The following is a 144,179-nucleotide window of genomic DNA, read 5'->3' as shown; positions in this document are numbered from 1 at the left end:
ATTTTGGTGAAACCTGGTTAAATTCTTATCAGGTGATCTGCTAGCGCTCAAGTTTTTTTTCACACATCAGACAGTGCAAGTGCAATATATTCCATCTCCAACTGCAAATAGTACAAACTTTCTCAAATCATCCTAAGGAGACACCCAGGTGCAAAAAATTCAGGTATCCAGATATAGCTTATGGATTTCGATCAAAATCCTAGAGCAAAGAAACCTCTTCTTTATTCATGGTTTCACCCGGCTCTCAGTTTTGTTGTTTTTAAAAAAAAAACAAAAACAAAAACAAACAAACAAACAAGCAAACAAAACCTTGATATGAACTTTGAATTGGAAAACACCTTTTGGTTTTGGGGTTTTTTTGTTTGGTTGGTTTTTTGTTTGTTTGTTTTTAGTTTACCTCATCTATTTAATTTTTCCTTCTGTTGTACATTTTTCCAACCAGGTCTACAAACCAAGACATTGCAGATATCTTTTTTCCTCACAATACAGTTGTGAGAAGAATGTCTAAACTAATTTCTGGAATCCTATTAAACAGGACTACTGCCTCTCTGCAGGCTTGTTACACTCATGTTCTTCCTCACTGGATCCCAGGCTTATCAGGTAGCGAGGATAGCCACAGCTGGCCAGCCTTAGGTAAACCAGTTAACAAGACATCTTTTTGACTGACCCACAAGTTCTTCAAGCTCAGAATGAAGTCATCTTTCTGCCAACTGGGAGAGAGAGGACTCTAGTGTCAAAAAAGCTCAGCTCATACTAAGATTGGAAAAATCTGAGATGAACTGAAAGTCAGCAAAGCCTCAGATATCTTCCATGGAGACCTCTCAGTAAGGAGGATTGCTGGGACAGAGCTACTGCAAGAGACATGAGTTCTCCTAACGGTTTACTGAACGCCAGTAAACTTGAATCAGAAGCTGGCAGGAGACACCCTTATATATTAATCATTTTCCAGCACCTTGAAGCACAATAGCGTGTCACTAATAGCACACATGTCCAATGTTTAGAATAGAAAAAAATAGGAAACACCTGTGGTAACTCTGTGGGACTTGGCTGCTGTATGTGGACTGCTGGAATAAAAAGCATTACAACAGTATAGCGGTTCCCTTTAAAGCCTGTGGGATCTGGAGGTCCGCTATTTGTCTCAGAGTATCCCCTGCTTAGAAGTGTATAGTGCTAGGAAGGGTAGGAAGGGGAAGACAGAAGAGGGAGGAGGACAGGAACTTGAGCTGTACAACTACCTATAAAGGACTATTAAAAAAAAGATCTTAGCATTGTCAAAGTAGTGTCTGAGACAGAGTGAAGACTATGATGAAGGGGAATTTTTTTCAAATCCAAATACACCTTCAAGAAGAAGTGTGTGGGGTCTCTGTGCCCATGCAAGTAGGAAATGGCTCAAGAGATCAGGCCAGAAAGACACTTGGAGAGAGGTCCTCTCTGTCAGGCTCAGACTCCAGACTGGGAATGGCATGGACTCATGCTAAGAATTGGGGAAACGAAAACAGAAACACAACATAAATGAAGCTCTACACACAGGAAAAACTGCAAATTATGGAAAGGAATCTTCAAAGAAACTGTCTTCATGTGTGTGTGTGTGTGAAACCTTTATAACAGTGCATTGTTTTACAGCTGCTGTATCAGCAGAGGAGGAACTGAAGGACGGTCGCAGTGCAGCACCACGCCACAAGATGGCAAGAACCAGAAGCTGACCTCAAAACAGAATTCAGCTAGAACAATGCAATTACATTAAAATTTGAAGATCCGAACTACCAAAAATATAACGTTCATGAAACTGGAGGTTGTTTCAGAAGATTTCTGCTCTTTTCTTTGCTCTTTGGCCTGCGGTTGTTCAGACAAAATCTAATCTTTACAACACATCACACGCAGAAGTGACAAATACCCTCTGCAGTATGATCTCCTCCATGTCCTCCAATCTTCTTTGTGTCCTCCTAATTATCTGTCACTTTGTTTGTTTGAAGAAACATGGGGAAAACCTTGTTTTCTTTGTTACCACTTGTCTTCTTAGTTTCTCTCACCTCCACTTTTCCTCTTTTTTTTTTTTTTAATTTCATGACATATATTTTCTAGCTTTCTCCTGAACTTTAAGTTTAATAAATTCCTTTTTAACAGCCTTTTCAAGTCCCTGAGCATAATTACTTGCTGTATCCCAACATTCTGCTTTTTCTCTCCAACACCAGTGAAAGACCACTCCTTTGGTCTTTCGGGGATGCTGGGTCCAAGCTAAGGGCAATCACTTGTTGTCAGATTAGAATCTAAGCTATGAAAGTTCCCGGAACATTCTAAAAAGCCACATCCCCATTCATGGTTTCAGTTTAGGTCTTTGGGGACAAATGTCTACATTGCAAACACGGCAAGCCCACACAGCATTAAGATTCTTGGTCCTGCCTCAATACAGTGGTTGCATTAGGTCATCTCTTGCAGTCTTCTTCCAGGGGTATGGCGCTCTGATAATTAGCCACTGTGTTGATAGAGTCAGCACAGAGGCCAAACACCACAGAGGAGCTGCTCTCCTCCCCAAGGGCTGGTTTGTCCTCTAAATGAATTGACAGGCTGGTGTTAGTTTACAGAGCTATATGTGTTCTATGAATAAACAAAGACAAGAGATACTCTGCAGCTGGCAGGTTTTGCTAGCTCCACATTTACATGCAAAATACTGTTCTAATGAGCTTGGACTATATGACCTCCTGAGGTGTTTTCCAGCCTCATTTATTCTATGAGTCTATGAAAATTACATTAAAATTATATTTAAAAAAACCCAAGGATTCCATAGAAAATTTTCATTTCATTCAAATGACTCAATTTCTTCTTAATGGCCTCACTGGGGAATTTCTGAAAATGTTGAGAACAAAACTTCCCCCACCTCTGCTTTGGCAGGTGACAAATGCGGGTGAAATAACCCTCAAGCAGGAACAGGCTCCGGCTCTCACCGTGCCTGACTTTGCAACCCTGAGCTCATGCTGAGCGGTGCTTGCTTCTCAGAGCCGTTTCGCTGAAGCCAGCGCGAGTCCAAAGTACACTGCCCATGCTGTGGGTCAGGCCTGCGTGTGCTGTGTGTAAGGGCTGAGGAATCTGGCACCCAGCACATGCGATCCGCTGTACGGTCGGTCCCAAGCCCAAAACAAATACAATTGGTGCACTTTAAACATCTCGCCCCCTTTGTGAGCATCTAGCGACTACAGCCTTTATTTGTGTGCCAGCCTTTTCACATTGCCTGAAAATTTCAAACAATTTCATAGCCATGGGAGTGCTAATTAAAACATTCAGCAGTTTTACTGTCTGAGCAGTGTAAACATGATGTAAAAAGAAAATTAAAGAGCATTTACACAGATGCATACTTGTTCATTGTAGCTATAAAATGTAGCTGCAGGGACCTGGCAAGAGCAAGAGTCTCTTATTCTTCAAAACAAGTTATTCAGCAAAAAATTAGACACTAAGCTTTAGCTTGGAAGAGTTATTCTTTGTTAGGTTCATTTTTTATTCATTCCTCCAAAACCACACTTCCCTAGTTTTTTCCTGGTTTATAATACTGGTCACTCAATTTACTGTTGAAATGGGTTAAGAGATATTTGAAACAAAATATTTGTTTCACACTTTTGAGGTCACAGTCCACACACATAGCTTTTTTCCCTTTTACTCATGCAACAGCCTCTTTTGGACAGTGAATCCCTGTCACAGGGAATAAAATCCCCTGAAGTATCAGTGACAGGCTATGCCTAGGATAGGGAAGGCATTCTGGGGAATCTTATTTTCCAGTGCTGGTTGATGTTTCAGTCTGGGATTTCAAGAACACTGACTACAGTTGTTTACACTGCAAAGAAAGGAGCTTTTTGATCAGGGGAAGCTGAGTCACTACTCCCTGTTAGTTTTATCATTTTGCAGAGAGCGAGAGCTGATGCCTGATCTTTCTCTGACCTTTTATTCAAACTTTTTTTCTACATTCCCAGGCTGTTATATTCTGTTTAATCATGTCTCTTTGATATTCAGAAGAATCAGATACTTTTTCTTTTGGTGTTACATGATGTCATAGGCAAAAGCAGCATAAATCCCATGAGGTTACCCTCCGGTCAAAACAGTTCACTGAGAGGATGAGACTCAGCCCTAGAGCTTTTTTCTCGGTCCTGAGCTATTTTCAGGTCTGGGGAGTGGGGGGAAGCGGGGAGATGGTTTTTTGTTTTGTTTTGTTTTGTTTTCCCACAGACATCATAAGACAAGCAGACCATGGGTCAGGTAACGTAAGCAACAGACTGCAAAACCATTGCCAAAAATTGTAACCTCCCAATCGTCTCTGAAGGAAAAAATTCATTTAAGTGACACATGTTAATAGTACTGAATTCAAAACACTTGTTTTGATATCCAGATGTTGGAAAGTGCCATATCCTGATTAACAAAAATATTTTCTGGTCTTTCAGATCTTCCTTCCTTATTTTGATCGCAATTCAAGTTTTGGAGAAATTCTTTCCCACTACTGTCCACTGATCACATCACTGAAGTATTTCAAAATTTTAACTTGTTTCCTATAAGGAAAAAATGGAAAGCATAACCACAAATATTTATGTTAGTGTCAGTGCTTATTATTGGAAGCTTAGTTCGGTCTGCTGCAGTGCCATTGCAAGAGCATACCATCAGATATGGCATCCAGCTCCTCCAGGCCATTAAGAACGGCATCAACTCGCACGATTTTTGTAACATGGGAAAGACAGAGTATCCCAAATGGAAAGATGTGAGCAACATTCAGAAATGTGCCCATGCAATCGCTTCCGATTGGAAAACTTTGAGAAGGTATGGCAGTATTATTAACAACATAGGCATAAGTCAGCCTTGGACTGCCTTGCTCAAGGCAAAAAATGAGAGGCCAAGGTTTCGTGGTTAACCCTTTCAGAGCAGGCACTGCCACTAGCGATGCTCTGCATCTAGGTGGTTGCTTAGCTGCCTGCTGTCTGTTACTATGATCAGGACCCAGAATTTTCCTCTGAGATGGTTGTGAGGGAGAGGGGAATTTCAGGGAGAGGGAATTTAGGCTACCATAAAGTAAATCCTGTTTGGGTTTCAATACTTTCTAAGGACAGAGCAGGTAAGTGGTGAAATTCTCATGTTTATAAAATTTTATTGACTGATAAAGTGGGGATTGTCTTTTTAAGAGGAAAGTGTCACCAGTGATCATGATGCCAATGCAGAGTTCCCTCTCCACAACGGGCAGCCTGTGTTTCACTGAGTGCTGTGCACTCTTCTTGTGGTTACCCGTCCTTGTGGGGATGGCATTACCCTTAATAGTAATAAGAAATGAAACACTGTTACACTGCAGACTTTTTCAGTAATAATGGGGAATATAATTATCTAAGAGAAATAGGTTTGGGATAGAAGGCTCAGTATCATTTCCACTAGTCTGTCTACTTTTCTGTTTTCCTTTAAATATGGTAGCCTAGATTCTAATGTTATCCCTGTGACAAAAGAACCTCACTGTATTCTTACTGCTGTCGTTGTAGTCTGCTAACTGTATGTGATAAATAAAGCCTTAAAACAATAGTGAGGGTTTATGCAATGCTCTAGCTTGCCTTTTATTCTGTCTCACACTGCTTTACTAAGGCACACAATACTCCCCTACTGCAGGAAAGCCTTCTCCCACTCCTCCTTCCCAGGTGGATAATCTCTTTTCAGCTGGGAAAATAAAAGCCATTCTTTTGTTAAAGTCTTTCAAATCTACCAACAAAGGGAGCTAATTGCCAGGAAGTTATTGAAGAACAAGGGCAATAACAACAACAAAGATAGACAGCATCTCAGTAGCTTAATCAAAGCCAAAAGAAGTTTGAGGCATGGTCAAGAACAGAATTCAAACTCCCCCCATCCTCAGATCAGAGCCATAACCACAACTATATTAAATTTCTCTATTTAATATATTTTCATCTATCAACCAAGCAGCCCCATTTTCCGGAATTTAGGGTTTATGGCCCATTTCAGTTTCTTCCTTTGCTTATGGGAAAGACACATTGCAAATATTGGGCCACGTGTTGCAAAGTCTTGTCCTAACCTAACACGACTGAGCAGTGTGGGAGGAGGAAGTAATGACTTCCCCCTGACCTGTGTAGCTGACATGAAATCTGCCAAGAATCACAGCCTCTCTGCTCAAGGGAACACAGGAGCAACTCTTCAGAGAAGAGTCGGGGAAAGGGGGGCAGAGGAGGGGGCCGAAGTATGCCTCTAACTCCTCCAGTGCTCCATGTGGCAGAAGAGAGTGGTTGCACCACTTACAAAGAAGTAAATTCCTCTCCACCTTTCCCCTCATCAGTAGTTCGCTGGTGAAGGGTGGAGCGGTGTAACTTTGCGCTGACACTTCCCAGATTGGTACAGTTTTGCAGTGACCACAATATAGGGTAGCGTTTAAAACACAGAGTCTAGTCTATTTGGAAAAGAAAATGGTTCAGAAAGAACTGTGCTGTAAGGATGGAGTTTCACAACAGAACAAAAATAAAGCACAGCACTGTTCCAAAATTTCTCAATTCTTATTCTAAACAGTAATAAACCCACCTCCCAAACCCCAGTCCGGACGAAATATTAGCATTCCCTCCACTCTGGTTACAGCTCACATCCCTCTTAATACCTCTTGCTCTGCCATGAACTATTTGTATAAGAAAGGCTTATGTTTGAACTGGAATTGGCGCAAACAGTTACCTATTGGATATTCCTTTTCTACAGAAATCTGATCTCTTTCAGTGCTTCACAAATCACAGAATCCACGGAGGACAGAAGCCTGTGTTTTCTTCTTCTCCAAAGAGAATAAAAAATCGTCAGTAACCCTGACAGCTTCCTGTAGCGTGGCTCTCACAGCTTATTCCAGATGAGCCGAACATTAAATTTGCCATAAAAAAGTTATGATGGGAGGATGTATCTCCCACAGTACTCAGAAATTATTTAGTGAGTTTTACCATCGTCACCCCCAGGCTGTAACCATTTCCCAGCTCTTCTGAGAACTGAAAACAGTAACAATAAGCTTAAAAAGAGACCATAACAATAACAAATAATAACAACAATTATCACAGCCAGCAAAAAATTACCCAAACTGAACACAGAAATGGCCATTGCTTCTGTGTTCTTCATGAACCCCTTGACCTCGCCTACTTGGGCACAGTGAAGCACTGAGAGCAGTTTGCAAAGATTTACCCAAGTCAGTGCCGGCAGGACTAAGCGGCAACAGGGAGGCTGGCCCCACGCTTTTAGCAGGACGATATATTTTATCCCTGCCTCCACCACATACTTGCTGTGAGATCTTAGTGACTCAGCTGGCCCCAGGTTTCTTGCTGTGTAAAGTGAGGCACAGTCTCTTTACCCACTTTCGGCTCGCTTTACAGTGGTGTGTACAAAATGCCCAGCAGAAAACTGAGTTTTTGTAGCCTTTATTGATAGCTGTGAACAATCAGCCACTGACATCTGTCAGGCTGCCTCTGATTTTGCCAGTGATTGCCAGCTGAGGATCTGCCCCCTACGGTTTTCTTCTCATGGAGCAGCTGCTGCTCCTTTAGTCTATTTCGTTATGTCATCATTAGCTTTTTAAATATGGATAAGGAACCTTAAAAATGCTTTATGCTCTCAAGAGATCTGGAATTTCTCAAAAAAAAAAAAAAAAGTTCTGATGTTTCTCAAGCCTCCCTCCCTTTTCCCTTCTGAAAAGGCTTTAAAAATGTGGAATGTTGTGGGAAATTACTCAGAATGTAATAAAAATGTACACGTAAAAAAAAAAAAAAATCTAACTCACAGCTTCCTTGGCTAGAGTGATGTCCCAGGGCTGGATCCAGCTCAGCAATGCTCTTTGGCCTTTCTCTAGTTTTCTCTTTCCAGGACCACATCCCTCATTTAGTCTCTGCTTCCAGGACCCTCTCTCTCACCCACACACACCACATAAATATACAGACACATACAGCTCTGACACACATTTCTTTCTATGGCACAAGATACCCCCAGAGCTTCTTTTCTCTTTTACAAAGTTCAAGCAGCCCCTGTGCAAAGCACCTCCCTTCTCTGCTCTCTGGTCTCCAGCTAGATACAAACAGTCCAAAACATGGTTTATTTACTGGATCTGCTTTTTTAACTGTTTGGTCACTGCATCATTCATTTCTCCTCCAAGCATATCTTATAAAAAGTAACAAAAACACTTCTGGAAAGTACCTGCTGTTCAGGTTTTTTTGTATTTTACAATGTTATTTTATGGCTGCTCATTTTACACATATATGATTATAGATCGTCAAATTTCTTTGACAAATAACAATTGAAAATAACTTTAAATATTTTTATTAAAGATTAAAAAAATATTTAAATGTATAAATGGGAGTTACTTCAAATTTTTGCAAAATAAAAACAGCCTTGACATTTATTGTTTTGGTAACAATTTTAACTTTCTTATCCAGAAGTCACTTCAAAAAGTACAGTGTTCAGGGCTATACATACGTGAGTCATTCTCTCCACCTCCTTTATAACCCTAAATATTTCTGCTGTTACCATTTACCAAATTGCATGCTGTTTATACCTTTTCCATAAAAAAGAAGAACATTTTTGTAACTGAAAGATCTATTGAAGACAATAATTGCTATTCAAATGAATATTATAGACTTAAGCTTGCTAACTTGAGGCTCAGGCTGAATTAAATGACTCATATGCGATTCAGCGGTGCAGAGACGGGCTTTTCAAAGCCAATTAAAAGCATGAATTGAGGAAAGCATTTCATGATGAGACTGAATTCTGAGCATGTTTAGGAAGTTGATTAAAGTGGTTGCATGCTTAAATACAGGCTTTAGTACCTTGCTTGGTCATGCCGTAAATGAGTATAGCTTAGATACGTAAATAGTTTAGAAAACACTGTGTGCTTAAAATAATGTTTTACCCTTTAAAAGCTCTTGTCCATTTCAAATTTTCCATCCCTTAGGCAGTATTGCCATTGAAGGACACAGAGCTGAGTACTTTAAGTCCCTGGGGCTGCCCAGCTGGGTCACTTCAGCTCCTGCAGTAACACACCTCAAGTTGGCCAACGTGCCCCTTCCCACCACAGCGCATGGCCTGGGCTTGCTCTTAATGAGCAAGATTTTCCCACTGCTAAATTCCCGCTCAGCTCTGAGGCAGGGGTTGGAGTGGTCGTTCAGGACGGACCTCCACAAAGGGTGAGTTTCCCCCGCTAAGTCCTTCTGTTTTGCCACTGCTATTACAAAGACCATCTTGCTACCACACATGGCCTGCAGCCCAGGAAAGAGAGCTCCACAGCTGAATGCAGTTGCAAAGGCAGAAGGTCTCCCAGTCTTGTAAGTCTTGTTGTTTCCAGTCATTTATTCACATTTTGGAGGCACTGCTCTAGGGAACACGAACACTTCTGCATATCCTCACAAATTCTTGCCAATCTCCCATGCTGATGGGAACTGAAAAGGTGTCACGCTTTCTCTGCACTGTGCTAGTTTTTCCAGGCGGACAGCCAACACTGACACTACCATTTTCCAGGACAGGTGATCTTCGGATGAACAGCTCCACAGTAACGCTACAAAAGCCATTGCAAAGAGAAAAAGCTGTAGTATGTCTCTGCTATTCTATCGCATTATGACACACATATTTACAAATGTACGGTGTTAAACTTAGATACAAGCCCAGAGTACTGCTAGGCATGCTACGAGGCTGAAGCGAGCTATCTGCAGACAAAAAGGAGACACCAACTGCCTCACATGGCGTGGTTTCAGCAGAAACCCTCTCCTTGGCACACGGGAGCTGTCTGGTGTCCAGAGCCAGGGACAAGGTGGGGCTGACGTGGTCCAGGATCACGTCATCCTCTGCCTCTCCTGCCCTCCACAGTGTGACGAGCTCTGTGCACAAAGACATGGTAATGGAGAAAATCTGTTTGTCACTAATATGTAATCCACAGCTTCTACAGAATCTGTGTTTTTGTGGTGAGATACAACAAGGCTACACTCAAAGCAAATCTGTACTGTTTCCCCTCACTTTTAAATTGTCCATGTAACTAGGTCCATTAGAGTCTCACTTGGGCACTTAGGAGAAGGGCGATTTCACACAGGACCTTTACTTCGTGGCTGCATTGCTGGTGTGAGGGTTCATACCAGGTACCAAACGCTTCCCAGCAGGGAAGAGTAACCTCTCTTTGCAGTGTGGCAATAAGTCTTTTACAGATGCTGACATGACCACGGTGGACTCAGAGTAGCTACACATGGGCATCTTGTCAGTTCTGACTATAGCAGCACTCACCAGAGCTCAGCAGAGAGGGTTGTAAATAGCTCTTTCCAGTGCCCAGTTTTGAAACCATCCCTCATAAGCCTTGATCCAGATAAGTGCTGCAACAGTAGAAGGTCACCAAGGTGATTAGAAACCCTCTATTTTTGCATCTGCTTTCAAAGAATTCCTGCAGTAGAAGAAATCTTCCCAAGACCAGAGCCACATAGGCTGTAGTAGAGGTGCGAAATGGCAAGATAAAAGTACAAGATCAGGTGTCCCAATACCAGAGAAGTCATATCAGATCTGCCCTTACACCTGAAAACAGCATTTCATCTACTAGCTTCCTGGTTAAAAATGCTTCCATCATTTTCTGGAAAGCTACAGTTCTCCTAAAAGCTGCAGCCACAGAAGTCCTTTGCTCATTCCTTCTGCCAGATCAGGGTTAGAGTTTGCAAAGCAGATTTTAGGCACACAGCTCCAATCAGCTTCTAGGGACCCTTGGAAGCCAAACTCCTTGAGGCGTTTCTTTTCTAAGACACCATCGGGGTAATTCAGCAGGGTTTGTGTACTGAGTAGGAGTGGAACAAACTCTTTCCTGTGTGCTGTTGGGTACTCTGACGTCTAGAACACTAGATGACTATTACTACCATCACTAGGACATTGTCTTTTCTAGCAACTCTTTCTGGAGTTCTTTGCAGGCTGAGAGTATGCTCTAGGGCCTTATCTGCACTAGAAGCAGTTTGCTGGTATACAAGGTGTTGGCTATGCATATTAAAAATATAGGCTACTTCTGCCCCAAAATTATTACAGTCTGAGTGAGATGTGCTTTACAAAATCTATTCGTACTGATAAGTTCTCTTTTTTGTGCAGCAAAATAATTCTCCAGGAAATTGTTTTGAGGTTTTACTGCAGCTGATAATTTAAATTTAATTTAAATAACATTTACAGAAGAGAACACCTGAAACAGTCCACTACAGTGTTCTAGAGTGGCGACCCAAAACTATTATGGTTTGCTAGTAATGGCACGTGTGCTTTGGTAGTGCAAGTCTAAATATAATATTGGTGGGCATTATTCATCTGCCACAGCTTGTCACTACCACGATGTATGACACAGAAATCAAAACAACAACTCTGTACTAACATCCAAAAATCTCAGTGCTTTCTACAAACACCAGCTACATCTCAGCTACAGAAAATGCTCAAAGCCTCCTCCTGGAGAAGAGCTGGGAGTGGAGGACAGCTGTGCTTGTCTCTTTTAAAATTCCAAGTTTGGGTTTTGGAGTTCGTTTGAAGGAATGACAGTAAGCAATCAAAGAAAAAGATGGATAATTCTGTAGCTGAGTGAACTGGAATGTCTTGGAAAAAGAAACTTGTGGAATCACTGAAATGCCATTTTAGTGCCAGTGCAAAAATTACATCCAGATTACTTTGCTTGAACATTAATGACACTGGAGAGACAGGCAACATTAATTGCAGTTTGTGCTATAACCTGAGAAATTAGCGAATGCACCTGCCTCGCATAAATGGCAGCACTCTGCCTGCTATGAAACTACCTCTAAACCAAACATAGGCAAAATTTCCTGAGGCTCCCTTGCATGTCACAGAGGAACAGCACACAAGGTCTGCTCCACATGGCACAGGGAACTGAACTGCACAATGTGGCTAGTACTACAGTGTTTGAACTTTATAGTGGTGGCAGATAATCTAATGGGTAATTAAGCTGTTCTACTAGTCAGCTTTAAGAAGGACCATATTCCGAGGGTTGAAAGTATGGAAAAGTATTTGGATACAATTTGCTGAGAGAGTTACAAGGAATCTCAGTGCACACATAAGGATGATGCTGAGATGGAAGAATAGCTGACCATTTCGTCTGAGTAAACTATTACATAACAGCTAAGCTATAATAAAACCCTGATTCCAAATCAAATAAGTCTCCCAGACTGCTTAAAATGAGTCACCAACAGCTTTATAAACATACAAAATACTTGACAAGGAAGTCTCTGATAATTTTTCAATAATTATGTCTGTGAATTGTTCTCTGTTGACATCACTATTAGAAATGGTTTCCCATAAGTTTGCACTGCCTGTTAACATCTGCTCATTAATCACTGAGGCTTTGAATATTTCTTTCATTACAAGTTTATTAGAGAGTTTACATAATCCTGAATCTGTTTGTTCAGAGAGATGTTTAATTAGCACAGAAACAATAGCTGAAGACAATACAGTTTTGTGTTGTATGGATTTTTATGGCTTCAAAAACCTCTTAACAAGACACGATTTCACAAGACAGTCACAGATGATGAAATATCTGTGCATCTCAGAAATTTGTAAGGAACCATTTTTCACAAGCTTCAAGGACACTTTCAAGCCTTGTCTGTGGCTGAACAAAACAATAAAAGTGTTGCACTGAAGGTATGATTTGGAAGCAAATGCGAAGCCAAAGCTAGGAGGACCAGCAGTATTTTCTTACAGACAGTCCTACACTGCTGATACAGTGAACAGATAAAATTACCCTGAAAATGAACATGAAAAAGGAAGGATATAACCAGGGCCTGAGGAAAGAAGATCATCCCTGGGAATATGATTTTTGAGGAGAGAGGAGAGTCTAACAGTTAGAACACAGTGTTTTGGAGGCAGGAAGGTCCTAAGTTCAATGGCAGCTAAAGTATCACCACAGGCAGTTCACTTGACCTCTGTGGTACCTCAGTCAGCTAAGCTGTAAGACTGGCTTCCAGGCAAATCCAGATGTTGTCTCTGAATTAAACTGTCCTGAGTAAATAAGTTACCAGAAGAACTGCATATCTGAAAATTGCCTTTGCCAGAGGTCACTAAAGGATATTACTAATGACAGATAAATGAAGAACATCCGACGCTGCCGTATTTGTAGATACTTCAGCCAGGGATGCTACTTTATGTAACACGTGAAGGAAAATAAATAATGAGTTTCATTATACTTTTAAGAAAAAAAAAAAGCCACAGTGCAAAGACAGATGCTACTGTTAAATGAAAGCTAAAATGCTTTCAGAAACTGCAAACTTATAGTGGTAACTCTCAGTCATTTTAATAGGCTATAAAAGTGCAAATGAAATCCCACACAGTCTATCTTGCAAGACACAAATCTATGGCTACTCATGAGCAATGCTTATGGAAAGAAAATATTTCAGATGCCCAGTAAACTCTCGTTCTACACTACCTACAAAGAGGCAGATGCCTGCCCGCTCTCACACAGACAGAGAAAAGGAATCGATGGAAAAAGCCAGATGGGAAACGATGAGACTGTCCCAAACTGACTCTGTTTTCCTTCATTATCTGTAACCTGCTGGGTGGAACCAAGCCCCCATCATGGCACAGTGACTGCACTGCTCTCCTCATTAGCACAATTAAGCACCAAGCTGAAATAGATTCCTAAATAAATAAAACACAAGCTACGGGACACCAATCAAAGCTGTCAGAAGGAAAAGTTCCTAGTTGTAAGCTCTTTGTCCTGATGTGAACACACTGGTTTGTAGCTCTGGTAATGGGATGGGGAGTGGGTCTGCCTGCTCTTTGCTTCCTCTGAAGGACAGTTTTGGAGGAAAGAGTGGCAGTAAAGGTAATAGATGATGATAGCTAGGTGCAAAGGACAGGCTATAAGTTATTTTTGTCTTCATGAGGACCAAACTCCTTAGTACAATACTTTGCAAGAATACCTTCTGTGACAGTAACATTTGTGCACTGTCCACAGCTGAGGACTATATGTAATGTCATAGCATGACCATATGTAGGACCTGCATTGTGGACTAAATCACAGAAGGAAGAAATACAGTCAATGGTGATCATAGGCCCAAAGGCAACGGGCAGATCTCCGGGTCTTATGACTATATTTTTCAAGTCCTCATGCTTGCTTATCTTTTATTCTCTTTTTTTTTTTCTGTATCTCCTTCCTTCAATAAGCCGAGTGGCAAGAGCACCACCTGCGATGGGTTGCTATATTGGAGTGGGATGGACTTCAGAGTTTACACCTTTTGCCGACACAAGCAGCTTTGGTTTGAAAACAGTGTCTAGAAATGAACAGGGATTTTGCCATTTTTTTTATTATGTGCAAAATGCTAGGAATGTTTAAAAGTAACAGTAACCAAAGTAACAGGGAATAGGAAATAGGAGAGACATTTATCCCCTTAGAAACAGCTTTATTCCCCTTGCATTTCTACAGGAGCATAGACGTTTTCTGTCTGCTTTGGCACCAAAAGCAACTTTTTCAAACATCAGGAATTTTTCTGCCTTTTACAAGGGCTGCATATATTGGATGTGAGACCAAGAAAATGGACTTAGTTTTAAAACACTTTATCACTGCTACCAGCAGGACAGTGTAACAAATACAACATATTCTTGAACAAGGAAGGCTGCTGAAGAAATATTTAATTTCACAGCACTCCAAATTCCTTTTTTTGCTTTGCAACTAGTTTCTGCTTTGTCAGATCCTCTCATCTAAAGACATCAAAGCAGCTGAAAAATGTGTACTGAGTTAAGATGAATGTATGCGTCATTTGTACTCCCCTGGTTGGGAGGTAAGTACAGTTCAGCATTAGAAAATAGGCATTTTTATTATGATGGTGATCCAGCAAAATCAGTTACAAGGGACCTGATCGAAAGTCCATTAACATCACAGAAGACGGAAGTTTTTCCACTGATTTAATAGGTTTTTAATCAGACCTACTGCCTCCTCTACAATATCCATCTACTCTGATATTTCAAAGAGAAGATTATTACAAAGTAGAAGATGTACACACTGCAGTGAAGGCCATATTCAGTGATCGGCTATAGCATATGCCATAGACAGAATTTTGCGTACCTCGAGTTGACATGAGGAGCGATCTAGAGTTAGAGGAGAGTATTGAATAACAGCGTTTTAAATACAGTAATTATAAGGTCTTTGAAACAAATACTGGCATTGTGATTTGGGAAGCCTGAGGAATTTAATCAATCATTCTTGATCTAATTGCCAGTGTGATTTTCATTCTATCAGATGTAAGTTGTAACCAGTTTTGAAAAGTTTGACATATGATAGGCTTCTGGGTTCCTTACTTAAATGCTGTATTTATTTTATCAGACAACTTTCTAAGCACAATAGGTAACCTGGTCTGAAACTCTCACATTTTTTCCTAGGACACAGTGAAGTAGGTGCTGGAATGACCAGAACAATGGCTCTGGAAAGCCATCATGGATAGTAAGGACTGAGGTTTTGATAGTTATAAAGGGCCAGAATTCACTTTCTGGTAGCATCCACTATTTTAATTTTTATGGCAAGAAAAATGAATCTGTGTGTGAAATCCCACAGTACCAAGGACAACTTCAGGAAAATGAAAGGAAATGCTTCTTCCCAGAGTGAAATTCGTCGCGGCAGAAAGCACTGGAGTCTAATAGTGTGTCTGGATTTCTACAGAACAGCAGTGACATTATAATAACAACTGTAATTTCGATTTATGGGCTCAATCCTGCATAAATAGAGTCCTTGCAGGATCTGGGCTTAGATCTGCAGATTCATCGAGGCAGGAACCTGTGTTCAGAATTATCTATGCAGACAATGGAAAGGGATAAGGAAGGTTGAGCTGGCATAAGTGTTGTGGGAGGCTCCAGCAAAAGCTGATGCCCCCCATCAAAATTTCAAGGAATTTTCCCTAAATGGCTCAGGTAAAACTCTCCTTTTTCAGGTGTGGAAATTGAAAGCATAATTGCGATTCAGGGGTAATGCACCTCACAGTCTTCTCTCTCCTAAATTCAGCATGACGCAGGGACTTTGGAAAAAGCAGCAAACCAGTCCCATTATTTGGGCTTGATTATGAGACTGTGCCTCTTCCTATATGGCAGAAAATGCGCAAGTGCTTTCTGTCAACGGAGGAGTGCAGAGAGGGGAACATAAGGAGGCTGTAAAGAAATGTGATGCAACATGACCTGGGCCTGATCCAGAGTTCAGCAGAGCCAATGGAAAGACTCGTAACGAGCCTTGGATCCCGCTCCGGAGGGATTGTAACCGTGCTCCGTGGGGAGCCCAGGACGCACCTTCACTGGCTATGCAGCATTACCTTGTCTTCACACCAGGCAGAGCCAAACCATGCCGAACCGTTGTTTGTTATTGTTATTGTTATTATTGTTATTATTGAAAGAAGTATTTTCACAGCAGTGAAGGTCAGCTATGAATGATGACTCACTTGCACCGCAGATCTACACAAATAGCATGTGCTAAGATTACCATCTGGTATAACAATCTACATCACAAGACTCCACATTTCCTGTTACCCAGGGTAAGTAAATTTCAAGCATGAGGGAAAATTTTAGCAAGTTTCCCCAAGTACCTTTGCAGAAAGAATAATGTGGCTTACACAGAGGGGGGAAGAGAAAGGGAAATTATGAGGTAAACGCTATTCCCCTCCCTCCTGCCCCCTCATCTCCCAAGAAGAAAAACATATTAAGTTTGCAGTTCTCATTTCTATCATATTTAAGAACTCAAATCTATGTAATGAATACCTGCCTGGAGGGAGTCCAGAGGGATGCTGACAGCCAGGCTTTCTGGACACCATGTGAAGTGGAGGGTGTATGTTTCACTCGCTCCCTCTCTCTCCTTCTTCGTCTCTTTTTTTTTAATTATTTATTTAACGTCAGGACAGTGCCATGCGTGCCGCTGCTGTGAAGGGTGCTGGATCTCCATGGCTCTGACGGTGCTCTCCTCTTCACCCTGCAGGGCTGAGCCTTGTGACGAGAGCACAGCAGGGCCCATGCCGAGCTGAGCCACCCTCAAAATGGAGGAAGGGCCCGCTCCTTCTGCCCTGCCACAGCCTGGCTGCAGGGAATGTGCACGCTGGCGGCCCGTCTCACTGGGGATGGTAGTCGGGCAGCTTCTTAAGCGAGGCACAGATGAAAACACAGAGACGGAGCAAACTGGTGTATTTCCATGGATGTCGGTGGCCTAGCTGGGGCAGAAGCTGAGTCTTGTCCCAGCCAGGATGGCACTGACTAGCATTGCATCTGCCCAAGCGAGCAAGGGGGAAAGAAGCTTTCTGTGACAGTGCTTAGCTCACACATGCAAGGTGCTGGGGGTCGTATTTATTGCCTGGTAAAGTTTCCCAGTGCCACTGAGCACCTCTTTTCCATCTCCCTCTGCCCTATCTGCCCTTCCCATCATGCCCACATGAGATGAGGCCATGCCCCTGCTGGAAGCCCAGCCCAGGGCTGAAGCCATCTCCCAGACTGGAGCCTTTGTGGGCTGCCAAACACCACAGCTCCAAACTGCCATGTCACCCTCCAGACATGGCACTACATCCCTCTTCTCACAGGTCCTGGTCACCTCCCATGAGCTGGCTACTAGCCAGCCGGCCAAGGGACACGGGCCGGCTCCACCTCCAAAGAGGTTCCCAAAGCACGTGGCTCTGGGTTTTGGCAGGAGCTGAAAGACAGAATTGAGCCATGGGAGGAGAAATAGATAAGTCTTTTCCAGACAAAACAGAGGTGAATAAAACAAATAAATAAATTAAGCTGGGCAAGCCACCGGATGCCAGAAGAGCTGTGCATGAGTGAGGTGGCTGGGAATCCCCTTTGGGATGCTGGCAACAGCTTCTTTGGCCTCAGGGATTTAATGATGTCTTTCACCATGACTCAGTGTGGTTCAACATCAGCTGCAGAGAGACAGGCCTCTGCAAGGATGAGAGAGATTTCATCTCTTGCTCACATTCAGCCAAAATCTAGCAGTCAGGAGAAGGCTTCTTACTTTCTGTTTGTTTCTGTGCTAAGGGCTGCAGCCTGTGCTGTGGTGGAAAAACCAGAAGACAGGGAGACAGCAGGGCAAGAAACACGGAAATAAAATGCAGAACCATAAGTGCCCTTCTTTCCCAGCCATGGGCATTCTTACTGCTTGCCCTGCCCTGCCCTGCCCTGCCCTATGCTATCCTACCCCGCCCCAACACATCCCTTCCAAATTTCCCATCCAAAACTCTCCTTTCCATGACTCACACATGTTTTAAGCCGTCTCAGGGGCAGTGCTGTTACCTAGTCATGACTAGATCTTCAGCCACGATAAACTGAGAGCAGCCCTGCCAAGAAGGACTTGGGGGTACAGGTGGACGAAAAGCTGGACATGACCCAGCAATGTGCACTCACAGCCCAGAAAGCAAGCCATATCCTGGGCTACATCAAAAGAAGTGTGGCCAGCAGGTCAAGGGAGGTGATTCTCCCCCTCTACTCTGCTTTGGTGAGACCCCACCAGAAGCACTGTGTCCAGCTCTGGACAAGAAAGACATGGACGTGGTAGAGCGAGTCTAGAGAAGGGCCATAAAAATGGTTAGGTGTTTGAAGCACCTCTCCTATGAGGACAGGCTGAGAGAGTTGGGGTTGTTCAGCCTGGAGAAGAAAAGGCTTCGGGGACACCTTACTGCGGCATTCTGATACTTAAAGGGGTCCTATAAGAAGGATAGGGACAAACTCTTTATAAGGGTCTGTTGTGATAGGACAAGGAGTAAGTGCTTTAAACTAAAAGAGGGTAGATTTAGACTCGATATAAGGAAGACATTTTTTACAATGAGGGTGGTGAGACACTGGAACAGGTTGCCCAGAGAGGTGGTAGAAGCCCCATCCCTGGAAACATTGAAGGATGGGGCTCTGAGGAACCAGATGTAGCTAAAGATGACCCTGCTCACTGCAGGGGGGGTTGGACTAGATGGCCTTTAACAGTCCCTTCCAACCCAAACTAGTCTATGATTCTATGATAAACAGATATAGCTCTGTCAAAGATGTCTGAAGTCAACGTCATCTGGGGAGAAAACCCTTTTAAGCGAGAAAGTTTGTCTCTGTTTTAAGTGAGAAAGTTTGTCTCAGTTTTCTCCACAGCTTTAGCTATCTATCTTGTCGTGAAAGGGCAAATATCAGATCTTCCTCTATGCTGTGTAAGTCTAGAACTATTGATAATGCCTGCAACGTAACTTCTGCTTTCTGAATTAAAAAAAGCAGTAAGTAATGCAAAGATCATGAGTTGAAATTCTGCATAGCCCACTTGCTCACCATTTTAATCCATGGCATCAACATACTTCTAACAAAATTGGGATCTATATATGATGTAAGCTGACAGACTTTGTATATCAGCTTCTGAATCTCTGTGAAAACTGCTGCCCAGTGGTGCAGAAAGGGGACATCTCCCATTCTGCACTGGTTATTCGGTCCAAACAGCCTGCAGATGAAGGGACTGCACTTCAAACTAAGTAAGACATTAGACAGCAAACAAGCAAAAAGTGACAATTGTTATACATTTGGATTTCAGAAGGCCATGTTTTTTCCATCCTGTGATCTAAGGAACCCTTAGAGAAACTTCAGAGAGTGAGATGCTCTCATGAGCTAGTAATATACGCAAAGCATGGTAGTGCTCCCCACGATACACAGCGCCTATTGAATATATGATGAAATACTCTGGTGTCCCAAGGCTAGTACCACCCAAAGTCAGGCCAACAACACTTTTGTTTCTCATTCTGTTTTATCAAGGCCTGGCTCTAACTTGCACTGACGTAAATCATACCTCTCTTGAAACCACTGGACTGAGCTAAGGCAGCAAATGGAGACCCAGCGTGAAGGCTCAGCATGCATCAGGACAGTTTGAGATGTGATATAGTCATGTGTAACTTCATGTCTTGGTGAACTGAAGCAAAAGGTCCCAAACCCCCAATTAGTTTTGTATCCTTTCTTTAAAGGATGATGCACTGGACATACCAGATGGGAAAAATTTTAAAGCAGGGCAACTGGAGGGATGTTACACTTGCCTTGAGGCTGAAAATTTGGGACAAGGGCTGCATTTTTAAAGGTATTTTCTTAGTTTGTAAAAACATTGCCTAAACCCATCTCTGAAACCTCAGTACCAAGAGTACAGATTTCATTAGCAACGCTGCAAGAATAAAACTGTGACTTCAGCACTTCTGAGTTATTCTTAACATATGAGCCATTTTCTGGAGAATCCAAACCTTTGATCAACTTTATGAGAAATACCTGTGACAGAAAGAAAACATTTAACAAGCCAGAGATGTCAATTATAACCTTTCAAGCAATTTTATACCCTATATAAGGCACATAAACCAATATAGTTTAAAGGGTATTTTAGCATTCTATAAATGTCCTAAACTATCCTTTTTAATATTTCAACTTTTTTTCATTCATTTGTTTCAAGGCATGAAAGATAAACTCTCTTCACATTTTCATGGTCTTTCATGGCATAAGGCAAAACAAATTGGGAACAAACCAGCAGAACTTCACAGAGATTGTAAATTTCAAACAAATGAAACACTTCTGTAGTTTTTATTTTAATCTAAATTTGTTCAGATGGATAAGCAACTGATGTTGGTTTTGTGCTTTTTATGATTTGCTGCTTTTTTTATATTCTCCTTTTTTGACCATGGTGCTTCAGGACCTGACACTGCATCACCAATGTTAAGGAGGAACTTACGACTCACTTTGGAAAAAACTTGTTCATTGGTCAACATCTTTGGAAGGTGATTTTGGACATCTTGATTGTTGGTGTCCATTTTTAGGTGTCTTACAGTGCCTTGGTTTTCAGAAAATGCTGAATCCCAGTCTCCTGAACTGCACAATCATGTGACTCAAAGACAGACTTCCCAAATAACTGTTTGCTTTGGTAACTCTTGCTCTTTAGTCCTGGAGTTTGCAAAGCTGTCCGTCAGCATGCTAAGAACCTCTGACCATCAGTTTAATAAGGAGTGATAAAATAATACTATTTTAGCCATTCAAAGCTCATGTAGGCCAAATTCTACTTTTTACCATTATCAGTACAGTTTGACTGAGAAATAACAGGATGTTTCCCGTATGCAACTAGACAAATGTCCTGGATAGAGGAAATGTTAAAACTTCCAAATTAACTTAGGTACTCAACCAGCAGACAGGCTAAATTCAGCTGCTTTAAAAGTGCTTTCATTGCTTCACAGTCTCTGGGCCTAGCTGTAATACTTTATGCTTCCATTTTGTGAGGTTTCTTGCAAAACATATTAGTCTCAGTAAGAAATCTTCAATTCCCACGGAGAATTACATTTCAAAACGATGCTCCGTGCTAGTAAGTAATATTTTTCCTGGGCTTCCACATATGGCAATATTTATCTTCAAAGTTTTCCTCTTTGGCTCGTAGGCTGGTTTGTAAACCAGATGGTCTTGTGTGGCCTAATTGTAAGATGATTTGTTGTGTGATTCAGTAGCATTGTTTATTTGTACAGTGGTTTGATGGAATTTGTAAACTGCATAATATTGTTTTACTGTGTTTTCTTTTATGAAAAAGCCACATCTTGCTCTGGCATTTGTGGCGGCGATTATAATTAAATGTAGTTCTCAAGATACTTTGATCTCTGTTTGCTTGCTGCATTAAACTAGTAACACTAAAACACAATATTTGTCATTTAAGCAGGGAACCAGGGCTGGACTTGAAGGCTGAGTGAATGCACCAAATTTTATCTTAAAAAAACAGAAATACAATAATCAAACAAATAAGATGTTAATTGAATGATGGAAATTCAATGACTTTTCAGCACTGTCAACTTTATGATTTACTTGGAGCTAATGTTTTTGTCCCTCTTTTAACAAGCCTCTTTCATATGGTTTCTGCAGAGATGTCTTCTTTGCTTTTTTTAGGCAAGAATAGTTTTGCCCTACTAGATCACTGCATATGGTTACTTGTATTCATTTAATTATTCCTTAACTGTGAATATATTTAGGCTGTTGAGTCTATAAAAAGATCTAAGAGCTTTCTGGCCTTCCCACTCTGTTTCCATCATGAAAGGGGCCTTCAGCAGTCTGTTTGGTTTCTGTAGGCAGCCTTGTGGAGGGGTGACTGTGACTGGGAACCCAAGAAATACTTTGCAGAACCCAAGCTTAGGAGATTGGGAGGCTTCTTTCACTTTGAGGAACCCAGCTTCAAGCCAAGCCACTTTACTCAAAGTCACATGTATGTCTCCTAGCTATCGATGGTCTATACAGCAAACTGATGGACACAGTTCAATGCTGTACTCTTTTTCAAGAGATGTCCTCATGGCATTGATACAGCCAAACCTCAGAAAACAGGCTGCAGAAGGAAGAGATACAAGAATCAGATTTGTCCTTTAGCCTCTGGAAGCAGTTCCCTTAAAGCAAATAAAAATTTTTTGGTACGGATTAGGAATTATTTTGGTACAAAGATGCTGAGTATGCAACCTCTAGTAAGTGATTTACAACAGATTTGGAATAAAGCAGAAGCATCACAGTCTTCTGAACGAATCCTGTAATTATTCCAGTGGGAAACATGGGTGCAATCATGATTCACACAGAAGGAGCTCAGTTGACCTTTATTTTTTATTTGGACATTTGCTAATTTTCATGCCTTTATACAAACACATTCTGTGGCAGATTACCCTTGAAAAGATTTCAAAGGAATAGATCAAGATTCAGAGACAGACACATACCAGCAAGTAACCCAAGTTCATGATGAAGCTGAAACTAGACTGTGATGAAGCTACTCCCACACAGTGCCTGGCCAGCCTAGGGATGTGTCATCATTTTTTTTAGTGCCTTGACAAGATAGTCACTGCTCTTGCACTTTCTGAAGCAGGGTTTTTTTTTTGGTATAAAACCTCATTCTGCCTGTTTGTCTCTGGAGATGCAGCCTATAGTTCTTGTTCTTTGTGGTCATTTTTTGCTGAATGAGATTCCTTCACACTTAGATTTTCTCTTAGGTCGGGCAGTGGTTGAACATCAAGACGTGCCTGAACACAGTTTGTCTTCTGCTGAGATCTACCTTATCTCAAAGGGCCATCATAGTTTTATTCCCTTGTCAGGATGCCTCTACTCAGCAGTGAATAGAAGTCCAACTGGAAGTGGGAAGTGCAGCTAAAAACTCCTTTAAGAGGTATCTGCCTTCCCTTTCCATTAGCTGGTGGTGAGTATCGGTACTAAGGTGCTTTGCCCTCTTATCACAGATGGGAGGGGACTGGGCTGTTTCTGGAGAGGTTTCTCATTAAGACACTTACACAGGTGGACCAGTTCATGCTACAAACATATTTTTTAATTTATTTCTGGAGAGAATATTGTCAAGGCTGAAAACAGTTTAGATGAATAGCTGTTTCATCTTCCTCAGACTTTTTTCTCAACAAGAACCTGAAAACCTGACATTTTCATTCTTGTTTCTTAAGCACTGAAGAAAGAAGAAGACTGTTTCACTTGGGAGACTTTTTTGCTGTATGCTAGATGTGGGGGGGGGGGAGGCCATTCCTCTGAAGAGAGCATATTCTCCACTGAAAAGCTGAAAAGAGCACAATTTCATTCAGTGCTCTGTTTTGATTATTCTGCAGACACAAGTAGATGTCGCCACGTTAATTCAACACAGTTCATGGTTTCAAGCATTTCTTTACAGTTGGGAACACAGGAAACTTGCTTTCATGTTCAAAATGAAAACTGATATACTAATATGACCCCAATGACCTAGAGTGCAAATGACTGTATTCTGCTCTCAAGCTGAGCTATGAGTGCACCACAGTTCTGATTGGAGAGTATAAGGCAAATATACTTACCTGTTCTCTCAGAAGTCAAAGGTATCTCAACAAAGTCTGATAAAACTTTGCAGATAAATTTATCTCTGGGCTGAACTCCAATACCGAAAGTTCAGCTTGAAAACTATTTGAGAAAGCTATAAGCAACTGAAAAGGCTAGTTTCCCCTAGCTATAGCCATATAATATACACATGCAATAAATACAGCATAAGAATTGAATACAGCATTAAAGAATGTTATTTTCAATACTATTGGATGAGATAAAAATTACAGCAGCACCTTGTAAAATACCAGTTTAAATGATAAAAAGATCAATTTCCTTCTCCAGAAAATTGTAATATTCTTCATTTTTCTAGATTTCAAATATAAACTCAAATATGTAATATAGATGCTTTCATGTAGGCTACTGTGGCAATCAGTGTTCAAACACTTTACAAACACTTGGCCTTTGTGTGAAGCCACCAGTAAAGCAGCAAATTGAGCCTGACTCTTCTTAGCCAAAATGATTTTAAAGACTGGTTTGTCCCCTGTTGAAATCATTGTGCTGGAGTAAAGCTACAGTAAGAGAGCTGGGAATAAGACCAGTCAGTTCAACTCAGTTGCCTCCAAAAGTAATTTCCTGCATCCAGCAACACAAGTTACAAAAAAGCCCTGCTATGGCTGGAGTAACCCAGAAGTGAAACAGTCTCTGAAATTTCCTTTTTTGCTCTCAGGGGCCATACAGTAAGACTGCTAAGAATATAACTGGTGAAGCTGTCCAGAAAGTGCAAGGATACTTAGCAAATAGAGAGAGAGGCTTACGAATACAGAAAAAAACCCTATATAAACATTGCAGTGCAATGCAAATTTTAAAGAGGTCTTTAAATGTATATGCACCACTTCAATCTGTGCATCCACAGAAATGGATCAAGCATGAATTAATTCCTTTCTTCCTATGTGCATTCTTGCTTGCAGATGTGTAGATGGGATTTTCATATCTGCAATCCATGACATATTTTTGCATATACATACTCATTAGCTTCTGAGGATAGATTTCCCCTGGCGTGGGCGAGAGTCATGGATTCCTCCTACACTGCTTACAAGGGGGGAGGAGGTCTGATCAGTAAGGCAGTGGTTTGAACGAGTCCATGAGGGTCTTGCGGAGACCAAACCAAAATATTTTTGCATTATTTACAAGGATAGCCCACTATTGAGGGTGCATTTGAGGTCCTGCTTTGCGCCCAGTCGGCAGAGCACCTGGCATGCTCCAGCACTGCTTTAAGGGACCTGGCACTAGAGAAATCCAGGGCTTTATTGCATGGGAACTCTCCCTCAGTCCTTGGGATGCTCGCTGAAGATTTCAACTACCTGATAGACACCATCTGTTACCACAAATCAGGGGAGGAACTTTCAATACTAAAATAAGGGACAGTGGCCAGAAGAGCAGCTAGGGGTGCTTAACTATAGAAAAAGTTAATTAAGGTCTTGTTAACAGCTCATTTAAATTATGTCTCCTGACTGATAATGATCTCAAAATGTATTGGTGACTTTCAATTATTCCTAGGTAAACTCCTACCTCCCTAAAAAAAGTCCCTATTCCAAGAAAAAGGATGAGAAATGGGAACAGCCCTTTGTACTATGGAAGCACAGCCAAGTCTAAAGCAAAAAGTACAACAAAAACCCATCCAGTTTTCCTGTGGCTTTATGTAGGGCCTGTACTTTATGCTGACATAAACCTTCTGTTGTGTTCATCCTTCCTGCTCCGCTTTCTGTAACCCAGCTTTGTGTACATCAGTTGGCTGTATTTGACACTCAAGATCTGCAGTGATTCACCTCTTGTGTTATCCATCATAGCTGAATATCAATGTGAAAAAAATAAAGTCAGCTCATATTCTTATTTACAGTCTTTTGGCTTTTTTTTTGTAATTGAGTGTTTCATAGAAGACGCAGAGGAAACAATATATTTCAGAATATCTCCAAATCCAGCTTTCCCTACCAAATGTTCACAAATTGATCCAGACCACCTCTTTGAGAACAGGTTACACACTGCAGAGGAATGCATAACTTGTCCATGAACTGCTGCATATTTTGTCCTTTCTATTTACATTTTTCCAAAGGAAAAAAAAAAAAAAAAAAAGCAGGTTTTTCCAGATAAAGATATTTTCTGCTTTTGATGGATGAAATTTGTCTGCATATCCTTGGAGACTGCCAACGAGTTTAGACTAGGAACTGGAATGAAGCCATCACTTCGTTTCACATGGGTTCCATCAGATGGCAAAAAAATCATCACATAGTCCCATAATGCTGGTTTTTTAATCACTAAAGAATGAGGTGACCTAAGGTGTGGTGTTCCACTACTGGGTTCCTGGGAACCACCTTGATGCATAGGGACACTTTGACTGTCTCTGACTGCCATTACTATGAATGGCAATTGGATTTATGCATCTTTGTGCTTGGGAAAAAAAAAATACAAGGCTATTCTGTGAGACTTGCATCTGGCACGCTCAGAGCTACTGAGGTGCAAGAACTTCTGTCATCTTAAGCTAAAAACCTTACCCACCGCAGCAGTGAATTTGGTGATTAAGTTTTGTTACAAACCAGTCGCAGGGATTGGACCTAACTGAATTTTGTAAAAGTGGTTCAGGTTTGAGCGCTACATCAGAGCCCCAAACACTTGATTTTTGACTTTGGTAAAATGTGTACTCACATGTTAACATTTTGGTTTGATCCTTCTCTAATTATCTGGATCAAATAGTGTGTCAGAACTCTTTCTGAGCCTCATGCTGTACTTCACTGAACAAAGAAAGGCTTGGGGTCCATTTGCCATTCATATCATCCTCGTTCCCTTTCTTGTGGCAGATGTTTTTGGTATGAGTTGCATGGATCTTGTAATTGGGACCTGCCTACAGTATGTGCAAACAGTGCCCAGATCCAGAGATCAATGACCACTGACCCTACCTCCATTCCTGCCCTCATCTTGTTTGGTGATAAACCACCCCATTCAAAGAAAGTATTTGTTTCTTGGACCACCATATGTTTTAAGAAAGGTTTATACCCCAGGGGTTCTATATTAGATTCCAGCAGGTTACTTCATTAAACGAGCATATCAAATTTGATTGGAAGTTCTCATCAGCTTTCTGTTCCATTTAATTTTATTTTTATACAGATGAAGAAATTACTGTTACACCCATACCCACTGACAAGCCAACTACATTACTTCACATCTACTTTATAACCACATATAATTACATAACCTCTTGGTTTATTTTCTTCCAGAACTCATGGCTCCTCATAGAATCTGTTCTGTCTGATCTAAGAGGCAGATTTTGGCCTAAAAAAATGGTTTTCAAGACATTTACATCGTTTGGGATTTTTCCTATATTGAATATTCCACATTTATTAACCACAATTTGATTCAAGCAGAGCAGCAAGGGCTTCACTGATACAGTCTGGAGAGGCTATGTTAGCAAAAGGAAAAGACAAGTCCAGCATCAAAATATTCTGCATAAATCTCATTATCATGGGAGAGCTTCCATCTTTTCAGCGCCACACTATAAAATCTCTCTTAAGACACTGTGTTCCCTCCATTTTGTTCCTCTTCAGTTACAGGAACCACAAACGCTTTCCCATCTAAAATTTCCCATCAGCATTCCTCCTCAAACCCTCCTGTTCTTCACTGATTTCAGAAGTAAAGCAGACAGTACTGCAAAGTATTCTCACCTCACTGCGCAAGGGCTACCTTGAATAAGAATGGGGCTCGCAGATTACATTCATATCAAAGCACATAGCTGGGTAACTAAGAATAGATAGAATGAAAATTGGTACCTGGCAATTTTTGCAGGATCATAGTTTTATACTAAGATAAACTCATTGAAACCAATTAAGGCAGATCACTGTACAACTGGAGTGTAACTGTGGTGAAATAGCCCCTAAGATTGTTTTTAATGCTTATCCCCAAGTTGCATTCTTAAACACATACTCACAGACCACAGGGTCCATTTGTTATCATTTATCACAACAACACTAAACAATCCGGCATAAACATATTGTTTCATTCATGCCAAGAAATGCTATGCACCCCTTAGATCCAAGAGAAGACACCAGGAAGAGATGATGTTCACCCCTTCTTGTCATCAGTCCCTGGTATGGAAGCATTTTCCTATATGATTTCATCAACTTTAAAAGTAATGATTCAATGCTGCAGCCCTTCCTCCCATCAGTTTTATTTATTTGACTAGAGCTGCAGCAAGTCTGATGAAGAAAAGCTGCAATACCAGGCTCCTTAATTCTTATTTGCTTAGACAATGCAATTGCATATTGCAGAGTGCATGGAGAGAGACTTACAACAAACAAGGGAATCCCATTTTCTGTCAAAAAAACCACTTCCACATGGCTACATGGCTGCTGCCGGCAAACTAAAATAGCTGAGGCAGTTGAGCGCCAGCGTTTCTTGTGCTCTTTCAGCCAGTGACAGAAATAGTGGTTGGGTTGGACCATGACTGTTCGTAAGTTCATGGGGACGGCCAGGGGTCCGCGGGGTCTCCAGTCCAACCTCCTGCTCCGAGCAGGCACAGTGGGAGCAGGCTGCCCGGAGCCTTGCCCAGCTGGTTTTGAGCATCTCCAAGGACGGAGATATCACGCCCTCTCAGGGCAACCTGTTCCATGGCTTGGCCACCTCCACTGTAAAAACATTTTCCTTTCACAAAGCCAGAATTTGCCATGTTCCAACTTGTGCCTGTTGGCTCTCCTCCAATACTGCATCTTATCCCATTGTAGACTATTTCATACAACATATAAAACCAACTGTTACACTGAGCTCTACTGAAGGATGCAATGGTGTGGGATCACTTAGTATATGGGCATCATGAAGCAGATCACCTTCTTGCCTCCCACAGCACTACAGAAGTGCAGAAGACACTACTTTGAGATCCTCTAGCAGAGAGGAAAGCCCCTAAAACTGGTGCCTGCCGTAACAGGACTGCCAGGGCATGGTTCTGGTGAGGGATCAGGCACAGTGTGGCTGTGGGGTAACCACTGCTCCTGCCCATGGCAGTAACTGTCCTGCACACATACGGGACAGCACTGCTGATCAGAGCAGTCAACCAGAAGTCACTTCTTGTCTATAGACCAAGACATAGACTGCAGTGGCTGAGGCAAAACCAATCCTCAGAGTAGACATGATTCATGCTCATCCTGGCTGGTTGTTCTTCACCTCAGCTTGTGCTGGTCCGCGTCAAGGTCACACATGCTAAAATCATACACCTAATCAGGCTTTGCAGGGGTTACGCTGAGCTAGAGCTGAGGAATCGCCTACACCAGAAGAACATTACTATATGAAAGTGACACCAGCATATAATTGAAATAATTTATTTACCACTAGAGCACCACAAAAACAGACATACAATGTGTTAAAATACAGAGTAATCGATCACCAAGTACAACACAGCTGTCCTTTAAGTTCCTTTTTTTTTTTTTTCTCCTTTAAACCATGCCAACCATAACAATTGTATTGATGCTAAACACCAAAAATGTTGTCCTACCCCACCCAGCTAAGTGCTAAGATTCCCCCTCAGCCCCAGTCAACACCACCTTGGGTCTGATCTTTCAAAGCGCTGAACATTTCCCACCAGTTCTCAGGGACTTTGCTCAGACAGTGGCAATAACCTCCTCATGATCTCTGATACAAAGTTCTTAAGCTGCTGCAGACCCATTAAACATAATTTGAGAGGGATTTACATCAGACCTGAGTGGTGCTTAGGACCCACATTACCCCACTCTGTAGAGGAGAATTTCACCCATGAGTTCTGCATATTGTAGGATCAGGCTTAACATCCTTGGCAATTAAAGGGAAATACATGCCTAATAAACAAACAAACAAACAAACAAATTGTAGAAGCTTTATAATCAGAGTATTTCAAATACTGTCAGTGCATTTTGAGGAAAAAAAACCCTAAAATAAACCCAAAACATGATCTTGGGGTAATGACTTACAGAAATAAGGTTTTATACTTAAATTTAGAGAGAAAAACTCCAAACACAAACCAAAATTTTCAGCTGTGTCCAGCGCACAGTAAGTATAGTTGGACAACTATGCTATCACCTATACAACTTTTTCAAAGCTTCAAAGCCGGTTTTCAATGGCCTTCCCATAGCAGAGAACTGAAAAAACGTTTTTAGATTTTGTAAAATGTGTTCACCCTTGTCTCCTTTTCTGTCCAACAAAAATACAGTTCTCATACTGAACCTGATAAAACTAATTTTGCTGCCGTATACAGCAAAATCCAGAGTATTTACTACCTTGAGGAGTTTCACTGAGTTCAGTGCATCTTCTCACTGGAGTAAGTCTGGCTCAAGCAAGTGTTAGCAGGACAGATTTTTCACTTGTTCATCTCAACTCACTAAATAAATCAGAAGTCTAACATACCTCCTCCTCTGTGCTGAGTCAACGGGTGGGATTAGATCATCTGTGGGGCTACGTTTCCATCTAGGCAATAAGCACAGGCTCTACCGAAGTCCCGAGGAGCTGCGCGTGCAAGCCGCTGCGGTACCTCGGTTTTGCATCAGTGTTCTGCTGAAGCCAAAGAAATTGCACTTCTGAAAACTGGAGCTGGCAACACCAAGCTCAGGAGCGTCCTCCCAACGCTGCTCGGGTCAGTGACAGAAAAAGTCCTTCTCATCCAAGTAGTATGCTTCTAACACAGTTTTCCAGCTTTGCTGTGCAAAACTATTCATCATGCGAAATGAACCAAGCGCGCCTTCTTCATGATTTTTTTGCAAATTTAGGTTGGTGCTTTTTTAAAATGAAGTATATGACGTGGGTTGTTTTCTTTTTTTACTCCCTCTACAATATTTAATCATGTGTAACAATAACAAAATCCTAGGAATCCCATGTTCCTTTTTCCTTTTCTTTTTTCAAAAGAAGTTTTAACGTGAACTTAATAAAAAAAAAATTGGCAAACTCGCAAAAATCAAGGGTCTGATCCTGCAAATCCTTACACACACACACCAACAGCCTAAAGGGGCCTGCCATGCCGCTGCAGAAGTCAAAGGCAAACCTCTGTTACCTGCAGTAGGAGCAGGATCGGTCCCACGTCAGTCAACTGTGGGGGCAAGTCCCCGCCGCGTGCGAGGCCATCGCACGGCCTCTGACCGCCAACCGATCCCACTCATGCCCCGTGCGGGGCAGACGCTTCCTACCAGCCTTCTGCACAGTGGTGAATGTCATTCTCTGCAAGCGTTTGCCTCGCCTCGGCCAGGCTGGGACATCTCTTCTTGCAACACCTCGCTCCCTGCCCATCTGTTTGAATGTCTAGAGCCGAAAGGAAATACAAAAGTCTAGGAATCCGAACCGCATCGCGATTCAGCTGTTACCAACGGGGACAACCGAGGAGGGAGGGGAGGAGTAGGGGAGAGATCGCTTTAATCCGTCCTTTTTATAAAACAGAAAAACAAATGGAGTCAGGTAGCTTATGTCATAATGATGAACAATACACAAAGCACATGTATAGCAATCATTATAAAACATGTATTTGTAGTGCAAGTCAAAATATAGGGACTCTACTCATACTGGCCAGCTAGAGGGAAACACGTGATTCTGAGTGATCAAAAAGAGCCCCAAATTCAAATTCAAACTCATGAGAGCTGACAGTATTACAGAGTACAAAAATATGGTGAAAATTTACACATTACACATAAAGTACTTATTTTTTTAATAGTTTACAAATAGAGATCTACAGATATGTTTCCAAATTAAGCTGGCTTTTACTACCCACCTATTGTAATACTCTAGGTATGGTTACATATACCAAAAGAACAAAAAAATCCCATAGCATAGCTATACAGCAACATATTAAGGTCTGAAGATTAGACCAGTACATGTTAAATATTTCACTGGTTTACTAAACTGACATTTAAAATCATTTACAGTAAAAAAAAAATCTTATAGACTTGTCTTTGAGACTGAAACAAGAGTGTCCTTTATTAGTAAATTATTCAGTACTTGAAACAAGGGTTTGAGACCTTACAAGAAGCCTCTCTAGGCAGCTGGCATGAAAAATAAGGTATTTTAAAGGCAGAGTTTCTCAATAATGTAATAACTGATTTCTATTTTAATTGAACTAAACTAACCATTACTTTTCTGATTCTTTTGAGCTTGTGTTCCTTTAGGCATTATATGTATTTCTGGCAGCTTATTTGGTCTCCACTTTGTCCACATTGGCCGGTTTTCTTTTTTCCAATGGCGATACAGAAACGTTCACTTGATACTTTTTACACACAAATAAATAACGCACTGTTAACTCTACAACTAAGAGGAATGAGTAGGATGCCTATTGCGTAACAATACAGAGATCAAGTAAGGCACGGGACAGATACAGCAACTCCACTTCATGGGATTTTCCTGTTTTTTTCCTTTCACATAGTAACACTAACAAATTTCTTCCAGTGTTTATTTTTTAAAAGGTTTTTTTTTTCTTTAACTTTGCTTCTTGTCTATCTCACACTATGTGTAGGTGAAATGTAGGATAAAGGCCTTCAATGTTTTGCTTCAGATGCCAGTTTAAAAAAAAAACAACAAAACAAACTTTCAAACAGTTCAGACTAGTACCGCTTTTTTTTCTTCTTTTTTTTTTTTTTCCTTTTAACACTGATGAACCTGGGTTGTCATTTTTCTTTCTTTCCTTCTCGCTCTCTCTTTCTTTTTTCCCTTGGTGATTTTTTTTTAATACACACACGCCATGCTGTTTCATATCCTTTAGCTGCACTTGCAAGACTTCACGATCATGTTAGACAGCTGTTCGATTTTGGGTGTTTTGCCAATGTAGTAAAGGATGGTGAGGGGTTCCAAATCCTGGGACACACAGCACGGAGAGGCAGAAGCTTCTGGATTTATGGTGTTATACAAGCTGAGTACCTAGAAGGAGAAAGGAAAAAAAGAGAGATTAAGACAGCTACCTCTGCCTTCCTGCCACTGCAGTGCAAATTCCTTTCTGCATCGCTTCCTCCCACAGTGCCTGAGAGAAAGCCCACTGTAAGCAGTAAGAGGATTCCTGGATTTTAGTATTTTTTATGCTTCAGTTCAATCTGGTGTCACAATCTGCCTGAGTTTCCTAACGTTTTATCCATACAGTCTTAAACCTCAAAACAGGTACATGCCTGGAGCCTGCCAGCCCTTCGAATCCACACGCACACTCTATTGATATGGAAGAAGTAACGTAAAAGGTTTCTATCCACGTCTTCTGACTGCCATTTGCTGTTACAGGATTTTGGTGTTACAAGTGCACCAAAAGGAAAAGAGAGCCCTTCAGAGCACAGGCACTCCTCTGCTTTTTCTCTCTGGCCAGGTGTCACTAAGTCCATTAATGCCACCCTGCAAGCACCAGGACTCAAGCTGCAGTTACTCCTGTTGAGAATCAGCGGCGGTGAAGTTAGCAGTGCTGGTGCTTTATGTCACGTTGGATTCATATGCACGGTTCTCTGCAAGGGAAGTATGTAGGGTTACCCGCTGATGATGCATAGGTATTTCTGAGGATGCCATTAATGTGTTAGCCAAACACCAAGTGACCTTTTCCTAGAACTTCAACACAACATTTGCAGCTTAGAGAGACAGAAGATCTGTTCAGGACAGCAACACTAACTACTTTATTAAGTAACTTCTGACTCCTTGGGCAACTATCCAAACCACATATTTGTGACCATGACAGTTATTCTTCCTCTTTCCTTTAAAAACAAGTGGTGCTCCAAAATGCGTACACTACTACTCCACACCAGCATGGAAACCTACTTACCTTATTTACACCTTTGCCTGGTGACTTTACTAACAGTACAATGCCACAGCCAGCGACAGCTACAAAGGATATCTATACCTGGGTCTGTAAGTCCAAGGAAGAGCTATCATGGCTTTACAGACCACAGGGAAAGACCTCCCTGTTAGCTGACATTGACCTGGTATTTTAAGGGAGGTTTGAAAAAGTGGAGACATCATTCTCAGTATGGACCTGAGGGTGAAATTCTTACTTTATGACAACTGCGATGCAAACATCTGCCTCTTGCATTTACTGTCTAGACATCCTTACTAACAGTTCAGAGAAATAAGCACTTCACAGCAAAATACTACTCATCCTAAGGCACCTGGCTGAAATACCACATCTAATCCCTAAAATAAAAGGTCCCATCTCAGACAACTATCGGTTCTTTGGCATCCCAGACACAAGGTTCCTCCTTTGCATATTTTCAAAGTACAAGAATGAATACATCTTTTGAAGTAAAAGAAGCACATCTATCAGTACATTTTCAAGAAATTCAGCATGTTAGCATATCAGCAACAGTAAAAAATGAAAAATGGCAGGTCATAAAAGCAGGTGATAATCAGGTGGTATGGCTCAGCCCTTTTGTTACTCTGATAGTGCCTCCCTCAATGCCTTTGCTGACCAAACTCATTGTGCCATATTCCACTCATGCTCTATAATGATGGGTCCCTTCCCAGACAGCCTCCCAAAGCTATACCAACCTTATACTCACAAAAATGATTCAATCCATCCATCTATCATATCGATGAACACATTCGAAAAAATATCTCTGGGCCAATACATGCCTACTACTTCAACAATAGTTTGAGACCATGTGCAAGTTCCTCTATAGGGCCGCATTTAGCCATCCTTAGTTACTGAGATGATAAACACAAGCTTTGGGCATTGGTGCTGATGTCAGTCCTAGAAACTATTTCACCCTGCAGTTATAAAACGGAAGCTGAAAATTAGCAAAACCATTACTTACTCTGCTGTGCTGAGTATCTGAGCTCCATAAATATGGGCAGGCTCCTGCACAGAAATTAGCATGATATCCTTTAGGTTCATGAATCCATTTCCAGCCAAGATCCCTCTTGAAGTCAATATAAAGTGGACGCAGACAGCAATTATCCTGCACATTCCTGGGAAATAAAATATAGACAAACACATTGGTCATAACAAAGACAACACAGGGAATAAAAACTAATCCAATTGTTTGCTCCCTCAATGATGCTTTACAGGCAGGCAAGCCTGAGTCCCCAAAATTCACAACCAAATCACATCAATAGTAGCTTATACTGTAACTGAAATCAGATGTTTAGACATGGCAGGACTGGCTTATACAGAAAAAGCTAATGGTTTCCCTGGAGGACTAGTAAGTATTTTTCTCCAGGTCCTACTGAGTGGCCTCTCTGAATAGGTATGCACAGTGGAGGTGATAATTTGGCTGTAATTATGGGGCTGATGGGTCTGGGAATCATCCCAGATGGAACTCCGCTTCTGCTTTCTAAGGCCACAACCTTCCTCATCTGCCACTGTCCCTGCGGGACTGGAGACCGCTGGCTAGATACCTGCTGCACACAGACCCCATGGGCCTGCAAATGAGAGTCCGTGCTCTGTATAAATGCCAACTGTAAAGAAACATGGTAAGTGACTGCATTACACCTCACAGACTGGTACTGCTATGTAAGTATACTGAATAGGGACGCATAGTTACCTAAAACAATAGGCAGCATCTAGAGCACGCTTCTTCCGCCGACTGGGCTGTTGCGACTCAAGTCTGTAGGAGGGTAATAACATTAGCAGAAGATGTGGGGTCTTCCCACTGTATTTTTTCCTATTGGACTTTAAAGCTTTCACATCACCACTGGAATATGTGTAGTCATCAATACCTTCAAAAAATACATTTTGGTGATAAACATTGTGTTGCTTTTTCTTCACAAATTAAATAAACCATCTCTTTAAAAAAAATTCTCTCAGAAACTGGGCAATGATGGTGTCAGCTGAGCATGTTTACTGGGGAAGTGGGGGCAAATTTCAATCCAAGATCCCTAAGATATTCACAGATAAGATATCAGCCCTCCCACAGTCACAGCCATTTAATGGCACTTCAGTACATTTACCAGAACTGTTGAAATGAGCAACTGAAAAAATTACTTCAGTCACTGCATCTGCATTGCTTACTTTCAAAAGCCCCAAGCAGTGATTCTTTTGTCACTTCACTCAGGGCAGTATTCCCATCTTTTAACAGCCATTTTAACAGCTATAACAGTACCTTTTAAAACCTTGTAACACCATTAAAGCTGCTCTGGATACTTCACCTGCACTTCCCACTGCTTACTTCCACCCCATCAGTTTTCTCTATTACATTTACCTCTTTCTGGTGCTTGTAAATTCTCTGTCTTCCATTGCTAGTTTATTCAAATCTGCTATTATTTTTCCCAGAAAGTCAACTATTCTAGCCCCTCCTTTTGTATGGGCATGCTAAGGATATTGAGCAAAATATTTCTTCTTGAAGTGGCAATCAATGACTTCACATTTTGTATTTTCTCTTGAAACACTACCTGCATTACTAGCTTCTCATCATGGCAACAGCACAGGGAAAAGACTCAAGGTATTAGCCTTTCCTAGGAGTACAAACAGTTCATTATGCCTGTTGCTAAGACCCTTTTGAAAATTAACCTTCTGTCCAGATAATACTATCTAAGGAGAAAAAGATACACTTTTTGTAGCATTTGCAATTGCAGCAACCAAACATCATACTAACAATTTTTTAAATACATGCAATAGCTTTAATCATATGTACAGTACATGTATTTACTTAGAGAAAAAATTCCAAAGCAGTGAAACAACGGTTAGAAAAACTTAATACTTGACAAGGAATATAGCCAAACCCTTGTAAAACAAATGAACCAAATCATGATATACTTTAATAAATTAGAACTGTATAAACAGAATTTGTATTGGTTCTAATATAGCCATAGTTTTATATGTACTGGTGGATGATAACTATAGCATGGACAATTAAATAACATTTCCCTTTTTGAAACTGAAACTTTAATGGCTTAAAAACACAAGGGAGCTTATGTGACCTTGATATATTTACTCTCTATCACCTTGTCTGCTGTCCATAAGAAGCACATATATCCATAACCCTAACTACACACTGCTGTTTATTTTTTAATGTCCACTCCATCTAATCTTTGAAGTTTTTACCAAGCTGTCAGCATAAAAAATATGTTACAATAAACTCCACATGCCAATGTAGACATATATATCAATGTTAACTAATGTACTTCTGTTGACTTTGTCTGAGAATCAGACTTCTGCTGCTGGAAGTAGGAGCACGTAGACAGGCACACCATTGCTGTTTCTTCAACCCACAACGCATTGGCAGTAAACTGCTGTTTGGCATTTATACAAGTCTGGCACCTGTTGTTCAGCTTTTCCTAAAGTGACTGATGCCACTGCTTAGAGTAATTTAAAAGATTACTGATATGACCAGAAAAAAGGAAAAAAAAAATTAAAAAAAAATAGCTGGAGACACTTAGTGTGCCTGAAGAGCTGGAAATACGCGTGCAGGTACTTACAAAGACTGGACCCCCTACACTCAGTAAGGACAAAGGAAGGTGCTTCTGTAAGCAAAGCAGCCAACTGTTGCCTTACCTATACTTTGGAAATTTGCCACGAGTATGGTTTAACACTCATAAAACACCCATCCTCACACACACATCTACTGCAAGCAGCTTAGGTGTGTGCCAAACACCATCCTAATTCTACTTTCCAGCAGAAGCCTTCTCTACTAAGCCTGAACCACTACAGCGCTAGGATGGACAGCAGTCATAGGGTTTATTTTGAAAATATTCAGCAAGTTTTCTCATGACTATCCAAAAGTGGATGGTCTACTGTGCAACAGTCTTCCCTACATCCAAAGCTGTATGTATGCCTAGTGTGCATGCTGCAAACTTAAGGATATTGAAACTGCATGTGTGGAATGAGATGGCTTCTGGTTTTAGAATAGTTCAGCTGATACAATTTTACCCTTGTGCTTTCAATACCATTTCCTACTAGCTGAGAATTAAGATTCTCAAACGAGTAAGTCTTCAATCAGCTGAATGCCATTTAGAGAGGCAGTAACGGCTTTGTTTCCCTCATCCATTAGTAAGCACCCCAACATTCTAAAAATGTTTTTTCTTTCATTACCTGCAAATCTTGCTTCAAGCTCCTCACTTTTATTTGGGATGATATAATTATTGGAAGGCACGAAGGTGCAGCACGGACAATGTAAGCTTATCTTAAATCCAAGGTTCCTGTCTGCAAAACATAAAGTGAAGTTGGTTTTTACATGTGGAACAACCCTGAAGTACTGCTGAGTTAATGGAGGAGCAGCTGGGGCAGGAGTGAAGGCAAAGAGCACTTGCTGTCACCTCTGTGATGAAGCCACTCATGTACAGCCTCAGTGACATCAAAAGACAACCATTCTCCTTCAGCTCTTGTTTTAACCACTTTGCTGTCAATGTAGCGCTGTCCTGGTGATGATAATTCTTTAGATTTCAGAACCTGCAAGAAGCAACAAATATGACTGCCTACAAGTTAACATTTACCTGTTTTTTATTAAAATGGACCAACAACATTATAAAATAGCAGAAGAAACTACTACAGCTCAAACCTCTATGCAGCAGATGTACATTCAGGCACATTTTCAGAAAGAATTTTCTTAGGGTGGGTGGGGAGAGGAAGCTGATATAAAAACACTCTAATGAAATCAGCTGTGCTCCCAAGCAAAACACGCCATCACATTTTCCTTCCTAAGAGAAATCACACAGAAAGACTGCCCTGAAAACGTCTCCTACAACACAAGTGGTCAAGTGATCATAGTAACTGGAACATCAAAAGAGGGTATTTTACCTTCTTCAGTAATACTTAACACTGGTTAGAGTACAGTATCAGATGCTAAAGTAAAGGCTGTAGTATGTAGTCTGCATGCTGAAGATAATGATTTGCTCACCCATAAATAATCTCTATGGTACTGCCTTACACATGCTTCCAGCCTTCCCTCTAACTTCAGGTACTAGTCATACATTAAACAGTAAAAAAGTTACTTGTCCATACAGGTAACCATGGGGCATGCAGATCCAGACTGGTGTGAATCATGGCCACACATGGATTTGTGCAACAGACAACGCTACTTCCATCCAAACTTTGATGCCAGCTGTATTTGTATTTGTGTCAAAAGTTTCAGCAAAGTTTACTACTGAACATGCAATAAAAAAAATACCAGTACAAAAGAAACCCAGCACCTCCCTTTCAAGACACAGCACTGCACATCCACAATTTCAAGTGCCCACAGTCTTCCTCCTATCTAAGCAATTCAGCAAGTGCCTTCCCATGTACAAGTGTAGCCTGCTATTATTTACCCTAACTCTAGGATGAAAACACACAGACTTTTGGCTGCTAATAGGTTTCTGGTTTCCTGGTTATTACTATATTGATAGTTTTGTGATGAAGGAAACTGGAATGCCATGCAACATTGTCAACTCCAACCAAGACACCACACAATAACATCACTTTGTAACTTCTGGCATGCCAGCTGTGTGACTTCATACATTGTTTTGGGTTCTTTCTCTCTTTAACCATCCAAGCCCATCTCCAAATGAATAACTGACAATGTCTCATTGTTTCCTCCTGTTTTCTCAGCCCAGACCAACCTGACACCTAACAAATGCTGCTGGAATAAAACAATGGTGAAATTGGCATAATACATGTAAAGAAAATATTTTAAAAGTGGTGTGAAATTATGTCATTATGATAAAATTAGGCTTTTCATAATTAAACAGAAAAGCAGGCGTGAAAAAGCCAGATTCTGTCCAACATGTAAAGTCTCCCTAATTATTTCCATGAAGTGGTGGACCTCTCAAAGGCCAACACTGCAGCTCCCACAATAACATTTATCTTATGAGAAGAACAGCAGCGTGACAAGCTCTTTCCCTTCTTTCTGATCAACACATTTAGCAAAAAGACGTTGGTCCAAGTCCAGAAAATTACCAAGTGCCCCTAGTAGGCGATGCTGAGCTCTCCAGTAGAAAATGAGGGCATTCAAACATTGAACATTGGGACTCCTTTTTATGAGGCAGCCTTCAAACAAAGTGTTTGAACAACTGTTTACAGAGAGTCTGGCAGCAGCAAGGGGACTACCATTGCTCAGAAGTGCCAGAGGGATGACAGAATCAGTAATCAATGCTGGGAAAGTCCCAGAGAAGTACAAATATAACTTTGCCTTCCCTTTGGTCTTTATCAGGTCAACTCAAGTGTTTCTGAGGATGTAATGCAGCTGCCATTCTGCAAAGATGTGCTGGGGTGTGGGGGTGTTGGGGGGGGGGGGGCGCAGTAGGGAAGAGCGGTGTGAGGCAAATGGGACCCAAGAACTTGGCTCACTTCTCTTCCTTTCTGCACAGTCATATCTTTCCAAAGACTCCAGAAACTGCATACCTCAGTTTTGGCAGTGATGTAACAATCTAAAAGTAAGTAATGTGCCAAAAACAATCTCTTGATGTTAACTATAATTGGTCTTAGATATGTTCTGAAGACTCAGCTGTGCCTTGGTATCCAAAATAAAATGTCTTTATCCCAATCCCACTGCTACCAAAAGACAAAGTCAAGGGCTGGCAGTGTGTATCTGGCATGAAAGGCATCTGGAAAAGTACAAGAAATCACCAGCATGTATCCAACGATACAAAGAACATCCATCCTCATCGATGAACTGCATGACATGAAAACTGTTTGCAGGTTTCAAAACTGTTGGACACTGTGGGACAGGATGGACACTGCAGATTAAAAGAGCTAGATATTATGCATACTATGGTATCTATTATATCTGAAAGTAAGGCTTCTCTCCATGTTTTTTATGCTGCATGTTCAGGAAGAAAATTACGAAGAATGAGCTAAAAAGTCACAAACCAAGTATGGCATCATTTCCACAATTGACATTATGGGTTAAATAGGCACTAGTGGTTCTTAAGCAAAAGGCTGTTAAGTGTGATGAGTGCCATACTTAGTGAAATTAGCATGACTGCTTCAATCTCCTTCTCCTGGGCTGACAAAGTATCTTTATAGTGTTAGGGTAATGTATGATCTGAACACCCTGATTGCTTATAAGCAAGAATGACCTTTTAGCCTCACCATTTTCATTTTTTCCTTCTTTTTCTGTTACATCGTTGCAAGTGTGGAAAGCCAATGGATAATAAAATCCTAGTCTGGATCCTCAGAGTCTATTTCCTCCCACAAAATAACCTGATGAAGAACTGCTCATTCTTTTCTTACACTGCATTCTATGCTTCCATCCACATTGAAGCAATTGAAGTCTACATGGTAGTAAACACAGCTGCCTCTCTGAGGAACCTATCAGAAACTTGTACAGCTGCAATATGTTCTTCAAATGAGTCTTCCAGAAATTATTAAATGAGAGAACCATTTTAGGTTTTCTCTGACATTTTCCCCCTTTGGTTTGGTTAGTTGTAAAAAGAAGAAAAGCCTCTTCTGTGCCTTGCAGCTTGTCTACTGCTTCCAACTTTACTGATTAGTCTTAGAAGAGGTACTAGCTTTACCTATAAACATTTCCTTGCCTTGCCTATAAACACTGCCTTACCTTTATGCTTAGCCCATCGCAACCACATCAAACACTGTTATCAGAAATGCTGTTGCACAACTTGTATCTGCACGAGCTAAAAGAAGGCCTAAAAAGTAGGCCTTTGTGCAAACAAGTTTTCAGTGCACTAAAAATACTAACAAAAGACAAGGGGGGAAAAACCCCACAGGAGAGAAGGAAGACTGAGTTAAACTTCCCCTTTAATCCCTTCTCATTTCCTTCTAGCAGCTTGTCCAAACACTCCCTCTTAAAGAGGCAGAAAGAGCTTGATATGTGTATGGGTCATGACGTGGATAGCTAGGGCTTTCGGCGTGGGGGGAGTACAGTACCTCAGCACCTGCACATAGAGATGACAGATTCAATCACTTGCATGAGTAGGAGACAAAGTTTCCACACACACCACCTCACCTCCCTCACTTATGAGCGACACATTTAAACACCTGCATGCACAAGTAGCTGACGATGCACAACAACCGCACGCACGCAGGTGCGAGCATGCACACCTTCACACACGCGCGAGTGAAAGCTCAGAATCAACAAACTCAAAATTCAGATTGTGAAAAATCCTTGCAGCTTCTGAACATGAGGATGTTCTTCCAGGTGTATCTGTTTATTCTGTTTATTTGGTCTTGCTATCAATAAAATGATAATGCAATCTTGCCTTTCCTAATAAAGGATTACATAGGGAACATGTGCACATGATCACATTACACGGGGATGAGTTGAATAGGTAGAACTGTTAGCAAAAGGTTATCCAGCAGACTTCTAGCTCAGTATGCGAAGTTATTTTCACTCAGTAGCAATGCTCTAAATTCTAAGAACAATTTGGTTTTGTCTACTCTCTTTTTGTATGGGATTCTTCCCTTTCACTGGAAATCAAATACTTAGCCAAAACACTTGTTAATCTCTTCTTGTCAAAGTATCTTGTACACTTAAGCCTTGCCTTCTAGCTATATTTTTCTATGGGCACTGCTAACCTTCCCCTCATTAATTTTTTTTATATTCTGCTCCTTCCTAAAAACACCTGGGGAAAAAATTTTCCTACAAATACCCATGAAAGATCTCTAGATATCACACACAGGCAGCTACTGGCAGCAGATCAAGGCAAAACAAATACGTGAATATACGAATAATGCAGCTGATTGCAGTAAGGGCTCATGAAGCAGCCAGATGCAAACAAAGCACTGCTCTTGCTTGTACAGCCACACATGTTTAGGAAGCCCAGTCGGGGATCTCGGTGATGACAGCACTCACATGCCACCCTCATCAGGCCTGCCAGATTTCTGGTATTTTATAAATCCCATTGAAATCTACTCTTCATTGGTTCTGCAAAGGCATTCTGCTCAGTCTTCAGCGGGAGACCCTCTGCTCTGCTGGCAGGGATTTGTCTGTGCTCCTCCTCATCCATTAGAGGAGGCCGGACCATGATGCTATCTTGGAAGCGTAACCCAAATCACCATGACCAGGGCATTCAGCAGTGAAAAGCTCTAGTTTTGCCAGAAACTAGTCTCAGAAGACTGACAAGCAGGTTTCCAGAAAATACTGATCTCTAAATTTCTTCCGCCACCTGCTATGCTTAATTTTTCAGATCAACTGGAGAGCATTAACTGATACACTTTTGTAAAATTTAAGTATGAAGTAACTGAAATCTTCACCGAAATACTGGAGAATGAAATTGTTTATTTATATGCACACATGTTTATGCTCTCAAGTAACTATCACACAGTTTTGAGTATAAAAATAAGTTTTAAAAACCGTAAAGTACACTGAAAACACTACATAATTCATGATAACAAACAAAGCAGAATGTCTGCAAAATAGGCAGAAACACAGCTTCTTTAAAAAATGGGGCATATCAGAGGCTGATATAAGTAGAGCAGCAGCATTTGGCGTCAGTGTAATTACACTAGTTCAAAAACAAACCGAAAGAACCTCCAAAACCCAAGACTGTTAATAGAAACATAACTATTTTGCTCAAATTTTCCCTTGCTACTTCCCTTCTCATACATATAGGCAGCTAAAGCAGGGGATAACTGAATGAACACATTAGTATATGTATTCTAGACAATAACCACTGAGAGCAGACGCCAGAACAGCCTGTCTTCATGACTCACTACACACATGAAAGGAAAAAATTTGACAGAAGACACACTGGTTCTTTCAAATAACTAGAGCTCCAGAAGAGCAACTTGCTTAGTTTATTTCAGATTTGATGGTCTGGCCAATAACTACTTCTAGTTTTCTATAGTTACCACAATCAGATGCAGAAAAATAGGAAAATTACAATTAAGTATAATTTACAGTGGAATAGTTTTGGCTAATAAATTCATCACCTCCCCAACAAGCAAGCAAACAAACAAAAAACCGAATGTGGTTCAGCAGTGATGATACACAGGCTGATGCATCAATGACATACATCTGCTGCAGCCAAGAAAACCCTAGGCACACATCAAAGGCCAAAACTTTAGCAACAACAAGGGCATTTTATAGCTGGGTTTGAGAATTATGGTCACCAACTGTTAGGAAATATTTTTGGCGACTTACAGTTTCTTAAAACAAGTTGACGAACTTTCAAAACATAATAAGAAGATCATATGGACACTTAAAAATATCTATCCTGTCTGCTGCATTGCCCTGGAACTTGGGACGGTCACTGCTGTCAGCCAATGTGGGTTCTGCAATCACTGAATAGCAGTAAATATGGCATTATCTTGTAAAAACCTGCTATTAATCTGTTTTTCCTCTCCATTCATTCTGGACTGTCTGATCTTCTCCCTCCAGATGCTGTTGGCTCCCTGATAACTTCCTTCCTTCCCTTCTCTGTCATTTCAGACTCCTGCGATATTCTTGTGTATTACAACATCTTGGCAGGCTCACTAATCTTCCTCTTACTTATCAGTCATTATCCATGGTTTCCATTGGAACTTCAAGGGCCTTTTAAAATAATGGAAATAACCTGACATGTACTTGTAAGCTCAAAGTAAATAAGACCAAACAATGAGATCCAGTGGCAAATGATGTGCTAATGCTGGTTAACATCAGAGCAGAGATAAGTTCAGCTATGCACAACATCATGGTTGAAAACTGCCGCTTAGGATAACCTCTCCTGAACCAGAAGAAACCTGCAGGGGACTCCAGCCTGATGCTCTGCAGTGGAAGAACCAGATTCCCAATGTCTGCATATGCAGCTGCTTGTAGTTTCCAAATTCTTACGTACTGTTTATCCTACCAAAAGATTCACTTGCTGCTTGGTTCCAGATTTCAGACGTCTCCTTAGATAGCTCTCAGGGACTTCATCCAGACCTTTCTGAAGCTTAAAGTTAAAAAATGACCATGCTAACTCTCAATCCTTTCTCACTCCCTAGTTGAGTTCGAGGTCTTCGATCCTATCGTTGACACAAGGATAAGCAAACCCTTAATTCTGTTGCAAACCTCTCCAGTTTCTTAGTCATTGCATGTAGAAACACATGTTGTAAAGTGCAAAGCCTCCATATAGTACCTTTTGCCAAATAACTGGGAATCTAGGGGCTATCAAAGTCTTGGATTCTTCTTGTCACCCCTAGTGCAAGAGACTGACTGTGTATTTTTTAGAAAATTCTCAGTGCAAATTTTCAAGCTCTTCTTGTATTCACTTCTGCAAAAGAGTAGTTCGGACTCTGCCTTCAGTGCCATGCAGTTAAAAGGGCTTTACAGCCCCCCTGCTTATCAATGGAAGACTTTCCATTACTTGCAAAGCTCTCCAAATCAGGCTTAAACTGAGGGCAGAATCTTTAGAGACTAGTATATGAGATGCAGAGTTTCTGCCAAAATACAAAGGTGTGGAGTACTTGCCAAAGTTTTAAAAAAATCCATAGCTCTCTGATCCATCTGCTCAGAACTTGCCAGACACGTTCTTCATGCAAACTTGCAAATAAAAAGAACATATTGCACACATGACCCAACCCCTTTTATATCTGGATGGGCTACAGCAGGATTCTCTTACAGCGTTGGCTGCTACTCGCTTAAAGGTAAAAGAAGGTGAGGTGTGAGTTGGGTAAAGACATGAGCAGTCAAAAAGGGAGCGGAAGTCATGTATGTCACGGAATCACTGTGACTGACTCATTGCATTGCCCTGTCATGAGAGGATAAGCTCCAGGAAGAGAATGGATCCCGAGAATGGATTTCCTTTCCATTTGTTCCCCAAGCAGGACCTTCCTCCTGCCACTGAAGATACATGTGCAGTGTATGTTGGGGATACAGCCCTGAGGCTGTTCAGTCTGATTTATGCTTAAGCAGGCAGGAAGAGTCGGCATTGTATAAGCAATAAACAAGAGCGGAGGGTCTGGGGTCCTTCTCCTGGAAGATTCTGAAATATTGAGTGCAATTTCCTGCCGTTTAGAAGATTTTAAGATAGCTCCAAAGAAAGATTTTATATAAAATGAAGCAAAACAAAAAAAAATCCTGTAAACTTATCTAGCATTTAGCTTTAACTTGCCAGAGGCACATTATGTTTTATTAAAATATCAACAAAGAGCAGCCAAAGTCAACTAAAACAGAGTGGGTTCTCCTGTCTTCCAGCCAAATCCCCTAGATCCTGCAGGGTACTCCTGTGTTCATCTCCCCTTTAAGCACAGGTCTCCCAACTCATTCCTCTTCTTTGGTCCTGTCCCTGACAGTCGCATCTCATGTTCATGTGCATTTTACTGCAATGTTTTGGCATGCAACTTTCTTTGCTATCTGAATGTTTGGACTTACTGCTTCTTCTAAGACGCTGTATTCTTCCGCAAGTCACTCTTCTTTCTTCCCTTCTGCTTGCCTGCATTGTTCTCCATAAGTCTCCATTTTCCTTGTGGTTTTCCCTTCCCACCCACCTACAGGCTTCCACCCAAACCATTCCTGTCCTTCTCCATTTTCTTCCATCACCTATTCTTCTTTGTACAGGCTTCTCTCCCACAAAGCTTCATATTGTTTCCTACACTTCCCCAAAACAGAAATAGCTCCTTCCCCCCCTCCAATGGGCTCCCTAGTGCAAGGCCAGCAAGACAACCTGATGTTCATCAGCCCAGTAACTACCATGCTGTGGTGCTTGATTATAACTTGCTTGCGTTTCAGTGTAACATGGGCTTGGCTACTCCAGTTGCAGCCCAAAGAGCAGGAACCCTAGTGGCTGGTTTTTGACCCATGTCTTTCATTCCTATGCTCCCTATAACCTACATGCATGGCAAACGACAATAAATTTATCAGCTCAGTGCCCCACATTTCTACACACAGCAGTGTCAAGCTGGGCATACATGCTGGCTCGTGCCAGTAGGTAATGGGGATACTAGATACTTCTTCAAGATGTCCTCAATAACTGCTCTGTTCCTGGCAAGAGGTGGTTGCACCTCAGATAAGCTCTCAAATCACAGTGAATATGACACAGCTATAAATAGTTCCCCTCATCCCTGCTCACGGATTATTTGCCAAAGGTACTTTATACATGGTATCCATCGTACTGACTCTTTTTGTCAGGGATACAATATTTCAAAGCAAAAAAAAAAAAAGGATTCTGGAACAAGGAGAAAGCAACAATTCAACTGAAATATATTGCAAAACAACTTCCTCTGGTCCTGAGCTGTTGCTGAGGGGGCTGGGAAGGAGGAGGAGGTTGGTAGAGTAGAAAGTTATTAGGTCCACACTTTATACAGAGTTTGGTACTTCAAAGAGCACTGTACATTTGCCACAACATAACTTTTCAGATCGGAAGAGTCTGGTGGTCAGGACAGCAATACAGAAATTGTGAGATCCAAATATACTAACTTTAGATGTGGGTCACAGTGATGGCAGTCAATTAAAATCAAATGCCCCAGGTGATATCTGTAATACAGACATCCTGTGCCAGCTCACAGCCACAAATCCTGCTTCCTGGTATTTTCTTCCGTAGCATTAGAGACAGCACTTTTTGGCAAGAAAAGAGAGCAAGGCCCCTCTGCTCCTCATTATACGGAGATCAGTCTGGAGTAGCTCTGTTGCAGTCAGTGTAAATTGCCTCAGATTTGCACCGCGGAGATTTGGCCCAAATCTATAGTAGCTCGCTCTAAACGTACTCCCTAACTGAAAAACAAGACAAAACACTGTCTGAATTGAAAGTATTTGAACAACCGACTGTGGTTTAAATTTAAATGTGACTCATAATAGGGTAATACATTCCACAGTATCTTCCTCCTCATACCTCCAAGCAGAGAGAGAGGCCCATAAGAAATGGGGGTTACCACTGTCTGGAGGGCAGATGGCTCTTCCTAGACCCCGAGCAAGCTCCACAGGAGCCCTCAGCATGGACCGGGCCCTCCCTAACATGGGAAGACCAGAGGTCTGCTCCTGCTTGCTTCAAATTCTTCATTGTAAACTGATGTCCCCCCTGGGCTTTAACCTGGCACTGTTCGTTTGCTCCAACCCTGCACTCCAATACATCCCATGGTACATCCCCCCCCGCCCCGGCATCCACAGCCTCTCAAGTACCCCCACCCACAGCAGCCTCAGATAACAACAGTAAAAAACAGCTCTTCGGCTGCATTTTTCATGAGGCTTTATGACGCGTTAACAAAACATGGCACCGCTTCCATAGGAAGTAATTATTACTTGTTATTGTTTGACCGTCGGTACATAATAAAAATACCTTAAAAACAATACCGCAGCGCTCTCTGAATGACAGCTTTTTGCCCTGCGAGGTTTTCCACTTACCCAGCTTTGCAGTGGTGCCTATTTATTTTTCGGAATGCTTATTCATAAAAGACAAGCTTTTTTTCGAAGGGTACAGGGACTTTATTCATAAATACAGAAGCACCTTAATAAAAGAAAGATGTGATGAAGTCTTCAAAGCAGGCAAGAAAACTGATGAACAAAGACATTCCCATAACAACTGAGCTTTATCTGATCAAATTCCAATAAAGCCTGCATTTGGCATAAATCTTTAAAAACATAGCAAGGGCCACTGAAGGATGCTAAAACTTGTTTATTTAATATTATTCCTCCTCCCTCCCCCAAAAGTACTTTATCCTCTTAATATTTTCTGAAGTCTTGGTGCATGTTGAGAAGCGCATCGAGCGAACGCAGCCCAGTGGAAGGACGGGAGGAGAAGTGTGGGAGAGCGCTCACCATCTGAGGTCATGGCTGCTTCCTTCCTTCCCTCTTCCTTCCCACTCTCCAAAGTGCTGATGATCAGCAGCACCACCAGCAGATTAACCCTCACTTGCAGGCAGAAGAAACAACAGAAAAGATAGTGCCTTTAAAGAATTTAATTCTCTGTGGCTTCACCTAACAAGACCCAAGAAGAGCCAAGAAGCTTTTATACCAGCCTTACAAAAGAAACTTAATGTCTAATTCTGTGAGGTTTACTATTTTCCATCCTAAGACTACTTAATATGTGCACTGTGCTTCCCATCTGTGCAGGAACACACAGATGTGCCTGACTAATCCTTAAATACCAAGAGAAGTATTCTAGGTGAAAACAGACATTAAAAAAACTATTTCAGCTCTCGGGGATTATCACTTCCCCACTGGCTTCACAGACGCATCCAGGGCACCTCCATGACAATTAAATCTCCAGGACCTACTGCTCAGAGAAACCTGGAGGGCAGCAGACCTGGCAAACAGATCTGCAACCACATGCTCCCAGCATAAATATGACAGGGTGCTCTCTGCTCCAACCCTGCCTCTGAGGTGGGAACAGGGTCCTGCTGCTGCTGCGCCAGAGGCCAGGAGTGAGGGGCCACAGCCCTGGCTCGCCACGCCAAGCAGCCCCAGACTGCCTTCCCGGAGTCAGTGCAAACAAGGGCTGCAGGAAAACACAATGTCCTTTTCTGATGTGGTTTGGAAAAGGGAGCCAAGCATAGCCTGAGGAAAGCTTAGCTGAAAAGGTGCAGTCTTGCATTTCTTTTTTAATTTTAAGGGGTAGATCTGTAAGGTCAGAGGACCACACAAAGAAAGAACCAGGAGGAGAAACAAAATATTTATATTTTGCTTGCTTATTTTTTCCATTTGCCCTAAACATCTGTCCCTAGCTGTTCCTAAAATAGTTCTTCAGAGTAATATTGTCCCTTCTGCACCAGTGGTATATATACTACTACTAAAATGCCACTAGACTATATCAGAGAGCTCATGGAGAGCAGCTAGGAGACTTGCATGTGTTCAGGGACAGCCACTTTCCCACTGAACCACAAGAGAGCTCTGACTCTCTCCAGAAGACTCGTGCCCCTCTCTTCCTGCTTGACTGAGAAAGATGAGGGGACACCGGAACAACCATTCCCTGAAACTGCAGGTATGAGAGGAATTTCAAAAACCCTCATCAAGATCTCCTCAACAAAGCAAAACACTAGGCAACCCGAAACTTGGTGGGAGGGAAAAAAAAAAACCCTAATAATTAAATGTTGCTTATGCAAGATGAAAAACCACATTGTTCCTTCTGGGCACAACAGCCCTGGCAAGCCCAGCATGTATCTCACAAGACAGGAAGCAGTGCTTATGCACGGAGGAGCAGCAGCAGCTGCACATGCCAACTCCACCAGCAACCTCCTCTGCAAGGCTCGCTCTCCATGCATGGCTTCTCATGCTGGAAGCAAAGATGTCCAAGTAAGTCTTCAGCCCTTACAGCACATACTTGCCTCTCCCACTTCCACTGAAACGAGCAACTTCCTCATTCTCCCCTTTTACCTGCAATGTTTGTACCTTCCTTTGGTGCTAGACACCCCTATCTGCACTATCAATCTACCATTATGCAGCCCTGAAGCTCCTCTAGCATCACTGTGACACCAGTGCCTCCTACTCAACCTTCCTCACCTTCAGCTCCTTAGATTTTCTGCTCTCTAATCTCTAAAATTCGTACACTAAGTTTTATGATGCTTTCTATACCATTGTCCTACAACACATCATAGAATCACAGAATATCTCAAGTTGGAAGGCACCCATAAGGATCATGGGTCCCTCCTCTTTAATTTCTCCCTGCTTTGCTTTTCCTGTTAAACACTGCTTGCTAACCTCACATGTGATGGAGATTAGACACAGCAGTATTTAGGGACTCTGATGCTCCTACAGTACAGCTGCTGGCAAGGACCCCATGCAGTTCAGACTGGCCATCACAGAGCTAAGATAATACCTCCACACATGGTTTGTGGGAGAGCTGCATACAAGATTTCAATAAATAAATATGAACAAAGCTGGGAAAAAACAATGAGCAGAAGGCTACAGGAGCTCGTGAGAGGTAAAGCAGAGAGGAACTAACAGGGAACTTTCATCATTTTAATAGATGGTTTGCAAGGGAAAGGCTCCAGAGACAGCTTGCCCCTCTACAGGCAAAGGAGCAAAGTAACATGCCTAAAATATGCCTGGCACAAACACACACTCAGAGCTCGCTGCCTTTGGCTTGCCTGTTACTTGGTGGAGAAAAGACCTAATCCTAGAATAACCTGCACTCATTACTCACCTAACACTTCACTCAGTATGCTCCACCCAGACTAAAAAAGAAACTGCCTTACCAGCTACATATTTATCTAAAGGACCCAAGTACCTGCCCTGGGTGCAGGTGTCAGTCATTTCCATGGGCACAGGCTTGCTGGAGTCAGGCTCTCTCACATAAGCTCCAGCTGTTTCTCATCATAAGGCGAAATCCCAGCCAAGCAAAGGCCCTTTCCTCCCTACCTCCACTGAACCCTTTGTGTCCCACGTTCCTCAAACACAGAAAGGCAATGAACCAAGCTCAGGCAACCGTAGCTGTACTCCTTTCAGGTGGCTAACAGGTCTCAAAAGTAGAACAACAGAAAGCCCAGAGATCAATTCCTTTTAGGATGTCTGAACAGTGAGGTCAAGACAGAACACACAATCGTTTCAACAGGCTGGTGTGGCAGCATCACAGGGCCTCGTAGTGTAATCCTCTGTGATGGCTGTTATACATAGACGACATCAGCGACTCTCATTAAAGATTCCTAGCTTTCTTTTCTAACAAATGACATGTTATTTACTCAATTTTTCTGCCATCTTGTCCTTGGGAAGGGAAGGCAGCCAGGTCACAGTCATGAAGCCAAAAGCCTAGTGACCACCTATGGATCTGAACCCCTTTCAACTGGGAATCACACTTCTCCTATGTGTAAACAACGACTAAACAGTCCAGTGTGCCTTTTCCTGCTGTCAGTGTCTAAGGTTGGCTTCTACTGTCACTTCGTCAAGCATGTGAACCCAAATTCCCCCCTCTCTGCTCCAAGTTTGGCTTGCACTTGATCAGACCAGGCAGGAAAAGGTGAAAGCTGAAAGTGAGGGAGAAGACTAACTCAAATTTGCACCCACTGGATCTGAACTGGACTCTACAGTCCTGCAAACCTAGGGCAGTGCTCAGGCACAGCTAATGTGGGCAGCAAGAACAGAGCCAAAGAGGGGCTCAATATATTTTTACAAGGTGGACTCCTATCTGGCCAGGTTTTCAGCAGAACAAGTCCCAGGCTGTTGGAACAACCATGAGTTTTACTCCATATAGGACTGCTGGGAGCTGAGTCCCTTTTGATTGCTGTGCTTGTCAGCAAAGTGAGCTATGCTTTAGATGAAATATGCTTTAGAAAATATTTGCACAGACTTCCTATATAAGTGACATTAATGGCTTTAAAGTCTTTAAGATCAAACGACATCAATCTTATCAACATTCAGGAGTTAGAGAGTCATGGGGTCATTTTCTTCCTCACTCCTCACTCCATGAATTGTCCACTCCCTTGCCTTAACCCCTGGGCTACTATACAGAAGCCAGGTCTGCAACTGCTACATTTTGAAGCTCAATTATTAACACCATTTCTGTGAGGAACAGTTAACAGGATTCTTCTGAACACAAGCCAGAGTCAGAAATTTGACTTCTATGTAAACTACAGTACAGGCCAGCTCTTGGGAGACAGAGATCCTGGAAACGACTTGTTTGATGTCTTGTTCCATCACTTATCATTATATGCTGAAACCCTGGAGGCCTGAGGCACAATTACTAAAAAAATGTGTACATTTCAGCTTCATATGATTTGAATAAAGTCCTTTCTAAGAAAGGCACAGGAAACAGGATGCTACTTTGGAAAGGCAGGACTCAATCGCTTCTCTCCATGGTTTGTTCCACGTGCTAGGTGGGTACAAGGTAGGGTTTGCTGCAGAAAGACAGAGAGCTGACATGTGTGAGGTGCCACCATACCTGGTACAGCTCTATCCGCTGCTCTGAGACTCGTGCCTTCGAGTTCTGCAGGCGGAAGACCCTGAACTCAGCCTTCACCAAGTTGGAGGCATTCTTCTCCATCGCTGAGACGTCAAATCTGACGATTCGGAAGTAAAGGCTGTAATAGCTCGGTGGGATGGCATCTGCAAGAAGACAGTGTGATTTTATCTTTTTTTTTTTAAATAATAAAATACATTGTTCCTTCAAACAGTGTAATACAAGACAGCCTCAGTAAGGGAAATATCTGCAGCATGATTCAGTTTCCAATGGCCAGTTTAATATTATTAACAATTTTATAAAAAAAAAAAAAAAGAGCACCACCTGTGTTTGATTATAGGAATAACATATTAATAGAGATTAACAACTATTTCCAACTCTATTTTAGGTCATGCATTTAAACCTCACTTCTTTCAACATACTGGTGGAAAATCCCGGATGCTTGTAAATTGGGAAAAAATCATAGCAGTTGGTATCTGGCAAATGCCTTCAGACTTGCACAGAGTTCACAGGGACCCGCTAAGATGACAAGTAACAGCAACTCATCTGATCTGTATGTTCTCTGAAGCCCATTTCCCCCCAGAATATGGAGCATAAATTATCCAGCTTCAGATTGTTTCATATTTAGTTAATAAAGGATTTTATTGGAATAATATATTCATTCTGATCACAGTGACAGGGGCAGGAAGAGTAGAGGAAGAAAAGAGGGAGGGAAAAGGCAAACAGATAGGAGATGTTATAAACGGAATGACATTCATTTTGACCACTTGGAAGCAGTAAACGCCATAAATACAACCACTCCTCACTATATACTGGGGAGCAAGCAGAAAAAAAAAAAGAGTTAGAAAAATGGACTCAAGTCTTCAATAACAGTGTTAAACACAGCAGTTTAGGTTTCAAAACAGCCTCCTCTTCCTTCCTGGCTGAAAACCCTAACTGAGGCTAAGCAGCAAAGCACTTCTGCATAACCCGGGTTACCCTAAAGCGTTCGGCGATCACCTGTGGCCCTTCCAGCCGTCCTGGCCAGCAGCAGGGAGAGGAACCCGTGCGCGGCACCCTCCTGGCCCGGCAAGGCTCTCCTCAGCTGCAGAGCCAGGCTCGGGGAGGAGTCGAAATGACTCAAAGGCCCTTATAAAATCTCTGTTTGAACCGAGGGAAAGGTTTCCTCTTCTCTTACAGTATGAAAACTGATGTGGATAAAGAAAAAAAAAAAAAAGAGAGAGGAAAATTGTATTTGCAGGGCAGGGGGGGGGAATTTTCAGCTGAGGAAGCAAAGCTCGCAGGCCTGCCTGGGGCCACGCCAGCAGGAAGACTTCAGGTAATAATTACAAAACACAGGAGTTTTCCCACTAGTCACGTAGCTCAGGATTTGTCACGCAGTGACAGGAGACGACAGCCTCAACGTTAGGGAGGTGAGCAGGAGCAGTTCAGCACCTGTGAAACACCCAGGCCTCGTCTGAAACCCCAGCGAGGCCTCCTGCTCTGCTCCCTCAGCTATCCAGGCATCTATCAATCAGATAAAGTACCTTCTTCTGGAAGATACCTAATTCTTAACAGATAAAGTACACACGAGTTATCATTTCTATGTAAAGAAATGGGAGAAGCCAAGCCCAGTACATTTACATTTATTTCTAACTACTAACGATTAAAGGTAGTTGGAATAAATCCTTAATAATATTTATTCATATCAATAAGGCATATTAACTTAAAGACCTTCTTCCAAATATTTAGTGTTTCTAGACTGGCTGCTATTATCACAACTTCCGAGCAAGGCAACAGCTCCTGGCTACACGAGGCAACACCACTCACACATTTAATAACTGTTTTTGTTGTAGCTCTTTGAATAACTCTAAATTTAAACTGACTACAGAATAAATACCAAGTACAAGTCAGTCATACTAGGAATAAAGCAAATTCACAAACATGCTTCCTCTACATAATTGAGTCAAACCCTCTTTTTTACATTATCTGAGGTAAAAACTCCTAAAAATAATTGTAGCTATGAGAAAATCTTTGACAATAAAGAAATAATCTCGGCCTCAACTATAGAAGCATTGTAAGTGAAAGACAGTAAGTTCACAAAATATTTTTTAAAAAATCCTCTGAAAGAGTACTTCCCAAAGCGGACCCTCAGTATGGTCAAATGGGTAAGAGGTATAAATACAAACAGGAAGCCCCACGCTTCTTTATGATCCCATTTAATTAAAGAAACAAAATCAAAAGTTTCTCAAATTTTCACATCTGCAAATTAGCCTCGCACCACAACTGCTCCTCTCTCCCATGAGCAACACATTAGTGCTGGTCTCTCTCAAAATAACAAATGAAGCTCTTCTGAGAAAATCTTAATTTTATGCAGCAATAATCTTAATTTCGATATATTTTGCAAATTCTTATAAAAGCTACTCGGTTCAGACATTACATCCTCATTTAAGAGAGAAATAGTATCTTCAACTTATTTTTCTGCTATAGGGAACTCCAAGACTACTACTTGTTCTTCAGCCAAACCTAATCCTACTGGGAATATAATTTGGCATAATAACATGTATATCTAAGAGTCATGCTTCCAGGATGAGTTGTAAGTTGTCCTTCCCTGTCATTTATTTGAGGCATCAACCTACCATTTCATTCCCTGTGGACAAGCCAAACTAGCAGCCAGCCACTTGCCCTGGCACAGACAAACTCTGTCCATCTTGGCTTTATTTCAGATTGAAAAGTCCTATTTAACTGTCAGTTTAATTTATATTTAGCTTCTAACTTATTTATAGAATTTTCTTGTGCTATTGTAGCCTCTTTTCAGTTTCTGTATTTTAGATACTGTATATTACAAATCTGTGAATATGTATCTGAACGGATTTTCCTGAACCATCTCTGCATTTACATTTTTTTCTCTCTTTCATGTATAAAGGGGATAGACAGAAAAGGAATACTCTTTCAGTATGCATGTTTTTGTGTTTGCATATGTGCATCCGTATACACAGCAAATGAGTATTTACCTTCCACTGGAAGGCAGGCATGGGACACCCACCAGGAATAAGAATGAATTCTTGTTTTACAAAAGTTTAATCTGTTTTATAAGATAGTTCTACATCTTGCAAAACCCACATAAGAAATTTTATTTCTTTAGTATTCTATTGTTCACAACAGTATCCACAGAAAGTCAATTCAGGAAAAGACGTTATTCATGGACAGCTGAAAAAAATAGTTACTAGTTGGAACCCTCCCCCTGAAAAAGAATGGCTGACTCCAGAATTAGGGTTTATGTGGAAGCTAATCAACATTAACACTGAGAACTGAGACTTGCAACTCTCTTTAAGGGAATGGAAAGAACCCTATGGAGTCTACAAGGTTTTGGATTAGCCTTTAAGTGATCTCAGATGCTGCAATTTATCTCTCTTTGTGACTCCACCTTAACCTGACAGTTGTATCAATTCAGACTCAGTTGGATACCTCTTGACTCCCCTCCAGTTTTGGCCCAATGACTCCAGTAGACGCCAGGATGACTCTAACCAAGTTAGTCTGCAAATACAGTTACGCTGCTGCAGACTGGACTCCTTAAGTATTCTTTGAACTGTTATCATTAATGAGTGGAATTAAATCAATATGTTTCCTGTAGCTAGGAAAACACAGATTTCTTTTGTTTTGGAGTGAGGGAATAGTAAATGCAATGAAAGATTCAATTTTTACCATCTTTAAATTATTCATTAATTCAACTCTCAAAAAACTGAAGACTTCCAGCTGTAATAATCATAATCACAATCACCACAGTATAGTTGAAACAAGAGTTACAAAACACAGTTGGAGAACGTGAAGGCAGCATCCCTCCTTCTCCCCTTAGCCTTGCTGAACACCGAGAATCACAAGTTTAGCTTTGTTATTTCTTTTTCTTTTTTTTTTTTCTTGAACAAGCTGAAACTTCATCAGCTGCTTTACACAGGACACTCCGAACAGCCAGGTTAAAATGTATTCTGGTATGTGAGTGTTCAAGCACGTAAGGAAACTGTGGTTTCTGTGCTTCTTACTGACTTCGTTCAATATCCAGCAACGTTTAAGCTCCTGTGACAGCAACTAGGACAGAAAGCAGCCCTGTTCTGATAGAGCACAAAAGTACCGATGGGAGGGCTGCAGGAGACCTATCCCAAAATGCTCAACTGTCTGCAGTATTGCTCCAGGTTGGAGCATTGTCAGCAGGAGACACTGAACACCTCCTCTGACCAACTGTCCAGAACAGCATGTAGAGCCCCAAGCATCGCTCCTGGGAGCAGAGCGAGATGGAGTCAAGCTCCCTTAAACCAAAAGCGTGCATGGAAGGAGTGTCTTTCATGCTAGAGATACTCCCCAAATCAGGAATCTCCTGCACAAACAGATGACACTCTCGCCTTCCACAGTTGTGTTTGATGAACTAAGCCCTGCATTTCCACAGCTTTTCTCACAAGTACTGTGTGTACTGACATTTCAGAAGAAACAAAACGCTGTTTGACACAGCTCTTCTGAGAGTTGGGCTTTCACTCTGGCGAGGAAAAAGACCTAAATTCAATTGTATCCAAACAAGGCTTTTTTTCCCCTCTGAATTTTCATTTCTGCTATTGAAACAAAAAAATCAATTATATGCACAGCCCAAGTAAGGAAATGTAAACAACTTTTCTTTTTTCTCGTTGGAAGAGGCCAGACAGGCCGACTTCACACATACACCCACACTGGAAAGGCTGAGAGCTTCAATCTAATCCTTCCATCAAGGGTTTGTAATAAATGCTCCAAAGATTTATTTTTATTCCCTTTTGTGTTTATTAAACTTTGGAGGGTTTCTTTTCCTTTTTCTTTTCTTTCTGGTGCTTTGCCCATTCTTTATTACGGCAGCTACAAAACACGGAGTGCCCTTTTCTTCTTGCCCTCTTTTTTTTTTTTTTTTTTTTCCCCTCCTCGTCTTTCTAACTGCAGTACATGAATGACCATGTAGTAGGCTTTGAAGCAGCACATGCAAATATTTATAAGAGTAGCTTGATTGTTATTAAATGCAGTTGTTATGCTTTCCACACTCTGGCAAGCTTCCCTAGCCCCTCTAACTATTAGGACCATTTAGGCTGTTTAGATTTCAGCTCACTGATAGCAAATCCTACTCTTTTTTTGTAACAAGCAGCATAGTGTGACATCATTTCTCCCCCTGTGTGAATTATACTTTCTGATCAACATACGGGTCCCTGCCACAAGCCAGGTCAGGCTGCCTTTAAGGACATCCAGACGTGGTAAGTGAAGCAGCATGCACAAGACTGCTGGAAGGCAGCTCTAACGGCACATCTTTCCAGCAGGATCCCGTCCTTCCTGTCAGGCACACTTGGGTCACAAATCCTCTCCTCATTTCCAGGGAAAGCCTCTCCAAGAAATTAGAGACTTGTTTAATGCATCTGGGCTCCCAAAGCCCACGGATAATTACTCTGCTCACCCTTCCTGACCCTGACGTGACTGCAGAATCCTGCTGGAAACCGCCTCTCTGCAATGAAAGGGGATATATAAATACAGTGAACCAAATTACGGAGGCCTACAGGTTATATTTGGGAACTGGGATTGGGCCTCAGAGGTAAATCACTTGTACATCAGCTTTCCATTAGCTCTGAAACTCTATCCTGCTGTGACATTAAGTCATGAGCACATCCATTAGCTAATCAGTGCTCTTGGACAGAAATGCCTGCACTGCTCTCTGCTCAGACATTGCTTCCAGGCTCTTGCAGCAAGGCTTCAATGTCAGATGGTACAAAAGTAGCAAGAGAGACTAACTCCAACATTCCAGTTTTTACTTACAAAACTGCCAATGAGCTACTACCTTTATCTGCCATCAACCATTTGCTATTGAAGAGGGACACCGCGCTCAAAGTCAGAAAAAAACTGCTGGGAACACAGCAGTGGATAAGGCTTTCAGCTGAGGCGCAATGGCTCTGGAGCAGCTCTCCTTGCAGAACAGGGTATGTATGGACCTACAGCGCAATTACGACACGACATCTGTTACTGCACCTGGTTTTGGTGAATAACCCATGCCAGAAACTGGCAGCTAGCAATCTTCCACTGAATGATCCCTAGATACATAACGTATCCATGGCAAGGGGGCACGGACGGTTCACAATTTCACATTCTTTGATAACATCAATCTTGGTATTTACCACATACGGATATGTGGACACTGACAAGAGAAACAGACAGGCATACATAAAGGCAGACAGAGCTTTCTTCATCAGAAAGAGAGACAAAAAGAGAACAAGTTGGGGATCCAATTGCTGGATGACCCTTTTGAGCATCAGAACAACTGAAGACTGAAATCTGAAACCACCTCCCTTTTTTACCACCTATATTGACCCCTGGACCTGTCCCTGCAGTCACACAGGGAAGCCGCAATACAGCTTCATTAAGACAGTGGATTTTAGAGTCCTGAGGTGATTCCCCTTGGAGAAAAACCAAAGAAACAAAACCTCACTCCTACAGGAACTCCTGCTGCAGCCCTTTCACACAGTGAGCTCCTGATACGCAGCAAGGAATCCATACATGTAATTATTATGCCATAAACTAGCTATGAAGACTCAATAAATGTTACTAGCAGACTCTAGAGTGCTCAGAGCAAAGACACTTAGCAGTGGTCACAGCACAAATGCATGGTTTATTTCTTCTGCCTGCACTGTCTCTGTCAAGCTCCACATGTCCAAAAAATATACACCAGTGAAGGTCTAGGTGGGCATGGGTTTTGAAAAGAATAATTACCCAATTGCCAGATTTTGTGGCATATTTTCCACTGTTGAACAACTTGCTATTCCTCTTTTAAAACACACTAAGAGCTATGACAACATATGAAAAGTAAACAAACCCAGGACGTTCTCCAGGTTGAAGAGATAGGCACAATGAGGCAAAGATGGAATTTTCTGAAGATATGTTTATGAAATTGTGTGTTCCTTCCTTAAAACCTGACAAAGACCTTCTGGTTCTGCTGCTACTTCCTCATTGCTTCACCAAGCCTGAATCAAAAGATGACTAGCCAAAGCTATGACCTCAACAGCACAGTGATCTGTTAGTCTGGTTTCCAGCTATCCAATAATTAACTCCTTTAAGGTACTCCTATTGCTCTGGTGTTTGATGGACTTGGACACTCTTATGTAACTGTCTTTTGTACTCTTGATTTCTGTAATGGTGAAAAACATTCGGCAGTCATCTTTGGGTCAAAATGCAACTGGCACAGTAAGGACACTGAGATAGTGTAATTAGTTACTGGCAAATCACAAACTTAAGTTAAAGTTTAGGTTAAGTTCTCAGAAAGACAAGTAGTAAAATAAAATTCATATTATTGGCGTTGTAACAAAGCTGCTGCACGGGATTCTTGACACAAAACGGGTTAAGTGCTGGCTTTCTGGGTCATTTTAAAGATGCAAAGAGAAGGGCACACTCCCTAATTTGTGTCACTTCATCTCTACTAGTGCATTGGAGGCTGATATGAGTCCTACAATGGGCATCAAACCCTGCCAAGAAAAGCTACCATTGCTGTTTTAAGGCTGTAACAATACAATTCATTTTAAATCTTTTTTTTTTTTTTTTTTTGTTAATTGTTCTCCCTGGGCTGGGCCAAACCACGTTGCAAGTTCAACCTCAACTGTATTTACATGCTGCAGCTGAAACTGACTTTGGATATTCCTCAATTTGGTCTGAAGACCATCGTAAGAAGGGCTGTAATTTTCTTATATCATTAAACTGTCTGATTCAAGTGAATCTTATCAGCCAGAAAGCCCTTATTTACATCCTTTTTTACACTGGACTTTCTGCCACCCTTTCACATTTATTCTCATGAAGCTACTAGTCTTTGTAGGTTCAGTCCAAAACACTGTTTAGCCTGAAATATCCACACCACCCACACCAACCAGAAAGAAGGAAGACAAAATACCAGTTTTGAACAACCAGCTATGGCTTCTTTTCTCCTCCCTCTCCTACAGGTACCATACGAAGAAAAACTGCTGGGCCAACATCACATGTTTGTTCACCTCCTACGAGGTGCAACACCAACAGCCAAGAAGTCTGGGCTATGACCAATCCCCCAAATGAACCCGTCTTGAAAATTTGCAGCTATTCTATCACCCAAAAGGCAAAGAAGAATCAAATTTAATGCCAAAGAGAAAAAACTGCAGAAGCATTCTGCCTTAAATCTTCACCTTAAACCTCCACCTTAAATCTTGCTTACTCTTTACCTCTCCTTGCCCAAAAGCCTAAAGCAAAACTTCTCTGTCAGTCTCTGAGAGCTTAGGCATAGCCACATATGTAGAAAATACCAATGATTAAAAAAATTAAAAAACAGATCTGCAGGATTAGAGGCCAAGCCACTGGGCTACACAGAAAAAAACAATCTACCAAAAAAGTAGGAAAGTCAGAAAAATTGCCTGTGCATCTTTTCTCTCCCTCCCTTTCTTTTGATGTCACATAACCTCCAGCCTTCATCTAACTAGTCCATACAGTACTGGTCCACTGGTCTGTGCTCATTGTCAGTGAGATCAGCTCCTATGTTTTCCTTGACTGGACCATTAAAGAGCAAATACCCCACAGAAGTGACGTGCTGAAAGAGCAGAGGCAGCAAGAACTAACCAGTGTGTGTGATGAAAAAAACAATGCTCATAGAGTTACCCTCTTCAGGGACAGGCTGTAAACACTGCGGTATATTACCCGAGCGATGATAGTCTAACCTTCTCTCTGTGCCTTCCCTGTCCCCCATCACTGCTCATTTGCAAAGATTAGAAAATCTGAATGTGTTTCAGGAGTGGCAGAAAAATACTTAAGAAAAACACACATCGTCCTTCCAGAGAAGCTACACAATTTATTTTGGAGGAAATCAGCTGCCTGGGCAGGCTGTCCTGAACAAAAAAGAAACATTTGTGGAACTTGTAGGAAGACTGCTGAAAGAAAGGACTACAGACTGCACGCATGAGTTTACATCTTCAAATGTATACTAAGGTAAATCAGCATAGAGATTGCAAAAACTTGTGTTCTTACTACCCTACAGCCACAGGGCAGTCCTGAGGCAAACATGAACAACAATCCTGGTCCTTCACAAACTCTCCTGTCATGAGAGTGAATTCTGTTGAACAAGACTGAATACCTCTAAAACTCTGAAGAAAGCAAGCACTGCCCAGAAGACCGCTTCTGCTATAAAACAAAATTCTCTGAGTATTAATTTATAGAAGAGTCAGACTGAGCCTCGAATCAACTGCCTGGATCCAAATCTCTGAAGCTGGAGGAGGATCAAAAGCCAATTGAAATCGCTGAAACCTCTGGCTAAAATGAAAGAGGAAACTGTCCGGTCCTGTTCAGGAAAACAAAACCAAAACTCCAACCCAGGCAGACTTGGTGTGACCACTGCCAAATACTCCTATTTCTTAAAAAGAAGCATGGAGTCCCTCCAAGGGGATGGCCCCCCTCAGGACAAAGCAGCATGCATAGCACAGCCCCATGCCTGATCTTTCTCTCTAGGCAGGAAATGCTATTTGCCCATTTGCAAAAGGTGGGGTAGCTGGAAACAGGGGTAAAATAGCACCTCGCAGGGCAACACTTGCAAGTCCTGCTCAGGTACATGGTGCTCAGTGGACACTTTCTGCCCCTGCCTTTACGATCGCTTTAAAATTAACCTCCTGAAGAAAAACTCCCTCATGGGTACTCACCAGACCCTCCTCTCTGCTTGCCTTCACAGCTTTCCAGGCTGCTGGCTTGTTTTCCCTCGTCCATGCTGAAATGCAAGGGCTGGGTAATGCAAACAACAGTGATGCATCACGAGAGCTATTTTCAGATCCAAATTGTGAGCCGTTGAGCAATGCTTAATTGGGGCAACCTAATTACTCAGGAGTATTCTGGAGAGCAGCAAATGTTGATTTTTCCATTCCAGACCATCTTTCAGCATATACAAATTTCCACACATTTTAGAAAGTCTGAAAGGTCTGACCTCAATTCTTCTCTTCTCAAAGTCCTATTTACACATCACCTGCCATGCAAACGAGCCAAGAGGGAATGTAAACACAAACCATACCGCTATCTTTGTTTCTTGACAAAGAAACCTTAATCTTGTGTCAGGTTAAAACATATGGGGTAAAGAAACAGCACAACAGCTTGCTCTCTCAAACATAACCCCCCTATAATCTCACCGCTGCTTATGCAACACTACAGTTTTAATAGTGAGAGAGATAAACACATCTTCAGATGTGTCCCTGGTTCCTGGGACGGACGACATTGTAGCAAGCCCATGACCATGCACTCCTGACAGGAGCTGACAGATCTTTTTCTGCTGGGAAGATGTGCAACAAGCTACCAGGAAAGCTGCTGCGTCTGTCAACAGGCATTAGAACAAGTTATAGAGTTACCAAAGCCTCTCCGAAACCTGAGGGAAGTTTTGATTCCATTGAAGTCACCGGCAAAACATTCCCATCATTTTCAAAAGGGCCAGGAATTTACCCCCACACTTGTAAGCACAGAGAAGATTTTCAGAACAAGAAAACTGTCTCCAGCCTCTCCGCCTCCTGTTCTCCGTGAATTTAGTTTGCCAACAAAAGTTCCTTCAGCTTTCAGCAGTTATTTTGTGAACATTCAGGGAAGAAGAACTTCTTTCAAATCCCCATCAGGATCCTTTGAATGAAATCCCAGGTTATCATGTATCACCACTGAAATCAAATATGTAAATAGATGTGTGTTGTGTTTGGAAACTTCTCAGGTATGTACTTTGCTATTCTGCTTACACTGGAATGTAAGAAAAATACTCCTAGTGTCTTTCATCTCTCTCCATGAAGGGCTGCTCCTCTTTCAGCTAGGAATCATAAGAAAGAATTGCAAATACAATTGCCTATCACCTCTTAAAAAGAGAGAGAAAGGAAAAAAAAGGGGGCAAAAAGAAAAAACTCACCAGGGAACACAAACCTTTCTCAATGGCAACGTAAGACCTGACTTGCCGGCACTGTTCAGCTGAGTTTTTACGGCTGCAGTGACTTCAGTGACTTAAAACAGATTGGATTAACCTTCTGCTGTTCACAAGACTGACCAAGAGTTTTCCTTGTAAGAAAAAACTTTTTTTTCTCTTTTAATTTCCCAACCTTCTCCTGGTTGCATGTTACTGAAGTGAAACCTTCAGAAGCAATCTGTAACAAAATACCTCTCCATTGGCAGGATGAAGAGGCAGACTACCACAAGCCCAGCTACATTACTTGTACATCGTACTGCTTTACACAGAGACATTGGGATGCTCACTGCAGTGCCTAAAACCACCTAAGCAGTCATCATACCCCCAAAACTGAAGTAACCTTGAATAATTTTTATCTAAGAAAACATTTTACCTTCTCAACAGCCAATTAGGTGTAAGGTTAGAGGTATGTGCATCTGTTTAAGAAAGTCTATGTATGTTTATTATTTTTTTTTAAATCCTTCCTCTTCCTGGCACCTTTCTCACGAATTTCACTTGCACTGACAGCCCAGCCAGCAGGATTAAAACTGGCGTCACAGTGTTATCTCGGTGCCAATTCACTAATGAGCTATATTTAAAAAATATATATTGTGCAGACGGACTTTTATTGAATCAATCAGACTCACCAAAAAAAAATTACTTCTGTTATAAATCTGTTCTCCCTTCAGCATACAAGAGGAGCTTGGCACGCCTACACTTGGCTGTGCAGGCCCCGCATCTCTCCCTCCTCCCAGCTCCAGGGTTTCTGCAGGCACCAAAGCAGAGGTGGCAGGTGGGACAGAGGCATCCTGCAGCCCCAGCAGGACCTGCTGCCCATGGGCAGGACACCCCCGCATCCACGGGTGCTGCACAGGTCGGGCAAAGAAAGCAGCGCTCCTCCAGCAATGCTGAAGGCAGAGAAGGCAGCCAGCCTGCAGGGTCAGGCCACTCACAAGAGCCACAGGGCAGGGGTCCTGCAGGACCAACCTGGGTCAGGTCCCCCCAGGTCTGGGGACCAGGGCAGTCTTTTTGGGACCCTAGAAGACAGCTCCAGAGAGGAGGATCATGATTAAGCCTGATCCTTGGACAGAAGCACAGGCATACACTTTCAATACTAAAAATCAGGCTAGTATGTTTATAAGGCTAACCTCTCCAAGGAAACAAGACTTAATACTTCTTCTAAGGCAGGCTGTGGTTACCCATCGTATGTCTATGCCTGTAGAATTAAGCTATTCACTAAACATCATTTCAGTACAACTTGCACTCTGACAACAAACACGCTCATCACAGGCTCTGACTTGTGCCTTTAGTGCTGGATGACTTGAGCTGTGCTCTTAAGCCTGCGAATACACATCTGTATTTTAATTTTCTGCATAGAAGAGCTTCTAATCGCAAGTATTGTTATGAAATCCAAGAGGATGGCTGGAAATCCCTTGGCTATATCCTGAGGATTATACACTGCCACAGCGACGCAACACTATACAAAAAACTACTTTACAAAATATGTACCACTGCAGAACAAAGCTGCACTGGAGAGAAAAACACACAACTGGAAAACATTCTGAATTTTTTTAAGAACTAAGAAAACTTTCCCCAAATCCAATTTTCTCCAACAGTGTCACAACAACCACAAAGCCGTCATACATGACAAACTCAGTGGTGTTGAAATAAAGGAAATAGCAGCGAAAAGACATTCTCAGGCTATTTCACAACTCAGAGTAAGCTGTTCATACTGCTGTGTTTATGTGTCTCTCTACTTCACACAGAATAATCCAAGTATCATTTCTCTTGTTTTCAAGTCAAATGTTTTATTTCCCCTCTTATCTATCTGCAGAGTGGTTCAACCAAATGGAAGTGAATGTATGCGAGATAAGTGGTAAAATCAGTCTGGATATTCAGTAAACACAGTAAGAAGCCTACCACTCTGCTTCAGAGAAAGAGCATAGGCGTTGGCTTCACTTTAAACACAGTCCTGCTGAAGTCATCCTATGAGCCTTCCTACTCAGCCATGTGCTTAGAGGCTTTCCTGCCTCAGAGACCCTTGCAGTGAGGGAGAATGGGGGGAATTCAGTCCTCATGAGGCTCCTCAGACTGAGGAGAGCTTAGAGGACCAAATCCTTCATGCACCTCACACTTGCAACGTGATTTACATCAACCCACCCTACCAACCTGTGTCTTGGAGAGGGCTCCTCTGTGCAGGAGTATTAGTGGGTGACAGCTTTCATGCCTATGCTGTTAGTGGCCTTCCAGTTCAAACTCCTGGTGAGAGCGATGAAAACGAGCACCAACTTTGTGCGAGCATGCAGAGATTTACCTGCTAGGCTGAGCCCATCCCATTTGTCTCAAGCTGGCCAATGGACAGCCACGTGCTACCAACACTCTCCAGGCCTCCCCAGCCTGGATTAAATTCCAGTCTAGATAGAGTCATCCAGTTTCCCCCAAAATTTGTCTTTTTAAAAGGGGAAGAGACTACAGTTTTAACTGACAGAAGTTGGTTACCATAGATCCCTTGCACAGAGATCAAATTAAATAGCGCATCCCACACAACCCAGCAAGGCAGCAGTCTTTGCTCTTATCACGGATGACTATACTGAGTAAGAGTATACCATAAACCACATCCTAAGTTGCTTTTCCTGTTAACATGATCCTACAAAGGGTAGTGTCCTACTGCCATAGCACAAAGTTCTGCCTGTTACCTATGGCTGCAGACTACCACAGATAAGGTGATGCACCTTTGAACTGCTGTCTTCTGAACAAACCATGAACTACCCTTTTCCTCCCTCTATCCATGTACTTATACAGCCCCATGACCACAGGTTTAAGTGCACATCTATCATTCATCGCAGATGGTGGTAGCTCTTCTACTTCTGCTGCCTCATCTCACTTGGAGCTCTCCCATCATTTCATTCCTTTAAACCACTCAGCCATTTCCCCTCTTCAATTAGTCCCTTTAAACTTTCCTTCCTCTTAAGCTTATGATTATTCTTTCATTAAAGCATTTTGTGGTGCCCTCTAAGGAGAGCAAAACGAAATAAAACTCGCCCCCTCCAATTACACTGTCATGTTCTGTACAGTGGAATAATGTACAACTTGCAAGACACCGAGCCAATGCACAGACTGGTAATGAAGGTAACACCATCAAGTTTCACTCTCTTCTGGAAGGAGAAGAGAACAAAATTGACTACACAGTCATAAAATGCACAAAATTAAACAGGCCTCTGCAAACGAAAGTTGCCTGTGAAAATAGTCTCTAGGTCTATGGTTTTAATTACTACATAAATGAATGGAAAACGGGATTAAGGAATTTGGACAATTGTTACACATCTTATTTGGAATCGTAGCATTTTTTTCAGCTACAATAGCATGAAGGCATAATCCAATAAAGTCCAACTGAATTGGATCCAGCTTCGCCCTGATATTTTAGTTTGGTAGACAAGAATCTGAAATCATTCTCCAGCAGAGCTCACATGGGACTGAAACATGCAATATTGGGGTGATTTTGCAAAGCTTCCTCATTTCTTCTCAGGCTTTGGATTTTATGATTTGCACAGATTAAAAATGTCTCTGAGTTCCAGTTGTTCAGCTTTGCTCTTTTACCATCTCTGTTTGTAAACAAGATCTCAAGCACTGATTGAACCATGGACCATGACCTCCTCTAAAGCTGAAGTCGCCTGAATAGACGACGTCATCTGGGTACAAAAGCAAAGCATGCACAGGAGCAAAAGTGTTAAAACTGTTCTTTTGCCCTTATAAGAATCCATTCATGGTTGCAAACGCAAAAGCTTGGGGCTTCTCATCCATGGCTAGAGTAGACTTTTCGTCCGTGTGTCCCGTCCCCCCCCCCCCGCTTCCTTTCTCTGTTTTCCTTTTACTGACAGGCACATTGATTTTAGCCTGAATAAACTGCCCATGAGCGACTGTTTCTTACATGTCTTCATGTACGTCAATCACCCATGAGGAATTTAGCATGCTGTACCAGATCATTCAAGCTTTTCTTCTTCAAGCTTAAGATCTCCCTAACTCTCCTCTCCTTCACAGGCCTGTTCGTTGTCTCCAGCTGGACTGAAATCCAGTAAATATTATACTTACAAGGTAACAGGTCTGGAATGTGAAGCATCTAGAGCTCAGCAGAGTCTCTTCTTGGCATCTCAACGTATGTACTTTGTTGCCTAGTGCCAAACAGTATTTGATTGGCTTTATTCAATTCAAATGAAGACATTAAATCCCAGGACTGTATAAACATTGTTTATCAATCAAAACTATAGTTAAGAGAAATGCCTTCCTAAGGGAAGGGACAAGTGCTACTCGCCTTTTTAGAGACGCTGAAAAGTGCAGTGTCTCGAATAAACCTTTCAACCTGGAATATACGTTTATATTTTTGTTATCATTCTTCATAAATGAAAGAGAAAAGAAAGAAGATAGGGGCTGTTTTGCCATGCTTTGCCCTCCTGTAGGAGCCTTCCCTGTGACATTATCATCTGCACAACAGCAAGGACCAATACATGCAAACCTCTAATGTTTTATAACAAGGTTTACAGAATAGCACTGAAAGCTGGCTGAAGGCCTTTCCTGGATGGAGGGCCTGGCACACATTTCATCATTGCCTTGCTTATACATAATTAGCCCCACCATTGACCGACTTAAGAAAGCCAGACTGAAGGCATCTGCTCAAAGCTACCTTCCACAACTGCAAAGACAGAAGCGGATGCATTTACCTGGCCTTCTCCCTCCATGCAAAAGATACTGCTGACATTGAAGAATAAGAACAGAGTCATAAAGCAACAATTAATTTCAAATTCTCTTTATAATCGAGCATTATTGAATGGCATCACACAGCATGTCTTGGAAAGGAAAACTCCAAGCGTTTCTCACCTGCTAACCCAGGGCTGTGTCCACACAGGCTCAGTCCTGACAAATGCTAGCTTCCAAGTGCTCTGTTCAGAACTGCAAGACCCCCTAAGGCTACAAGAGCTCTTGTGAATTTAATGTTTGCTCCTGTGAACTTAACCGCAAAGATTAGATCCTTCATGTCCAGCACAACAAGTTAGGAAGAGACAGGATTCTCAGCTTAGAAACTTCTCTCCCATGTGAACACAATGGCTGGCCATGCCTACGTACCAACACGTATTTAGCTCTGAATGGTATAGCTGGCTATATTGTAAAGACTTCTTTTGAGTGAGATGCACAGACTTCTTCAAGAAGCATTTGTAGATCAGGATGGAGAAAAGTGGTAATACAGTACGTAGAACTAAAAATGCAGGTAAGAAATAAACTTATCTTTCTCCTCCTTCCTGAGCAGTCAGTGCTCTCAGAACTTTCTCAGTGGCACTGCAAGTAAATGTAAATGGATCGTCTTCCTATTGAAAATTACAGAACTGTCCACCTAAATGGTTTACCTGGCTGAAGCTGTAACATTGTTCCATTAGTAGTGTCTGTGAAAAGAGCGAAGAAGACCCAACTAAGACATTTACACAACACACAGAAAATAGAAGTGTCCAGTATTTCCCATGAGAGTTGGTGTTTATAACAAAAGTCATCTTACTCAGTGATAGAAAGTTTATGTCAAATACAACTTTACTAATCTACATATAGGCTATATGATGCTCGTACCTCAAGGCACAAAGTTACACCTTGCAACCTAACCCTCAGAAGTATGAAAGCCCACTCTTCTCCTCACATGTGAGGAGTGTGTTCCTCTACTGACGCTAAGGAAAAAAAAGACTACTCCATAATGACATGCCTGTAGGACAGCTGCAGTAAGGCTAAACAGAATACTAAAAAAACCCCATACATTAAACCACCAGCTGAAAAATCCTTTTACCATTAAGACTGGTAACACCCAAACTGCTCACAGGTAACGAGACCATACTGGTAGGTAAAGAGAGATTGCCACGCGTGCAGAGGACAGGATCTTGCCATGGTCTGCCACAGCCACCAGCAGGGAAGGACAAAAAGATTCCCACCTTCTCCTGTTGTGAAGGAGAGATGGCCTAAGCAACAGGTAGATCTCAGCTCAATATTAGACACGAGAGAAACATAGATATTGTTAGCGAATTGCTCCACTTCAGTCTCTCCTTGCTGATACCAGATCCAGAACTGCATTGTCCTGGACCAAAATGCAGGTTTTACCTCTCAAAACACACAAGTAGAAACAAGCAAATTCCCTTTGAATCTGAAGACATCAATACTCAGCACAGATGCTTATGTAAGAACCTCTGACTTGCAGCAAGATGTGCGAAGATCATTGCCTCTCAGACTCTGTTGTTCCATTTGAACATTTTTTTTAACCCAATGCTAGAAACGTTCTAGATACTGACGTAGAAATTATTTATTCCAACAGTCTACTTATTCAAAACCACTCATTTCCATTTTAAAGATGCACTGCCAAAAAAACTATAGTCAAGAGTTTGAGCTTTTCAAGTTCTAATATTTGTTATTGCTATTACAAAACTTTGCTATTCCCAATATTCTTAAAAAAAAGAAAAAGATCTTTTTTCTGAAATACTTCAGGCTAACATAGTAAGATGTCCTAGACAGCTTTCAGAGTTTTAGAACCATTGCATTTCAAATATTGGTTAATGTAAATCTGGAAAGTTGCCTTGTCTGGAGTAAAATCATATACAGATTGAAAAAGGATTATGTTTTTTGTTATAATATATGCACTTTTTATATTTTAATCTTTTAGTGTCTGGAACAGAAGAGGAGAGTTGGAGAATAAGGAGAATTAACAGAGAATGGTACAATTCACAGTGATGGCTGCTGCTGCAGGTACATATTCTTCGCAACACACAAGGTGACACCGGGCCTTACAGACACTCGATTGTTATTTTAATAGAGTGGCCCCTCTTTGTGACAGGTTAACACATGAGGAAATGGCACAAGTTCATACCATAGTGGGCACTCTTGTCTGTGCTATTCATAGCTGACTGTTCAGGTTTACAAGGCTTAGACTAGTTGTCCTGTGTCCAAACAGAACAGCTAGATGGATCCAGTGGGATCTTCCAAAGTGCAAGATAAAAGTCTTTCCCCAAGACACTACAAATATCAATCACTCAGAGCGTGACCCCCTGCTTCAGATTCATCTGTAGCGGACTGGCTTTTAGATATACAACACCAAGGCCCAGTTTCTGGTTCATTTTTATTGGTGAGTTTTACCACACACCAAAGGAGACATCATGACAACAAAACCGTGGTGCAGGACAGGTCTGTGTCAGAGGTACCTGAGTGACAGGCGTACAGACATACACCACGAGCAGGCTCACGCTATTGCCAGGACAACAGAACTACACCCAAGCTTAACAACAGATGACTTTTTGTCTGCTATTTTTAATGGCGATTTTTGCTCAATTAATTTCAACCCTTTACCTCTACCTGAAGTTTCACCTATTTGGTTTTACAATTTTTGCAATAATTGCAAAAAAAAAAAAAAATTGGCTTCATATATGCAAGAAACTCACTCTCTGCTTTTTTGGGCATGCATAAATGTTTGAGAAATAATAAATTCGCTAGAGAAAGAGGCATGCATGCAAACACGCATACACACTCACACAGATATGCACACGAAGAAACCAAAAATATAAAAATATATATTTCAGACTAACAAGATGATATCCAACTAAATATTAGAAAAAGATGTTCCGACCATTTATGATTCAGAAGGATCCAAAACTAACGCAGACTCCAGACAGATCACATGCAGTGAAAGAGCTCCACAAATTGCATCATATAACACCATGACTGTGATAATGAATATGGATAGCAATTACAGAATCAATGTCTGCATTTCTTAAAGATCAAAACAGACCAGGAATGCATCAGTGGCTTCTCAGAACAACCTAAAGGATGATTTGAAAACACATTAGTTCAAAGGAGCATGAAAACTATGGGGGCTCTTCACAGCAAGTTTTAAATCTCCTGTTCTACATACATTATTAGTCATACTTCCTACCAGCAGGGCTCTGCAGGTACCCAGCTGACCTGTGCCTACAGAAGTGGGGCTCCAGTCTTTACCGCTTTAGTCACATGACACTGTCACAAATTACATAGTATACTTAAGTTTCTTAAGAACCATATTCAGAGGGAACATCACACTGGAAAGCAGGCTGTGAAACAGGGAACTGTCCAGGGAGTTTGTTGTTGAGTTGGGTGTTTTGTTTCAAGTACTGGTTGCATACCCTGGAGGCAGTCCTCCTAAACACTGATACAAAAGAACATGTGACAGTGTAATATGGTATACATTTACACAAAACACAGGATGCTTCAGGACTATTCTAGCTCTACCCAACCCAAGACTGACTTATGAAAACATAAAGCTCCATTTCAGAGGAGGAACTTCAGAATTCATAATGAAGGCATCTTCAAAATGCACATGCAAACAACATCTATAATAAGGACATGATGCGTTTTTTTCCGGCTTTGCATATTTGATACACAGATACTATAACACTACAGGATCACGTATTCAAATGAGAAGTATGTGACACCAACTAACCACCCTATAGTCATGCCAAGTAACAGAGAAAAAAGATTTGCCATTTTCAAATGTACACAATAGCTTATTTTACATACACAAAAGCATTCCTGGAACCTAAAAGGTGCAAAACCATAATACGAAGCAATCGCAAATATTAAAATGACTGAGAAAATAATTTAAAAAACGGGTTCAATTGCAAGGACTTAGCAAGACAACAAGGGTTGATAATGTATGGCAGATAAATGAGTTCTCGCTGCAACACTGCAGCAAAAATACTGTGCTCACAGACTGCAAGGAAAGGTGAAAATAAGTCTTTTACTACAGAAATTAACTGGAAACACATACAAAAAAATTAATCTTCCTTTCAGTGTGAGACATCTCTTTCCATTAGCATAGTGTCAAAATGGAGAGAAGTCAGAGCTAAGCAAGGAGATCTAGAACCTCCAGAGTCTGATGAAAAACAATAAAGACTGAATACCTACATGAAAAGCAATGGGATGGGTTAAAACTCAACCATGCACAGACATTTGAAGCATGTAATCATCAGTAAGTGACAGCAATTTTTAGGGAAGCAATATCATTACCTTGGAGTCCACCTTGCACTAAGAGATGTTACAGAACGGCTGCATTACTTTTTTAGGCACTTCTGGCCTCAGGATGATAAAAACTGAGAAACAACTGAGTGGACCAGAAAGAGTAAAGTGAAGAACTGAAAAAATCACACCCTCCCCCCCCAAAAAAAAAAAAAAATTAATTAGCACCTTTTTAGAATAGGATATTCAGTGTAGTTTTCTATTTGGTTTGACATGGTTCTGTATTTCACCTAACTGTAGCTGGCAGTTCACTTTTATTTTAAACCAATAACCCAGGTAACCTCTAAAAGCAGTGCAAATGGCAACTTCCATAAAGTTTTACACTTGGCCTTTAGAAGTAGACTAAATGAAAAAGGACACGCCAGCAATGCTGGGGAAGCACCACTTGCTAAGCAGATCCTTTGCAACCTCATCTTCTACCCCACCATGTATATAGCTGAGCTCTTAACTACACTGTCTAGAAGGATGGAGTAACCAGTGACTTCTCACATAGAAATACCAACAAGTTTTCAGGATATTAAATATGCCACACCTACCCTCCACCCTCCAGACTTGTCATTTATAAAAATTAAAACTTTGCAGTTGACTTCAAAAAGGACCTAAAAGAAAAGAAATACAATGCAAGCACATCAGAAGCAGACTCTGCTTGCAGCTCAGCTGGAATACAACAGGGCATTTCCCCCTGCAGTGGACACAACCGCTTGAAGTTTTAGCGGCTAAGGATCCAGTTCATGAATGTATACTTCATTTCGAAAGTAAGTTACCAAAGTGCTAATCTAATGATTAGGTGAACAGCACGTACTTAGGATAATCCACTGCTTGCCTAAAGCACTGCAGACACATAATACCTGCTTCTCCTTTGCCAGCTACCCCAAGGGTGCAAGGGAAGGACACGGGGATACAGCAAGGGAGCCACTGAGACTTGAAGCAAAACGGAAGAGAGAGGAAAGGTAAAAATGATGAGCTCATGTCTAAAGTAACATAAACCATGGGATCAAATATAGGGCACTGGAAAAAATGATCCTCAGAAATCACTAATAATCGGAGGAGACTAAGCACCACTGTCCTAGAGACCTGGGCCAGGTACTGTGCTGGCATGAAACTCGAGCAGTCCCTACCCAAAGAAACAAAGCCCAAAGAACCCAGAATAATATGTTTCTCATAAGTATCAATTGTATGCTCTGGAATAACAAACCTAGCCAATGTGGTACGCTCAGTCAGAAAGATGATATGGTTTTGTTTTGATTTTTTAAAAAGAGTAAGAAAAAGTTACTTCTTAATTAATTTGGTTATTTCAAAATAGAGGCTTGAGAGAAAACGCTTAGAAGTTCTTTCCCCATTTTTTTCACAGCTTCTATTTTTTGAAATGGCATCAAATCCTAATTCCATCTGAAAAAACGGAACAATAATAATGCAAGATGGCAAGGGTCAGAGCTGAGCTCTATTCTTCTCATTTGATAACCTCCTGTATGCATCTGTGGAGACCCCTGAGTAAAGGATAATACAGAATGCTACTCACCATCCCTCGGACTGATTTTTAAAACAACAAAAAAAAGATATGATCATGACACTGTCCAAATTTGACAAGCAACTTTCACACACAGCCAGCAACCCAATTTGCTGTTTGCTATATATTTTGACAGAAGGGATTCCCAAGGTCTGTCTCACTTCTCCAAGTATGTAGCAAGCTACAAACCAATGAATTGACCAGTTGATGAACAAGGGCCACAGTGCAGTGTAAAAAACCCCAGACACAGACCATGATTAGCGGCAGAGACCCAGGCACAAATGCATTCAGTCCCTCCCTCCATTCTTCTACCTTTCTTATACAAGCAATGCAGGTCTAATGCACAGCCTTGGATGCAAAGGACTGTGGACATCTGCATATTTTTCTACACCTACCTAAACTTTTGAAAAGATCTGCCCCAAATTAATACATTACTCCTTATCTACTCCTTCTTATTGCTTGTATTAGCAACTACACTTACATATAAGAAAAGATAGTTTTAAATAGTGTTAAGTACACAGTACCAGAAAGTTGGAATAGAGCAACCTATGCTATCTCTCATTAAAAAAAAAAAAAAAAAAAAAGAGGGGGTGGGGGTGAGAAGACTAAGAAGTAGCAAGGAATTAAAGACAGAAGACTGGAAAAATATTCAAACAAACTATTTGTTAGCACCTGGAAGAAAACAGAGAGTTGAGTAACAGCTCACATGGACTTGTCAGAAGCAATTAGTGTTCAAACAACCTGAAGTGCCTTCAGGACTGGATAACAAGCTTTGCAAATAGAGGAGAAACCACTGACATTTATCTTGACTTCAGTAAGTTTGGACACTGACACACCCATTAGCAAATGAGGGAGACATGCTCTAGACAAAAAAATACAATAGGTAGGCTGCAAGACTGGAAAACTGCCCTGAGAAAGCAGTTATCAGTGGTTCCTAGTTAAAATAGAAGCATCTACCCAACTATGTGCTGCAGAGGAATGAGATTACTACAGAGCTATAAAACACACAAATTTGGGTTGCTCAGCCAAAAGAGACTACTGAAGGTGTTACATAAAAACAGTCTTCAAGTACGCAAACAGCTGCCACAAAAAGCAGAGGAATGATCTATTTTCCATGTCCATGATGGATACGTCATGAGTAGTTCTAAGATGCAGCAAGGAAGGTTTGTGCTAAGTATCACAAAAACCTTTAGATATCAAGGATAATGATGAAGTGCTAGAAAACAGGTTGCACAGGGAGGCTGTGGTGGTGACTGGAAGGCATTAAAAAAAGTTACACAAATACCTATCTGGAATATCATGGCTACAGTCTACACCCTCTTCTAATGCAGGACCAACGGAGCAGCCTCCTGAAGTCCCTCCAGCTCCGCATTTCTTCTCTGATAACTGGCTGTTAACAAACAGCTCACGTTCCTGAACAAGGTTTATGAATACTTCCATTGATACCTATATGTGTCAGATATATTCATACAAAGTAATTCCAGAATGTAAGTCATTAGGCCAGCTCCCAGAAGGTGCAGATCAATACATGGACTCTACTAACATCAACAGACCTGCCCACCAGCCAGCCAGAGCCATGCCCAGTATGCAGCAAGGTAATAACAGCTGTGAGCAGAGAACTGAAGCCGCCATGCACAGAAAGTTCCCAATTCAGTCAGTGAGCAACAGGCTTCTAAAACCCTTCCTGTGGGAATGATTTCTACATGCTATTAATTACAGACATACAGACAGATTAACTTAAAAATTTAACAATGTTTCTTCAAAGCATTTTGTTTCCTGGGTAATGCACTTGGAAGTCTGCTGCAACTATCCTGCAACTAATAAACTGTAACTGCTCCTCAAGTTAAAGAGATAAGCCTTGTGCTAACAGAATTTATACCAGGATATTTGAAATGTATAATAATACAAGTATACTTTTCAAATTCTCTGTGGTATTAATATCAAGTTCATGCTTAAAACAACACAGTAAATAATTATAACTGATATTCCATCCCCGGGTCTTGAATTCCCCAAACTAAGAGGCTATGTTGTACAGCGCTTTGCTCCACTGGTGATTCATTATCTTAGGACTGCAGATTACATTGCTTGAAAAGTTACATTCAGTGTGAAGAGTGATGGCAAAATTTTAGTAAAATTACTATGATAAGCTTTTTTTTTCCCCTTAGTCTTTGGCATTATTTCATGCTAAACTTTGAACTTGCTGCTTTCACTGATGTGTGTTTCAAGTTTAAAGCGAAACAGTCCAATAGCTGCAGCCAAAAGTTTGACCTCCATTATAACTGTTGTAATCTTCTGGGAAAATATCCTCTGGACTCTAATTTCTCTTTTCAGACTCACCATGCTGCTGCTGAGAAATAAAAGTTATTGGAGCTGCAAGGCCAAGATTAATGTCTGGCCCTGCAAAAGAAACCCAAACCAAAGCACAAAAACCACCAGTAGCACTGAATGACACATGAAGTTTCTCCATTTCTCGTGGATGATCACTTCCTAGATAAGCGTGCTGGAACAGTGCAGCCGTGAGATGATGAACAGTATCACATGAAGAAATATTTAAGATCACACGAAAGTCTCTGGTTTCGAGCACACGGGCCTTTTGCAGCATAACTGATTATACCACGGAGCATCATTATCTGACCTGCCAGTTTAGACAGGAAGGCCTGTAGGGCTGGGAAAAGTACTACGAGATCAACAGCACCTCACACAACAGGGTCCTGATCTCTCACTGGGGCTTGAGCAACTACTGTAATACAAGTATTACGGCATTCTTCACTTTGCCTCAACTGGATAGTGTTGTTAGATGAATGCAGCATGTTTCTATCAAGAAATACTTGGCCGCACTTCTACTGGAGTGAAATGATCCCTGTAAATACATGGACAAATTGTGGTTGGCCCTTGGCTCCACACATCAGAAAACCTCTCTGTCAGCAGCTGCAATACGGGGTGAAAGTTGGCTGATGCACTAGCAGGACCAGAATGGGAGCAAAGAAAAGGATCTCTGTTACAGGAGCTGTCGAGAGCCCTGACTCACTAAACGTGGGCAGTTACAGTCTCCCCAGCTGGACTGTTCCTACCCATGGATGTTTTACTTAGCACCTCTCAATAAGATGGAGGCAGGAAGAGGAAAAAAAAAAAAAAAAAGTAATATCCAGAGTGAACTTTTTTTTTGATTTTTCCAGCACAGAACAAGACTGCCTTCACGTAGATTTTTTTTCTTTGGTGACATCAATAAAAGTTTAAAGTTCCTTATCAAAAGTAATGAAACAATTATAAACAACACAGAATAGCTGCCAATGCCCTCAAACTAAGAGTGCTCATGCCCACCTGCTTAGCTGTCAGTACCCAAAAAACAGTACCACTGACCGCTTCATAACACTAAAAGTAAGATGAGTATTTTGGTATTTACTTGAGGTTAGCAAAGTTTTTAAGGCAGAAGGATCCCAGGCTCTCACAGGCTTTCCAATTTCCAGTCAGAATCATGAATTTTTACCAGAAAGACTCTGAAGGAGCAAATGCCGTCGGCGCAGAACACATGATGTATTTGCTCTTGGTGATATTGGCTGCTTTTAGCCAAGTCAGCCACCGGCAATTTTTTGCATCCATCCTGAGGAGAATGAATTGCAAACAATCCAAACTAGAAGTTTGTAAAGCTCATCTCACCATACCCAGACTTTCACAAAAGCAGATAAAACAAAGCCTCTTCCATATGTCAAACAAACTGTTTCTTCCACCTTGGAAAATTGTATAGGAGGATGAGAGAAGTTTCATCATGACACTGAGGCTTCAAAGTGCTTTGAGGTTTCCCATCACTGTTGATGCACGTGTAGCAATCAGCTCCTTAGATGAGTTACCTTTGTCACCAGTGGTTCTGTTAGTTGTGACTTTCGGTCAAGCCAGGAACCCATCATCATTCGCTGACTTCACTCAAGGTTCACGGTAAAAGCTGAACCAGTACAGATACAGAGAAATATATCACTTATGAAGGTGGCATGAGAATCCATGGCATCTCCAGCTATCTCTGAAATGCCTTAGGAAGAAGGCAAGAGAACAGTGACAGATTTAAGCATGTCGGAGGCAAAGAACAGAAAGCCTTCTCCACAGGAGTCATTTTCACACTGGGACCTCTTCTGAAACATGGCTGTGATGAAACCATGAAAGAGGATAGATGCTTCCAAATTTCTTCTTGGAGGCTTAGAAGTGTTCTCATTCATGTATTTCTGATCAAGGCCCCAACAATGGAGCCCAAGGATTAAGTTTAATTAGGTTTTACCAGGAAACCTGCAAAATTACATTTCAAAGAATACTGCATGATGTAAAGCTGACAGCAACTTGTCTGCAGGTCCCCAAAGCTAGAATGCAGTGCTGAAGCACTCCTCCTGCCCAACACTTCACCTCAGCAACAGGGCTCAGGTACTCTGCAATGCTCAGGGCTCCAAAACCAAACCCACAAATCCAAACATACCCAGAACTTTGAAAAAGAAAAAAAAATAGAAGAAAAAAGGTACAGGAATCAGAACATTACAGTGTGCATCCAACCCTAAATATGCTAAATGTAACGGAACAGGATAAACCACAGACCTACATCCTGTTCTTAACAGAAGAATTCTATGTGGACAATCGTACAAAAAGCAGATTCATACAAGGTGATAGTGATGGTCGCCAGGCATATGGGAGCACCCACCTTCCCTTACCAGGTATTCAAAAAAATCACACACAAAGAAACTTGTGCTGGATTGCCCAGCATAGATTAGTATTTTTAATCTATTGCTATTTATAAAAGCAAGTTGCGCTCACCTCCTTTTTTTTTTTTTTTTTTTTTTTTAAACAAGTGGGCCTCACTGCTCAGCTATTCTAACTGGAAGATTTAAAAGTGGTCAGGAAATTTCAGGACTGCCTTGCAGAGAGAGGATGAGATGAAAGCAAGTCCCACGGCACAAGCTCTGTTCCTCTCACCCCACCTCTGCCAGGAAGTGCTCCTGTTCCTCTGGCAAGCGGCACAGCTGGCTGCCTTCTCCTGCTCGGCCAAGGGTCCAGAGAACAGCCTTTCCAAACTATTCCCTGGCTGGAGGAGGAAATGAAAGCAAGTCATTTTCAAGAAAAGCAGGTTAGATTGTCCAACCCTTTCACTCTGGAGAGGGAAAAAAAAAAAAAAAAAAGAAGAAAGAGAAATTATGCATGAAGTAAAAGGGTAGCGGAGAAGGAAAGACAAAAGAAAACTGTACATTTTTTGCATTGCAGAGAAGTGAAGATTCACAGATTCAAAGGACAGGGAACTCATCTTTAAATGATTACGATAAAGACAGTGGGTAACAGATGAATGTTAGAGACAGAGGGAAGTGAAACTTTTTAACGACATTAAAATCATGCAATCTCTCCTGCTTTGTAACAGTAATTAAAATGATTTAGACCCTGTAAATCAGGAACAGAAAAGCATAGAGATTGTAAACCTCTCTTAGGGAAAACTCTTCAGTCAGTAGAAGTTAGTGCCATTAGCCACCTGCATGCAGGAAATGCACACCTGCCTGCCCACGTGGAGGTGCTCAGCTTCCAACTCCTTCCTCTACTTATCACCCTGACTGGCCTAGGAAGCTCCTAGGCAGCTCGCTTCTGAAGATCCCCAAAATGCTTCATGGACTGCATGGGAAACGTGGCTGCTCACTGAGCCTAGAGACTGCTATAGAGATGGACATGGAAGGTTTAGGAGAGGCGGGACAACAAAGCCTGGGGAAGCTCACCTGCAGAGCTTCACGTACAACTAGCCCCAAATCATCCTATCAAATCATGCCTATCAGAGAGAAGATTAATGTTGAATATCTGGTCATCCTCTTTTATACAGTAACTTGTATTAGATTGTTCCCTGAAGATACTTGCTAGAGGTAGTTCCAGTTTAGTGTTAAGAGGATGGACTCAGTAAGAGTATCAACTCTTTATTATTTAAGTACAGATATTCCTAACTCCAAGGTTCTTTTACTAAGTCCCAATTACTAGGATGAGTTATGATCCACTGTGCCCTCTACATTAATCCTAACACAAGTGAAATTTCTTTAGAACTTAAGGGCTCAGACCTCTGGGTGGGGTAGGAAGAACACCTCCACTAACTACTTTGCAACATGGACTCACCAACTGAGTCAGTGACTTGGAGGTCTCCCGCATCTTGTGCTATTGGACATGGAAAAGAAACACCAAAACATTATTTGCCTTTCAAAATTATGGTTTCTGGCAACAGAAATAACCTCACAGCTGGAGCATCTGGCCCCTTGCTTCTTTAAAGGAAGAGCTGCCAACTGTATGAGCACTAGATAACACATGACCACCTACTTCCTTCTCTGTACTTAGGAGCTGTGGGTGGCATTGCTCCTCCTAGCACAAGGGCAACCAACTCCATCGGGCCATGCCTTTATATCTGGTTCCTGCTAAGATACGGTAACTCTCTGATCAGCTGGTTTCTAGCACAGTGACATTCATCCATTACAAGATAAAAACTGTTGAAATGATAATACAGATATATGAAATACATTTCTGTAGATAAAAAGACCAGGCAATCATAAGATGAAAAGATCATTTTTTTTTTATTCCAGCAGCAACTTAGAAAGTCTTAAAACAATAGCTACTACAATCAGACATCGTAAACCAAGCAAAACCAGGTAACTTGCATCAAGCATTTTTAAAGAGCTGTCCAAGGAACTACCTCTATTATTAAAACTGGCTTTCAATAAACCCCAAACACTGGACATATATCTGAAGGATGTGAAGCAGAACGTATTTGCTATTACACAATCCTAAACAGGGCAACCCATGCTATCTCACGTATACAGTCATCCTTATATTGATCCTAGAAAAAATACGCAAAGTGCAGGAATGAGAATCAGCTCAGAGAAACTAAGGGAGTATAACCAACATCAAGAAAAACAGAGCAAGATATAATGGTAGACAGTAAACTGTTACTGAGAGACAAGCTTCTGGTCCCATAAGGCTCATTTTACTGCCTAATACTATGTAATATTTTTATCCATCACCTGGAAGGAACCTAAATCATTATTAACCAACTGCAGATGAAATAATCACATGGATATGACAAATAATGAAGAAGATGCATCACAAATACAGTGACTCGAATCTTGAATTATCAAGATGTATTTTCATATTGATTCTACTGACATTCACAACTCTAGGACAGAGAACTAGACTGTACTTACAGAGTAGGGGACTCCATCCTGAGAGTCAGCACCTCTGAAAAGGACTTGGAGATGGGGGACCCTGCTCGATAATTACCCAAGTATGAACTTTAACTTCTCCTTGTATAGCTCCTGGCAAAGTTACCGCCAAAATTAGCTGCATAAACTGTGCAATATTGAATTAGAGTGGAGTCTGCAACATGCATGTACTTAATAATGGCACAGCCACTATTGAAATACTGTGTCCAATACTGTTGTCCACAATCTCAGCAGCATATGAATAAAGCAGAGGATTTTCAGAGGAAAACTGTGAGAATAACTGAAAAGGCTAGGAAGCATCTCGAGGAGCACAGCATATTAAACTTAAAAGAGCTGTGGCTCAATCACAGTCTGTGGATCTGAAGCACGCTTAAAGTTGGGTAAAGCAGGCCGTGCTGAGCTCCTGGCTGCCTCACTGCAGGGTCTTCCAGCAGCCATACCAGCTTGCTCTCAGCCAGATCAGTTCCTACCTGCAAAACTTCCTTCTCCTGTGGATGCCTACACAATGCCCACAGATCTGATAATGGGTCTTCAAAATAGTAAGTGAATGTTTAAACTAGATTCAAATGCTAGAACTTGAAGCTAAACAACTTAAAACACAAAGATGGTTGTTTATAGTGAATGTAATTAATCACTGGTATAATTTACCAAGCGTGGTGTGAACTGCCTTTCAAAAAGCAATTAATTCAGCAAAACTCAATGGCCTGAAAAATGCAAGTAGGGAGTCCAGAAGACCATCAGGGTGGCTTCCAGCTTTTTTAATCTGTAAGTGTCCATTCTACCATAACTCAAAGCCTCCCAGAACAACATCAGCCTCATCCTTTCTAGTATGGTATGATATCAATTAGTCATTAGTTATGAGTGTGAACAGACCTCGAATGTTATACCCTGAGAAGAACACCTCAGCCCTGCTGAGATGAATACCTCCTTCAGTTGTAAGGCAACATTCATGTTCACTCAGAAACCTGCTTGCAGGTCTGGCTGTCATGACGCTAAGGCACTTTAAACTCTGTGACATTATAATATTGCCTTAGATTAAACAAGAACCAAGCCCTTTGGTTTCATATCCTGCATCAAATGGCTTGGGATCAAATCTCATCCCAACAGGACATACAAAGTACCATATAGCTAAAATATAAACCAAGCTTTTTCCTTTTCTTTCTTTAAAAACAAACAAACAAAAACCCAACAACCTGTGGTGGACGTTGAGTCCTCCCAGGCTTTGGAAAGTACACAGTAGTAGCACAAACATGATACAAAACAGCATTCAGGACATTTCTAATCAGCAAAGCAGATTGACCTGACTCAGGCTTCATCTGAATAAAAGGCTGGGATTCTCAAAGGCTACAAAGGAACCACTCCTTTAGGTGCTGCTTAAAACCCCGGCCACAATGACTGTTCTGCTTGCCTAAACAATCACTGCACAGACTCCAGTTTCAACACCACAAGGAAAAATCTGGAGTGGCTTTACTGACTCAAATTAAATTGCTCCAACTTTTCATCCATGCAAAAAACACACCTCAAAAGTTAACTCATTATTTCATGAGCCACTTTGATACATATCAAGTCATAGAGGCTTTATGTAAAACCACATGCACCTTCATGCTATAAGCACAGCTCCTGTTCCCAAACCACCTGGCTTTCCAGCTTGTAAACTCAGCATATACCATGCATCAAACTGACTTTCAGAAATTGTTCTCCCGGCTCCAGCTCTATTCAGAACTAACTTTTAAGATTTTATTGATAACATAAAAAACACCTTGTTGGCTTAGCCCTGACCTTTCTTTACAGTCCACTGCACAGGGATTTGCCACATTCTTATTCACAGCCTTTAGATTCTTCACTGCTCTGGGCGCTGAGCTCTAATTTTACACGTGTTTATAAGAAGCCTCTCGATGTGGAGTGATGAGCTTCTAGACAAAAACTCGCTGTAGGGAGGATGATAGAGATATATTATGGCATGTTTATTTGCCAAGACCTTTGCAGTCAGATGGTCATTTATTTTAGACAGGGGGAGGTGTGGAATACCAAAGAAGTACAGGACATGAACTCATGCCTCCTTCTCTGCATTCTGCAATTCCTCCCATATTGCTGCCATATGCTGTTCCCAGATGACATCTGCCATCAAATGCTTCTATCAATAAGCTACTAAGGTGTTTATTTTTAAAAGTGATTCTTTTTTTTTTTTCTTTTGCAAAGCCTTATGCAGAACATCTCCAGTGGCAACTCAATAAAAGGGAAAGCACCACACTACAGTAATACATCTCAATACATCTTGAAGATGTGGCCGTTCCCTGAAACAAAGGAATGGCACTTAATACTTGATCCAAAAACTTTCTCAGTCAATGGAAACACTTCCAGTGTTTTCAGCAGGCTTTGGACCAGGGCCCTTAATCTGGAGAACATACTCTCAAAAGGCAGAAAAATGGAAAGGTTTGACTGTATCACATGTATAGCTGGCCTGTGGCAAGTGTGCATGAGGCAGATTCCCTTCCAGACTCTACCTCAACAAATACACTTCCAGCCAGAGAAAATTAAGTCTCCCAATAAAGTGTGTAAATAATAGGACTCGAACTTGGAAGGAGGTAAATTCCTTCAGACACATGATATTGTTGTAACTCAGTCTCTGGCCACCTTTATAAAGATCTCTTTTTCTAGATCCTTTGGGGGCTCATTTCTTCCCTGGTTAGCAAGGGGAATGTGAAATTTCCAAATACATGGCTCCTAGCATGGGGGAGAAATGCAGGCTGGGACAGGGGAATCCAGATTCAAAGAGGGAGAGAAAGTGCAGACCCCCAACAATCTGTTCGAAGTCCATCCTAACTGGATGCTGCTCACTTAGCTCCCTTGCTTTCCAAACCGTATATCCTGGCAGGGAGCCTCTCAGTTGCTATCATACCACCAGATCAGAACAGCAGATTTATTTTCAAGAAAGCTGGAACTTGTTCCTCAATCACAAACCTAAAGCTGTATGCAAGTCTGCTGCAATAGCCTGCCATTGTACGCCAGGTAAACACAACAAATGAGACGTACAGACATCTTTCAGCGTACCTCAATGTCGAAATGTGGCTACTCCACTTCCAAAGCGTACATCAGGAAAAATTTGAGTATAGAGCAGTGATTGGCACAAGACTTATACAGCCCTTGCTCTGCCAGGGAGGCCCAGAGCCAACTACAACAGCCAAGAAAACTGGGCTGGATCTCTCAGAGATTGGGAGAGAATGAGAACACCAAGGATCTGCATGGACCCAACACATCTTCAGGCAGTTTGAAGTGTCCTATCATGTCGGAGAATACAATATCACCTATCCTTCCCTGAGGGCAAACATCCCCTATACCCTCTGTAGGCATGTGGATGAAGAAATGAACTGCCAGTACTGCATGTGTCAGTGGACTTGACTCCAGGTATCCACAAATTTTGCTTACTAGATATTCATTAAGTGCTTTGTTTTCGTATTACCCAGTCAACCGGATTGATTCGAAGGCCAAGAACTGCGAGGCAAAGGGCAAAGCTGCCTTTCCATCGTCACATTCACGGGGGAGCAGAGATGTCTCTCAGCTTTGCTAACCTGGCCATCTCTGGGACCAAGCAGAGGTGGGACAAGGAGCAGCAGCCTGCCACAGGCTCCGGTGAATACTAGACCCCAACCACGCTGGGCCTGCCAGCCACTTCTGCCATTATTTCAAACCACTGCTGCATCTGAAGAAGGTAAATCTGCTGCATCATTTTTACATGTTACTTGGAAGACAGAAAGTTCTGCAGGTGTTCCTTCTTCCTAGAGTACATCCTGACCGTCCTAGAGATCTTTATGACTGTTTGCCCAAAGCCCCAAAAAAGTCTTTTTATATATATTGGACAATGCCCACTCAAATGAGCAAGGACTACTCTCTGTTCAGTTTGGGGTATTGGAGATCATCTGTAAACATAACTGGGCTTAGGATTAACAAGCGTTACTGCACAGAAGCCTTCATCAAGTATAGCATTGCTAGATACTCCCTGATCACTTCAAAAGAGTCAATGCTGCTAAGATCCATTAGTTTTTCAGCCTCCTGAATACAAAGTCCACCCACAAGGTTGGGTTTTTTTGTGGGTTCGGGTTTTTTTTTTCCACCCCACAGAATGAAAACCAACATGTTCTGATTCCTATCTTTCAATTATCACTATGGTAAAGGTAAGCTACTATCACTATTTTAGCTGAGGTAGCTGCTGAATTGCAAATGCTACATTTGTAAACACAAACAAGAGAAGGAACTTCAACAGGCTTAGCTCACCTTTGAAAATTCAAGGCAGGGGTTTAAAAGAGATGAAGCCAGGGAAAACACTGGGTACTAACACCAGCCAAACAGGGAAAAATAACAAAGTTGTAAGCCTGAAAAACTGAAATGGAAAGAATGACAGATTTACTGCTGCATTTGATGCACATAACCACTGATAGACTCTCCCAAGGAAGTGTTGAAATTACCATCACTGAAATGAATCCAGAAGCCAAAAATTAAATTATCTTTCCCAGAACATTCCAGTTTGTGCTTTGGCAACAACAGATGTTTTAATGCTCTTAAATGCATGCACGCGTGTGTGTGCACACACGCACACATATACTTCAGTACAGTATCCTCTTTCACGCAAGACCTCCCTCTTAGTTTTCACAAAGTCAGACTGAACTTACGGTCACTCTGCAAAGTCTTTTCTTCAAAGTCTCTGCTCAAATGCACAACTGTCAAATTAAGCAACCCATAAGGAGTCTTACAGCAGCTCCAAGTTAGGAATGAATGGTTATTTGTGAACTTGCCTGTCAAGACAGATGTGGTATTTGTCAGTGCAGTGTGGGTTAGATATGGTGGGAAGGAGCCAAACAAGCAAAGTGAAAGGTCAGTATCACATTTCCCTTTTTCCCGCCTCAGTTCGCCTAAAATGATGCCACAGCTTTTGCTGAAGTGTAATACAGTAGCCTGTTTTCATGCAACCTACCATGCTCATTTGAAAAGCAATATTCACACAAGAGAAGTGGTAGAGAAATGGGTGCAGAGGGAGAGAAGAACAGGAACACTTTGGTGCAAGAAAGCTACAACAGAGGGAAAAATCCAAGACTGACAGAAAACAACACATCTTTAGAAATTTGGTGATACTTGAATCAACACCACCCTATGGAAGTTCAAACACAATGTGCTGTTTTTCATATACTAAAATGTAGTATTACAAGGATCACAGGTTAATTCAAGTTGAAAGGGACATCTAGTCCAACCTGCAGCTCAAAGCAGGGTCAGCTATAAGGTCAACTTATCATTTATATTTTATACAGTTATTTATAATAACCTGAAGTCAGCATCACACTGTGCTAGGTCTTACCTAACAACAAAAAGAGTTTTCTGCCCTGAAGGGGTTTCAGCTCTACAATGAATATCCTGAATATGTCAATGAGCATCACATGTGAAATTAAAAGGAACCCTCACTCATTGTCCAAATTAAAACCTCAACAAGGGAGAGATGTTCTAAAGATCCTCTCCACACTCTCAGCCATAAATCTGCTGTAGGGATGCCAGTGAGGTCTAGCATCTCCTGGAAAACAAACGTGGATGTCAGAGAACCCAAACAGCAACACAAGATGTATTTCAGTGGAGCTCGTCTTTCCACAGCGAACGAGCAGTCCCTCTGCAACTGCTGCCTAAACTGACCTATGTCCTACCTGACCTCCCCCACAAGGAGCTAGGAGCTTCCCAAGTAGCACGCATGAACTGCCATGTGGTTCCCTTTGGAAGACCTGGCTGGTTTAGAAAACACTATGATACCCAGAGAGGCAACTTCTCAACTCTGGATCAACTTGCAACACACCAAAACCATGTAAAAACCTGCTCACCAGACAAGTCTAACAAAGCAAAGTCTAGGACCTCATTTCTCCAGGGCCGATCCTGTGCCATTTAAGCTAAGGGAACCACAGTACTAAACAGGCTCATGAGTCATTCATAAATTCAGAAATAACTGGTCACACTAGAAGGAGATAAAACACAAGCCTTCACACTAAGTTTTTTTTCAACTCCTCATCCTCTTGTCACAGACAAATCTTTGAGTTTCTCCTCTACACCTTGCGGCTGTATATCTTGTACAGTTGGGTGCCCACCTGCAGTCACTTAACAGCAGCAAGGACAGTGAGGACAAGTGTGGGGGAGCTGTGTTAAGAAGAAACATATCTGCTTCTGATAGACTACTATAGGAAGTCAACTGACAGTGATGCTGCAGCTAGGCACCTACTAGTCCAGATCACAGATGGAAAGGGAAACAAGCAACAGCCTGTGGTAGAAGGCAGGATGCAAACTTTCCCTAAACAAATGACCAAAACAAACTTTTTAGTCTAAACAAATGACCAAACCAAACTTTTTAATGTAAACAAATCAACAGAAACATTCATAACACAGTATTACATTAAATAATACCTGGGGAGCGTATTATCCTCAAGCTAAAAACTGTCTGCTTGAAACGTGCAGCATGTGGTTTCACAACAGGAACTGAAACATTTGTGTGTCTTCACTCATGACTCGTTTTGTCACCATACCCTGGGGTTCCTCTCTTTATCTGTCATACAGGAGCAGTCTAGCACAGACACTGCAAAGGCAAAAGAAGCCAGCTGCACAACAGGGTCAGCCTTCTTTGGAATCACAGGAGTACTGAAGAGCCTCTTCTTTCCTCCCTAAAATATCCTGTAAAGCATTTCCTTCTCACTGGGCTTCGATGCCCAAATGACAGATTTCAACGCAGCAAAAAGGATTTTAACTGTCTGGCTTTGTTCATCCCTGCAAATGTGCCATAAACCGGGCCCCAATTCAGGAAGCTAATTAGGCATACATAGAGCCTTAATGTTAATGAGTCCATTCATGTGTGTGAAGCTTTGTGCATGTTTCAGAACCGTGCTGAAGCAGCTCACCGGGGACGACAGCCAGGAGTTCTCATTCATCTTTTTGCTCAGCTCTGGTGCAGGCAGGAATCTCAAACTGACAGCAGAATGCTGGAAGTAGTAACTTCAAAGTAACGCAGCCACCCTGATGACCACTATTGTTCTCACGCAGTGTGCCAAGGATGAGCAAGGCTAAAACAAGCAGCTAATAAAGAGGATGCTCTGCCTTCTTCCCATAATCACCTACTCACACCCAGTCCTGCAATTGAGTGAAGCCAGCAAGAGTGGCATGAGCTCTGGGCACTCCCTGCACATCTCCAGCCATGAGCAGAAGACAGGGGCGCATTTCCAGATGGGTCTCTGGGACCCTAAAACATTCACACCACCAGCGGGCTGGGGGGTGGCGAGCACCAGGGGCAGTGGTGTACATCCAACCTTTTAATTCACTAAATCAGAGTGCAAATGCCTCTTTAAAACAGACACGAGAGATAACTCAAGGAAGGTTACGGAAAGGATTTGGGAATATAGCCCTATATTTCTGTCTTTCAGGTCTTCTGACCTTGCAGTGTTAAAGAGGGAGGTAATGGGTGTTTTGCTTTTCCACAGGCTTCATCCTCTGGAAGAAATACACAGACTATGTACCACCAGCTTGTGGACCTCCTGCTCTCCCAGCCTGGTGCCCTGCTTACAGCAAGTCACTGGTGATTCAGAAAGCAGGCAGGAAACATACATGGTGCACCCCACCATCTGCTCCATAGGAGCGGGAGTGGAATAAGAGAGCTCTCTTTGATTTCAGCCGCCCTTCGTTAGTGCACCAGAGCATGTTACTTTATTATCCCTCTTAGTATGTAGAGGACTACTATCCAGAAAATTACCCTGCCCCTTTTTAAAGCCATTTGAAACTTCTTGGTTTTTTTCATCACCACCTAGGAAGATTGCAGAAAACACCATTCATGAACAAGGAGCAAGGAGCTGTTCCTCCCACATTCTCCTCAGGGAAACCTTCACATTGCTTCAGGTCATCTCAGCAAACCAGAGAGTAAGCCTGGCAAATGCCTCCTACAAGAGGTGCTCCAGAACATGACCATAGGACCAGCACAGCTAGAAGGTTTTAAAATAAGGTATTCCTTCCGAGACTGTTTCCATGTCATTAACAACATAGGAAATCCTGAAAGATTAAGTTCTGTGTTCTGCTAAATGCAAACACACGCGAGCTGCACAGCCATAGCTGTTAACATCGTGGTAATGATGCAGTCAGTGCCAGCAGACATGGAGCATGGCCGCTCCCGCACGAGTAATTCTGCTACCCTGCACACAAGGAGCCCACATACGTATAATTGCTGGTAAATCGAGCCCTTGTTGATAAAGTAGAAGCATGTAATTGTGCCCAGCCAGTTTATAATGTTGTCTTTCATGAGGCCAATATTCAGCAGAACGACAGTCTATGTAAAGCAACATTCATGGTACAGAGCTCCAGAGAAGACTAATCCTACCACCCAGTGCAGGCTGGAACCCATGGAGGCGCCTTCATACTACAGCAGTTTAAAATCCATGCAAAACCAGGCCCAAACCCAGAAGAACTGTGATTTCTTAGGCTACTGACTAGTTACAGACCAGCAGAAAATGTAAAAATTCACCTGCATTAGCCTTAAGCCATCAGTACTGACCAGCTCATTGACGACAAAAACTGCCGTGAATGAAGATGACAGAGTTGGGCCGCAGCCCCCACATACACGTGTTGCCTATTTATTTTTTTGTCATTAGTACTACAGTTTACAATCCTTAACTGTGCTGACATTAAACTTCCGTTTATTATGAGTGCAACGGTGATTATCACCCAGCCTCAAATAAATAACTAGCATGAGTCTCACGCCCTAGATAACTAATGAAGAACTGGTAAGTAATAAACTCCCAGTGTGATCCAGCTTTCACAGAAATCAGTATTAAGCATCTGTTCAGGTAACTTTGCCTAGGCACAGAATTCACAAGAACTCTCTCTGATGGGCTCAGCTTCCATATGCCACCTCCCTCTTTAAACCGCTCTGTAAACCAACTTGATTTCTGCCTGCCAACTGGACTTGGGAGAGATTCACACTTTTGGTATCTAACCCCATGCTGTCACGAGCACAATGCAGGCAGGCATCCTTGACAGACAAAAGCTTTTTCATTTTTCCAAACCTCTTTGTAATATTTTTTTCCACCACTACTCTGCACATCTGTTGGTTTTGAGTCCGGCAGTCCCTGACTTGCTGAATTTCCACATATATTCTGACTTGATGTATCTTTACCCTCAAGTGGACTGTCAAGCCAGATGCCAGATGCCCCCTTACTTCCTCAGTGCAAACTATCAGTAAACCTTAGCATAACTTTACTTTGAGCCTTAAACTAACAGCATGTGAAAAGATTAATATGAATAAATTCAAAACTAATCAGATCCCTTCTTTAAATGTTGACACAGTATTATTTATATCCCATAAATACCTTCTTGACTAAAATTCATCCCAGGAGATTGGCATCTTGCCAGTTCTATTCATATTTACTGTATTTATACAGTACAGTTGGCCAAGGATAATATTTAAGACAAAATATGCCTTAGGGCATATACAATATCTCTTATAGTTTTCCTTTTAAATCTCCTCATTGCTAAAAATATTTAGTCTGAACTTTACAAAATGCCCCACAAAGACCTATCAGCAATCTGTAGTGATATATTGCTGACTACGAGTATAATTAGAGCATATTTGTAATACTTGGGTTGTAGTCAGTTACTGAACGCTAACAACTTGTGGTAAAAACTGAACCACTGATCTTTCCCATGCCTTCCTTCCAGCAGCTTTTGACCTCCAGTGCGTTCACACTGATCCCCTTCTCCCTCCTGCCTCCCTCCAACGCAGCAGAAACTGTAGAGTTAAAAAAATTCACTCCAAGATGTCTAGGAGAAAGTGCCTGCAGCCGCCAGCGCTGCGCTTTCAATTTCTTCCTTTAAAATATGGTGGAGCGATTTCTTCCTTTCTGTCTTTTTTGGAAAGGTTCGCTCCATCCAGCATAACTAGAGAGCAGTGGAAAAACAGTTAACCTACTTACTCTGATGTTAGCGACAGCCCTTGCACAGTAGTACTGGATCTGCTGCTAACTGTCCCTCCGATCCCAAACGTCTGATGCACTCTGTTGGTAGGTACCTGCAATCTCCTTTGCTTTTCCAAAAGCTCTATCGATACTTCAGCACAAATCTGGCCTCTGACAACATTTTAAAAATAGATCCTCTTTCGTCAACACCATCCAAGTCACACACCACAGATATTTTAATTTTCTGGAAAGTACACGGCTGCATTTTGGACCACTGGTTCTTTGTAGTCTGCTCATGCGAGGAAACAGGACAGATGTGCTCAGGACGGATGCACTTTACAATTCTCAGAGCCTCTCTGTTACAGGGTCAATTCCACAAGCCAAGGCACAGCTATCAGTCTTCCTAACCTTCGCCCATAGGGGCTCACCCCTTTGCTCAGGGCACAACCTGATAGGTCTCAAAACAAAGTGCTGACTTCCACAAAAACCACCAGGAAAATCCTACAGCATACCAGTGTGGAAAACAGGCACGATTTCTGTGTTCTTGCTATGGCTATGAATTATGCTGAACCTCTTTGCTCATACCCACTTGGCTCCAAATATACATTAATTTTTTTTTTTTTAAAGTATTTCTTCCCTGAGGGTAATAAGGGCGGAGTGTATTTATCATGGCTATTATGGATGGTGCCATAATTACAATAATAAAACGGCTCTGACTGCCAGGATGTCCTGTACCTGATGCTGTCATTTAAGAATAAAGGAAGAAAGGGAGGCAGCTGCAGTGAGCGTGGGGTTCAGATGCTTTGGCTGGCATCCTAGGACTATCACATGCAAGACGGAGCAAGCCCCAAAGCTACAACTTGCTAAACTAAAAATAAATAAGGAGAAAATGCAATTAGAAACTCTAGGATAAAGTTACCAAGATGGCTGCATTATCTATTTAAGCAAGAGGTATGTGCTTTTCAAAAACAGACAGCAAGAATATAGGGCATCAAGTGGCAGGGGAAGGAAGAGAGAAAGAAAAGCAAGCTAAACGAAAGGAGTAGGGACTAGGGTTTGGATATGCAAACGGTGAAGTTATTTTCTGCTTCTGGTATTTCACTTTCCTCAGTATGATGATGATCTAGATTCTTTTAAGGGAGTGCAGTGCTTTTTCTTTTTTTTTTCTATACACTTCAACTTCACTACCAACACAAAAAGACGTCGTTATGATTATTAATCATTCTAAGTGGATTTGGTCAGCACAGAGCATTCGTACCCTTTTTTTTTTTCTTTTTTTTTTTTTTTGTGCAAAACGTGGCGTGGATCACCAGAAGGTCATTAAAAACAGCAAAAGGCAGACGGGCTGAGACAGGTTCCAAGAACCGAGGCTACCCAGAAGGGAAAACTTTTCCTGTACCTGAAATGAAAGCGCCCATCAGCTGAAAGAGGAGGCTAGTTAAACTGGGAAGAGGAGGGAGCATGTCTCTGCCTCTGTCCCCTCTGAGGACCAACCTGAACTGAGGTCTGCGGGACAACGTTCTGGAGGGGCGCAGGCAGAAGAGGAGCCAGTGATTTTTTATTTTTTTGTAAAAGACCTCCTTTTCTTTTCAGTTACGGAGAGATGGAAACCTGCCCGATTCAGACACTCCAAGGGAAACAACAGCAGTGGAAAGATATTGGCTCTTTCTGGAGGCTGCACACGGGGGCTGCGGGGGAGCAGAACCCAGTGCTGGGGTGGGAGCGGGATCCTGGGTCGGGGGGAGCTTTGCTCAGGTACATGGTGGTGGAAAGCAGAGGCACCTTTAAGGACTCCTGGATGACTTCAAAGGGGATCGGAAACCTCACGAGTCTGGGGGGACAGCTGACCCCCCCCCAACCCACCCACCCACATGTACACCCTGCCATCTAAACGAAACCCTAGAAGCCACCACCTGAGAGATGTTAAGGGTAAGAGCAAAAACCAAGGAAAGGCGGCAGGTCGTGATGCACGGGGCTGGTGCTGAAGGTGCTGGGCACTGCCAAGCCTCGGGGGCGAAATTAAACACACATGCACAAACACAGAGGACTTACTTTCGGGGTAAAAAGGCTGCATGTCTATTTTGTAAACTTCTTTGGCATAGTACTCCTCGTCGCTCCTCTCCCTTTCACAAGTGGCGGCTCTGTGGTTGGCTTTCTCTTGCAGCAGGTCCCTGGTGCTGTTGTAGATGGAGATGACCTCCGGGGGCACCTCCTCGGGCTCGGGGTACTCATCCGGGGGGCTGGTGAGCTTCAGTTTGCTCAAGATCTGCCCCCGGATCGCCTCGATCCTCTTGCGCATGAACTGATCCATGTCGAGGGTGCTGCAGGTAGACAGGCTGAAAGCCACGGTGGCCAGATCCACGGTGAGAAACACGCTCAGGAGATAGCAGTGCATTTTAAAGTGTTTAAATACAGCGCCCCCCAAAAAAAGAGTGACTTTAACAACGAACAACAAGAAGGAGGAAAAAAAATTAAAAAATAAAAAGGGTATGTGTGCAAACAAAGGGAAGATCTGCAGACAAAATGCAGTTAAAAACCGGACTGCAAGGACGACTTGCAATCGAAAAACGCACGGGAGGCGTCAGTGAAAAAAAAATACCAATAATTAAAAAAAAAAAAAGGAAAAAAAAAAAAAGGCAAGTTCCTACAACTAGATGAAATTCGGGGGTGGAGTAAGCCGGAGAGCAAAAAAAGGGGAGGAAAACCCCCCAAAACAGATAAACAAACCTGCGAATCAAGTCAATGGCAGACAGACCGTTCTCAGCGCGCCGGCGGAGCAGGCTGGAAAACCAGAAACTGAAGGGGGTGGGGGGGTGTAAAAGAAAAAAGGAAAAAAAAAAAAAAAAAAGGAAAAGGAGGGGGAGCACAGGCAGTGATGGGTATCAGAGGGCGCTGCCGCAGCCGGCGGGGCAGAGGGTGCCGGCGCGGCGCTGAGCCCCGCCGTGCGCCCGCGGCGCCCGGCGGCTCCCGGCGGGCAGCGGCAGCGGCACCGCCCCGCGCCCGGCGGCGCTCAGCCCCCGCGGCGGAGCCGGCGGAGGCGCGCACGTGTGCGCCCGGCTGCGCCGAGCCCCGGCCCCCGCGGCCGGGCGGAGCGGCAGGCGGCGGCCCCTTGCCCCCGCGGCGGCAGCGAGCGCCGGCGGCGGCGGCGGTGGTGGCGGCGGCGATCCTCGGTCCGGCCGCGTCCCGCAGGCTGCTGCGTGCGCCCCGCGCTGCATGCACCGACCCACCCCCGCCCGGGCCGCTGCGCGCTGCAGAGCTTTTTCCAGCTCCCTCCTCTTCCTCCTCCTGCCGAAACGCCAACCCCACGCCGCAGTCAGCGAGGCAGCGCCGCCGCCCCGACAGCCGCCTCCCGCGGATCGCAGGCGCGGAGCGGCCGCCCGGGGCTGGCCGCGGCGCAGCGCCGCTCTTCCCCCTGGCCTCCCCCGCGGGGCTGGGGCTGGCCCCGGCGGCGCGGCGCGGCCCGCAGCTGCCGGCGGATCTAGCGCTCCGCCCGCCGCCCCCGGCCCCTCGGCTCTCCCGGCGCGGAGGGGACGGGTGCCAGCAGATAACATCACGGCCGCGCAGGGAGAGGGAGATTTATAAGGTCTCCCCGCCCCACGTGCTCGCCTCGCCGCGAAGTGACGTGGAGGGGCTGCGGGGAGCGGAGGGCTCCGCCGGCCGCGCCGCCGCCCGCCTATTTATTCCCCTCCGAGCGACCGGCCGGGGACTCGCCGCAGCTCGGCCGCCGAGGTGCCTCACCCCGGGGGGGGGAGGGTGGAGGAGGAGAGGGGAGCCAGCCGGGAGCCGAGAAGGAAAAGCAACTCCTGCCAGGCTTTTAAAAAATTCATTTATTTTTTTTTAAAAAGGGAAGGCTTTAATGTTTCTTGCCCCTATTATTAAAGTGATTTGGCTAAACACCAGCCTCGCTGTAGAGGAAGAATTAACGCACCCCTTGGAAACCGCTGCGATGCATATGCCTGTTAGAGGCGGCGGGGGAAGAGGGTCGGGATCTGCCCGCTGCACCGGCAGCAGGAGGTGTTCAGTCTTCGCGCTGCCCCTCGCCTTGCTCCTGGGCTTCACTTCCAAGAGTGTTTTGGGTGATTCTCATCGCTCCCGTCAATCGGTGCTACCCGCTGAGCCGGGAGGGGATGAGACATGAGGAGGATTTGCTCCTTCTTGCGAGGTCTCCTCTCCTGTCAGAAGCGTGCAAATACATCCTCATCTGCACTTGACAGAAACTCTCAAGACCCAAATGCTGCGCCTGTAATTCAGTTTTTCCGCTGCCTCTTTTGGCCACAACAAACATCACAGGCTCCATCCGTGCCTGCTCCAGTGCCTTCGTATGGGGAACGGCTCACGCTTTGACCTCAGGAGGACAGCTGCCCTCCTCGGCCCTAGGGAAATTACAGTCTACTAGGCATCCCTCAACTTTATGCCATAAAACTTTTCTTTCACGGTTCATTTATCACACCTGGACATCAACATTATAAAGTGATCAAGTAGCCTTTTTCTTTACCCTCACCCATTTTAGCCCTATATTCCCTTCACAATGAAGTCATCACAGGTTTTACTTGCCAGGAGTTTCCAATCACACCCTCCTAGGTAGGACAAGGCTGTTTCTGAAGAACCTCTGCTTTGTTTGCAGAGACAAAGACACATGTAGGAAGGGCCACGGGCATTCAGAAGCACAGCTGGGCCATTGCCAGCAGCATTACAGGTAAACACACATAACAGAAGCGAGATAGGATGACTGGGATCTATCTGAAAGCACAATGAGAATCATGCAAGACATAAACCAGCCAGACACCACCAAAGACTTCCTCCGGCAGACCTCATCTCAGAAGCCATCTTCTTTCTGTAAAATGAATATTTCCTGAGGCTGGAGACCGGCAGCCCCAAAATGAAAAGTGAGTTTTCCCTTCCCAGTGTGTCTGTGTGAGAAAAAGTGCTTCCTCTGAGCAGCTGGGGCTGCGTGCTGGGGTGATGGAGGTGCCCGGCGGCACAGACCTGCTGCATGCTGGTTGCATGGGCCGGGCTCTGCAGCAGGGGAAGCTTGCACCAAAGCAGCCAGCTAACACAGTGCGGCTGTGGGTACCGGCAAAGATGAGATTATCCGAGAGATGAAGGAGCTAAGAAAATACATTGTTTACAGGTATGTGTACACACACCGACTCTGAAAGTAAACTTACTCTTCATTCTTTAAAAGCACGTGGATGTGTACAGCACTGCAGACACAACCGAGACTGCATCCTCCTGATGCAAGAGTTAATGGTGCTTTTCACTTAAATCTATTAATTCCTTCAAGGCCAGATTAAACGTCTCTGCCACAACATCACGCTTTTACTGCTGTACATGTCAATGTCCTGCTCCTACTGACCTCAGAAACACAGCTGCAGCGTCAGGAATGGCAATGTTTCCAAAATTACTCAAATAAACAAGCAAGCTCAACATGTAGACTCAGCTGGTTTCACTTCTGCAACACACCTGTACAAAACTAAGGGGACAGTTCCTCAAGCTGTTACATGTCACAGCTCTGCTGCTAACCAGCTGAGGAATCAGCTCTGTTACATGAGGTACCTCAACTGCAAATACTGCTAAAGAAAAGGGTTATGAAATTATTTCCTTGAAAAGCTACAGCTGAAACCATGGAGAGATTCCTTACACAGCATCTATGGCCCTGTAACACTTCACTGCTGTAAATGCACTGCCCACTACTTGCCTTGAGGGCTTCAGAGCAACTCTGGGGACAGTGCTTGACACCCTCCTTCTGTAGGAAACGTGCCGCCATCTCTCAGGAGGCCTCCACAGATACAGCCCTGCCCGATCGCAAAGTGTTTTGATTCTCTTGCAAGTTTATTTTTATTCCAATGTGAGGAAAAAAAAAAAAAAACACAAACCCACAAACTTTGCAGTGTCTTTCACAAATCCTGGAGCCTTAGAGATGCCCTACTGGAGGCTATCAAACCCCCACGCCCTTGGTACCTGGCCGGCCATGCTGCCCACCCAGCCGCAGGTACTGGAGGTCCAAGCTCCAGAGGAGCCCTCCACGTAAGCCACCAGAGATCCAGCCAGGCTGACAGCAAACCAGTCCGACTAGATTTTGAAAGTTGCTGAGATTCCTTCTGATTTGGCAATGTTTCCTCAGAGACTTTCAGAGCAGCTAGGAAAAAAAAAAGAATTAAAATAAATCTTGGTTTTGCTGTCATTCAAGACAACCCATTTGCTCCTCTTCTGACCCTTTTAGTGTGACCCAGGGTGTCAGGCTTAGCTGGGTGCAGGTCTCTTTTGCCTCACCACCGCAACAAAGCTTGATTCCCTAAAACTTTCTGGTATCACCATGGTGATGTTTTTTGCCAGGCACAACTTCCCAGGCGCAGCAGCAGAGACAGGCTTTGGCTTCCCCATTCCAAAAGCCCCGGCCCCTTGAGCTAAATCCCCAGCAGCTGCAGAAGGCCCATCACACATGCCTGACCTGCTCCAGTTCGCCCCAGGAAGGGACACCTACCTGCAAATCATTCAAATACACATCAACATTCATAAACACAAACTTTCCATTTTGTAAATGGAAAATATCTGGAACTTCCACATCATGATATACCTGATCTTATTTCTAAAATATCTTCCCTGCACATTTAACTGTTTTATTTTTCCATAAAAGGCCTGCAAACTAGACTCTAACCAGGTGCCATTTCTACCCTGCTAAAGGGAGCAACGCACAGAAGAGATGATGAAAACTTGTCAAAAATGACAGAGCAATCTGTGTGCACTCTACAAAGCTGAATAAAGAGTAATATCATCAGAACTCAATAATCACAGGCCCTTCTGCACAGGTAATCCAGCTCCCACATTCTGCCTTTAATTTTCAGGACTGATACATCTGTCAAAATCATCCCAATTATGGCTTCATATTTTAGCCTGGAAAGATTTTTATTTTTTATTCATTCCAGAATAATTTTTATTTAATGACTACTTGTTAGTTTCAAAAGCTGCTGGGATAATCAGACACTAAAGTTTAACTCAGCTTACACATCTGTTCCCTGTGCTTTTATGAAATGGATTTACCCTGTTGGGATGGTGTCAGTGGAAGCTTTGTAAGTCAAAACGCAGGAACGAGCCCTTAGCGTGCATGCAGGGAAAGAACAGAACTTATCTGTTTTGGAGCTTTTAATTCAATACAATACTGTCTTTTTATATATTGATTTTTTTTTTTTAATAAACAGTAACTGTTTATTAGAAAAACAGGGACACCTGGAAAGTTACTTCACTAAACGTAAAGGTTTCATGTTTCCTATTAACTTAAAAATTACGCGGTCAGGATTTTACAATTTGTGGTTTCTTTTTAGATTGTTTTGGTTATACGCAAATGTGCTGTGTGAAATACAAAGGCAATAATCTTTCTAAAACTGCTGACGACCAGGTCATTAAGTAAGGTGGCTGGCCACATTTCATAAACTAAAGAACATTGTTGGAAGAGGAATAACTTTTAAAAGTTAAGAGGTGACTTTTGTAAACTCTCACACTGATGACGAGTGCAGGATGATTGCACAATTAATTCTTTGTGGCACGCACAGAAATCTGCAGCCGTTAACTGTGGGCATGTAGAATCTCACTTATTCTGATGCAGGGTGCTAGGGAAAAAACTTTTGAATTCTCCTTTTTATAAAAATGTACAAAGGTTCAGCTCTTAGAGCCAAGGTGGCACATAATAAAGGTGAGGCAAAGAGGAGATGACAAATAATGGAAAACTGTAATATATACCATAATAAAACCTTAGATTTTACTGTTTATTATCCTTAGCGAAGTAGAAGTCCATACTTCTGTGCTGCACATTTCATTAGTGTATGCAGTAATGCCTGGATGAATTTGAGAGCAAATCCTTCTGACCTTACTAATACAAGCAGCCCCACTGCCCCTAGGATTGCATTTCACACCACCACAGCCCACTGCTGCAACACTCATGTTGCAGAAGATAAAGGCTACTTTATAGAACATTCTGTTTGATACGCAAGACTGCCATCCATATATACATGTACAGATGTAACTACTTGTCAACTTGAAAATCAAAGGTATGCTTCTCATAGAGAGAGAGAACCTATTTGTAGGAATGAGAACTTTTATTTGTATATATATTTATAGATATACACATTTTTATATATTTTATAAATAAACTTTTTATATACATGCACGCATACACGTATATAAAAAAATAAAACCTCTCATTCCTACAAATAGATTCAATAACTTCAGTGAAAACAATCACAAAGAGAGTAGTCAATAGGATCTGTTCCAAAAAGCCATTCAAGTGTCACCTCTGTGATCTTACGGAATGGCACCACCTCCACCATTGAGTGAGAACAGAGTTACAGCAAGCTGTAACGTCCACACAGCAGCGTATAGCCCGTGCATTTAAAACTGTACCTTAATAAAAGGCATCTAGAATGCAACCCCAGGGCTGCATCCAAAGAGGTTTCTGCTTCCAACAGCCAATTCCCATATTTAAATCAGCTAACACTGAGATCTTGATAGAAATTTTGTGAATGCCAGAGAAGTTCCCCCATGCTTACACCTCCCAGAGTTTGATCCCCTCATGTGCTCTTCCAACTCTGCTTATCAGCCCCAAGGATGCCACACTAATCTTCTCTGTATCATTCCAGTTTTAGTCCGTGTACCACCAAAAAAAGGCCTTTCTTAATCCTAGCACCTGTGCTTTTAATCACCACAGGAAATCCTGTTTCCACTAAAGTCAGTAAGACTTAAGTATCAGAGGAAAATGATCAGATTCACTACCTAAAAATAATTGGGAAAAAAAAAAAGGGGGGGGGGGAATATAAGCGCAGTGGTTTATATACCAGAGGGTTTTCACATCTACTTATAGCCAAGCATGACAAAGTAAAGACAGACAAATAGAAGTCATCCCTTTAATCTCAATGTTTGAATTCCTGACCTGCATCTCTTTCTCAGTATCACAGCTGTTGCCTTCTATTTCTGAGCTGCTCAGTGATGACTTGGGTTATACTTCATTAAGTAACACGCAAACAATATCTATAAATATTGTTTTCCTAACAGAGCATCTACAGGAGTTTATTCAACAAATTAAAATTATGTAACCCAAGTTAGAATACGCACCCAGATTGTACTGCTGAAGTTTTAAGCACATTATGTATAAAGCAAGATTAATTGGCAGCAACTTAAAAAAACGGGCCAGCCAGTAGTGCCATATTTTAAGTCATATTCTGCAGTTACAAAAAACAAACGGCCCTGGGTCTGGAGTCCTGTCTTCTTCACAAGCTGCCTGTGCAATCTGCACAGAAGAAAAGCTCTAATAAGCTAATGTAGCTTCAGAAATGTTTTTTCCCTAATGGTTTTTAAAGCAACACATGTTCAAGATGATCCTAGCGAGTTTACAGAAAGCAATGCACTGTTTTGTATTACCTCAGGGGGAAAAAAAAAAACACAACCAAACCTTATGCAATACCAAGCTTTTGTGCTGCACTCACCGAACTAGCTCCAGAGAAGGTCTTTGTGTTGCCTCTCAGCTTTACACGTTTTTATACCTGTTTTCTATGCGTGGCTACTGAAATCAATGAAAGCGCTATTCTTGAATGGCTGACCAATCTATACCCTTCCAGCCACACAGTTTGAGCTTGGCGACTCAGTCTAGAAATAGAACAGAAAGATCTGAGCCAGATCTGGATGATTAATTTAGAGCCAGATCTAGAACAGGACACCTATCAGAGTGGCAAAGGTGTCGAGTACCTACCTCTCCTGAATCAATGGTCTTTTAGATGGGATTGCAGTTAAAGACACCTACTTTCCTCATTTTTAGCTGGGTCCTGCAGACCCAGCAGGCTCAAGATTTACACAACTGCTCAGCTTTCCCAGCAGCAGGGCTTCTGAGCCCTGTACCCAGACGGAGATGCTCTGTGCTTTCCCAATTTGTGCCATCCAGAAGCACCGGCTCGGCTCCAGGCTGCCCCTGGGAAGCTGAGAAGCAGCTCCACCTGCATGTCCACCAGGCCCACCATGGCGCTGAGCGCAGTGCCCCATCGGCTGTACACCACACGAAGAATTTGTGCAAGACCCCTGTTTGAAACTCTTGATCCCCCCAGCTGGGTGGTTTGCACTGGGAGTGTGCTCAGTGAAGTGTTCCCAAGGAGGACCACCTGACAGCACCTCCCCTATCATCCAAGGCTGGCTGTGGGTTAAGGATAAACATCTTTAAAAGCATAAGGAAGATCAAAAGAAGTGCTGTGTTTTCCACAAATTTGAGTCCTATATTTTCTAGAAGAATAAGAGAAATGTATTATGCAAACAAGATTTAAGAACAACAGTCAAGAACAAGATACCAAGAATGGGAGAACTATTTTCATTAAACATACCAAGACCAATATGTCCTTTGGACAGTAACCTCTGAACTACTTCATCATGGACATAGACAGCTGAAATGCCCACTCTCACAAACGTGTCACTTGAACATCCATCTCATTAACCGCTAAGTCAGAGCCTAGAAAAGCCTGCACACCGGCTGAGAATGCAGATGTCAGCTCCAGTACCATCTCACATAAAGGACCTGAGTCCACCATCACTCCAGTCTCTTAAGAAATCAAAAGAAATTAATTTGTCACAAGGCAGAAGGGTCCAGCAATATGTTTCAACAGTAAATGAAGTGAATGAGAACCGAAGTCAACAGTCTGTCCCTGGTTAGCATAATTCTAACGTTATGGAAAGACACACAGGTAATTCATTTCCCTTCTTACTTGAACTATCTTCTTTACAAAAAAAAATTTATTTCACTTCTGCTTTAATTCTAGGCAATGACACCAAAACTTAAAAAAAAAAAGAATGGTCCAGCAGTTAAAAAAAAGGCAATAAAACTAACTAAAACAGCAGATGGGGAGAAGAGCAGTGGCACTGGCAATTCTGATCTGACCTCCCGATTGCACTGGTACAACGTCAGAAAGGTGTTCAACAGCTTGCGAGGCCCAACTGGTCCCTTTGCTAACAGTCCTCAAGAATGAGTGTCAATATATCGTGTCCGTGTCCATTGTCCGTGTCCCCCCCCCCAAGGTGGATTTGTTTGATCAAAGTTCTTACCGGAAGTATATTTATACTTAGGTCTAATGCATTGTTTTGGCAGAGTAACGAGCCCTTAAATTGAAGATGTTGCCTGAAGGTTATGAAAAATCTTCATAGTCTTTTTCTGTTATCATGAGGTGACACCCACTTGAGAATTTTACGAAGCCTTTTCTTAATTAAAAAAAAAATTCTTTCATAAGCAGATAAGATTTCAGCAGGTACTGTCAAGTGTTTCACTCACCTAGAAAACAACTGTATACAAAACTACACTACTGTTATGAACAGGGAACTGTACGACATCCTTTACTTCTGAACCTTAAGCTCTTTTGAAATTCGTTGGGATATAACGAAGGAAGCAGACCTAAACAATGGTCAAAGGCTAACAATGCGGTTTTGATCGCCCCTCATCTCTAAGGAGCACTGCGAGGTGGTGACTGTATGGATGTTACAGGCAGGTACGTCAAAGTCTCCATCACAAAAAGCAGTAAGCTCAGGTACTCAGCCCTCTACTAATAGTTTTCATTCAGATGCCTGACTTCAGGCACCCCTCCTGAAACAGATGTGGACCAGTATTTGTCCCTGGATGTTAGATACCCTAAGTATAAGGCTGCTTCAAAACCATACTCCTAGAAATCTCTGCCATTGGCAGAGCTGGGAATGAAGCCCGGGACTGGCCATACCTCTACTGCTACCCGCCACTTCCTACTCTTCCAATACACCATTGCCCACAAACTTTACGATATACAGGTCATTTGAAAAACAAAGCAAATCCTCTTTAGATAAACCATACACAACCTGAAAGTCAATGCAAACATCCACACAATCGAGAAAGCTTTTCACTACCATTTTGCTCAGATCAAGTCACACTTGTATGTATTTCTGTTCTGAACAAGAACAGGACTGTCCTCCTTCACTGCGACAGAAAAACAAAAGCAAAAAAGTGATGGTGACTGACAGCCTGTGGCTATTCAGTCTCCAAGATTACATTCATAATGCAGTTTATACAGGACTCATAAATGCCTAGTGGAATCTTTAAAGACTTTAATATTCAAACAGGTTTTAAAACTATGGCAAACAACCCTCTGTTACCTTCTACTTGTGATCACACATGCCTATAATACACACGGTTTAAAGACCTGATTAGTACCCAACATCAGCAGGTTGTATATTTAACCATTTCTAAACTATGCATTAAGTTTCTGATAAGAAGTGTAACCAGTATATCTTAAGTGAACTATTTCTATTAATTATTTAGCTACTTCTGAGAACACTTATGTCTGTGAGAAACCCTAGTGGTATCAAACCTCAATGCAAGTCTGATCCTGGTTAGCAGTTCACAATTAACACCACATATACGGAAAACAGAATTAGGAAACACTAAGAAAATGTTGCAAAATAATGCTCAAAAAGTTCACTTGCTGGCATGAGAGAATGGGCTATTGAAATGACTGAGGCACTCTGAAGAAATAATGCTTTTTATGAGTATTCCTAAAATCATGTTCCAAAGTGCCTCTTGGAAGACGTTTGTGCTCATGAGATCACATCTGAAGGTTTGACGAAAGTGTCCCAATTAATTTTACAATTTGATATGCAACAGATTAAACACACGGATTTAAACAAAAAGAAATAATTCCAAAGGGTGAAGCATTACACAAACACAAGCATATTTCGTGTTTAAGCTATTTAGTTTGACTGGAGTTTTATTTCAACATGTCCCTTAAGACAGAAAAGCAATTAAAAAGATGTATTTGAAAACAAAATGCTTTGTCTAAGAAATATCAGCCATCCTTATCAGCCTGAAAAAGAATGATTAAGGAAAAGCCCTTATCTGCTAAATCATCTACAGAGGTGAGACCTTTGAGGTTTACATACTGACAAGAGGTCAAAAGCCACTGCTTTAGAGCAGCAGCAAATGAAATCGACAGTCTTCCACCATCTGGTAACCAAGGACTTCTCCAGTCTGCCACTGAGGTCCTAGAGTCTTAAGTTTAATGTCTTATTTAGCACCAGGATCCTATCTATTTAACGAGATCCTAAGACTCTTCACTACCTCAAGCCTTCTCCTGGCCCTCTTACTCCTTACCTCAGCAAATCTTGAAGAAATCATTGAGCAATTTGCAGGGTTTGGAAGTGAACAACATTGATGACTGCTCTGTGTGGACATTAACTATGCCAGGATTCATTTCATAAGAATGGGGAGTTTGTCATTTTGAGTTGTACAGAGTGTTGTGTGCCAGATGACTTCTGCCTTCCTCCCTGGAGACGGCTACTGAGCCAGCTCTGAACAGATGCAGCTTTACAGACCACCTTCTTTTGGAAGCGTCAGATAGTCAGAACACTTTTATGGCCTCCAAACAATTCATTTCTCTCTTTAAAACAAGACACACAAAAAGCCCTATTTCCACTAGGAAGCAGCTTCCAGCTCTTTTGTTCTTGCTTGGGAACCCAGGAGAACCTGCCTCACAGCTGCAGAAGTGGGAGCTCTTCCCTCTGTGTTTTAGCAGGGAAGAGGCTGCAGTGCAGTAGCATCAGGCACAAGGATACTCTACCACCACTCCCGAAGTGTTTCCCTAACGGCAGGCTGAAGAAAAGCAGGGAGAAGATGGTTCTTCCCCACCCCCTCGCCAACTCATGCCTTCCTTGCTGAAAAAGTTTGCACAATTAATATTAAGAGAAATTAGATCAGAGGATGAGAGACATGGGGAAGAGCTGACCCTGTGCCTTCTCTTATTAAATAGAACTTTGTTGCTTTGCATGCAATCCATAGAATATTAAACTCTACATACTCTGGAGTTGGCTTGAAGCCTAACAAAACTGGAACCACCCCATCCTTATTGGCTTTATATAGATAGGTACAGAAATATACAAAGTTGAGATGATTCATGCTCTCTGGAATGAAGGGCAGCGGCACAACTTTGCTTAAGCAGAGATATTCATGGGAGCAAGCAAAACAGACCGAGTACTCCGATGGCTGGGAAAAGCTGCTGACGGTTGTTCTCGGTGGCTATCAAGAAGAACATTACTGAAAAAACAGGTAGGGCGGTGGGTAGGGCAGCTGATCCCACAGCTGAGAAGGGAGACTGGAAGGTGTCTGGGCCAAACAGGGTTTAGTTCTTCTTTTGAGCGGCTAGTCAATGAAAACAAAACTTGTGAAATAAATCGGCCACCAAATGCCTAAAATTAAAATATACCACTCCCACCTGCCATAAGAGTCCTGAGCTCCTTTCTCTTTTGAAGGTAGTTACCAATTTAAGTTATTCTAGAAGTTTCTCTGCATATGCACAATCAAAGGACAAGGCAAAGGCAAAGTACAGTATCAAAATAAAAAACCAATCTACCTAAAAAAAAAAAAAAAAATCTATTAAGCTTCTTAAAAGGCAAGAATTGCTCTCCACTCATAGGCAAAAGGTACTGTTATGCACTCTAAATTAAATGGAAGCTCAAGGTATTTTTAGCAGTATCAATATATTCCACGTTTTTCTTAAATACACACGTGACACTTCAGTACTTTAATCAAAACATAACTTCAAAAATGCACAAAAACTCATAAACACCCAACTATACTAGAAGCATTCTGCAAGTATTTCGAATTTTTTAATGATCACCTCAGGATGTTGTAGTTCCTAAGGAAAAAACAGAGTTTTTTCCAAAAGTTTGATTTCAGAGACTGGTGATATCATACTACAGAACAACTGTAGATTTAAGGGTGCTGATGTAATTTTTTCCACACAAAGTAACTGAACTCTGTAGAAAGCAAGCTATGTCAGATTAGACTATTATGCTGCTTCATAAGACTTAAAATTCATTATAGTGCATTTTTGTATTGCACTAATGAGATGCCAGCTCTCACTGAACAGCTATACAGATGTCTAGCCTTCAGAAGCCAGGATAACCATATGTCAAACTTCTGTGGTTTTGCCACTTGATATTTTGGGTGTATGCCTTCATTTGTGATAATAAATATCAGGCCACAAACTAATGTCTCCTCAGATATCTAATATGTTTAACACTCAAAACAGCTTGAAAATCTAAACATTTCTGCTGTTAGCTTTGAGTTCTCCTCAAAGAATTATGCTACAATATATACCAGATGAATAGGCTAGGGATAACACAGCCATTGCCAGTTGTTAGGATGGGTTTCTCTGCCATTTTGTATGTATATTTTTCATCCTGCAGTATACACAAAGTTCAAACCCCCTCCCCTCCTCAGGGCCTTCGTTAAGAAAATCTATAAATCTGCTGTCCTACCACACATTGCAATGCTGAAGACTGAAAATCTGGAAGTTGCTCCTAATCATACCTTGCACATAAGCAGGTACAAAGAAAGGTTTGTGCGTAAGACATCTGTAGAAACAGACGGAATAGCACTATGTATTTTAAGTACCAATTAATAGGCCTCAAGGCATTTTCTTCACATAGCAAACGGGGAAATGTGATAGTAAAGTTAAACAAACGACACAGCATCAGGCAGCCAGTCTGGAACAGTGAAGGCAGCAGAATTCAACCCCAGCCTCTCATGTACACGACCTCAATCATGATGCACTTCCTTCTGTATGCATATGCTTATACAGAATATATTCTTATCGTGTACATTAGCTTCTGCACCTTCGCAACCAAACTACTAATAAGGAGGAATTGCTGTAGCTTAAACAAAGCCAGTAGTGTTACACTGACAGATGTCTCCCAAAATTTGGTAGTGTTACAGTACGTACCCAAGAGGAAGAGCTTTTGTTTGACCCTTGACAGACCTGAGGAATTAGCATTAAACCCACAGGATGTATCTCGGAGGTCCAGCTCCTTACTGAAAAAGGCCAGAACACCAGAACTGCAAGTGAAGCAACACTGAATACAATTTTATGTGGTACTGCTAGAAAAGCCTTCTCTCCTCCAACAAAAACAATAGCAACGGCTGTCCTTTCCTCTCTTACCAGTCTCTTAGCTTAAACAACTTCAGACTTGCAATGGAAAACACATCCATACATATATATATATATATATAAAATTAAATATAAAAGCCAATCAGCAGGGTCAAGTCTCTCTTCTTACAATTACATTTCCAGAGTTGTCTCCAATCAAACTAATGCTCCAAGACCAGAACTATCACAGTAATGGTTAGTTTTCCTTATTATCTACAAACCCTTTTCTGGCCAAAGTAGTAAATGCTCTATAGGAGTCCGATAACTTTACAAGGTGACGGCATTTGTGTGTTTATTGTAAGCCATTTCTATTGCGAATTGCTAACAACTTTTCAAAGTGCAACACTGATTTGGAAACGCAGGCACACTAATACATCAATTGCCATGACTAACGTATAAACTTTTAATGACCTTGGCAAAATCTTTCTTTCATTGGGCAGGTGCCACTATTTTGACTGTACAAAATGTTTTGGAAATATGTTGAAAATTATACATGTTTTGGAAAATATTTCAGGATTTCAGTATAGCAAATGAAGCTATGTTAAATAAAAGTTTGACATGGAGGAGAAAACACTCCAAAGTTGTGCAAGTCTTTTTTTTTTTTTTTTAAAAAAAAGAGAGATATCCTCCAAGCATTGCACATTCACAGAATGCTGACTTTTTATCCAAACAAAGTGAAGAGGATAAAATATCATCTTGAAGGGTTTTCAGTTTCACTCAGTCACTGTCATCTTCTTGTTTCAGACCACCTCCTTGTTCAGCATTGCCCTCTCCATCACTTTCCTTGTCCCAGTCTTTCATAGATGCTCCCATCATGAAGTCATCACGCAGTATATTCCATTCTGGCCCCTCTTCGGACTTCACTTCACCCTGAATGTTTGTGAGGAGGAGAAGAGGGAACAGAGGAAGATAAGATGAATGGCAGTAAAAGATGGAAGCTCTTCATGCAATCAAAATAACACCCCTCACGCTCCTACAATTTGCATCGGCAGACCTACCAAGAGCTAGCTCTTTAGGCAAATGGTACACAGAAATATGCAGGACAATCAAAAATGACTTGATGCTAAAAAGCAAACTTGTTTTAACCAACCAATAAGAGAGATATGGAAAGAAAACAATTATTCCTCATGGATGAAACAGTCAACCCTGGGCATGGCTTCCTTTATTAAAATCTTTCTTGGCAATCAGAATGGATTCATGATATCATTTATTAACCCCCAGGTGCTGCTTCATTAGAACACTTTTTGGCACATTTCTAAAACACAAATATGGATTTAATAAAGGCTTAAACCCACCCCCCCAATTTAATATTTAACATATTCTGCAATACGTGAACCAAATCCCCTTTATGTGGATTATTACCTCACTACCTGGGCTTGTCATATGGTGCAAAGCTGCTTCTAAAAGAAACAAAAGTTGATCTACACTCAGCAAGCCAACACCACCTTACTCCAAATTTCCTACCTCTTGAAAGTGGATAAACCGAGGCCACACTACACGGACTGGTGAACAATGAAGAAAAGCAACAGGCACGTAGTTTTAGGTTAGCACTGAAAATAGTGCTTGGTTGCAGTTCTTCTCGTGACAGATCATATTTGGGCAGTGCAACAGCCCCATCCTGTGGCAATAGTTTTAAAGAACAGCTCGAAGCTATTCCTACATTCTTACTGTCGCAAAATACTAAACACTGTTCCATGTACTGAAGAAGGATTTCAGCGGTTTAAGCCTTAGTAGCAAAATACTTCTAAGGAACAACATGGCTCAGTGTCCAGCAGGCAAGCAAAAAATCGTCCTATCAAAGAGGAACCAGGAGCACTGAAAACAGTAACGTATTTCTGCAGGGTCTCTGAAACAAAGTTAATCCAGGCATCTCAGGTGTGCTTTTCCCCCTGCCCTGCTCAAAAGGACAGACTACAGCTGACTCACCGCAGTCTATGTAACCACCTCCTGACACTGTACAGTGGATGGGGGTCATCTGTTACTACAGCATCCTCTGCAGATGCAGATTTGCCTACTAGGTGCAAAACCCCATAATAAGTGTGTGATTGCTGTAGACATTTGTTCATGCCTCTTCTCTGGCATGCATCTGGCCATAGGCGATACACAGAACCATAGCACATTTAAGCTGATGTCCGTGCAATCTTTGGGATTTGCATCATACCACACCAATGCAAGTCACTTGAGTGCAAAAAGTCTGCCAGACAAGATATGTATTTTTAATAGGTTATCAAAGAAGAAATCCTAAATGTGACTTCTCCCGCAGTTCTTTTTGAAAGACTACTCACAAAAATAGGGTAATGAACACTTTCCTACCCAAAAGGAATCTCCCAGGGCCCAGTTTGAAGAAAAATAAAAGAGAAACTCTACAGCTGTTCCTCAAGATGTTTGCACTGTGTTTTGGTTTGGGTTTTTTTTGTCCTCACAGCTGCTCTCATTAATGCCTACTCCTAAGAGTAACTCTCCCATCCCAACAATCCCCCTTTTCCCCAGGGTAGTGCCTCCTAGGCACTCTCGACTCTTGCAGCAATTCACTTCAAATGCTACACGCAGTACAGTCCGAAATCATCTCAGACAGGGTAATCAATTATCCAGAATTAAAAGAGTTACAGACATGGTAGGTCCCTAGACAGACCTTAAGATGTTCACATGCAAATAATCTATATTAGTACAAACGCAGGTACTCCGTTCTGGGATGCAAGGAGAAGGTAGCTCGCCCTCCTCCCCTTTTTTAACTGTATTTCAGTTGTCTTATATGTTTACCTTTGCAGAGTAGAGAAAAGTTGAACAGATTACAGAAGTCACCAAGCCTTTTCTTTTTTAATCCCAGACCTTTTATAAATCACTGTTTGAACATGCCACAGAGTTAAATTTGAAATATCTAAATGGAAAAATCCCGTTTTCCTTACAAAACAATCAGATTTTCTTACTTTTTTTTCCAATAATAATAAAAGCAACAGAGATTCCTTTTTTTTTTCTCCCATATGCGCAGAACAGGGCTTTTTTTTGGTTTGTTTTTTAAATAGCACAGAAGCAGTAGATTACTGTCAACAATGACAGTGAAAGGCTCAGGGTTTGAAAAGCCCAATGCTCAAATTCATCAGAAGCTACTATTCAGCAACCATCAGCCGTTCTTTCTGGCTATGTCAAGTAACAACACAACAAAAGCAGGACCTCAACAAAAGAGGGATGCTGATCCTCCATAGCATTACCCACTATGTAAGGCACCACAAAGGTCTGAATAGAGTTTTACAACAAGCCTAAGGAGAAAGACAGAGGTAGCATGTCCATGCCTCAAAGATGAAGATTAAATGCTTGAAAGCAAATATTTAATCAATTTTAAGCATGCTCCCAAGTGAAGAAAACCCCCTGTTTAATATCTTCATTCCTAACTAATTTACTGCTCTATTTTCCCCTCAGAATAAAAACTCCTCAAATCTATTGTATCACAAAACATTCCTGCAGTCTTAAGAAAATATGCAGCAAGACTATTTGTATAATTAACAATTAGTTCAACTGTAACATCGCTTCCCAACTTGCTTTATGTAACACTGCTAATACACTTGGGATTTCAATGCCATAATCTGGTTTCATCTAAATAAAACAAAACTGATTCTTGGCACGTGGAAAATAAACCAGCTTTCATTCTATACAACCGCTTTTGAACTTCAGTCAGCTGTTCATCCACATCTCCCACACTTCACTACAGTACTGACGTCCCCTTTGAACATCCCCAAATGAAAACAAAGCAGGCTGCATAAACACTAGTGTGTAATGCTACATCAAGTGGATCCCTCGATAAGGCAAGGAGTGAAAAATTCTGGTGCTGCTTTTTTCCCCCTCTCCTTTTTTTATACTACACTTGAACGGGTTTGTTCTTTGCCTGAAGGTGTGGCAACCTATTTCAAAAGGTCCGAGAGGCAGCAGTTAGTAAAATATCTCAGGACTCACTGGTACATGGTGATGCACTTGTTATCATGAGCTGAAATAAGACAGACCAAAACGTGCAGTGTGGTTACTCTAGTGCAGATACTTATTTGCTGGGACATAACAACAGTCCAGTTGTAAAGAGATCATATAAATAAAACAAACACCATCTTGCATGCTTGGTGTGCTAAGTCTGACACATAGTAGGGCTCTAGTGGGGACTTCCTTCCCAAACTAGTTCTGATTCGAAGACATACCCTCTAAAATCTGCACCAGGACAAGACGAACGGAAATTCTTAGCAAAGTCCAAATAAAACCCCCAACCCAATGACAAAGCTTAGGTCTGTCACCTACAACAGCTGTCCCTTGCAGGATCCAGGCTGGAATTGCCTCCTGAATGATTTTGGAGGAATCAGTCTATGAAAACCCTAAGGCATCAGCAGCAGCTATATGATCAAGATCAAGTTAAAAATCTCCCTGTTTTGGTTCATTTCTTTACCACTTTAAAAATTTGGAGCTATGTAATTCACTCTTGGTAAATGACATTACAGTAATTATTTTCAACTGAGACCTACCAAACTCAACACCGCAGTTGTGGCAGACTGCACTGCCACTCGGGAAACTGGTCCCCTCCACCCCTTCTGAAGCTGTCAGAAGCAGCAGCAGGACACTTGTAACTGCACATAGCCGCTTCAGTCTGCAAACGAGTGCCTTAGCTCAAAGCCTGCTTCCTTTGAAAGCTGAAGGGAATTAAGTTCAGTCTAAGTCACAGGACATTGTCATTTTCATCTGTTGCTTTACTGGCACAACAACATCCTAAAACCAGAGCAGGAAAAGTTTGCCAGAGCTTTTCAGAACCCTACGCACAAGCAGACTGAAGTCCCATAAAGCATATCAGTAAGTAACAGCACTAAAAGATACGTTTTGAAACAAGAGGCACAGATTAAAGACAGCATTTCACACCACTATCCACCAGCTCGAGTCACTTGAACATACCCCAGCTTCTGCCTCTGCAGAACAGCAAACACACCTACATCACCACAGAGATTCCCCTACAGCCTGTGTCCAGAAGACAGTAACTGCAGGGTATTAACAAATGAACGTTTTTCAGACCTAGGAATTACAATCAGCACACTGGGCTCCCACACCTTTTCTCTGTGTACAAGATTAAATGCCAAGGCTTGCAGGGGCATCTCTCTTTACCATCATAGACAATAAACGTTTATTTGTACCTGTCAGAGAAGGAATTTCTAACATAAATATCTCTCAAGCAACAACTTTAAGTCCTGAGAAAACAATTCTAACATGTCTAATTAATTTGAACTGCCTCCCCAGGTTCCTCTGTTTTGCTCAATACAAACATCTAAGACCTCGAAACACAGGGAGGCTTTTGTCATGAGGAAGAAGTTGCAACACTTAACTGCCAAAACGTATTTTCGCATACATCTAACAATTGCCTTCCCTGCCAGCCTGCATCTTGCTCCGAATGACGGCTGCTATTCTGTTTCTCATCCCCAAACAAGTCAGTTTAAACCTAGCTCAAAAAACAGCATAGGCATTCACTGATGTGTGTTAAATCTCAATTTAAGAACAAAACAAAAAAAAATATCATGGAAGAAAATGGAAAACAAAGAACGCCAGCATGATAATTTCTCCTAAATTAATCTTCAGGAATATCCAAGATCACAGGCTAAGAAAATACATTTCCTCTAGGCCGGGAAGAAATCATGAAAACTGCAGCTGAAGTATCTAAAGCAGCAATATAATCAGAAAACAAGATGTAAGGATCTTTAACAGAAAAATGGTACTTGGGTTTAATCATCAGTGCCACTTGCAACTTTATCTAATTTGAATTACAGTGAAATCTCACTATAAGAAAGGTTCCTACGCATGCCTGATCCCAAACAGACAAAACCCCACAGGTCTGGAAACTCAGAATATATCCTGCACCACTGTCTTGAACTTCTGAGCTGAAGCCTCACAGCAACTCACTTTGGGAAGCTTTTTTGAGCTTGCAGAACATGTGAGCTGCACAACAGAAGCCTATTCTGCTGCAGCCTAATTCTGCGCAATCATTTATTCCTTGGGGTGAAAGTCATTCAATACCCATTTGCATCCTCTCTCTGAATGAGAAATTAGAGCAACTGACCTAAATTGCCTTGGATTATTCAAAGTGACACTATACTGCAGATATCAACAGTGGCACAGGGGAATTACTCAGACCACAAGGTCTCTTGTGCACACCAGAATCTGGACTGGCATTTCTAGTAAATAAATCTAAGAATGAAATTTTTTTTACAGTGTGTTTTGAAACCTGCTGTTCATGTTCAAACCTCTGTAAGTAACACACTGGAATTATTACCACAAGCACAACAAATACTGATTTTCCTTTTGAGCCCAGCCAGAAGACCACCCAGAGCTTAATGACCTGCATGAGGAATCTCCCCATCCTCACATCCTCCTCTAGGGTTTACTACAACTAGGGATGTGTGAATGAGAAGGAATGCTTTGGGTTGGCACGCAGAGGCTTAAACATGCCCCAGCCTTAGAGGGGTCAGAACTGAGTTACAGAATTTCTAAAAACAAGCATTCATCTGGACTTAGGCAAAGAAAAAAAATCATTAGCATAGTTATTAAATGCTGAGTTGCAAAGCAGAATGACAGAGACAGCTTACGAGAGAACAGATTTCCTCAACTTTAGGTCATCAGAAACTTCATCAATTGGTATTTGTCAGAAAAAGCAAAAATATTTTAAGAATTCAGGCATAACACAGGGCCCTTCTGCATACAGGATGCTCTGAAACTCCTCAGCCCATGCTGTGCTCCAGCTCCGATAGCAGCCATCTCAGAAATCCTTCTTCTGCACAAGGAATTTTACCACATTCTGCTGCAAGACAATGTCTGGCCGTACTGGCATCAAGAATCCCTTTACATGTTTTAATGAGAAGATGAACAGCATGGGCATGCTACACCCAGGAGCTACTCAGAGAAAATATAAAACTCATCAAATAAAAACTCACTTGAAAATAAGTCTCACCTAATGAAACAGTCTTATAGTTGAGTTACAACACAGGTACCCATACTACCAATTCCCCTTGTGGAATATATTCTGTAATTTGTAACTCATGTTCTGTAAAATACAAGGCAAAATGACTGTGTCATGAATATCAGGTAATTACTTGATCACTGTCTTTCCAACTGTCAGGCCGAAACACTCCACTGACATAAAAAAGAAAAAAGGTCCCCAAGAAAGCATCTTTAAGTAGGTACCAAATAAAAAGTACCTCAAAGTACCTTGCAAATTATTACAGTGAGCATACCTGGCAAGAAAGAAATAACACATTCCCTGTATTAGGTTATCATGCAACATAGCAGCATAGAAAGTTTCCAGACAGCATACTCTTTCAGTACGCCATCACTGCTCATTTTCAGTCATGATTTTTAGTTTTTACAGGAGGAAAAAAAAAACTACTTTATCATCCTCATCTACAAACTTTGATCTTCGCATTTGCAATGCCTGTTTATCAGCAGTTAATACTACTGAGGGTGAAATTACTGCCTACCATACTGGCCACTATCATCTCAGTATTCACCTGTTACTCCTACCTTTCTTCATCTCCGAGTCTCCACACAGCTTTCATCTGCTTGAACAATAGGATCCTTAGAGCAAAGACTGCACAGCACCGAGGTCAATTAATTCTTGACATAAAGACCCAGTGAGTACTGTGGTTAAAACCAACGTATGATCAAGATTTCTGTATTTAAAGCAACACATTATACTTTCATTGCTTATCAGACAAAAATTTTTATAGTAAGTTATGGTATTCAAAGTAGTTGAATCATAATTCTGACTCAGAAAAGACAATACTGTGGATTAGAAAGAATAGCTTTTCATGCTAGCTAATCATGAGCCCCAGATAACCAGCCTGCAAAATACTGTTATTTTGTACCAAAAAGTGTACTGGTTAATTACCAAGAGCAAACCTAGCTGGACAACTCTTTACCAGTTTCCATTGTTATTCCTAAAAGGAAAATAATAAACCCAGAATTTTTGTGTTTAGATGGGATTCAAAATAAAGGAAGAAAGAACTTTTCTAGGTACTTAACATTTCAACCCTGAAAGAAATGCCACACAACTTCTCACAACTGATAAAAAGAGACTTCTCTCTGTCAGCTGGTCCTACATTTCTTAATGTCTATTGCCTGCAGTCATGAAGGCACAATGGAGTTTAAAGATCAGCCTAAACATTATGCAGAGCCACAACATCCTTGTCGCAAGTTGCACAGCTCCCGAACCATCAAGCTGTACCTGGAAAACACACAGATACAAGAGCGCCTAGTAAAAAGCATCCGGTCAAGACTGCGGCCTTCGATGTGCTATCCCTCAGAAGTCAAGTTCTAATGTCTTTCAGCAGTCTACTTTAAACAAACATTTTCGAGTCACAACCGGTTTTTCTCAGATGTCACCCATTTAAGCGCATAAGTGTCTTGCAATCTCAGCCGGGTACCTAAAATTTTCTGCAGGTTTTTGTAAAAGCTTGCCTGTCGGTACAGCAAGGAAACACGCAGGCCCACGGCTGTTTGGAGTATTTTTTTAATCCTTTTTAGAATAAAGTAGCAGCTTGCAGATTTTTGAATAATCTGAATGTGACTATTTCCTACAACTGACGCTGAAATCCACTGCTTTTCATTACAATTCAGCAACAGGCGTAACAGAGTGAGTCCCAAAAGGCTGTCTCAAACAACGAAGGCTACAGTAATGACCGAGTCCTTCACTTCCAGCACTTAAGAAATCATCTCACAGAGTAGCTGATGAGGAAGAAGTGGGGCTAATAAAAAGCCTCCTCTTCCTGACTCAGGATTTCCACTTACGGTTGAGTCCCAAAACAACTACAGGGATCCAGAAAACTATGAGGCGGGTGTGTGTGTGAACCCACAAAGAACTAGCTTTTGTGTAATTTTATTACTAAATATGAAATACTGAAGTTTTTATGACTACTAAGCAGCTTGTCTGGCTAAACCTCCCTACCCTCATTGCCCCTGCTTTTACTTAAATGGCTTTTGCAACATATCCTAAATGTCTGCAGATTCAAGTCTCTTTGATTTTATACTCCTGTAATTTCCCTCACACCATTGTGGGTGAGTGGCAAACTCATTAAGGAACAGCCCATACCCCTCAACACTCCCAGGCTGCTTTCTAAAAGCAGTTTAAACCTGAAGAGGAAATATGTGAACGGCCCGCGATCCCAATCCCTTATCTTAGCCATCTGGCTACCCTTTCTCTGCATTTCTGACTCTTCCATCTCCTTCTACATTTCTGTATGGGTTTTCCCAATGCCTGCAGATGGAGAAGGAATGACACAGACCACATGCAGAACACTGTCCAGCGTTCAGCAACAAACTGAAAAGAGGTCAGACCTTCCTGAGCAGACAGCTTTAGTATCACTTGTAATACTAGTAGGTTTTAAATAAAAAGTATATATTCTAAGCTTTCAGTAAATTTCAGTAACACTCATTAAAAGCTGGCCAGATTTTCCCATAGAAAAAAAAAAAAATTCAGCAACACTCTAACCATTGGAATCTGGAAGCAGTCTGACCCAACACTCCTGAAGTCTACCAAGATAAACAGATGAGTAGGTGCCCACAGAGATCATTTGTAATACACATCTGCTAGTTCAACGCTCTGGAAATCAGAACATTTTATACCTTAATAAAACTTCAAAGTAAGAGAATCACTTTTCAAGATAATTTCCAATAGAAAATGCTTAGATGGGGGAAACTGGTTCAGATAGATGAGCTCCACCCAATCTTTCTTACTTCCAGAGAACATTTTTTATAAAACTTTATGAAATGTTTAGATATGCTTTTCTCTAAGTACATTGCCCTGCCTATAAGAGTTACAAACAAAGCCAAAAGTGGAGCACTGCTTTTATAAGGCTTCCAACTCAATTGACCAGATAAAAGTCTAATAGGATTTGACTTTTTGTGCTTTGTATACTTACAGGAAGATCAAAATAAGATGTATGCCAAAAGTTTTTCAAGTGCAGTTGTTCATAGTTTTACTAAAAAAAAAAAAAAAGCAAGCCTTGCAACATCTCTGGGAAAACCAAACACCACCATAGTATCTTACACACTAATAATCAAATAGCAAAGCACGTTAGTCTCAAATATGACAGATGGAGCTGTCTCAGTATTGCCTGACATTTCAGTCACAAGTCCCTGTTTATATTCACTTACAAAGTTTGCCAAATTTCAACTCCTTCATGCTGAAGGCTTTTGCGATGTTTCAACTAAAATCACTTCATCCCTTTTCACAGAAAGAGGAACTTACAATACTTTGTCCATAGCTCTAAGAAGGAAAGAAAGAGACGTTTCCTACAAGCATCCACTAAAACCTTGCATCATTGATTCTTTTTGAATTTCAAAATCAGTTAAGATGTATTTTGGAGCTGGGAACACGTCTTTTACGATCTCCACGAACATCTTCCTGGATCTGGCCGAGTTATAAACATCTGGAGGACTGCCCTCCCCAAACCTGAGGTCACCACCTCAGTAGCTACAATAAGCATTTAGTATCTAAATTCTCTTAAAATATCTGTCCTCACTGATCACATACTATCTGCACCTTAGAAGACAGCATTAAACTGGACTGTGCGTGACTGATGATGACAAACAGGGAACTGGTCTTTCTGTGCAAGCAGTTGTCAGGGCTGCTCTCAATTAGGTACCAGGACGCCGGACTGCGGGCTTGGCCCTCAGGTGTGGGGGGAAAGAACCTGTCAGGAACATAAAACATGAAGAGGATAAAGAAAGAGGTTGATGGAAACCGAGTGCAAAATCACAGTCTTTTTTCCTTCCTGACTTCTGGTCAAGTATCTGAAAGAGAGAGCAGAAAGGCAAATCTTGAGGATAAAAACACAGGAAAAGGTTTAACCTGGTGAAATACAGCTGTCACATGGCCCTTAATCCTCTTATCTGGAGTTGAACTCTCAGTGTCAAGTTCTTGACATCTATCAATCAAATACATATGTAAATATTGACAAAGACCTACATTCCCACATCAACACAGATGCGTGTTACCAGCTATGGCAACAGATAGGGAACTGAGCTCGTACTTCTGAAAAACCTAACCCTGCTGATGACCCAAACTAGGTAAGTCACTACATCTTCCTATAAACAGATTTCAAGTAAAAATGACTCCATCAAACAACTTCTAATTCTGCACGACAACCCTTTACCTTAAAGAACATAAGAATTTAGGATACAGCAAACTGGTGGCAGCCTGCACTGCGTTTATCCCTAAGGATAAAAATCAGAATACAGCATACAATTAGGTAGTCGGCAACCTCTTGGTACAAAACCAAAAAGACTGCATTAAAAGAATCAACTCCAAATATATACAGGTGACCCTCAAGAGAATATATACATATTTGGGAAAAACAGATGCAAGTGCATGCTTTATAAAAGAATCCACATTAAAAGTTTCTGTGCATGTGATGGGAAGACATTTATTAAAATTGAGAGACCATGTCTGCGCTAGCTGCAGCTGAACTAAATTAATACTTGGCTGCCCCCTCAAATCTACTGGAATACATGCACGCCTGGTTACTCCTTCAATTAGTTCAGTAAAACCAGCACACAAACAGCTGTAGTGATAAACTTCTGCTACTCTGCAATGTCATTATCACCTAAGAAAAAAAGTTTCCTTTTAAGATTAAAAGAGGTGTTGATACACCTTACCAAATTGCTAGAAGCCATCTAAGCCTTTATCCATGCTTCAGCAACAAACTTATTTCCTACAGCTGGTTAAAGCAAGCATTGAGACTACTGTCCCTCCAAACAGGTGTATGGATGAAAATAATCTTTTTTTCTTTTCCCCCTTCCCATTTCTACACTGCGGAAACTGGAAAAAATCACAACAACATGCCAATAGCCAGTACTTAGGCATGAAAGAAGCTGCAAGAAAAAGGCAGCAGTCACTCTTACAGGTTTTAAACAGATACCATTTTTAAGCTGGAAAGAACATTTATATCCCTATTCAACTTGAAAAATGAAAGCCTCCATGTCATTTCTTGTGGCCCAGCAAGAACAGCAGTCAAAGTCGCAAGTGCTGTACTCCTCCTACCCTTGAACAATCTTCAAACTACTGCTTAAAATTAAAATATTTATGAATATTAAAAGTCTGGAGAACAAAAGAAAAATCTATAGTAAGCCCAACTCTAACCACTGAGTTTACAAATTACTTACCGAACACTAGGAGCATTTATAAATTACACTTCAGGCAGAAGGAGCTTTTCTGGAAAAGCATTTTATTTCACGTCTCATATGAGCAATAGCTGATTATGAAATAGCACTTGTATTCTTCTCCACTCATCTTCCTTCCCATCAATAAATTATCTTAGAATAGGTACTATTTTGAGACCAATACACTGTTTTTTTCCAGATGCCATCACAACACAGGAAGCAAATTGTACCTCCAACTCATGTAGTCAGCACAGCTTACAGAAAAATTACCTTGCAGAATTTGGATCATGGTTACTGAAGGAAACCAGGAAATCCTGCTCTCACTTCCACCACTGAAATGCTCTGCACCAGATCAGGTGTACGAAAACTTACAAGCTGCAGCAAACACAGGTGATTCAGAAAACCATGCTACAAGGGCCTAATGCAAAATTAACCGTTGATGAGTGCAGGTTATGCTTGTCACAAAGACCATTTGTAACTCTCATACCAGTTATTTATAGGTCACTAGAAAATGTTTCAGCACACAGTAATGCTTTACAAGGAGTAGCACAAATGATGAGTGAAAAGTCAAGGCAAGAGCTTCTGGTACTGGACGAGCCTGTCGTAACCGACATGCAGCAAGGGAGAAGAGTTGAGGCTGCTGCGGGAATGTTAACTCTGAATTTCTTTGTTTCCTTACAATTAATGATTTCAAGACCTCATGCAATTCACTACGTCAGCCAACACGTCTGTACAACTCTAAGAGATCAGACAGAAACTTTACTCAACCCTGGAAACAAAGGTACTTTCCTAACCCATAATCCTAAGAGCACCCAGAAATTTCTTAAGGACATAAGGGAAAAAAGGATTCCTGCAAGGAATCCTTTACTGCCACTACCTACTTCTGTATTTCTTCTATGGCTATAAAGATGACTTCAGCCTTTAGGGGTGGAAAGACAGCATCTCTGATATGTACCTTTTTTAAACCTGTAGTTTAATAATGTTTCTCACGGTACCTTACAGGCGGGAAGGTGCAAAATACAACCAACACATACTGAAAAATGAAAATCTGGTCTGTAAGGATTGTGTTGAACAAGACTGAAAGTTCTCATATGTCCCAATAAATGCTTCCCCCAAACAAACATCCCAAAACTTAAAATAATCACCCAAACAAGTGTTTTTTTTTTTTTAAAAAAAAAAATAATTATTACATTTTCCTCCCACATGGCAAGGCTTTCAGATAAGGTGAAAGCTTTCAGGGAGGAAATTAGATGATCTTACCCAGAGGCAAGCATCATGTACAGCACCTTGGGAAAAACAGGGAAAAATATTACACAAGTCAGCTGGCTCAGCAAGGATTAAGAAATACCTTGATAAACAGCTAATGATATGAAAGGCAAAGCTTCTGGCTCCAGCTCAGAGAAGTAATTTCTCCCATCTGGGCACACAAAACCCCAAGAAGGGCTGCAGTTTCACATGGCACAGGGAAATGTTCACGGCCTTACGGTCTTTCTTTCATAGCTACATTGGGTGGGTGCGCACCAAACAACTTTTAGGCCAACAGCTAAAAGCATACAAGGCTATAAACTGTGTTCTCACAGGGTACAGGTTACCTGTCCTTCCCATCAATGCACGAAGCTGATGCAAATAGAGAACAAATTTTTTTAAGTGGTTGGGCTACGGTGAAATCCCACTGCTACAGACGGGCCTTCATAGAGCATTTAATTTCTTTTTCTCACACACACATGTATCTGACTAAATAGTCAGCCACAACAGAGCTTTATAAGGGGTTTCTTCCCCAACCCCTGACATCTGGAAGAAGCCACTAAACTTTCAAAAATACGGCAGCAAATTCTGCATTCAAAAACCACTGCAGAGTAAGAAAAAGCATTTGCCCATTCTCAGAAATGCAGTCAAGTCTCCTTTCATAGCACAAGGCTTGAGTCAAGAAATGTTTGCTTTCACTGGTAAGACTTTATTCTGCTATTTTTCCTGCTGACTGCTTGCTTTATGTGGGTGGGGTAGTGTTTTTATTGTTCTGGACTGCATTTTAATTGATGGCAGAGTGCCTGGAGTTTGGGATTGGCATCTCGTCCATTGTTTTTGTTGAGATAAATAAATCTATTTCCCCCCTCTTTTTAAAAAATTAAATACACGCCATATTCTCAACTGCTAAAAACAAAGCAGGCTGCTACAAAAAAAAAACCCACAAAACAAACAAACAGAAGCTGTCAGATGGCACAAACAATCTACCCAACTCCTGGTGCAAGGAATTCACCACCCAAAAGCCTCATCCCTGCTTACCACCCTCTGAAAAACCCTCACAGACCAAGAAGCAGAGATATAACAGTGGAGGCTTGCAGTAGTTCAGTGGCTACATGCTCGTGTAATTCTGAGGAGGAGATTAAAGATCAGATTTTGGCCTCAACCTCAAACATCAATAACTACAAGCATGGGAGCCTGCTAAATGGGTAATATATGCTCTCAAGAGAAAATAAGGCAGCATCTAAAGCACCTCCAGAGCACTTTGATGGAAATATGGTGTCACTGATGCTGCCAAAATAAGACTATTTTTTATAGTACAGAAACATTTGCAATCTATGTTTTCTGACCTAGTGATCAGAAAATTACCCTGCTACAATCTGACACAAAGAAAAAAAGGTCCTAGCTCTGGCTCAGCTATTGATTCAATGCCTACAATAGTAGTTGGTGCTGCAATCAGAATCCTGCTACTCCAGGGGAGAAAAAAAATAACAAAGAAAAAAAAAAAACAAACCCACACACACGCATGCCCCCCCCCCCCCCAAGTAAGCTGGAATTATTTAAGCAGAAATAAAGTGTCAGCAACAACGTAAATTTTTCTCATTACCCGAAGAATTTAAAAAATACTTTTATATTACATTTGCATGAAAATTGTATGAGCTCTTCATGCCAGGCAGTGTTTCAGCATGTTCCCCAAGCGCACACAAACAAAAAACATATGACAAACTGTTGTCTCACAACTGATTAAAGTATTTCTTCCTGGCACAGAAAAGCACTTAGTTAACTACTGTGAATCTGGGCCAACAGAAGTATTCCACCCACTACCAAGCACAAAGTTCAAACCTGAACACAAATACGCTTCAAAAACGTGCAGCTTCTGAAATACAAGAAAGAGTATGTCTGAGAAATTTGTTTTCAACCCTGAGCTACTTGGTGAGTTGAAAGAACAGTTAAAGGGTTGGATGAGTCCAACTACACTGTGTCTCTCTTGAGCGCATTTGGAAAAAGTGGAATGTGTTAAAATACTTCTTTCCAAAACATCGTAATGGTAATAAAGCCACGTCAGCCTAACACACACAGACAAAATCAGGGAAAGAAAAGCCTATACATAATGTTTAGTATGTCTCAGTTTCTTTCTGTTGTGGTATTCACTTGTATGGCAAACCTCTTCAGTTCCAGATACCATAACCACCCAGAGGAAGTGAGTTCGAAATGTCCAAAACCATGGGTACACACAAGTCTAATACACCATGTAAGATGAAAATCCCCCGTGCCTTTAACAAGAGCTGATAACTACTACTGGCCAAATTCCAAATGTTACAACCCACTAAAACCCAGCAGTTTGTTCCACAGTTGGTTCAAAATCCAAGAAAAAAAATCCAATTTCTCATATTCTTTTTTTAAACACACAGTCAAACCCATGTCATTTGTACACACGGCTTGATGTCTTATCAAAAGAGCTTCCAGTGTTTTTGTATCTTGATACTCAAAAGACAGGGAAAGCAGGCCAAGAGCTACTCGCTCCTTCCTTAGTCGCAAAAAAACCCAGGCGCTTGGATCACAGCAGTTCTGAACACCAGGCATTAATGGACAGTAATTATACTGAAAAGATATCTGGTATGCATCTTTTCTCTCAGACAAAGCCTACCTGTTTACTTTTTGTGGCCTTTCCAGCAGGATTCTTGCTTCCTTTAGTACCTTCCATGTTTCTTAAAACATTGATAAAATCTTTCTTTGAAACAGATGACAGCAGTTTAGCGCGCTGCCTGTCAGAGCTCCCAGCTTTCTTCACCTTCTCATCAATGTTCTTCTGGTGCGTCCTGACAGCATTAAATAATTGTACAACACCTCTGGAATCGGGAAAAAAAACAATAAAAACCCCAAAGTTTTTATCTCAAGTTCCCTTTACAGAAACAAACCCTCTACCAGAGCAACTAATCAGTGCAGATGCTAGATGGCTTCTAGCTCCCCAAAATGGTTACTTCAGATCTCAGTTCAGTTCAGTAACATTTACTTCAGTGTAAGAGATTTTGAATTTTCACTCTTCCTTCACATGTATTGCTAGGAACCATTAACAAATCCACAAATAACTATTCAGACCCCAAAGTAAGATGGTAACATGGCACTGAGATCAGTGCAAGAGCATGTTTCATCCCTAGAAGCATGTCACTTGTCCTACAATCAGCTATTAAATACCTCAGGCAAGATCTTAAGAGCAGCTCAAGTAGGGGCACAAGGCAGAGGAACAAGTAAGGAGACAGACAGAGACAGCACATCAAATTTTCAACTAGTTCTGCAACACCAAACTACCACAACGCAGAGCAGGCAACTGAACTTAACACATGTGGATCTGGTGAAACCTCTGCGGAGAAGGAAAGAACAGAGTAGTAGAAACAACTGTTCTGCATTTTTAAAGCATTAAATTAACAAAATGAGGGGATCCAACAAAGCACTTCTGTTAAGCAAACATTACATTCCCATCTAAATTTTTACTTTTTCATAAAGCTTCTGAAATCTTTCGTTGAACTTGATACTGTACAATGCAGACCTGTATATAAATCACTTGGCTCCTGCTAGTCACTTCTTAAGAGTTCAATCTGATTGGAAACAGATTACCTGAGCAGGCCCTTTCTTCCCCTTTTCCTCCTTTTTTCAATATACATATATTTAAGGAAAGCATTCAGAAAAACTCTTACCTCGTGGCAATTCTCTGAAGATTTCTTTCTGTGTCTCGGTCTTTGACAACATCTGGCTTCACTCGGCACATCATTTCCCACTCCCGCTTTTTATCAAGCTGCATTATAAATATTGTTATGTGAAACAACATGGAGCATTTGAGAATGCAGCATACTCTGATAGAGTACATAGCAAGAGGAAAATAAAAAGATAAATCAACAAAGCTCAGTTTGGTTTGAGGCTAAGGGGAGCTCCAACATGGGGCTGGACAACGGGTCTGAGGCAAGTCTCTTGCATTGGCACACCAAGGGCCACAGTCAAATCAGAGTCACTCGCCTTCTGTAACAAAAATTAGAAAAGAGTCACACCAGAGTGATGCCTCTGGCTCATGGCAAGCAAAAGGAGTCTAGAAAAACTCAAATTCTTTCACACTGACTGCTACAGACAAGGAAATTATTCAAAGACACCTTTCAACTCCAAGACTTCACAAGCTGATCACAAAGAAATTTATACATAATAAAATCCTGGGTCTGTCAAGACAGGCATGTTGCATTTTGAGCCTTGGGAATTTGAGTTCCCGTGCTGAAATAATCACGGTACAGCTTTGCGACTGACGGCAATGCATGGCAAAGACTACAACAGGCAGAACTCAAACATCAGGAAGAGCACCAAGTGCCCACCAGAGAACAACTCCTGTGCACAACACTGATTTTTGTCTTTTTTTTTTTTTTTGAAGCTCTCTGTTTCAAAACCAAATGGACTTGCTTTACCATTACCAGGGGCTACAACACTACCAGCTTTTTTTCTTGCTACAACCGGAAAACACTATTTCCCCAGCCTCTGCTTCAGGAGTAAGGTAGTGAAATATTGTTTTTCTCCCCTTTTAACAATTTAACAGTGCTCTAGGCCTGGTGATGTTGCATTACGTTTCTTTTATGCAAGATGTCTTCCATGGAATTTCAGTGCCCTTATCTTTATAATTGCTTATCTTTAGAATATGAGTTTATGACCATGTTTTGGCCTTTTATCAAAAGAACTGCCCTATTCTAGCTTCCATCAGCAAGAAATCAATAGAAGGCAGAGTGTTCTCAAGTTTTTTCTAAGGGTAAACAACTCAGTTTGGGGACTTGCAGCCCACCTCTGCTTTGCAGTACTCCCACATATTGACCATATAAGAACAGGTACTTAGCACAACCATCACTGAGCAGATGCCTTACTGAAGCTCTCTGTATTTAAAAGGCAGGCCGTGGCCTAGCCACAGCATGTCCCAGACTGTCAGGTGGATAACCTGGTTATCCTATTGAAACAGAACTGGTAAGATGAGACATTAGAACTATTAATGTATTTTAGCCTGAAGGTAAATCAATCACGGCCTGGAATTAACAGTTCCACTAAAGACACACAAACAAATGACTTAATTGCCAACATAGTTTTGTTTTCTTCGTAACAGTTTCGGAAACAGAAGAAATTTAGGGCACAAACACTGTAACAGAAAACTCCTACTAGGAAAATAATCGAGGGAAGCAAACAACGATTCACAAGCACATCAATGATTACTGCAATCTCAGTAATCTAGAGGCGTTTCATCTTGGAAGTTGCAGCAGAACTTAAATGAAAGCAGTTTTCTTCTCTATCCCCCCTCTCACTTTTGATGAGAGAGGACTATTGCAACTTGTAACGCCAACAAAGTGAATTGTACCTCAAATTAACAACAGCAATTAGAAAACTAAGTTTAAAGCAGCTGCTTTCACCCCCTCAACAACAAAAAAACCTTAAGCTGATAGGCTGGAACAGTCCTCCTGCCAAAGAGCAGCCTACCCGATGGCCCAGAAAACACAGAGAGGGAAAAAGCCCTACAGCATGACTGTCTGGAAGGTAAAAAAATTTGAAGCTGCTTTACATCACTGTGGAGAGATTCCACAACTGAGATAGTCTCAGAACACTCTCCTAAATCCCCACTGAGGGGATCTTGCATGTATGCTCATCTGACTATGACTGCACAGCAAAATGCTGCATCTTTTTCTCACCTTCATTCTCTTCTCCAGCCTTTCTTGTTTTTCCTTTTCTCTCTCCTTCTCCAGTTTTTTATTCTTGGCCAAGATGGTGGACTTATTTTGCGGAATCTTTTTGTTGAGCACTTTTGCCATGGCATCTGCCCAGCCTCCACTTGGGCCAGCTTTGGAGCTTGATGCCTCTTCAACCACATTGCCAAGGGCCGCCGTTTCATCTTCATCATCACCGTCTAGGGCTTCACCTCCCGAAGAGTAGCTGTCCTCTGGAAGTCCTGAGCTTAACTCAGTATCTAGGGGTTAAAAAAAAAAAAAGTATCAGGAGTTCTGTTTCCAGTAATGATCAATCACTAGCTTAATTTGCTCCATATGTAAATGTTATCAGAGTTCAGGGCCACATACTGCTTGCTGTTACAATTAATTCCTCAAGCAGGCATACACCACCATAATGAATTTATTAGAAAGTATCCAATGCAAGTGCTTGCTCATCTCAGTGACGATTTAAAGGGATTTAAGAGGCTGGGTAAAAGGGAAAAAGTAGCCTTGGAAGTTTATTATTAGATTAATGAATATTTTAATGCTTAGGAGTGGCACGTTTTGGGGAAAAAATCTTATATTTTCCAGTTCAAAAATTTTAATTTATAAATGCTTATACACACGTATGTATACATATATGTATGTACGCACCTACTTATAAACAAACTGCAACAGTGACATCTAGTGTTTAAATGCAAACAGCTACATGGATTAAATTGAAGATGGGGGGCATTTCTTACATGAAAGCAAAATCAGCTCAAGCAAAATGCCAGCAAAAATACAGTTACCTAAGCATAATGAACATAGAGGGGAGACCGCTTTGTGAAATAAAGAATCAAGACAGTTGTCAGGTAGCTTGAAAGAAACCAGAGGCACTGAGATTTTTTGGTATAAGTAACTGCTCAATTTCTTGATACACAAATAAAACACCCCCAAATTCGAGTTTCCTTACCCTATGGCCCCTTCAAAACAAGTAAGAAGGAATTAAAGTTAAAATACTGAAGTTTGGAATCAAGCAACAGCAAGACAGGCGAGAACAGCCAACTAGACGGCCAATCAAACACACGAAGAATCTACCACTTCCCTCATTAGTCTGTTCAGCAGGTCAAATAGCAAAAATAAAGTCTTTAATGTGCAGACTATTATCTAGAATGAAACGGGCTGGAAGTTTGGGGTGTGCTAAAATAGGTTTGGCTATTTCAGTGGAGCCACTTTATCACATAATCAAGAGCAGATCACACAAGTGTCCTGACACTATTAACTACCATTCCACTAATATTTGTGCAACCCAGAAGTTTTAAATTAGTTATGTTATATACAACTTTCAAGGCTGCAAATCACATGCTAGATAGAAGGAGGGTGGTTTCTGACACTTCTGCAGTCCCAACAGCAAGGGGCCAATTCCCCACCAACTCTTAAGATACCAGCTGACTGGCTTTCATCCATCTATCACTCTCACACTACTTTAAAAAAAGGATTCTAAAAATCACAATGTTAAGTACTACTGAGCCAAGTGCTTTACTTCGTAAGCACTACTATATCCCGTAAACTACCTTTATCAACCAAATCATTAAGAAAATGAAGTCAGGACTGCTTCACAAGATCTGTTCTCCACAAAACCACACAGACAGCTATTAATGATATTCCTTATTAATCAATTGCCTATTTAATTACTTAACAAGTATAAACATACCCTCTGTTGCCAGACTAACTCTTTACTCTGCCGTCTCCATACGCCTTTTTGAACCGGCAAAAAAACCCAACATAGCAGCAAAACAGTGGTTTAACCAATTTAAAACAAAGCCTCTAATGCCCAGGCATGTTTAGGGGCTTGGAAAGCATTTAGTGGTCATCATGGAAAGAAGCAGGATTATATGTTTACATCACCAATGTGGAAAAGAAATACTTCATAATCTACCTCATTAACTGTATCGGTATGATTTTTACTACCACCCAGGCGAAAGTGTTGCATCATGCTCAATGCAGGATAAATTATGAGGTTTTTTCCAACAGTCCTTACTATAAATTGGAAATTTAGAACTGGCAAACTTGTTCAACACATTTAGAAACTATTAAAGGCATCCTTTTTATGATATCAGGATGTCTCCATATCCTGATTTCCAAATTTAAAAAAAAAAAAAAACAACATAAAATCAAACCATTGCATGTAAAGAAGTAGGTGCATCACCACATCCTGGTTACTACATGTAAAACAATTTGTCAAGTTTTCAATCCTAAGCATTTTCCATGATAGAATAAACAATGAATTAACCCCTACTTGTGACTTTTTATACATACAAAGGCTAACAGCTACCAAAAGTCCAAAGCTGAATGCCACACACTGCTTAGGACCAACTTCCATATTTAGCCATTAAAAAAACAGATCAGACTTATAAAAAGGAAAATCACAAAAGCATGTATTAGTCTCCTTCATACAATATTTTCTGCCAATAAAATAGGAGGATAATGCAGATAATACTAACATTTTGCTTTCAACAATTACACAAAGATGAACATGGCTTCAACAACCAGTCATGACATTGCTTAACACATCAGAGGATCTGTCAACAGCCTGAGATAAAGCAGAGGTATTTCAAAGTAACTAAAATTAGATTAACTCTACCAGAAGTAGGACATGGGACTCTATTCTGAATTGCAAAGACTGAAGCCTGGCAAAGATTTAATATAAAAAATTCTAATTGTGTGTGTGTGTGAAATATACATATACATCTCTTACATCTCCATGATACATTCTTCTAAACTTGCTCAGTGATCTAGGTTTAGACACACACAGTCAAAAATAGTAATCATTCAGAAATGAGCTCTGAAAGAAGGTCCCAAACAAGGCTTCCCCTTGGGTTCAGTTCTGACCCTCAAACCAAACAGAACCGCCGTAAGCTACTGCTCCACAATTTTGATACACCCCAGAATAATGAAAACAAACATACAAAAAGGGTATCCAATTACATGATATAATTAAGAAAGGGATCACAACTAGCTAGTTATACCCTCACAGCACACGAAAAGGCAAGAATGAGTGGAGAACGATCTGTAAAGGATGAAGTATGACCGTGTTTATACTCTGCGCTCTCCTGGTGCATTACTGTAATTGGCAGATGTCACGGGTTTCCTCGGGAGCAGAAGGCAGCTCCCCGTCTCGCACAGACAGACAGACAGACAGAGGCAGACACTCAGCTCATCACACGCCGGAGCTCGTCCTGCTCTGCCCAATTCCCGCCCCGCCCCCAGCCTCCGCTTTCCCAAAACAGGGGTACCCCAGAGACGTTTTGGTGGCCCCGGGGAATAAACGAGCTGCTGCCGGCACTTCCCGGGCCAAGTCTAGTAAACTCAGCGGCGGGGGAAGGCCAGGGCTGGTGGGGCCGGCGAGCGGGGAGCAAGGACAGCGCCGGGCACCGCGGGAAAGCCTCCCCCACGGAGCCCCCCAGGCAGCGCCCGCCGCCCCCACCCCGCCCCACCGGGAAGGAGCTGCGGCAGGGCCGGGGCCTTGGCTCCCGCCGCCCCGCGCCAAAGGACTCCAACCCTCGGCCCAGGCTCCGGAGGGAGGGAAGAAGGGGCTCGGGCCCACCGGCGGGCTCGGACGGGGCAGAGAGGAGGGGCCGGGGAGGCCTCAGAAGCCCGTCCGAGCAGAAAGGAACCCAGCCCGCTTCCTGCCCCCGTCGGGGAAGCAGCGCCCGTTACCGCTGTCCGCCTCCTCGCCCACCGCAGCCCCGCGTCCACGTGGGCCCGCCACGGCGGCCGCCATGTTCCCCGCGGTCCACTCGCTATCGTCTCCCGGCCCGGCCCCCGCACCGCCAACCTCCGTTCCGGCTCCAAGGGTTCCGGGCGGGCGGGCGGTGGCTTCCGGGGCGGGCCGCGGGCCGGGGGCGGTGCGTGGGGGCCTCGGGAAACCTGGCGGCCCCTGCTGGGTTTCTTTTTTTTCACTGAACAAGCGACAGAAATGAAAAAATAAATAAAGCAGAGAGGTCTGCCCGGGCTTCCCCTCTCCCTCAGGCCAGGGGAGTTCCTCCAGCGGTGGGCAAAGCCCAGCGAGACCCCGAGGGCCTCTCCTCCTCGGGCTGTTACGGCCTTCGGAGCTGCCACCCCGGGGCCACCGCCGGCCAGATGCCGACGACGGGTGGCCGCACTTTTCCGTGTGTTGAGAAAGCCTCAGCCAAAGCGCGGGGAGTGCCCCGACAAAAGTTCAAACCCGGCACAGCTCAGGCTGGTTGTTCTCTTCCAGTTGTTCTCCTCCTCCTTGTTTATTACTTAAAAATAAATTACTGTAGATTGGATGGTGGGAAAAAGAATTTGAAACCTTAAAGTTGGCAGTGCTGATGTCACTAAGAAAGCTTAACCACACATTCAAACGTTGCTTTGAGGCCCAAAAGGACAGGTTTTAACTTGAGGAGGAATGAAAAACTGAAATTACATTTTGTTGGCTTTTCACTCAATCAAATTAAAAATAAACAAGTGAACATTTGCTACATCCTCTCGAACATTTACCATTTTTGCACTGATGCCACATGCTATTTTGGATATGTTTTTTCCTACACCAGGGACATCCTCTGAGGATACTCATGGGAGGATGCTCTCAATCTTTAACATTACTCTGCAGTAGCTAGTATCTGTAGAATGGATGAACTCAAACCTCCTTGGACCCGAAAGGCACATGGGCCCCAGAGAGGTCAGTAGGACACGGACCTTTTGTAAACAATTCTGCTTCTTTTCTGTGTCTGAAGTGATGTGTTCCACCGCAGGTCTCCTCTGGGATGGGATGGGATGTCAACCTTCCCATGACAATTACTGTGTCCACCCAAATTACACTGATCTGCTGCTTAGCATGAATAGTTTGAGTCCTAGATCATTGACTATGCTTTACATTCTTTCACAGATTTTTCAGATTAAGACTTCAGGATGCTAGAAATTTTTGCAAGCTCCTATTCAGTTGATGTACTGAAATCTCTTTCTCTTAATGGTAGTATTTGCTTTCAGCACTGGGTGTTCGGAAGAGCAGACTATCTACCATGTGTAGGAAAAAGAAATCTCTTTTACCTTAGGCTAGAGAATTTCTTATCATAACAGCACTACATTTCTGTCACTTCACAACCAGTAAATGGACACACGGATTTTAAGGCCAGACTGTAACTACCAGTCATCCAAGTACTCAATTTGATGCATCTATATGAGGTACATCTTGAAAAAAGCACCACCTAGAACACCAAAACTGTAGAAGAAGCAAATCTTCTTAGGCAGCTTCTTACTTAAAAACACTCTAAACTAAACAAACAAAAGTTAGTTATCAGGAACTGCTGTTATTGTAACGATTAAATATGCTGGTAGGCAGAAGCTCCAGGATTCCTTGGAGCCCTAAAGCTGCAGTGCAAATAACCTTAGACACTAAAAAGTATGTCTACAGATATAAGTATAGGAAGTAATGTGTCTGAGACTTGCCCAAAACGCTTGCTGTCTTAGGTCATAATCATTAAGCATGATCGTACAGATGAAATACCGCTCCTCTGCACCTTCACTGACACTTTAGAGAGCCTGTATACGTGAACATGTGTTAAAATAAGGAATTTTGTATTGTAAATGAGATGCAAGGCAATCCTATACCTAGATATTAATGATCTCAGACTGGTGGTTTGGTTTTACAATGACTTCGTTGGTTTTTAAAGCTCAGTTATCATATGATGCTGCCTCAGAAAAAAATTACTACAGGAGAAAAATATTACATGTAGAGTATTCTTCAGTATTTTGCAGGTTTAAAAATCTTCAAAATGCTGTTTAATTTCTGTACCCTGTATTTTTCTAAATAAATTTTTCATTTGTTGTCGCTGCCCTGCACAGTCAGTGACCCATGTCTTTGTACTTCTGTCATTCCATGTTTTTTGCCTAATGATGTGAGTGGCAGCCAAGACAGCAAATTCCTTTTGCTACCTCAGCATCAGGTGGAAAAAATCAGAAGTTGGAGAGAGGTCAGAAAAAAGTGACAGAAATTATTACATGGCTGGGGAAACTGTTTCACAAGGAAAGATTATAGAAGCTAAATATATACATCTCGGTTAAGTGCCGGCTGAGGACAAACGGTATTGGACTTGCTGTTTTGATCATGAGCTGCCGTGCAGAGCAGAGCTATATGGAAAGAATTTCAGTCTGATTCATTGTTAGAAGCAAAGAGAAACCCTGTGCTGAAAAATTTGGGCCTCTGCTATGATTTGCAGAGTAAGAGGGAAACTGTAAACATCCCCACAATGTTTAATGAAGAGGCCCAAGCTTTACAGGAGACATAATTCCTGATATTTTACATTGTAGGGCTCAAATCCTCGGGTGTCTGCCAATAATAAGCACTAACCATTTGGTCAAGTCTGCTACGCGATGATGAAGACACCATTTCCTTGGCACGATTCGTCTCTGAATCACTTTGCATCAGAAGGGACAGTGCTAGGAGAAGGTTATTAAACTGCATAGACAAAAAGCTCTTCCAGTATGGCAGTGGCAGTCCTCATTTCCTAGTACACCCACTTTATTGAACATGCCTTACTCTTGGTAGCATATTTGTCTTGGAAGTATGTCAAAATCTTCAGATTAAGTCCTCTAATGAGTTCCAATAGATGACGGGTCTGAATCTTCTTCCCTCAGACTGAATTAACATCTCTGGTAGCGTACTTCTCTCCACAAGCATTATCCTGAAGCATTTGTCAGCAAATTTGTTTGCCAAACCTCATTTCAAATGGCCATCATTGCCTCCCATCACTCTGGCCCACATGTTTTCCTCTATTGAAATTGTGGTCTGAGGAACGCTGGAGCTATAACCACCCTACAAAAACTTTCCCATCCAGGCAAAGCGGCAATTACCTTCCAGTTTATCTTTGTCAGCAGCGTCTGACAAGCTGGCATTCTGCATGTAAAGGTCTGTAGTGAAACCATGGCTCATGAGACAGTGAATAAAACTGTGATCTGTGGATGCAGCAGAGCCAACATCTGGAAAAAAAGCTGTGAAAAGGATGGCACAGGGATTTGCAATTGTAACATTTTTTCTAAGATTTTAAATGTGTTAAGTTTTTGTCTGGCTTAAAGTTTAAATATCAACAATACTGGGATACAGCCCAGTCAAAGTGGTTACTGTATATTCCTTGTTACAAAAATAGCAGCAGCAAAATGAAGACTAAATGTCCCTCGGTTTCTTTTTGGAGTGGTAGAGTTCTCCTCTGTCCTGGTCTGTTCCAGAGTTACAATGAAAGTGTAGATCCCAGCAATGTGCTAGGCAAAGTGTCCGACGTCTGCCACATGCCTGTTGTCAGTTTGTCTCTGTGAAAGAAGTTTGCAGGATGCATTTCAACACAAATGTGCAGACACACACCCAAACATGCAGTGGGTTTATGTAAAAGAAAACTGTCAGAGAAATGGACTTTGTGCTTAAATGAGATAGTGAAGTTTCGTATTATCCTTAGTTCTTGTGGGAGGGTGCTCCACAGACTTGTCTCATTCTGTGCAAAGGTACTTTTGCCTATGCAGACAGGTTTACCCTTACTCTAAAAAGTTCAGTCCTGCTGTAGTCATCAGTTGTGATCTTCATCACAGAGTGTAGCCTCTCAGATATCCTGAGTGCAAGCCACCAAGAGCCTTAAAGATAAGAGTCCAGTTTTGACTTAATTGGATAGGTGTGGAAGTAAATGCAGAGACCTGCTGCCTCCAGTGGCCTCTGGATCAAGTTCTTCATGCTTAAATTTCAATAGAATAGAAATGAAATTCTGTTATATAATTTCTTATATAACCCCGTCTTCTGCACTAGAAATTGTTGTTGGCATTCCTAAGAAGTGAGCATTGTAGCATACCTCAGATGTTTCTGTGGCATTATCCTCAGTTTCCCAAATATTGAGCCCTTATTATCCCAACTGAACATTTCAGTGTTTCTGATCTGTCCGGCTGTGTTTTCTTTTCCAGCTTTCCCCTCTGGCTGCTACTGCTCTCTTCCTCTTTGCTTTGTGAACAAATTGCCTTGACTCACACATATCCACTGAACAATTGCCCTTTCGGGTCCGGTGAAGGCTGAATCCCAAGGCAGTATAATAAAGTTCAAAATCTTTGCCACTTTTGTAGGTCATATTCACAGCCTGGTTCCCGCACTAAAAGAGGTCAATAACACCAGATAGGAGATGAGCATGATAAAGCTCTCCAGTGCCCCAAGATTTAAACATGTGTATTCTCATTTCCATTTCTTTGGTTTAGCTGATGCCATGTTTCCCCCTCGACTCTACATGGTATTTGCAGATGTAAGAAAGAAGAGCAGTTCATGAGTAAATCACAGAATACTGGGCTGTCATATAATAACTACTGCTCTAATCTCGTATTCAATAAAACTCATATAAACTGACATTTAATAAATCATAATAAAATACTACCTGGTCCTCTGCAAATGTTTTACCTCATGGAAGTTCTAGTCCAGCTCCCAGCAAAGTCAGGTGGAAATTTCCTGTTTCTTTCCTTGGGAATTCATTTGGCCCCTGAGCCTCAAAGTCACGAATGAAGTAAATCTTAATGTTATTGGGAGGAAGACAGAGAGGAGTGAATACAACATTTTCAAACTTTTATGCCTGTATTTGTGAACATAAATGCATGTTTTTAGACTTAGATGAATACTTGTGCAACTGTTAACTACCTAAGCAATGAAAACCATAGAAAAGCCAAGAAGAACTCTTGTGTGCATTAAAAAAAGGGGTTTGGTTCTGGGTCTTTGAGTCCTACACTGAAAAATGATGCTAAAAAGAAATTGTGAAATCTTGCCCATTGAATGCGGCAGGTTATCACTTTGCGCATGCGTGGAGTAATACTGGGTAATCTTAACTCTGTGTTTTCCTAACTTTCAAGTGCTTGAGTTTGCAACTATCCGTATTATTTGACACAATTTATTCTACATGTAGATATTGATTATTATATATTAGCTTTCAACAAATACCATGGTGCCATTTGAAATACAGCTTCCTGCTTTAAGAGGTATGTAAGTTTATACATCATATTGAGGAGTCATTATTATTTTCTCCCACATCAATATGAGAAAATGAAAGAGAGGTAAAAGGGCTTAATGTACCTAGTGGCTAAATCTTGAATTCCTTTCTGTTTCTTCTTCACTAATTCTATTCATTCATTCAGGCTCAATAACCATTCTTATTCCTGTATTTCATAGGAATGAATTATGGTAGTAATATATTACCTGACATAATCAAGTTCAAAACATGAACTAGTAACTGGAACTTTAGGAATTCATGTCAGATTTTCTCCATTTTATCAATATCTGAGTCACAGGAGTTACCTGGAGTTACAATGAGCAAATAAGAAAAAGAGCTTGTGCCCAAAAATGTGGGTTTATGTCCTAGGCAGATTTGAAATGTTTAAGGACTTGTCAAGGAGGGCAGATGGGAGAACAAACCAATCAACGAATATTTTATCCAAATCTCTAAGACTTTGAGGTTTATTTCTTCATTTGAATTATTATCAGCCATATTCATCACATCTGATAATTTAAAAAAATTCTTAGTAATGGTTAGAAAAGAGAAGAAAAACAAACTTGCAAATATGAAAAAGCAGAAAAGCTTAGGTAAGCTTACGAAGTTGTCCCCTGCTCTCTGAAAGTCACAGAAGAGACTGTGGCTTGAGCCTGTCCATGGTAGAAGATAATCCAAAGATTTAATACCCAAACCACAATAAAAGCCTCGAATTGTGACATAGTGCCAGAATAGTGACTGAGCTTGTATACACTGAGGGTTGTGCAGGGACAATTCCTGTGAATTCTGACAATGGAAAGATAATTAAAAGATGAGTCGTTTATTACTACAGAAGAGTCTCAGGCAAGTTTATGTATATTTTTATTTAAAAGGTTTATCTGTTTTTTACCTGAGTCTTTTAAAATTCTGCCTGATTATTGTCTCAAATTGTAAAATCTTCCTGAATCTACTTTGCAACTAACAGTCTTCACAAAATCAGGTGAAGCCTCGCTGCAGTGATTTCACATTGGCCATAAAAGTCATTATGAAATAGAGATGCAGAAGGGTTAGCCAAAACCAGCATTGCAGCTACAAAGCAAAAACTGTATTGGGGTAATTGAGGAGGATGAGATAATACCCTTGTACAATGGTGTAAGAGCTAAAGAAAGATTTCATGCTAAACTAGCTTAAAACTTTCATAATATATTTAAGACAGAGAAATTCTGCTTTTTAGCTGGGCTTGACCTTTTCTTTCAAACCTGTTTACACAAGATCAGCAACTGCATCTATTTTTATGCTTCATTTGATACCCCATTTTGATACACGTACCTTCAATAGCACCTGATTGCCTAACTTATCCTACTCTAATCAGTAAAAATAAATAAATAAAATCTGACTTCAAAAAGCCTCTAAATCTCTGTTCAGCAAGCCTGTTATATACCTGTGAACTCTCAGCACATGCAATCTCTCCGTGAGCACTTGTGAGCTTGAAACACGGGCTTACTAAGTGTGTGCGTAATTACCTCGATGAAGCCTGAATACATGAGGTTGTGGGCACGTGAGCTGTAACTGGGATGTGCCACTTGCACCTGAGCACTGGTGAGAAGCCATGATTCTCATAGCAGCAAATATTCTGTAAAATGATTAAGTCTTATTTTTTAAAAAATTCATGGGAATTGGTTTACAACTGATCTCCTTTCGTACCCTCAGATTTTCAAGTAATGGTATGTTTTTACAAACCCGGACATTACTAGTAGTAAGGTCACAAGAACACTTTAAACATAGGAAACTAAACATTTCATTCAGATGTATTGCTGCAAAGTAATTTATTTCTAAAAATCAATTCCTCCTCCACTCCCTCCTCCTCACAGTGGAGATCATCTACAAATCAGTGAATCCAGCTAATGCTCCTTCAGCTGAATGAAAAGTTGGCTAACAACCGTAGTTAAGACTCATTTAAACAAGGTCAGATCTGTCAGGAGTCTTTCCATGCCTGGAACATATATAGAGGGACCTAAACTCTGTAATGAGAACTGTGTTGCATAAGTTTAGAAATAGAGAAGTAAAGGGAAAGGAAGAGGTGACTCTATCAAGTAAGAAGCCCATATGTTCAGATGGGTGCTAGAGAGATTTATCATCCAGTCTGTCCTCATCAAGTTTTCTTCTCTCTATATTCTTGCAACAGGCACCCTGCCAGGTAACATTGGAATTATTTTTCAAAGTGTTTTAGGAGGCTTTCATCTTTAATAAAAGACAAGTGGATAAATTCCTGGTTCCCCTGAAGTCAATAGTAAATCTCCCACTATGTTCAGGGAAAACAGAATTTTGTACCATGTTTTTATTCCCTGTGCAAAACCATAACTACTAATAATTGTTAAGTTCATTTTCTTGCCTACGAGCTTCTAGTGATTTATCTTGATGTTGGAATTGCTAATGGACAAACCTGTTATGGCAAGATCAGTCTTCCATTTTTCACCTGAATGTTAGCATTAACTAAACTTGAATAACTTTTTTTTTTTTTTTTCTCCTTCTCCAGCCCCAACAGAAATGATTATTGCAAGTGAACTCCCTGCATACACTGAGCAGTTTTCCTGTAAATAAAGTTGCTGACTGGATCAAGGGGCTTGGCTGAACCTGTGTAACTGTTTGTCATGTTTCAGAGCAAATGGTGCTTGGGTCTACTTTGCTTTTCTCAGGTCTATATTTTATAGGATAGGTTTTGCTACTGTTACTCTCTCTGCAAGCAACCAGCCAGCCCAACAGTGCATGTGCCTCTGGGCACGGCAAGGACACTTCTATAAAACCTTCAACTTCAGGGTTACATGGTCTTTTGGTCATTTGCCTAAGGTTCCATATGAGCCTCATCACCACATTATTTATGAAGTATTTGATAGAAGAATAACATTATAGACCTTCATCTGAATCTGCAGGGGAGCTGGATTGCTTGGTTTAGTGTTGTTTTCTTTTGTAGCAATGAGTTTGGATGTTTGAAACAGATTTAAGGAAACTATTGAAAGAATGCAAAATCAGAGAAATAAGCTTTACTTTTAATTTCAAAGCGGTTCGTTCTGTAATTGTTCTTGGTTTTGTTTTGAGAGTGAGTCCTGACGAGCTTGTGGGGCTGTTTGGCTTCCTGCCCAAGCGAGCCTCCCGATGCTGGCAGAATCTTCATTTGCTCCATAGAAATGCAGCTGCTGGGGGGTACCATGGTGGCAGCAGGAAAAACAGTTTGGCTTTCAATATTGGGACAAAAACATTTAGCTAGCCAAGGATTTTCTGAAGAGCCAGAGTAGGGGTGTTTATGGTGATCCTAACCAGTAAATAGACACACTGCTGCATTTTGTGTAAGAGTTTTTCATTTTTCAAGTTGCCTGTATTCATTTCTGGATTTAAATATCTCATTACTGCCCATTCAGAAGAAAAAGGTGGTTGGGGGTGGGAGAAGGAACTGGAAAAGATTAGAAGCCTGGCAGAGAGATATGAAGTCATTTTGTTGTGTTTTTTTTTGGCTGAGGTTGGGGGGGGGGGGGGTTCATTGTGTGGCGATAATCTTGACTCTTTTAACTTGATTTTTTTAGGTGTGAAGACCACAGTTCTAGACGGAGTTGAAGTAGAATGTGTGTGCATTACTACATAAAACCAGACCCAAGGTTTTTAGTACTGTTGATAGCAATAAAGGAAACATACCTATGTTTGTCTGAGAAGATGAATGTGTATCCCACGTACATGTGTGAGTTTCTAATGAAGCGCTATGGAAGGTCTTTTAGCCTTTGGAAGAAAATGTTTCTGTTTATCCGTAGTAGAAATCCATTGTGTGTAGCTATGTAATGGAATATCTCATTTTTTATTTGCATCTGTTAGCTTTTTATTGCAAATAGGGCTCTAAATCTTACTTTAGAAATGAGTATTGCACTATATGTCAGTGCATGTGCAAAGGAAGCCATTAATAATGTTCGTTATGAAAACCTGATCATAAGTGTTTTTAGTCCATTAGCCATTCAGCTTTATTTATGTCCTCTTTCAGGAAGAATTTGAAGCCAGAATTCAAAAGATGAAGTTTGGAGAAAAAAAAAAAGCCTCACATGAGGTCATAAAATGCTGTCATATTCAGGATGCTAGAAAATTCTTTTGTTTCTTCAAGGTTTTCAATAACCTTTAGAAAGAGGAATGAGTATTCATCATCTACTGCTTTGCCATCATTAAATTACAGTGCTTTTAGGAAACAAAACTCTGGTGAACAAAACCAAAGTAATCTGCTAATTTCACAAAATTGCGATGTATCATACTTCCCTGGGCTGTTTAGATGTCCTGCAAGTAGCACCTCTTACAGAGTCTTAGTCCCTTTCCCTTGAGGCTTACATGATGTAACCTTGGTTTTGAGTATTTGTCCTGACTGCCAAAATGTGTAGTTCTCTGATCACTTTTAGGATAGAAAACTTTTAAAATAAAATACTGAAAAATGTGCAGTCAACTTCCCATCTTCATGGACTTATTCCAACTGACTTTCATTTGGTTTAGATATTACTGAAAAAAAAAAAATTAGGTCCTAGCTCCAAAGTATCCTTTGGTGTGATTTTGCAAAAGACACCCTCGAGAGTGCACCAAAAAAATCCACATATTACAAGCTGGGTGAAAGCATAGTCATATTCAAAAAGGAAAATACTTTTTCTCTCTCAAATAACAACTTGGTTTCTCTCCCATTTTTTTTTCCTTCTAAAATACTGTGGTATTTACGTGATTTATGTTTATAAAACTGCTTGTAGTTGCTATTTTATCTGAAACTAAAATCACCTCATACAGCTGAGCTTGAAAAAAAGGAAAATATTTCTTACTACTTCCTTGGAATGTCGTTACTGTCAGCTCCTGAGATTTCTCATGTATGTTTACTGTTTTAATGTATCCCTGAAGCTACAACTTGATCTTATTGCATTTAGAAGTTGTGAGTTTGGGATTTGAAATGTCAGCAGAGGGGCTGCTCTCAATGCATCACCGCTGCCATAGGTAGCGGTGACTGTGGCAGCCACTTTCAGGAGCTGCTGTTGTTCATAAGCCTCAGGAAAAGTGGCTGTGTGAGAAATAGAGCAGTGTAAAAAAGAAATGGTCTCTGCTAATCTGTCTTCGCCTTTGGTTAACATAGTGAGAGGCAAGCTGATTGTGTATAATACAAATTATTTCATGATGTATAGGGAGACTTTTTTTTCCCCACTATGTTTTACATAAAAATGCGATGGTTGGCCTGCTGTAATAATTTGGCATTCAGTGCTTTTTGATCGTCTGACGCTGAAAGGCTGAAGTGTTTTTTTTCATGAAGAATAGGTCGCTAACTTCTGAATTAATTTCTGTAGGAGACAATATGGATGCAATGTTTTTAAAGCTTAATTTAGATTCAAATTACTGTGAAGACAAGCTCCTTGAGTCACCTAGTCTTTCTCTGTGGAATCATTTCTAATTGAATGTTAAGATCAAAGTTTAAGTTTATAAGAAAGAAAAACAAGTGCAGATAAATAGTTATTATCTGACATCCTTATGAAAATTCATGACCTGCCGCTTTATCAGGGACCTTTTAAGAATTCTAATTGTGAAGTATGCATAACTATTAAATGGCTAGAGTGCTTCAGTCTCTTGATAAGAAGCGAGTTAAATAATTGTCCTGTTTAACTTGTGCTTGTTAACCTTTAAGGTCAACTAGTTTGAACATACGTTTAATGAAATCCTGGAGCCAGAATTTATGATACTGCTGCTGAATGTTAAATTGGACAATTTACATAAGCAGGACATTAACCTTCTGAGCACTAAATAGCATTTTAGCACTTAGCCGCTGGGGACAATAAGGGACATGTTCTATATATTTGTGATTAGCTTGCCTGGAAACTCTCATGATGACCAATTGGCCTACCAAGTTTAGCAGCATAATTAAATGAATGGACTCAGCCTAAGTAAATTATCAGTGCTGTGTACAGTATATCATTATAGTCCTAAGGAAAAAAAGATATGAATAATTTAATATTACATTACTAATTTATCAATGCTAAGTGACTGTGAGGAGGCTCTTTGTAATTCGTTGTTTTAAATTTGATATTTGATTTACTGCTGGTGTGATTAAACTTGAACCTACTTCATTTCTTTATCAGAAATTTATGGTAACAGTAGACTTTTTTTCTCAGGGTAATGGATGTTTTTTTTCATTTTCTTCTGCTTTGACGATAATAGCAAATACGAAATATTACATATTGCCAAACTCGTAATTAAGCAATTTGTCATAACAAGGCATGTGTGTCATCTTTTGGCTGGCAGATCTTGTAGCAGATAAGGGCAGCAGACCTGGGATTGTCAGTGCTCTGAGCTGGAGGAGCAGAGTAACAGCAGCAATAGCAGCTTAGCTTTTCTCCCTGAGCTGAAAGATGGAGCACGATATCCATGCTCTGCCCATCCAACTGTTCTCTTGGGGCAAGTCAAGGCCATACATTGCAAGCAAGCAATGTGGATTGTTCGGGGTGGGTGCTGTACTTGTTAGGACAATCACAATTTATTCTGGGATGGTGCCTCTTGTATGTCTTGTGTTAGGTGCTGCACAAACATGAGTAAAGACATGTTTTGAAGAACAAGTTAGGACCTGAGCCACTTTCCAAGGAGGATGTCAAGGAAGCACTTGGTTGCTTTTGTTCAGGTGCTTACATTAGCTGTGAGATGCCTTCACGTGAGTGTTACCTATGGTCATGGCTCCGCAGGGGATCAGGCCCACACCTGCAGGCAGGAGCCACATGGTGGGCAGCTGCCTTCTGTGCAAGTGCTGCACCTTCAGCTTAGCACCTCTGCTCAAGAGGTTACCCTTGGTCAACAGAGATAGGAATGGGACTTGTGTTGGGGGAACTGGAGCCAAACAGGAGAGAATGGGGCTGACTCCTATTTCTGACAGTTGCCTGTACTGCCTGTAGACTGGGAAAGTGCAGTTTTTGCAGATACTGCTACCTGAAGGCATCGCCACTGGTAAAGTACTAGCATTACAGTCATATAAAAAAGGACAGTGACTCTTCACTGAACAAAAGAATCAGGACAGTCATGGGCATATAGTAAATTAATAACTCGTGGAGATTTCAACACAGAGGGGAAAATAGCCCCAAGATCCAGCTCTGAAATTGCACAGTAACACTGTCAGGAATATGCGTTGGTGTTGCTATCCCTCTCTTATGGGATGGAATGAGGGAGGCTACTGAGCTCTACTCTGTGTGGCCCGTGGACTTTGCTGAGGGTGCTGGGGAGGCTGAGCATTACCAGCAAGCCCAGGCTGTGTGTGTATGTTGGTGGTGTTGGGGAAGAAGCACTCAAAATCTGTGATTTTCTGGCATTCCAGTGTCCTACTTCAAGTTCTGCACTGACCAATTTCCTCACCTGCAGAGAAAGGATATTGCAAGCAAGCAATGTGGATTTTTTTGGGTAGGTGCTCCATACTGAGTATGAATTTAGTCATTCTGTTGATGTGCCAGAGGAGTGTAAATTTAGCCCACTGGTGAATTTACTGCTGGACGGCTATGATGTACTTGCAGAGCCTAGATGGATTAGGCATTTGTGCTCATTCAGCTACACTCACTTCCCTAGCATCATATATTGTGCCTGAGAAAGTCATGGTATGTGAGAAAAACATGATACAGTTCATGTTCCATGGATGTTCCGAGATACTGTCTTATTAAGGAAGAGAAGTTCAGGTTCATGGATGCTCTGAAGTTGCCTTGTGGCATCCAGAAGTAAATGAGCATGCATTCAATGTCTTAACTTTCCCTCCTTTTCATGTCTTTCTGGCAATGCATGGGATGAACACAAAAAAACCTACTTTTCATTAGACAGAGGATCAGACTGGTTTCTTAAGTCCTACTTGTTCTGAGTATTTTTGTTACAAGGGGAAAGGGAGGAAACCTGTGAACTCTGCTCTCTGAAAGAGCACCTCTCCTTAGAGGTGTAGTTCTGATTTCTGTAAGTGGTCAAGCGTTCGTGAGTAGCAACAACTTTACAAGATTCCTGCCTGTTTCACCTGAAAACTGGCTGAAATTATTCCTAAGGATACAATCCTGCCCTTGATATTTTTCCTGAATTTGCCAATACTTCTTGATTCAAAGTAGAATTGATCAGAAGCCTGTGACTGGTTAGGAAACTTTAGTGCTTTAAAAAAAACTTAACCAAACCCCTGTGTTTTCAACGGGCTAGACAAATTACTTCTGTTGGTATTTTGGATGCTGGGGTTCCTAGGCCTTTCTTGGGCAGCTGATGCATGCCTGCCTTTTCAGTGTCACTGCTTGCACTGTAGTTAGAAACTATTAATAATAAAATTGCTGAACAGGAAAAAACCTTGAAGTCATCAATGGACTTACGAATATGGCTGATCATATCATCCTGAGGATTACTTAAGCTGTCATCTGGCAGCTGTAGACATTAGGTAGGCATAAGAACCAATTAAGAAGGGAATTACATGCTTTCAGAAGAGTGTTTGTCTGAAAAGAACACACTTCCAATTGCTGACTTTTTCCATGTAGACAAACTGGCCCAAGTTCAGGGCCTTGATGTGGCAGAGAAGATCATGTACTGTTGGGTAAGTCACTGAGTTTGAATGCGTCAGCTTCTGAGCCTGAGTCCTGCCATATACAAAATATAGCTAAGAGTGTTACCCTCTCCTTCAAATAATTCTGTGAGGATGAATGCACCAGGACCGTGAGCTACACTGGTGCTGCAGTAATGAAAGCTGTATAAGTAATTCCCCTTCCCAGTAAATAGTAAAACTCAATTGAAAAAAGTTAACTTTTGTGATGAAGAGGTTTCAGCCTGCTGCACAACAGACTTGCATCTGAGTTGAGGAAAAAAAAAAGGGAGAGAGATAAATTCACGCACCAGCCCTTTTTAGCCCCAGAGACTCAAACTGTTAAAAAAGATACATTATCGGCACAGCATGCATCTGTTTTTCCACTCCATTTTTGTGGCATCAGTGCTTTCAATCAGCCATCACTGGGATTACAAGGTGCAAGGGTCTTCAGAAACAATTTTGAATGAGCTCTTCTGTATATGACAATCACCTTTCCCCTCCCCTGTTCCTCCTTCTGGATATT

The 144,179-nt window shown here is 41.6% G+C and overlaps 2 protein-coding genes across 4 annotated transcripts; both read right to left on the bottom strand.

The window, feature by feature from the left end:
- Positions 1-32,472: 32,472 nt before the first annotated feature.
- TGFB2 (transforming growth factor beta 2) lies at positions 32,473-93,400 on the bottom strand. The gene is made up of 7 exons (XM_086460631.1): positions 93,058-93,400; positions 52,318-52,481; positions 37,933-38,065; positions 37,709-37,819; positions 35,223-35,397; positions 34,494-34,647; positions 32,473-32,631 (listed from the first exon to the last, which is right to left on the bottom strand). The coding sequence occupies exons 1-7, from the start codon at positions 93,398-93,400 to the stop codon at positions 32,473-32,475; spliced, it is 1,239 nt and encodes a 412-aa protein (XP_086316757.1).
- A 14,018-nt stretch (positions 93,401-107,418) lies between these two features.
- Positions 107,419-129,869, bottom strand: RRP15 (ribosomal RNA processing 15 homolog). Of its 3 annotated transcripts, none has more exons than XM_086460708.1 (5): positions 129,779-129,869; positions 126,089-126,363; positions 124,082-124,179; positions 123,034-123,235; positions 107,419-107,846 (listed from the first exon to the last, which is right to left on the bottom strand). In XM_086460708.1, exons 1-5 carry the CDS (start codon positions 129,867-129,869, stop codon positions 107,694-107,696), a joined length of 819 nt encoding a protein of 272 aa, XP_086316834.1. In that variant the 3' UTR covers positions 107,419-107,693. The 3 variants fall into 3 exon arrangements, with proteins under 3 accessions (XP_086316834.1, XP_086316835.1, XP_086316836.1); XM_086460709.1 differs by having other exon boundaries at positions 129,806-129,869; XM_086460710.1 differs by having other exon boundaries at positions 107,419-107,834; positions 129,806-129,869.
- Positions 129,870-144,179: the final 14,310 nt, after the last annotated feature.

This window comes from Leptosomus discolor, chromosome 2, assembly GCF_034619465.1.
Source record: "Leptosomus discolor isolate bLepDis1 chromosome 2, bLepDis1.hap2, whole genome shotgun sequence".
In the NCBI taxonomy this organism is placed as follows: Eukaryota; Metazoa; Chordata; class Aves; order Leptosomiformes; family Leptosomidae; genus Leptosomus; species Leptosomus discolor.
This window is presented reverse-complemented; position numbering and strand designations above follow the sequence as displayed.

Excerpts from the sequence above, each read along its gene's own strand:
- TGFB2 (XM_086460631.1), bottom strand. The coding sequence starts at position 93,400 with ATGCACTGCTATCTCCTGAGCGTGTTTCTCACCGTGGATCTGGCCACC. Across the intron at positions 37,820-37,932 it reads TGAGTGGCTTCATCACAGAG|ACAGGAACCTTGGATTTAAG; the intron begins GTGACAGCAAGT and ends TATGTTTTGCAG. Across the intron at positions 32,632-34,493 it reads CAGATACTCAGCACAGCAGA|GTACTCAGCTTGTATAACAC; the intron begins GTAAGTAATGGT and ends TTCTCCTTCTAG.
- RRP15 (XM_086460708.1), bottom strand. The coding sequence starts at position 129,869 with ATGGCGGCCGCCGTGGCGGGCCCACGTGGACGCGGGGCTGCGGTGGGC. Across the intron at positions 126,364-129,778 it reads GCGCTGCTTCCCCGACGGGG|ATACTGAGTTAAGCTCAGGA; the intron begins GCAGGAAGCGGG and ends TTTAACCCCTAG. Across the intron at positions 123,236-124,081 it reads CTTCAGAGAATTGCCACGAG|AGGTGTTGTACAATTATTTA; the intron begins GTAAGAGTTTTT and ends TCCCGATTCCAG.